Source organism: Schistosoma mansoni, chromosome 4 (genome assembly GCF_000237925.1).
Source record: "Schistosoma mansoni strain Puerto Rico chromosome 4, complete genome".
Classification (NCBI taxonomy): Eukaryota; Metazoa; Platyhelminthes; class Trematoda; order Strigeidida; family Schistosomatidae; genus Schistosoma; species Schistosoma mansoni.
Window position 1 is genome coordinate 26,285,963 of NC_031498.1, and position 144,179 is coordinate 26,430,141.

At 36.7% G+C, this 144,179-nt stretch overlaps 8 protein-coding genes across 8 annotated transcripts; 6 read left to right on the plus strand and 2 right to left on the minus strand.

Moving 5' to 3' along the window:
* Positions 1-6,931: 6,931 nt before the first annotated feature.
* Smp_027300 (putative histone-lysine n-methyltransferase, suv9) lies at positions 6,932-31,245 on the minus strand. Its single transcript, XM_018797330.1, has 11 exons — positions 31,063-31,245; positions 30,947-31,026; positions 30,775-30,915; positions 30,342-30,741; positions 27,506-27,791; positions 25,627-25,777; positions 22,121-22,270; positions 18,574-18,703; positions 17,912-18,063; positions 15,812-15,844; positions 6,932-7,059 (listed from the first exon to the last, which is right to left on the minus strand). The coding sequence occupies exons 1-11, from the start codon at positions 31,238-31,240 to the stop codon at positions 7,000-7,002; spliced, it is 1,761 nt and encodes a 586-aa protein (XP_018652383.1). The 5' UTR covers positions 31,241-31,245; the 3' UTR covers positions 6,932-6,999.
* A 7,364-nt stretch (positions 31,246-38,609) lies between these two features.
* On the plus strand, positions 38,610-43,038 carry Smp_136950 (hypothetical protein; the record flags this gene model as incomplete). Its single annotated transcript, XM_018797332.1, has 5 exons — positions 38,610-38,616; positions 38,653-38,709; positions 38,745-38,888; positions 42,712-42,757; positions 42,810-43,038. 5 exons carry the CDS (start codon positions 38,610-38,612, stop codon positions 42,952-42,954), a joined length of 399 nt encoding a protein of 132 aa, XP_018652384.1. The 3' UTR covers positions 42,955-43,038.
* Positions 43,039-51,718: 8,680 nt separating this feature from the next.
* On the plus strand, positions 51,719-53,352 carry Smp_027290 (hypothetical protein; the record flags this gene model as incomplete). The annotated part of the gene is made up of 3 exons (XM_018797333.1): positions 51,719-52,295; positions 52,938-53,176; positions 53,341-53,352. The coding sequence occupies 3 exons, from the start codon at positions 51,719-51,721 to the stop codon at positions 53,350-53,352; spliced, it is 828 nt and encodes a 275-aa protein (XP_018652385.1).
* A 403-nt stretch (positions 53,353-53,755) lies between these two features.
* Positions 53,756-55,363, plus strand: Smp_194950 (elav (embryonic lethal, abnormal vision,drosophila)-like protein; the record flags this gene model as incomplete). Its single annotated transcript, XM_018797334.1, has 1 exon — positions 53,756-55,363. One exon carries the CDS (start codon positions 53,756-53,758, stop codon positions 55,361-55,363), a length of 1,608 nt encoding a protein of 535 aa, XP_018652386.1.
* A 1,993-nt stretch (positions 55,364-57,356) lies between these two features.
* Smp_194940 (PRX_like2 domain-containing protein) lies at positions 57,357-72,989 on the plus strand (the record flags this gene model as incomplete). Its single annotated transcript, XM_018797335.1, has 5 exons — positions 57,357-57,446; positions 61,714-61,891; positions 65,007-65,128; positions 68,573-68,642; positions 72,838-72,989. The coding sequence occupies 5 exons, from the start codon at positions 57,357-57,359 to the stop codon at positions 72,987-72,989; spliced, it is 612 nt and encodes a 203-aa protein (XP_018652387.1).
* A 10,097-nt stretch (positions 72,990-83,086) lies between these two features.
* Positions 83,087-89,594, plus strand: Smp_136930 (hypothetical protein; the record flags this gene model as incomplete). Its single annotated transcript, XM_018797336.1, has 2 exons — positions 83,087-83,107; positions 88,377-89,594. 2 exons carry the CDS (start codon positions 83,087-83,089, stop codon positions 89,592-89,594), a joined length of 1,239 nt encoding a protein of 412 aa, XP_018652388.1.
* Positions 89,595-120,242: 30,648 nt separating this feature from the next.
* On the minus strand, positions 120,243-124,076 carry Smp_027250 (hypothetical protein). Its single transcript, XM_018797337.1, has 2 exons — positions 123,740-124,076; positions 120,243-120,621 (listed from the first exon to the last, which is right to left on the minus strand). The coding sequence occupies exons 1-2, from the start codon at positions 124,029-124,031 to the stop codon at positions 120,524-120,526; spliced, it is 390 nt and encodes a 129-aa protein (XP_018652389.1). The 5' UTR covers positions 124,032-124,076; the 3' UTR covers positions 120,243-120,523.
* Positions 124,077-140,971: 16,895 nt separating this feature from the next.
* On the plus strand, positions 140,972-141,496 carry Smp_027240 (hypothetical protein; the record flags this gene model as incomplete). The annotated part of the gene is made up of 4 exons (XM_018797338.1): positions 140,972-141,115; positions 141,150-141,230; positions 141,264-141,390; positions 141,426-141,496. 4 exons carry the CDS (start codon positions 140,972-140,974, stop codon positions 141,494-141,496), a joined length of 423 nt encoding a protein of 140 aa, XP_018652390.1.
* Between the last annotated feature and the right edge of the window lie 2,683 nt (positions 141,497-144,179).

Sequence of the window (144,179 nt, forward strand, 5' to 3'; positions counted from 1 at the left end):
AATTCGTCATAATGTGTACTATGCTTATTTTTCGGTCTAACAATAGTTTATGATTATTTACTTTGTATATATGGTTCAATATTACTTCTGTTGTTTAGTATTTACATGCGTCTGGCATTTAGATTCAACAACATACATTGACAGGTGTCCCACTTATTCATCGTACTTCATTGTCCTCATTTTAGACGGTTCATAGGTTTTATCATTTGTGATAGAACTTCATTCATTTTATCTCAAGAGTTTCTCATTTTCAACAGTGGAATTCACTTGTCTAGGTGCGCTAGACCGTCAGTGAAAACCTGGGAATAATGGATGGTCGTTTTGTCTGAGTATGAACCTCTCAGCATTGAACATCTACGATCCTGCCTTCGGCCTCGCGCGCGGAAGCCTGACATCTAAACCACTGAGCCGGAAACCAACGGCGTTAATGTCTAACTGCATGGGTCCCTTCAACCTCATTACTCCTTGCCACACCACCTAGAAGTCTTTAACTTCCTAACTACTAATAGTGAAGAAAGCAATCTTTTCCGTGTGCTTTACTTCATATTCTCTACACGTTGGATTGCAAAGATTTTTCATTATATTTGAGTGAAATTCATTCAGTTAATATCTGCTGCTGTTAACAAAACTTCCTCGTCATTAAGTGGTTACTGAATATATGTAGGACAGATTCAATGTTTTACAATTTACTTCAGCAGTTCCTAAAATAATCTAACATAGTCTAGTCAGTCCCCTTTCTCGTTACACATTGTCTGTGACGTTTAACACATTTTTTGAATGAAAAACTGCACCATAGGTAACTTGAATTGGTACACCCCTACTGAATAACTTTACAGTTTTCCAATATTTAGCTCGAACCTTTCTACAACAAGTAACCACATTCCAATAAAATTACCAAAGTTTTGTGGTGAGAGACATTTATGGCCAGAACGTAAGGTGGCCTACACATACTCGTTTTCTCGGTCTACTTTCCATCGAACTGATGTTGTGGTGTAAGGGAATAAGTGTACATATCCGTTTCACCCCTCAATTTGCTTTATCATTTGGATTGAAGTATGGAGCGTGAATATTATTACAGATCATATGGTCCCCTACAACGACTTCTGTGCTTTTTCTTTGATATACACAGGTTTTCTTCAAATATTACCAGTGAGATTTATCGCACTAAAAATTACAAGTTATGTAAGGCTTCATCTCATACAGCGGTAAAACATTTTGTGTATTTTTGTTGTTGAATGAGATCACACATGATCCCAAGTAATACATTTCACTAAATATGATATGTGAGCAGAGTTGTTTGCCTATGGTCGACATGTGATTAGACAGAAAACACCACAATCTTGTCCACTATTTAAAACTCGTCAACTAAATGTAACTCAGATGTAATGTTTTGTTTTAGATCAGCTAAGGACTTTATCACTGAATGTTAGGTTTGAAAAATAGCTAAACTTGTGCAACCTGATTCAGTTGTCGAAACTTGAATAAGATTTTCAAAATGTTAAACAAATATTTGTTCAAATGAAATAAAGAAATCAAGATTTAAAAACAACTAAAATTATCTGCAGTAAGTGGGTTTCTTGCTGGATAACCATTTGTGTTGTATCAACGTGACAATAAATTCATTCACTATGAGCTAAAGTTAACTGACTAGAAAAAGTTGGGTCTGTAAGGTCTATATTAAAGACTCACATGAAATTTAGCGCTTTCATTTTATCATAGTACTGGATTTCCAAAAAAAGTTGACTACATTTTCATCTTAACAACATCAAAGAAAGTCAGTACACAAACTGAATACACAGAGGCCAGTAAGCAAGTGAAGAAGAACATTAGAGCTGATAAGCAAAAATATGTGGAATACTTAGCCGCAACACCAGCCCCAATGAACCCATCGTACATCGAAGCAACACTCACAGACCTTCCTATAGATGTCACTCTACCAACGATCGAAAAAAATCGGCGTGGCCATCAGGTGAATCATGAGTCAGAAAGTAGCACGGCCTAACAATATACCAGTTGAAGCACTGAAGTCAGACATTGAAGTAACTGCAAACATACTTCACGTTCTGTACAGAAAGAGTTAGGAGGAACAAATGCCTACAGACTGTTGAGAAGAAGAACTCATCAAGATACCAATAAAAGGAGATCTGAACAGGTGTGGGGACACATCTGCAGGCTCATCATATTACTATCGGTACCAGGAAAAGTTTTCAGCAATGTTACTGTGCCGTATGAATGAGTGAGTACACTCACATCATTGAGACCATTATATTGGATTCCGTGGGAATTGGTCGTGCACAAACCAAATAGTGACACTACGGATCATTGTTGAACAATCAATTGAATGGGACTTATCACGATACATCAATTCCCTGTCTATGAAGATGTGTTTGGTAGCGTGGACGGAAGAACCTTGTGGAATGAAGACACTGGACTACATTGCAAAGTCGTGTATTGAGGACAAATGGCAGAGCCATTCAAAGTAAGGACTGAATTCGGACGAGATTGCTTACTCTCCCTCTTCCTCTTTCTTCTGTTGGTCTACTGAATTATTAAGACCTCTGAAAAGAAATAAGGAATACATTGGTCCGTTCGGAATGAACTGGGAGATTCGGATTTCACAGATGACCAGGATCTTTTATCCCATACACGCCAATAAGTTCAGGTCAAAACAATCAGTATGTCAGCTGGCTCTGCAGTAGTAGGCCTAAACATACACATCAGAAAAAGCAAGATCCTTAAACACAAACAGTAGAACACCAACTCAACCAAACTCGATAAAGAAGCTCTGAAAGATGTAACAGTCTTCTGTCAAGCTGTTCCAATGATGGTTGACAGCAGCGTGGTCTATTTCATATCGTCGCCGGGTGGACTCTGGAAGCCATCACACCAGACTGAATTTCCCGTTTAGCCGGGCAACACACATGCGACTATCTATTGGGATCCCGTCTAACAGAGCCTGTTCTGCTCTCAAACGTAATACTATATCTACACCACCGACGTCACGGGAAGCGACCGTGAGGTCTTCAGATACTCGGAGGGTAAGTCGTGTCAGTTCTTTATATTAGCAAGGTGAGGTCAAACAAATGACCGTACTTGGATCTTGTATGCGCGTTCCAGAGATGCAGCATACATCGATGGTGTGAGATTCTGGAGCTCTAGTTGAAGAGGCCTGTTGTTCTATCTGACACAAGATTTGAACATCGAAAGCCACAAAATGTGGTTTAGAGCGTTGTTTTAGGAGACCAGGAACAACATTTTGTGAACTCAAATCATTGACGTTGGTGGCTTATGGTAGCAAAAATAGGCTTTAAGGATTAGTAGTGGGAATGGAAGAATAACTAGGAGATGAAGGAGGGATTGCATCGTCAACAAGATGATCTCGGGTGCTGTTAGAGGTATGACGGCGGTTGTCACTTGCCGGTTTCCCACACCGTGGAAGGATGTTTATTCCTCAGGGGACCTGAAAATGAGCTGAATTAGTGATGGCCTAAACAACTTGGAAGCGTATACCTCAGAGCCCTGAGATCAAATGTTTGAGAGTGGTCACTCATTGCCTTTTTATGGAAAGGCTTTAATTTGTTAGCTCCGCACTTCAAACAGCCTTGCTGCCGGAGACGGAAATCCGTTGGGCAATGTGAGGTGTGACGTTCTAAAGGTCGACCTTTTATAACCTCTTCCGTTGTGAGAAGGAAAAGTCGCTCCAGATGCTAGCTGTCTGAGGCGAACGATTTACTGCTGTCACACCCCTCCACGGTTATCGGCACATCTTCTCCATCGGATCCTAATCTGATGCTTCTGAGTCTTGCTTCTGATCAAAAAGCAAACTAGGTTGTTTTGAAAGTTATGGAAAATTGAGTATGTTCCAACATTTCAGAATAAGGAAGTTTTCATTACCACCTCTGAAAACTCACGATGTAGTCTATACAAATATTGGGAAATAGGGCTACTGTCTAATAATTGCTAACTATTGGGTCATGTTATACTCTACAAACTGTGTGAAACCTATGAAAGACTGACTCGCAAGCTGGTTTTCGTTCAGATCGTTAATATATTAATTACGTCTTCACTCAATGACAAATCCAAAACACCTCTGCAAAGCGTAGGAGCATATTCCCGTAATATTTATGTTGAACGACTGAATAAAGTGAAAACGTCTATTTGGGCAGTTATTTCGGTGCTGATCCAACCCTGACCCTGTCATGATGTTAACTTGGCTGTAAGAGGTTGAGTTTACAGCACTTAAATGAGACCATTCTTACTTTATGCTCGTTAGACATGGAACCTTCGAGTTGAGGATGTTTGGCGACATTTTATATTTGACAGTCATTGTCTTCAAAAGACGGCTCACATTCAATGGCAAATATATATTTCGTTTTCGATCGAATTATTTAGCCACCCATGCCAACTTCACACAACCAGTCAATTTGAACGTCTTAACATCTGCGACTGGCTCCCACTGGTATGAAATGGAAGGTGAAAATAGCCAGTAAAGCAGCAGGCTCTGAAGCAGTAGGCCTAAAAATACACACCGGAAAAAGCAGGATCCTCAAATACAACTCGGAGAACACCAACCCAGTCACAATCGATGTAGAAACTCTGGAAAATGTGGAATCTTCTACGTATCTGGAGAGCATCATCGATGAACGTGGAGGATCTGGTGCAGACATAAACGCGAGGATTGGAAAGACAAGGACCGCATTCCTACAGTTGAAGAACATATGCAACTCAAAACAGTTATCATCCAACAAAGTCATAATCTTCATTACAAGAGAGTTCTACTGTACAGAGCTGGAACTCACAGAACTACCACAACCATCATCAGGAAAGTACGAGTATTTCTACATTTTTGTCTACGCAATATACTCAATGTCCATCGGTCGGATACCATCAGCAACAATTTCACTGTGGGAGAGAACAAACCAACTCCCATCTGTAGGGAAAATTAGGAAAAGACAATAGATGTGGATAGAACATAAATTGAGGAAATCCCCAAAGTGTATCACGAGGCAAGTGCTAACTTGGAATCCTGAATGGAAACGGAAAAGTGGGAGGTTTAAAGAACGAACTGCGCCGAGAATTGGAAGCATACATGAAAAGGATGAATAGCAACTGGAGAGGATTGTTTGGGACAGAGTTGGGTGGAGAAAGCTGGTGGGCGGCCTATGCCCCTCCACGAAGGGTAGTAGGAGTGTGTACCTTGTCATCGCGTTAGACGTGGAGATATTTTGTGATCACTATAAATAATGTGCTGCTGATAAATTCACGATCCTGTAATTTTGTTACGACACTTCATCTATCCTAATTTTTAATAAAGCATTATGGTAACCAATACATAACCCATCGTTGTCTTCTGAGAAAGAAATATTATTCTTATCTGGCCAGGTGTCTTATATATATTTGTTCATTGCATTTTGTAGGTGTGCTTTTTCATGTGTGTGAGTCATCCATATTCCCATTTGTTTTATGTAACCCATACATCATTCATTACATTAATACCAGGTCATTCATTGACTTCGCTAGTTCTCCCTCTTCAGTCCACATGCATTTCTCTACGTCTGTCTGTCAAACAGACCGTATGAAATAAAACATTTGTACCTTGACCTTTACAATACCGTTCCTAAAAACATTTAGGTTGATAGAATATGTGCGACGATAAATGAGATCTATGTTTCATTAATACCACTACCTGCTATTCACGCTGACAATACTAATGCATAAATACCGCAATGACCTTCACGACAGCATGTTAAACAAGGCGTCCTCCCATAAATAAATGTTGAGAGATTATTCCTTGTTCCTCAATTACAGAGTTGACATAAATTTGTTGATTCATTAGAAAGAAAGTCGAAAGTGTTTTGTTTAACTGTCATGTTAAAAGTGAAAATAGTTCTGAAGTCACAAATCTAAGTCGGCGCAGACACTACCGGGATTGGTCAAAAACCATCCAATCAAATGTGACATAACTTTATTTTCAATCACATGAAAATAAATGTTGTTTTCGTTTTAACCAATCATCTGAAATGGCTATTTCAACTACAATGCTATCTCATTAATACAGCGAATGTTTAATAATCAACAGAATTTCAGATTACTATGCAGACCAAAAGATCACTTTCGTAACACATTAAGCTCCGTGAATACCGCTCAATACATATAAAAATGTCCCACTTTCTGACTGTTGTAGATGAAATTGCCTAAATAACTTACTTCACTCATTATTTTCTTAGAACTAAAAGCGATGGCTGGTAGTCTTATGAAAATTTGAGATATAACATCACAACTGTGAAATGAATAACACAACGTCGATAACTGCAGATTCACCAACGCATCTTGAAAATACAAGGTCCAACCGTAGGCCACTAAAACTAGGATGTACGTGACTTTATTTAACTCCGAATATTCCATATCGGCGAAATGATTTGTTTAATGTTTGATTTACGATTAGTGTTAGATGTTAAGATAATTGGATGTAGCTGTATGGTTATACCGTTTATGATAAGAAACAGGACGGAAGTTCTTTATATCCTTACATACACATCTTTCGATAAATCATTCCACATAATATGAAAAATTAACACTGAATACAGATATATCGTAAATATATTAACAACAAAATATTACCTTCTCAGGATAAAAGTAAATGAAAACAAATGAGATGTATAGGGGCATTTAGAAGAGTAATTGAACATTTTCACTGCCCTAAATTTATTGTTACTATAAAAAATTGTAAAATACTTATGAACAAAAGGACACAAAGTATACATTTAATCTGCAAACTGTACCAACTATCTTTACATATATTTGTATATAATTTGCCATATAAAGTAGTATAATTTACAAAAGGTATAAAATAAGAATCAAATATAATCTTGAACACAAATACTCCTAATGGTTCGTTAAAAATACACGAAGCCTGAGTGGTTAAACTGACATTGCATATAACTATAAGTAGACTGTATTTCAGCTTTACCGTACTTCATAAACTGTCAGTAAAAATGTTTAGTTGACTAAATATCCACGACAGTTTTTACTTCGACATAAACATTTCATACGAGGACCCTATAGCAAAGAAAGAGAAAACAAAGCTTTATATATACATGTGAACAAAGGAAGAGAGTTGAACGAAAAACAAATAGATGAGCCTAATATGGCTAAGTTTAAAAGAATGTTAGTAAATTTAAGAATCACTTTGTAGTTTTAAAATGATATAATCGAACTCAGTTCCGCTTTTAGGAAATCTAACTATCATTGAAGGTTTATGGATCCAAGAAATCACTTAATGCAGCAATTATCTACAATAACAAGCTAAATTTCATATTTTACACGCCATTCAAATTTATCGACTATTGTATTATAGATTTATTTTGATACTTAAAAACCTTTTGCACAAGACAAGGAACAATACAATAAAGACTGCTCCTTTTGTTCCCGACTAAATACCACATAGAAACACTTACCATTTGGGTCCAGAAAAAAGCACACAACCAAACAACTTGAGAAAGATTAATTAGTCGGCATAAGAACCTCTATACATGATATAAGAATTGTTAATCAATTAAAGTAGTTACTCATACTCCAATTGACATTATTCTTTAGAAAGTATTCAGTAAACTGACATCATTGGTGATCCAGCTTTCAGTGGCACATCAATTATCTATAGTACCTTGGGCTCAAATATTTGATGAGACAGTGAAACGTTTACATATTGAATGTCAACAACCAGTTACTATATTATTACTAATTGGGTCGGTTTTATGAATACCCGCCAATTGAAACTTTAAGACATCTTCATTGAAATAGCTACCTACTCAGAATTCATTTTTAATTGATTTAGTATATTTTGCGACTTGGCATGTGAAGGCAGTTTTCACAACGAACCGAGGACTCAGTCAGTGATCTTGAGTGCTGTTAGAGGTACGAGAGCGGTTATCACTTCCCGGTCGCCCACACAGTGGAAGGGTTCTTCTGAAGGTACCCGGAAAGGAAATTGGATTAGAGGTAGTCTTAGCGACCTGAGAGCATGACCGCAGTGCCCAAGGGACAACTGCTTGGGGTCGGTCACACATGACCTTTTTGTGAGTAATTTCCGTGTTAGCTCGGCTCTTGTTGAGACCTTACCACCGGAGACGGATATCCGTGGTATAAGGTGAGGTGTGTATTTTCAGGACCGACCTTTTCTAACCCCACCCTTCCTTTTAGGCAGGCAGCATCGCTGTCATGCTGGTTGTCTGAAGAAAACACCTTACTTCCGTCACACCTCTGTACAGTCAGAAGTGCGACTTCTCCCTCGGACCTTGTGTTTGCTGCTTTTAGTCTTATCGTTCTTCAACCGACTTGTCTGGCATGACAGGACCTTGAGGAACGATTGTTCTAGCCAGTATAGCTCAATTGGTTCACCACGATAGGCAAGCCCGACTACCACGTTAAGGTAGCGGCAACGGTCGGGGACTATTGAGCATACAAACAACACAATATAAGTGGATACTCTACAAAAGGGTGTAGCACTTTGTCTTAATAGGGATTTACTTCAATCAACAGAGACTCTAAGTTGACAATTACTAAGAGACGATGAGACATTTAACAATTCACCACGAACTACCTTTTCAAAAATGTGGGAGACAAGGTTAACAGTACTGTTAAGTAACCTAACAAATACCAGCTTCAATTTTTTTATCATATTTCTATGTAGTTGGATTATATACTCCTGATTTTAGTCTGTTCAATGTTTCGACGTCAGCAAAGGCAGTATTCCTAGGAAACACGATCACAGTTGATGATGTGAATATAGAGGAAATAAGAATTAGTAACAACAATCAACAAAAACTATCACTCGAGAATAGATAAAGGAGTGAACTACTTAAGTCAGTATTCAGCGCAATGCAACAATTTATATTACAAAGGGCTTTATTTTACGATGTTGATTCGTTATCCAAACAACAAATTTACTAGATTTTTAGACACCGTTTTGAAGTTGGTCGCAGGTGTTTATACCGTAGGTCGAAGGTATAGAGAATTTTAGATGTTTAGCTGAAAGGAGTGATCCCTATCTGACGTCTGAAATTCGAGTCCCAAAAGGTTATTTGGACACATTCAGATCTCTTACTACATCACAAAGTAGCTTCCTTACCCAATGTGTGAAACATTAAGCATTCCTGAAGGTCCATCTCAATTAGTGATTAGCATATTTTTGCAAGATTTACTAAAATTGCTGACATGAGACAAAATCTTATTCTGTAAAATAAGGATATTTATACCAGGAATGAGTAGAAGTTGAAACTTCATTAAAACCGATGATGAGAAAATAATCAGTAAGTGTAAGCAAACACAAAGAAATTTCGATGCTGTCTTTGCCATTCATAAGTATTTCATGAATTTCTCTAGATTCAAGTCTCATAATTAGCCGACTCGACATCACAACAAACATTATCCGACAGAATGCATATATAGTGTCAGGTTTTATTTCGATATATCAGTCCAATCGGGCATAAATTTATAGAACAGCTACTTGCAGACATATAATGAGTGCCCAGAGCTTTTCGTCAAAAATTACGTCTATCTGGAGCCGGATACAAAGAAAAGTTACTGAAGACAAGGGTTAGATATTCAATCACAACGAAGGAATTCAAACAAGATCTAAGTTACTAAAGAACTTTTCGTCAAGTGAGATTTCACGATTGATTGTGAATACCTTCAGAATTCAGAATACGTAGGAAACGTTGAAGTAACTTAGATGAGAACCGGTAAATGATATTTGGAAAATAATATGAAGATGTAAGGAATCTCTGTTTCTACAACAGAAACATCTAAAAGCTATGAGAATTCATTCCTGTATACACGGGACCACCATTATAATACTTTTTAACAGAACTGAAGCTTTAAATGTCTACGTAAACAATAATACTGTCCCTATTGTCAAAATGCACTTCAATAACCACCATATTATGGTATGTATTATGAGATTTAGTACGTTGGTTTCTTCATGTAGTAATTGTCCAAATCCCTTAACACATCTGGCTTTGAGAGCCAAACAATGAGCCTAGGAGAAGCCATTATAAACACCTACAAAGTAATTACAGTTAATCTTAATCTAAAATAGCTAATCAAGCGACAGATTCAAATTGTTATTCATATAACTCATGCTAGAATTTTGAAACTAGGATGATGTCGACGCGTAAGCTATTCTATAACTCACCAAGCACAAGTTTATGTACTCGTTTTAAGGCATTATGTGATGTCCAGTGATTCTACTTGATTATTTAAGCTAAAGTAGGTAATCAGAAGTTTGGATTTGTGAAATAATGATTAGAGGCAGTGTTTTAACCGCTAAATCACAGTCTCACCAAAGTTATTAGTATCCGTATATCTGATACAGCCACAAGATGAATGTATTACTTTAGTTGACAAGATCCTGGACGTTGTCAAGTTTATCCGAGAATTAGTATAACACGTAATTTAACATAGTAATTAGACACTATTACTTCAAAAATATATTATGAAGCAAATACACCGGATATTTCCCATGCAGTGTTCCAGATAAATGAACAAAAAAACAAAAAATTACATTTCCGAATGACGACACAACGTTTGCATAAAATTTCAAACAACAGTTGTTAAATTAATAAATATCGCTGATCATTAACATCAATAAATTTACCTAGTAAATCCGACTTCACTAATCATAAATACAAAAGCCTATCATTCAAGGGTCAATGCAATCTTAAATACAACTGATGGAACTCAATGATCTACGAAAGCTATCTACATTGTATTCCAGATATACCCGTATGTGAACGTTTAAAAACGTTATTTGGCTGTCAAAACTGAATTGGTTGAAGTGAAGTGACAGTGACCCACTTGATCACAAGCCACACACCTAAACCAATGAACTACAGCTAATCCTAGACACGAAAAATCCTTCTTTTACAGACAAATCAAGTGTAAACCACATCAAAAAAACGATTGGCAAACGAAGCTTACACAACGTAAAACAAAGGAAAAATATAAAATTCATTTACAAAGTACAGAACAATATAACTGGTTTCCAGCTAAACTCTAAGTCTCTAAACTAGTGATACTATCCGATTGTCCAAAAACGTGTTATAGGCAGAGTGGTGTTCGAACCTACAACCAAGCGGATGAAAGTTAAACCTTTTGACTACTGAGCAATCGCTCTTCAGTAGAGAAAGAAATTAACAAACGGGATTAGATCAATGATTTCTTTCATTCCGATGATAAGTGAATTTATCTATAAACTACATTTATTATAATGTTTATTGTTGACATATTGTACCAACCCTAATCTTTATATTCATACATTTTAAGTTCATAAACCCATTATGAAATCAACTATTTCATTTTTTAATGAGATTTTCAGCTGAAAAAGAAATAAGTGGCAAAATATTCAACAACAAATTTATTTAAATAATTCATGACAAACGTTTTTTTTATTGTCAGAAAGAAAAAAAATCTCATCACAGCAGAAAGCTTTGGACGATCTCTGAACATCAGTGGACCGAGAAGAGATACGGCTGTGATATTTCAAATTTAACATCATGGAGACGGATATGTTCAAAATTGAAATACGGAAACCTCTGGCATACAGTATTCCGTGAACCAGTCACATATGAACATCCATTGAACCAATAGTTAGCTTTTTAGTTCCAATAACCTAACAGACATTTTCTGTTTGTTATTTGTCCCGGTTGTTCAGTGTTTTTCTATCTGACATACAAATTATAAGCTCCTCTGATTCTTTTTTAAGGAAGACAATAAAGGTTTACTTTTTATGTAAATCAGGCAAAAATTCAGAATTAGACTTAAGTGTTCACTATGGATTGCAAACACAAGATTTTCCAAATTATATGCTAGATATTTTGTACCATAATTTACCTACTTGATATATTGAAATAAAAGATAGTTATCTTCATATAATTGATACTGAAATTTTCGAAGACACTCTAAAGGGTAGCTTAAAATATGCAATTAGCGGTAATACTGGGGGATTACAAAGTACTAAGGAGTCATTCTGATCCGGTTTCTGGCCATCCGCCAAAACCAGACTGTTGCTGCTACCTTGACGTGGTAGTCGGGCTTATTTATTTATTTAAACACATAAATATTGGTACAAGGAAGCACCAGATAAATATGAGCCTCACAAACCTCATTCGATTTGTGTGAGGGCTGTGATACTGCCCAGGTGCCCAGACTGAAGCAGGTGGTTTTCTTAAGGGGCCACACCCGGAGCCTTTGACCTAAAGGTCTAGTCCATAAGGCAGTGGAGCATCGTGAGGAGATGCAGTCCCATGGTAGCCGGTGACCAACAGTTGGTTCATAAGCCATTCGTTCCTTCAGGATACTGGAGCCCATGTGCACCATTGGTTTGGAATCAGGGTTTTCCAACTCCCCTAGGTGGATCCTCCACATCCACCAACCCGGTTAAAGCGCCGGACATTCGTAGTCGGGCTTCCCTATCGTGGTGAACCAATTGAGCTATACTGGCTAGAACAATCGTTCCTCAAGGTCCTGTCATGCCAGACAAGTCGGTTGAAGAACGATAAGACTAAAAGCAGCAAACACAAGGTCCGAGGGAGAAGTCGCACTTCTGACTGTACAGAGGTGTGACGGAAGTAAGGTGTTTCCTTCAGACAACCAGCATAACGGCGATGCTGTCTTCCCACAGGGAAGGGTGGGGTTAGAAAAGGTCGGTCCTGAAAATACACACCTCACCTTATACCACGGATATCCGTGAGAAGAACCCTCCCACAGTGTGGGCAACTGGGAAGTGACAACCGCCCTCAAACCTCTAACAACACTCAAGATCACTACATTCAGAATCAATCTCCCTCTTCAATTCCTATTACGTCCCCCACATTGACTTTCAACACTAAACCTCCTCTTTCAGCTTTCTCCTCAAGTGTCACCATGACCAACGATTCTAGTGCGCGAAACGCTGTCCCAGGTCTACTGAAACCTCGCTCCGAACTACACATTGGAGCCTTTAACATACCCATACTATGTCAAATCGACCGGCAGGCCTGCTTGGGTTAAAGCCTAAAATCTCTACCACTGATGCATGCCGCGTCTCCGAAACACGCATACAGGATCCTAAGGTGGTCATTCTCTTGACCTCACGTCGCGTAAATGAAGAGCCGACGAGATACACCCTCCGTGTATCTGGTAACCCGATAGCTAGTTCTTGTGGACTTGCAGGTGTAGACATAGCACTTAGTACAAGGGCAGAACAAGCACTATTGGAGTGGGTCCCCGTTAACAGTCGCCTATGTGTTGTTCGCCTAAACGGCTCCGTAAGAACTCGGAAGGATAGGGACACACGTCGTTGCCTCTTCGTCGTTTCTGCCTACTCTCCCAATGACTGCAGCCCTGATGAAGTGAAAGATGACTTTCACAGAAAGCTCTCTGAACTTCTTCATAAAGCTAAACGCTCAGACATAGTACTCGTTGCAGGTGACTTTAATGTCCAAGTAGGTAGCTTAAATCAAACAGAAAGACATTTAAGTGGGTATTTTAGTATTCCGGCTCAACGAACCGATAATGGCGATCGCCTGTTGCAACTATGCTCAGACAATTGTTTATGTTTAGCAAAACACTAATTTTAAGCATAAGGAGAGACATCGCCTAACATGGAGAACACCTGCACCAAACCAACGATGGACTCAAATAGACAATATTGCCTTTAGTCATCGTTGGAGAGGCTCTATAGAAGACTGTTGCTAGTTCTGGAATACATGTTTAGACTCTGATCATAATCTAATACGAGCACGCATTTGTCTGCGCCTCACTGGACGCAGAAAAACTACACTAAGAAGACCCATTAGAATTGGACGGAGGGATGAGAAAGCCAAAATTAAGTTCCAGGAACAACTGACTTCACATCTAGGCAGTTCTGAAAACGAGGTTGACCCACATGTTACTTGAGAAGATATACGAACAGCTGTGGAAACAGCAGCAACATCTATTAGTAATTTAAACCAAAAGGTTACAAAAAACCGATGGATTTCTTCCAAGTCTATTGCACTGATGGATTCTCGTAAACTCATCCCATCAGGCTCTGAAAACTATGAAGAGCGAAGACAAATCAGATATAGGCTAACCAAGAGTCTACGGAAAGACCATCAGCAGTGGTGTGCAACAAAATCAAAAGAGATGGAAAAGGCAGTGGCTGAAGGCAACACCAGACAACTCTTCAGACAAATGAAGGAACCGGAATTAAGAATTCAAGTGTAAGTGAGACAATCTCGGAAAAAGACGGAACCCTTATCTGCTCTCAACCCAAACGTTTAGAACGATGGGCGAAACATTTTAGGGAGCCATTCAGCTGGCCTTTAGCTACTTTACAGTTACCCATCATTCCCAAACAGTCTGAATGGAACATTAAAGTAGGCCCCCGACGCTTATTGAAGATCAAAAAGCTATAGCTAATCTGAGACGAGGAAGAGCAGCTGGTCCAGATGAATTGGCTCCAGAGGTCTTGAAATATGGTGGTCCAATTTTAGCGATTAGGTTGACTAATATTTTAGCTAAAATCTGGGAGTTGGGCGTAATCCCACCCGACTAGTCATAATCTCTGATTGTCACAATATATAAGAAAGCATCAAAATCATCCAGTGATAACCATAGACGGATTAGTTTGACTAATATAGCGTCTAAAATACTAGCCTCAATAATTATCGGGTGCCTAACTAAGACTCGTGAACCTCAAACACGAGAAAATCAGGCTGGCTTCAGACCTGGTCGTGGCTGTATCAACCACATGTTCACTATTCGTCAGGTTTTAGAACACAGGCATGCTTATCGGCGTCAGACAATGAGAGTTTTTCTTGACTTAAAAGCAGTATTTGAATCTGTAGACCAAGAGGTTCTATGGCAGGTTCTGAACAGTAGTTCGCTCTGTTCTACTCTACGGCTGCGAATCGTGGCCATTAAGAGTAGAAGATACTCGTAAGCTACTAGTATTTGACCACAGATGTCTTAGATATATTGAAAACATCTGCTGGGATCATAGGGTAAGTAATAGTGAGGATGGACGCAGGGTATTAGGTAATGATGGTAAGTCAGTTGATGGGGTTGTAAATCTTCAACGACTGAAATGGTTGGGCTAAGTAGTACTCATGCTCAACCACCGACTACCACGACACGCAATGTTGACTAGTGTTGGAGACGGTTGGAATAAAGTTAGGGGCGGCCAAACCAAATCGTGGCATGAGTTCACAAAGCCATGTTGGTAGATGCAGACTACTTAGTTGAGGTCCGCGTGACTATCGTAACCAATGGTTGGAGCCTCTGTGTGAAATGGCTCAGAATCGGTCAAAATGGCATCGGTGTATACACCCTCTGTCTTCCCTTAAACTATGAGATTAAAATTGCTTCATATCTGTCTTTCTTTCTGTACCATATCCTTTTATTTATACATTACCACCATTAAATTAACTACTTCTATGAATTCGGTGTTCGTCTTGTTGTGCTAATGAGGTATGGTAACTTGGACCGATGCATATATGTGCCTGGTCCTACGTCGTAGCTCACTGACTGATATAAGCCAAAACATTCATAATGGAAAGACTACTGAGGGTCTTAAAACACCCTTTCATTAAGTAATGTCTGAAACGTAAAGGAATAATAGAGGTATGAACAATAGTACTGGTAATAATGACGCTTATACTTTGCTGAATGGTGAGTTGTTCATAGAGTTCTGTATGTGAATTATTGACACAAACCTGTCAAAAATAACTGATATAAATAATATTTTTTAGATAATAAATCACTTCAGATTAATCAAATAAAAATCTCTTACTTTAGATCCCAGAGACTTGCTATCGAAAGATACCTGAAATATGTAAACAAAGTGAAAGTATTTTGGAATTAGTGGTATGATAGTGCTACTTTGTAGGAAACGAATATTTATTTTCAAAGTAAACAATAAAAACTGAACATAAATGGTAGATTTGAATAATGGCTATCAATGAATTCCAGAATGAACTTCCCGTCGTATAGGGAACTTTTCAGACGGACGTATTTCTAGTTCTTGGAGTCAATAACAAGGAAATACAAACCCTTCCAAATAAAATCAATGCATGTTGCACAAGCTACCAGATATCAGGACTCAGTAGATCAGCACATAACGTGTTAGTGTTTAGAGCAAGAAGTAGCGGGCTCGAGTTTCATTCTGAAAACCAACACTAGAATGGAGATACATTCACACAACGAGTCTCAAATAGAATGGGTAATGTGCTTTACTGGGTTCTATTGCTGGGTATTGTCCAAATCCTACGGTATGGTTAGCTGGTCCCATAAACCTTAAGCATTTTTCAAAGCAACAACACAAATATGGTCGACAAAGAAAAAGAAGCGTATAATAAATGTTCAATTGAATACCCAGCTTTAATATTCGTCATAATGCACATATACATGTCACAGGGCTTTGAATATTCCAGATATAGCCAAGTTATTGAAACATAATAAGACTTTTATTGTATTATTGCCATCAGCATGTGCAACCTAATATTTGCGAAGATCTGTTGATCCTGGTACCAAAACTTCGCTTGCAGTGTGTAGATAAACAAAAGTCATGGGGGAAACACTGTTAGGATATCCATAAAAATATCCCAAAAATTATTCTGTTAAGTCTAATTCTATCTTGAACGTGAAATGGTATGTTTTCACATGTTTTCAGACTTTTCACATATTTCACATGTCGTCCCCTATTGGTCAATATTCACGGTCGTCCTAACTGTATAAATATGCTTTGTCTGTAAATTATCAGGATTCTTCTTCTGACCCCATAAACAATTTCTATCTAACGGCTTGTGTTCTGATATATTAGAGATTGGGGAACAGTATTGCAGTCGTACTGGGATATCTGGAGTTGGTCAATCGGTAGAATTTCGAGTAGCCACATCGCGGTCTACAATAAATACTATCTAAACCTGATATATATATATGGTAAGTTGAGACTTTACACAAAGAACTACATGAATATATTTGTTTACATTCAAACTGTTGAAGTTCTTTGCTAGAAATTACTAAAAGTCTATCCCATACAACCATAACTTTAAATGACATCGAAGGAATTCAAACACCTCCAACTGATCAACTTTTTCAAGATCCATACATGATCTGTGTTTATTATCCATCCATAGATCAGACCATCTAAATTGCGCCCCCACCTTTGGGCATGACTCATTCTTAGAGCCGATGTGACTAATCCGTTTGAAGTCTGTCATACACGGGAAGTGAGAGAGAAACCAATTAACCAATCAAATTACAAACTTTAAAAGCCACTGTGATTGGCTGAAACAATGAGTTCTAAATTCACTAAAAAGCCATCGAAAACATGAGTTTGACGATGTGATAGAGAATTAACTAATTATCAGGTGCAATGATGGGATGAGCAACTAGAAAAACCGTGATGAAGGTATCACCTGTAATGGGAACAGTTAATCTCCTTAGAAAATTCGTTCAGTTTGGTTTTACCGACTCCTACATGTCAAGCAAATATACATTGTTTACAATATCCAACTTTCAAAACCTCTGTAAAAAAAGACAGCTTCATCTAGAGAAACAGTTCCAACAAAGTACTTCACACTGGAGTTAAATTACTAGTTCAAGATAAAGCTACACTGTTACAAATTCATTTCATAAGCAACTGGGATGAGACAGATACAAACTAATAGCCATCTATAAATAAAAATAAAATATTTGTAATATCCCAATGAGTAGAAAAATTAGATCTCCTGACTTTTCGTGACACAGTGTAAGCCAATTCTTCAAAGAATAAAAGCCGTCTAGTCAAGCGAAGACAATTGAGTTGGAGTAGTGTGTGAGATGAAAATACAATACATAAGTAAATATTTTAGAACAAATCTGTAGAATTAACTTGCAAACAACCACTTACCTCACTGCTTGTGTCAGGAGTTACGTCAACTGAGGAAGAAGATGGGGTGGGGCTCTTCCCACCATTATGTAATGACCCTGATTGGGTTTCTGAAGGAGTTTCTGCCTCTCCGGCATCATCTGTAACTACACTAGTGTCTGCAGCCACAGCACCTGAAAACAAAAAAGTCCTACGGTGATGTACAATGACATGTCAATTCGAAAGTTTGTCTCAAGACAAAACAAAGTTATCATTTTAGTTCTTACTTGTGCTAAAGAATGGAGACTTGTAACTAAGCTACCTGAGAAATAACCACATATGAAAGAAATCAACAAAAAACGAGACTTGGGTCACATCTGCAAGATGTACAAGCAATGTTGGATAAGATATTTATTCAAGAGTTCCGATATTAAACTCTTCAAGGAATTGATTCCAATAGTTTCGGGCAAATAAATTTAGTGTTGAATTCTACCAACTGAAATTGCTAGAATAACATAAATATAGTCCTAGTGACAAATTCCCACTGCTCATCAATGATTAAAAAACGAGAAACTCGATTGAAAAGCTTCCTGTTAATCCCATCCAAAACGCTCATTACTAGCAGATTTACGTTAGTCGCACAAAACATAACTGTAAGAAACGAATACGCATTTATATATAAAAATCATAAAGGAGTTGGTTACCAGTCATATTGTAGTCGAATGTAAGTTCTTCACCTTTCCTTATAAATCTAGACGCGTAAAGCGCAATACGAGGTAACTTTGTATTGAGACACTCAATAAAAACACAACGAACTGTGAGATTGGGATCACACTAAAAAGGGAGAGAAAATCATATGGTAATAGTAATTTGTGTCAAACATAATAAACTGAACATTAATAATCTGTCTGGAAAGCATCATATAAGACTATGCTACACTATATACCTCATGTAATGCGACTAATGGGTGGCAAGTTCGAATCTTGCTCCTCCCCTATTTCGGCCTAGAAATCCAAATAGTATCAATAGGTTTAACAAACATGCTGCAGCCGAAGGTAGCGGACAAATGCGTATTTGCTGAATGATTTTTATGTAGTGCGCGGCAAATGATTCTCGTAGCAAATCATATGGGAGCATATCTTTAAAAACGTGGTGTGTTTGTTACTCACTGAGAAGCACTCAAACAAACGACACAGACCTTGAACATATCTGCTAATTTTGAACATACGTAGCACAAATAGGATAAAACGTTTGACATTAATTGAAGACTAAAAGCATCACAACAAATGATGACAACTGACAGAAGATGTCGAATAATTTTAGCCTGGCGATTACAGGCTGGTTGGTTGGACGGTAATAAGACTGAAGGCGCCAAACTCAAGCTCCGGAGAGGATATCGTACTATCAACCACACAAGAGTGACGGCAGCAATGTGTCACTTTCAGGCAACCAGATTATGCAGCAGTGCAGCCTTTCCTTAGCGGGAAGCGGTTAGATAAGGTTAGGTTCTCAGATTAAATGAACTAGTAATCGCTTCAAACATAGCAGAAAGGCATGCATCAAGCAGTTTTCCCTTGTAGTTATGTTCTCAGGTTCTCAATACTATTCCTTACTACTAAGAAAAGATTGATAGTGACTAGCAGTGGAATCCAGGACTTACTATGTTTCTTTTTCAGGTCTCTCGAGAAGAAATATCTTACAACAGAATGGTCAGCCGCGAAGCGAGAAGTGCTCTTATTCACATACAGTGGTTGCGGTAATCTTGTTCACAGTCGAATCGCTTCTAGCTCAGCAGCAAATACCTATGGAGTTCTGATAACCCATTATGATATATTTCAATTCAGCTAAAAACTGAAATGTGTTAAGCTTCACATTGCAATAAGACAAAGGCATTGTGGTACTTTGGTATGAGGCGCATAAAGAAAATTGTTTACTACATGTCTACGATTTACGAGAACGCAAAAATATCAAAAGAATGAAACTGAAACAAATCAGAACCGGTCATAATGGGGTATTTATACTTTCCATTTATTTTTCGTTAAACAATCAGCACTTTGCTATCATGTAGCTATTTAGAAATAATTGGTGCGCAGCTAAGGTGATATTTCGTTTTTTGACTTGGATATTTAATTATGTTATGGTTCAGGGCAATAAGGTCAAAATGTAACGTAAAATTAAATACTTTTAATTTATAAATTATCTTTTTACTATTAAATGGTTCGTTCTGTGGATTTGTATATTACCAACTTATACCATATCGTAGCATATCCATTTATCTATTTATGCTTGAAAGGAGTGGTGATCGATAACAATGAATAACTGACTTAACTTATCAAATGAACAGTTACTACAACATTGAGTGTTTGTGAAACTACCTCCAAGAAATACGGAAGTTTAATGTACACTTGCTGAAGACAATTGAAAAGAAGGGAGGAATACTTTGAAGGATGGATTATTTGGTGCGCAGATACTCTCCTATTGCCCATTACTTCCAAACAATCCGAATAGGAGATGGACATAAGCCATCAACTTTTAACCACCTTGAAAAGATCATAAATAATCTGATATGAAGGAGACCAGCTATACCCGATGAGTTACTATCGAAGACATTTAAGGATGGTGGTCTGGTTTCACCATTTACGTTGACTGAGATATTGGCTAGAGTTTGGGGACTGGACGTAATCCAATCCACCTGGTTACGATAGCTGATCGCTCTGGTTTATGAAAACAAAAAAACCTGGCGACAACCACAGAAATCAGTTTGAATAACATAGTATCTAAAATATTAGCCTTGATAGTCAGTCTTTAGCTAGAGCTCGTAAAGAACAAATTTCGGAAAACCAAGTTGGTTTAGGACCTAGAAGTGAATGGATTGGCCAGAAATCTACCCTCCATCAATTTACAGAAGTTATACACGCCTACTGACGCATAAGTAAAATATTTCTTGAGATTAAGGAAGTATTAGACTTTGTCAACTGACAGGTTTCATACTAGTCTCTGTCATGGAAAGACGTACTCTGTGGAGGGTCTCTAATCGAGCACTGCTGGTCAAGTCAGAGCTTACAGTAAACTGTCAACGGAATTAAGAACATCGGGTGGTTGTCCGGGGCTGACTACTATTCACTTTAACTGTGTCAAAGATAAGATTTTGAGATAACGCGTTGTTCCAACTTCTCAGAGATTGATTTTCTATCATAAGATTCACCAATCGACTTCGAATATGCATATAACACAAATCTATTTAGTGAAGACGCTGATAAAATCTAGTCTTTTGACTTTCTTGCGAAACAATCCAGAAATTCTTGGGAAGAGTTTCTCTTTCTGTAAACGAAAAACGTATCACGACAGGCATGCGTCAACGCATAAAGTAATAGCAGGTACGTTAGTAGTTAAGCATACTGACCAGTTCATCTACCTTGAACGTTCCACTATATCTCACTATATCTCAATTTACGGCCGTGAAAAACAGTCTATAAAAGCAGGGGATATTGGTAGGTTAGCCGAATCGCTAAAATTGGACCACCATATTTAAAGACCTCTGGAGCCAATCCATCTGGATCAGCTGCTCTTCCTCGTTTTAGATTAGCTAATGCTTCTTGAACTTCAATTAGAGTTGAGGGGCCTACTTTAATGTCCCATCGTATTAGAGAAGCTTAATCGTTTTCGTTTCTAAAACTGCAAAATCGTAGGCAATACTGAACCCCAAATAACAGGATACAGCACCTAGGCTGAAAGATATCAGTATGTGAAGATTAATAGGTCGGGTTCCTAACGATAATAGAGATCAATGGTTAAGGACATTGTTCAATATGCATGAAAACTTATCTCAATTGCGCAGATTCATCCATTCTTTGTCTGCCCCTAAATTTTAAGTCTAAAAATTATTTTGGACTCTCTATTTCACAAATTTATCCTTTCTTTTTGAACCATATGTTCTATCCTGGTCCTTTTAATATTCATTGATAATGCTACGACTTCGGTATTAATCTTGATTATTTTATCTCGCTGTGCTGATGTTGATTAGTAAATTAGACCTATGCACATATGCGTAGTGTTTTAAGTTCCTTACGACACTCCTTCAAGAGGTGATGGTGGACAGATAATGATACGTTAAGAATGTAGTGGGATTATATAACAAAACAATTCAGCGACCTAATGTTTAACAATTTATCACTAGCGCGTAAGACTTCAAAGAGAAAATTATGCCAAGAAACACCACAATAATTACCTCCTTGTAAACAAAACACTTACCGAATGATTAATGAAATGTGATATATTACCCATTTGAGAAGCATCTACAGTGTAATGAGCATCACCTTCGAAATCCAAATCGAAAAGATATGTCATAGTCTGTTTATCGTAAATTATTCCTCGTTTTTCTGCTTCATCAAAATTAAGAATCTGCAAAAACGAACAATAAGTCATTAAATAATAGCACATACGTGATTATTAATTGTGTGAAAACACAAATGAACAGCAGTGATGAAATCTATCATAAACAGAGATATTCACAAGATCCTCTATAATAGACCATGAACAGATAGGTTGTAACAGTTTCTTGATTCAGAGAATTCGATCCACAATATGAGATCAAAAGGGACATTTGTCTAAAGTATTTCAACATAGTAAATATCCTGAACGAGATGAGTCCTAGTCACAGGCTGCCCACCAGCTTTCTCCACCCAACTCTGTCCCAAACAATCCTCTCCAGTTGCTATTCATCCTTTTCATGTACGCTTCCAGTTCTCGGCGCAGTTCGTCCTTCGGCCTCCCAATTATCCCTTTCCATTCAGGATTCCAAGTTAGCACTTGCCTCGTGATGCACTTCGGTGATTTCCTCAATTTATGTCCTATCCACATCTATTGTCTTTTCCTAATTTTCCCTACAGATGGGAGTTGGTTTGTTCTCTCCCACAGTGAAATTGTTGCTGATGGTATCCGACCGATGGACATTGAGTATATTGCGTAGACAAAAATGTAGAAATACTCGTACTTTCCTGATGATGGTTGTGGTAGTTCTGTGAGTTCCAGCTCTGTACAGTAGAACTCTCTTGTAATGAAGATTATGACTTTGTTGGATGATAACTGTTTTGAGTTGCATATGTTCTTCAACTGTAGGAATGCGGTCCTTGTCTTTCCAATCCTCGCGTTTATGTCTGCACCAGATCCTCCACGTTCATCGATGATGCTCTCCAGATACGTAGAAGATTCCACATTTTCCAGAGTTTCTACATCGATTGTGACTGGGTTGGTGTTCTCCGAGTTGTATTTGAGGATCCTGCTTTTTCCGGTGTGTATTTTTAGGCCTACTGCTTCAGAGCCTGCTGCTTTACTGGCTATTTTCACCTTCCATTTCATACCAGTGGGAGCCAGTCGCAGATGTTAAGACGTTCAAATTGACTGGTTGTGTGAAGTTGGCATGGGTGGCTAAATAATTCGATCGAAAACGAAATATATATTTGCCATTGAATGTGAGCCGTCTTTTGAAGACAATGACTGTCAAATATAAAATGTCGCCAAACATCCTCAACTCGAAGGTTCCATGTCTAACGAGCATAAAGTAAGAATGGTCTCATTTAAGTGCTGTAAACTCAACCTCTTACAGCCAAGTTAACATCATGACAGGGTCAGGGTTGGATCAGCACCGAAATAACTGCCCAAATAGACGTTTTCACTTTATTCAGTCGTTCAACATAAATATTACGGGAATATGCTCCTACGCTTTGCAGAGGTGTTTTGGATTTGTCATTGAGTGAAGACGTAATTAATATATTAACGATCTGAACGAAAACCAGCTTGCGAGTCAGTCTTTCATAGGTTTCACACAGTTTGTAGAGTATAACATGACCCAATAGTTAGCAATTATTAGACAGTAGCCCTATTTCCCAATATTTGTATAGACTACATCGTGAGTTTTCAGAGGTGGTAATGAAAACTTCTTTATTCTGAAATGTTGGAACATACTCAATTTTCCATAACTTTCAAAACAACCTAGTTTGCTTTTTGATCAGAAGCAAGACTCAGAAGCATCAGATTAGGATCCGATGGAGAAGATGTGCCGATAACCGTGGAGGGGTGTGACAGCAGTAAATCGTTCGCCTCAGACAGCTAGCATCTGGAGCGACTTTTCCTTCTCACAACGGAAGAGGTTATAAAAGGTCGACCTTTAGAACGTCACACCTCACATTGCCCAACGGATTTCCGTCTCCGGCAGCAAGGCTGTTTGAAGTGCGGAGCTAACAAATTAAAGCCTTTCCATAAAAAGGCAATGAGTGACCACTCTCAAACATTTGATCTCAGGGCTCTGAGGTATACGCTTCCAAGTTGTTTAGGCCATCACTAATTCAGCTCATTTTCAGGTCCCCTGAGGAATAAACATCCTTCCACGGTGTGGGAAACCGGCAAGTGACAACCGCCGTCATACCTCTAACAGCACCCGAGATCATCTTGTTGACGATGCAATCCCTCCTTCATCTCCTAGTTATTCTTCCATTCCCACTACTAATCCTTAAAGCCTATTTTTGCTACCATAAGCCACCAACGTCAATGATTTGAGTTCACAAAATGTTGTTCCTGGTCTCCTAAAACAACGCTCTAAACCACATTTTGTGGCTTTCGATGTTCAAATCTTGTGTCAGATAGAACAACAGGCCTCTTCAACTAGAGCTCCAGAATCTCACACCATCGATGTATGCTGCATCTCTGGAACGCGCATACAAGATCCAAGTACGGTCATTTGTTTGACCTCACCTTGCTAATATAAAGAACTGACACGACTTACCCTCCGAGTATCTGAAGACCTCACGGTCGCTTCCCGTGACGTCGGTGGTGTAGATATAGTATTACGTTTGAGAGCAGAACAGGCTCCGTTAGACGGGATCCCAATAGACAGTCGCTTGTGTGCTGCCCGCCCAAACGGGAAATGCATAGTCTGACGTGGTGAGCCCCACATTACGTATGCTCAACCACCGCCTATCTCGACGGGCGATATTTTCTGATGTACGAGTGGGCTGGAAGAAGGGCAGGAGCGAGGAAACCAAGACATGGCATCACTTCATGAGGTCACAGACAAGTGAACTTAGCCGTGTTAATAGGTATAGACTACTTAGTTGGGGGTCCGCATGACTAATGGAACCAATGGCTAGACCTCGGATGGTTTAGTTCAAAATCATTTGCAATGACGCAAGTGCAACAGTTCTTTGTCTTCATCGAAATTCCCAGTTCTTGAATTCCTCATGACATTTATGGCGCTTTATTTCATCAATTTATATTTTCTTAAATCGTATTCTCGATGCTGAATCTTTTCAATCGTCACTAATACTTTTACTGCTTCTAGTACCCTAAGATTTGGTCAGATAATTTGATCTCTGTGCTAACGGGGCATGGGAACTTTAACAGATGTACATATGTACGAGGTTCTACGTCATGACTGACTGGTTGATTTGTATCTACAAGTCTAACATAAATTACTACGGCTAGCAGTTGTACCTCGTCTCTCAAACCGAATGAAGAAGCATAGATTTAAAACGTTGGCAAAATAACTGCAAGTCATACACTAGGATGACTTTATTATAGACTTGCTATGTATCTGTCACATTAAAATCAGACTAATTCAGTGACGAAACAGTTCACCAAAACAGACTAGTCAATGGTAAGGAAAACAATATATCATTAAGATGAGGGCTACGTATACAAGACTTTACTCAACGAATTATTTTAAGGCACCAAACTCTTTGAAATCTAGGAATGTTACTTACCTCTCCTAAGTATTCAACGACATATGTCCCTTTACTAATGGGGACCATTGTTTTAACGCCCCATCCTCGGTCACGCGTACGGAAGACACACAAAGGAACTTTTCGTCCAAGTTGAACAACACGAAATGGACACGATGAATCGCATGGACATCTAGAATTGGAAAGAATTGAATAAAATTACTTAAACTTTTATAATGAGTTAATGATTAGCAAATAAGGACACTTTAAAAGGAACAGGAATAAATAATACAGTTATGAAAAAGTCATAGGATACCTTATTTTCACAACTCCATAGAATGGTCCTCAGAAATCAATTATAAAAAGCTTAGTAACAATGATATAGTCCCTTTCCGGTTGATAACTCTACAATATACCCCCATAAGAGTCGACATAGTTCATGTGATTGAAATGAGTACAATTGATGGAGTAGTGGTTCAGTGGGTAGGTCATTTGATTCCCAGCCAATAAGTAACAGGTTCAAACCCCGCTCCATCTACTCCGGTTCCATAAAACGGACAGAATTAAAAGCCCTATCACTTAGGGTATGGCTCGAAGCCAAGTACACAAATCTGTACTTAGAAAATGGATTAATACATAAAAGTGAGTACACTACATCGACAAAACTCGAAAATGCCATACACACGTTTTCAGTGACCCAGCAACTGGGTTTTAGGGTCATAAATTATTTAGAACTCATTTAAATATGCATAGAATATCGTTTCGTATTGGATATACTTAACTTTTAACTGCTGAACTGAGTTTAAATTCCGTTAAGTCAATTTAATTTACGTAGACAGTTATTACAATTCATCTGTACGGAAGCGTGGTTAACGGCATACCTTGATAAGTTAAGAAATCTAAAGAGTTAACTAAACGACTACCAAACAAAAGCGACCACAACACAGTTATCTGAACCCCATCATTTCCAACAAACAATCTGTAACGCTGGTGAACAAAACGCTTATTTACAGTTCATAATACTCGGGGAGAATTATATAACATGGAGAAAGCGCCTAGACTAACGACAACATCCAATAACAAATTACCTTAGTGTTGTTTATCAATAAGCCTATAAAACACCAAATAGTGAGCTACATACGTTTATTTTCCAGATACCTACTTGGAATAAAATCTGATGAAATAAAGGAAACATTATTAATGAATAAATTGAAAATTTAATAGCCATTTGAACAAGACGAATATCTTCAAAAACATAACTCTCAATCAAAAATCGTAATACTAAATGTGGAGTATCATGTTACTAATTTTAGTAGTTGAATGAAAAATCTATGGGACACATATTCTATTTAGAAGTAATCAATGATAAAACGTAAAAATGCTCGCTGTCAATCAGGCAATGTTTACATTTTTGATTGAATTCAACGTAGATGAAGCAAATTCGATTAAAATTTAAATTATTTCCTAAATCCTACTACATTAGTTCTTTAGAAAAATGATTTCATCATTTAGTAGCTACAATTATTAACAATTTTTGCCAGGGTTAATCAAACAAACTGAATTAGAGTAGAAACATGTACGTCTTTTTTTTAAGTCTTCTGGCAATACGTCTACTTCATAAATCAAAAAGTATATCAACAGTCAAAAAGTTTTTTTAGTGACAAGAAGAGTGTATATGAAAGTTAATGATAGTGAGATAAAACAACACACTTCCAAGTTTTTTAATTAATTGTATACAGATAACCGAAATAAACGGATTAAATAAGTTATTGATACTTCAAATAATGACAAAGAGATTATAATGACTATAAATGCGTGAGTAGTAAATCGTAATCGGTAAATAAATTTTTATCAACTATGAAAATTGGTTAGAAATTAGTTAGAATACACAAGTTATATAAATAATGTTGAGTGGACGTACAAGGAGTTACATTCATAAACAGGATGACCAGGAGGGGCAACGAGTCTTTTCCGTTTGTCATAAGGTGGAACTGCACCAGCACGAACAGCACAACAATTTCGCCGTTTATTGATCCAACAAGGATATATAACTGGTGAACTGCTTCCATCTGCTTTACGAATTTTGGCTAGCTCTGACGGATCCAAATTGTTCATTGTACATTCACACCCAATAGGAGCTTTAGTTGGTAAGAATACATCTTGTCCAGGCAAATAATCTGGAATCGGTTGGAATTCAACTGGTGGGCCTGAAGTGAAAATAATTTTTAGAGATCAGGAATAAAACCTAAAGGATTTCTAGATATTTAAGTTGAGTCATATGCCTAACGACGGCTTTGGTTACAAATAATTAGTAATCTAATTACAATGTTACACAACAATCCAATAGCGTTTGTTATAAACCTAAATTGTTAGTCAATGAATATGATTAGGAAAACCTAACCTACAAAATGTCTAATATGTTATCTTTCTTCTACAAAAATGACTAGATCTTGTGTACCGACAGTATGATTAGGGAGTTTCCAACTCCAAACAAACACATATTCAAGACTAAAGTAAACATGTGATTTCATGAAGTCACAGTTAGAAAATCCTACTAATTTGTATGAAGTTCCGTTAAGCGATAGTCAGAAACACTAAGTGATTGTATTACAACTGCATCTTACTGACCTTTGCCTTGAATAGATAAACTACTAATTTTGAAAAAAGATCGTTGCAAAATGTAAAATTTGGGAAACGATCTAGTACTACTCTGATCACATGTTTGAAACAGACATTTAGTCCTTCAACTTTGTTGTTGTGTAAGGTATTTGCTGTAAGAATATCAACTGAGGGAAATCTAAAACCTACCTAAACTCCTCGAAGTTTATTTATCAATAAAGTTCCCTACTTAACAGTAATTCGTTGTACATGAAGTCCGAATTCAAGACTCTAGTGAAGTAATACAAATGTGATGCTCCACCTTTCGATTCGAAAAACTTTTCATGTGAGGTTATCTGAAGGATCCTGTGGCATTTTCGTTCGGTTAGGCTGGCATTGATGTCCCTCTAAGCTCCAGAGCAGGGGTGGTGCTAATCGACCGGACCCCAACTACCAGTTACATTTATGCGCCATTAGATTAAAGATATCTATCAAAGTGAGTTATGATCAGCAAGGGGGAACGATGTCTCTCCTTCGTTTCCCCTACGTTCTGACAGATTACAACGTACGAAGTTCTACGTTGTGACTGACTGACTGACTGACAATTAGTACTCTAATAAGCTAACATTACTATGTGTTTGACTCCTAGAGACCGTCTGCCGAAAAAGTAGCAATCCATATCAAAGCCCCCAAATGCCCTGGTACGGCCGATAGTGGGGAGAGTCCGCTCTCCCTCTCCAAATGCTCTCACATGGCCAGCGAATATATAGCCTCTGTCAGGGAAGTCCTACTCACTGCCTTCTCGTGACACAGGTGTTGTTTACGAAATTGAGAGGACGAAAAGCGAATGTCCGGCTCTTTAACCGGGTTGGTGGACACGGAAAGTTCACCTAGGGGAGTTGGAAAACCCTGATTCCAAACCAATGGTGCACATGGGCTCCAGGATCCTGAGGGAACAAATGGCGTACGAATCAATCCTTGATCACCGGCTACCATGGGACTGCATCTCCTCACGATGCTCCACTGCCTTGTGGATCAGATCTTTCGGTCAAAGGCTCGGGGTGTGACCTCCTAAGAAAACTATGCGCTTCGGTCTGGGCACCCGGGCAGTATCATAGCTTTCACACATCAAATGAGATTTGTGTGGCGCAAATATATCTGGTGCCCCTTTGTACCAATATTTATGTGTTTAAATAAAAAAACCCTAAGATCGACTACCTTGACTAGGTTTCATCAATGAGGTATTGATCGGCAGCTTCTGGAATATAAACACCTCTGATATCTGACTTTAGTCGTATTCCTTGATCTCAAGGTAGTACCTGACTTTGTCGATCGAGAGGTTCTGTGGTTGTGTCTGGAGTCAAAAAACCTACCAAAATACATCAACCCTGTACGGACTCGAGTACTGATGTTCAAATCAAAGCTTATGGAGAACCATCACCGGGATTGATAACTTTAGGTATTCATCAGGATTCCTCGACTCACTGTCCACCCCTTTTGTTTGATTTCTTTGGAAGCATGATCTTAGAGGTAATCAACCCCTCGTTAAGTTAATTAAGTAGTAACCTACATGAACACTATTTTGTTGACTGAGAGTATATCAACACTATTTGATGATACTAATGAAATGTAGTCTTACAGACTCCTTGAGCAAGATTAAAAGGATTTTTAGGTCGCATTTCATACACTATGTACAAAATGTCTCAGAACCAGTCTGTATCAATATCATGTGTGAGAATTAAAGCTGTTGTGGTAACAACCTTACCATGGAAACTTGAACAACCATGGTATGTTTGTAGAGCTACCCTGTAACCATAATCTACCAATCTCACTTGCTCGATACGAAAGGTATTTCAGGTAGTTTATCCACTAATATATTAAATACTGTCATTTCGACCTACCTAACATCCTAATCATAAGCTGATTAAAAGCATGGTAACTAGGTTCAATGAATACTTGTGCCAGGTCCTACTTTGTTTATGAATGACAAATTTAGTAAGAACTGAATTTTAGCTTGTCCATAGATTTTAGATCTAGTGAACATACATTTTTTACAAGACATTTCAGTGTGAATGTCAGACGGAAACAGGAATTTAGCTTTATAATAATTCATTAAAATACAATGCCAGACAAAATTTTACGTAGGAATAGTGACTCACATTCAGAATCTACAGAATTCTCGACAGTGATTGGTGCTTCATTTGAGTATACAGTGTTCAGTTTTTGTTGGAAAGCACTTAGAGCAGAATCTAACACTTGTTTATCTTTCCGACTAAGTCGAATACGTTTGGTAGAAACTGGCAAGAGATCAGCGACACTGGGAGGTCGCTTAAGTGAAATAGATTCTATAATGCCTTGTGATATTTGTGATGAAAAAAGCTTTTCGATATTTATGGTGGGTAAGGGTTTGTATGGTCGAAGGCCATTAGTAGGATCAGGTTGGAGACTAGAAAATCGTTCAAGTAAATATAGTGGTAGCGACCCAGATGTATTGACAGCTTCCTTCAATCGATCCATTACTTCCTGAACTTGTGATTTTCTATCGAGTTGATTATCAGGCTGAAAACATGATTAATTCTCGACAGCACATACCCGAAGCATCCCAATCGTCGAACCGTAAGATTCAATAAATTTTTGTATCAAATCTTCACATCCATGAAGATTAGATTCTGGTTCCCATGTATTGAACACAGGTGGCCACCCAACCCATTTTACATAATAAAAAACAATACCCTGAGGTTATGAATACAAAATGTGATATTACTTTGTTAACAGATCTAGCACGTATGGACTCAACTGCGAACTCGCTACCTTCTGGAAACCTTAACTCTTCAGTACTGTATACTAAATAACAGTAAACATGTAATCAGGCAAACGTACATTCATCTAGAAGTTGGTAAGTTTTCTTTAAAGGAATTTTCGACAGACATGAGTCCAGTAAGCACCAGCAAGTTTCTTCCGAAAGAAACAAATTGTTCTCTTTTGTCAACTTAACTATATTTCGTAAACAATCAGGTTCCACAACCAATGCAGGCGAAAATGAAAATGTTGATGCCATCTGAGATCCGAAGATGGCGCAAGTTCTTAAACCTTAGGTTGTGATATAGAAAAACAAGTACTTCAAATAATTGTTATTTTAAGCACTTATTATAAATGATCCGTGAATCAAAGATTATCCATCTAGCTTTGTTTGAACTGCTGACTCTCCTTTTTTATATGTGAAATTATATGTGAGGACAAGAAGTATATTAGGTATGTGGTGGTAAATAAATCCCCAAAATGAATTGTTTCTTTGGTCGTCGACACTGATGCTAACCCCATTGATTTTAATGGACACATCACAACTGAAGGAGTTCGGTCACTCATCTCTACCAAATTCTATTAATGGGAGCCACCGTTTAAATTAAAGGGTTACACTAAATAATTTTGATAAACTACCTACATCCTCCTTAAAAAATGAATTCATGTTTCAAGAGGCACACATATTCAGTTTGTATATCTATTTTACAGACATCTAATCCAGAAAGTCAAGGTATGTTTTGGGAATCCGGACCATCAGATAGTCGTGAAATCACTACAGTTTTGCCTCGAAGATAGATGGGTGGGGGTCTTATCATGAATCAGCCTGTATTGATGGTCTGGTCACGAACGTGAATACGGAATTTGGGTGATTACTTTTGAAACCGAGAATGTAAATGTAGTGCTGAGCTTCAACATGTCCTGTATAAAGTTTCATTTGGAGGGTCTATCTCGTCATCGTTACTGATGCTGTTAATAGCATTTGAGTGCCGGAATCATTGGCACTTTCCCATCCGTCTGGAAGGTCGATTTTTGGACGCTTGTTTGCTTATTTTCTTTAATTTGTTCACTGCACCTCGGCCATCCAGTGACCACATTTATCGCAGTCGAAGAAAAGAATGATAGGGGTATCGCAATCAGAAGAGTGTTGTTTCATATTGTCATTAATTAACAGGAGTTTATGAACCTTATTTGCTGAACATATATGGTGTTCTGTCATCAGGTTTATTGTTTTGACGTATACTTAGTTGTTTGAGGTCATCTCATGACTACTCGACCTGAGTTGTTACATTAGCTCCCGCTTAGAATCTACCTCTGCTGAAATGTCGGTTCGATCAACCTATCTATCAAGAACACCTCTGTTCTGTTTCCGCAGCCCAAGCGAGAATCACTAACTCGTTCGATGTTTGACTTTCAGCCAGTGACAACCAACCCCGTCTGTATTCGACGATACTCCATGGATTTCTCTTCCTTTAGTGGATTGTTATCTTTTCTCGTACCATTTAATTTCTTACACATCTATCGCTAATGATTTGCTACGTCCCCTCTATATGGTGGTCAGAGCTTGTAAAGGAAAAGAAGGTAAGGAAATGAAACAAGAACACCTGAGGAAGTGCCACAAGCGGGCTACCCAGCAACATATTGATGAGGTATGATTTTCCCATTCTCTGTTCGGCTATCACGTGTTTATTCACCCGCTTCTTTAGTCGCCCTCAAGTGCAATACAACGAGGAATCTGCTCCAAGATAAATGATGGAAATCAGTCAAAATTGAAAAAAAGCCTCAACAGCTTCAGAAGTCAGCTTGAATTCTTTTGGTTCTCCTTTAAGGGAACCTGTCAAAGATTGAGTTAATTGTGCACAACCAGGCAAGAATCTTCGATAAAAGTTAGTTAGACACAGAAAACTTCAAGTTGTGCTAGAGAACTTGGTATCTGGTATTGTCTGATGGTGTACACTTCTTCTTTGATCGATGTAACCCCTTCTGGGTTTATTGTGTGCCCGAGAAATTCTAGAGCTCGAACACCAAAAGCAAACTTACTTTGACGTCTATTTATTCCCTTTTCATCCAGCCGTTTTAACATTGCTCTCACATACTGTTGGTGTGATTGTAAATCAGGACTGGTAATTAACAAACCGTCTATTTACCCCTGTCCAAATGGCACATCTTGAAGTAGGTTATCCATAAATCTTTGGAATGTTTGTGCCGTCTTCCTCAGACCGAATAGCATGCGTACATATTCGAACAGTCTGAAAGGTGTTGTAATAGGTGTCTTAGAGGCAACTTCCTCAGCCAATGGGATATTGTGATGTACCCTGACCAAGTCAATATTAGTGAATATGTTCATACCATGTAAGCAGTTTGTAAAATCTTGGATATGAGGTATTGCGTGCCTATCTGGTACGGTTTGACTGTTGGTGGATCTTTAGTTTTCACATGGTCGCCAATCGCCCTCATTTTACTATGGGACCATGTGCATAAGGGATGCCCATTGACTATCAGAGGGAGGAATAATACCCCGTTGTAGAATGTAGTCAAATTCAGGTCCAGTGATTTTTAGTTTATCGATATTGTGTCTCGTGAAATAACTGCTTAGTTGGGCAAACCACAGCTCGGGGTTACTATGATCGAATTCCGGGATTCGGACTTCCGTAGTCATGGCAGTGTCTATCTTTGCCAGTGAAAAACCCTCCCGGTCACAACTCATGACCAGTACCTTATACAGACTAACATTTCGAGGAAAGTTGAGCATTGGGTTAGCGACCCCGTCTCCTAGAAAACCAACTCGCTAAAAAGAGCCAACCAAAATAATTATTCAACCCATTTGAACTCTGCCCTGGGGGGTGAAGGAATAATTATGATGCCTCATGATGAAAGCCGAGTTCCTTCGGAAGTCATGAGGCCGATGCACCTTCTAATAAACAGAGCAACAATTTTTATAGGTATACGGAATGTCCGGACAATATGGGAGACCGGAAGAGTCTTCCGAATTGCTGCAGAAATGAGGAGATACAACCCGTGGGTGCTTGGAATTAGTGAAACACATTGGACGCAGGTTGGATAACAACAACAACTATCTTCTTCTCTGTTCGCTCTTCAACCATGTGAAGCAGACTCCCGGTAAAACCACAACACAGTCCAAGATTCTCACTGACGACTCCCTTATTTTTCCAAAGCGGTTTGTGTCAGTTATCAGTAACATTGTTGTTACCATTGATTTATACAAACGAGGTCCGGTTCAGTGTTATTCTACGGTCACTGTTGTAGTACTTTAACGTGCGAGAAGTAGGTACACTACAATAAACAAGCGAAAGAACAAGTATCTCGATGGACCTTCGTCTTTCAACCTTATCTTCAACCATCTCGATGGACTGTTTCACTTAGTTTTGACAACGAAATCGTTATTGTGATTAAATAAAATAGAAATATCGAATGGATTGACTGCTTTAAATCTATTTTTGGAGCTGGTGATTTCAAAGTATTGGTAAGAAGCCTGTAAAATAATGTCGGTATGCACGCAGCGGGTGTTCAGGTTCCATGCTCTTTTAGGACGAAATAGATGATCACTGACCGTTTTCAATTTAAATCTAGGTTATTGCTATTTTTCGAGAGTTTAAGAGATCACCTGAAATCGGTGAACGAAGCGAAGGATCAGAAGCACAACGAGAGGACAAACTAACTATTCACTGACCATCAGCCCTGTTAACAACGGGGAAAAGACCAGACTCAGCTAATGGAAAAGTATATTCCACAAGCGGCCGGAAGCAGAAACGAACAAGCACACTACTCAAGCGTATATATACATTGTGAAACGTCTTTTAGAAATGTCACCGAATAACGTGTTAAAAGGGAAAACGAATCAATGACATTTAAGGTCCTTTCAAGTAGAAAATATAATGCGAAGACAAAGATGAGCATCTTTGGCTCGAAAATGAGACAACTAAAAATTTCGGAACGAAAATGCCAAAATGAAACGTCTGCCAAGCGAGTTCTGGAAGTCTAGCGTCTCCAACAGCCCCGCTTTTAATAGCGTATGTTTTTGGGGCTCATCTGCATCTAGACTGTTTGTCGCCATTGTCGAAGAGACCACTCTCTATAACCTAGATCGATTTGTCGTTGTGATTCTTCTTGTGTAGGGACCACGAGTAGGTCAAAAGTATCTAAAAGAACTTCAAGCGGAAGCTTTGTGTCTCTCGATGGGCGATCTGGAGATAGCCGTTTCCGTATCCAGTTCCGGTGTCGAGTCCACCTGTTTCTTCCCACCTCTACTTTAAACATTAGTTGCCTAAGCCTTCCAACCACACGTCCTTCAGTCCAGTGATTGTAATATTGTCTGTGGTCCCGAGAGAATATCCGACACCCAACTTCATACGTTGACAGCTCCTGGGAATAAGTCCGTGGCGGTTGTGGTGGTGTGGTTCTCGGGGGCACCAAGTTGTGGGTCGTCTCCAGTCTTCTTACCATGAGGATCTCCGCTGGGGACTTCGCCTCTGAGTAACGCACTCTTTGGAGTCATTCGATAAACAATTAAGAACTGCTGTAGTATTTCGAGTGGCATCCCTTCCCCTTTCTACTTAAGTAGAACCCTCTTAAATGTGTCCACAATTTTTTCTGTTCGGCTATTTGACTGAGGATGGTAAGGGGGTCAACGGAAATGTTTGACGTCTAGATGTCGGCAGAATTCTTGGAACTGGTTGGAAGTGAAATGTGGACCGTTACCTGATAAAATAACACTAGGCAGTCCGTTGAGGGAAATCACCGTCAAGAGCTGTAGCCTTTTAGATTTTTATTTTTCTAACTGTAAAGACACCAATTTCGTTGATAACTGATTTTCTAAAAATGTGAAGTTGCATTATTTTTTTAAATGTCAATAATGAATGTTAGACAGTCGAGCAATATCATGGATTGGTTGAAGTCAGACATTAACTCCGTTGGATGCCAGCTCAGTGGTCCAGAGGCTAAGTGTCTAACAGAGGGGACAACCATTGTATATTAATATGGAATTACAGGATCTCCTGGCAAAATATAGGAACTATGCATTAAATACTCCATTTTCATATCTCCATCATTTTTTCTTCACATTCTGTGTGATTCTTCCGATTCCTAGTTCCTTTCTAATCCCGCTTCTGTCTTCTTCAAGTCGACCTTCATGGACTTCTGCTGCCAGGGTTCCCACTTCCCACTGGTGTTACATACTACATATGTCGACAGACACTAGTAGCATACACCACAGGCCGTAATAATGGTCATGCTTACGTTCATGTGGTCAATGAACTTGCTAAATTATGATGTAGTTTCTATTAAAAGCTAGATTATGCTGTAAATTTTGCTGTGGCTGTAATTTTTGTTCACCATGTCAGACCACAATACTCCGGACATGCATTATATGCTGGGATGAAATCTTAATTCATAGAAAGCCTAATAAAAGTTGCGGTTGTTTTAAGGTAGACTGTCAGTTAATAATGTTACTGGAGAAATATTTATAGTGTCGTAAACTATGTTTTGTCACCTGAGTGACTGTTGACTTAAGTCTAAAAACGCCCCATGTTTCAACCCCAACACGAATCTTACAGGAAATATGACCATCTTAGGCGCACAACATCAACTTGGTATTGATTCTATTCTTCACGAGTAATCAAGTAGTAGGATTGTCTAGCACCTGAATTGGTCTAAGAAATTTTCCAAGTTTCTTTCAACAAGAAGCTTGGTACATTGCTAAGGATTTAGAACAGGATCTCATACATATTTTCTACTAATCTTTTTAATTTTTTGTTTCAAACATCAAGTGGCCTGATGAGTCACGTTATTACTAAGGACAAGAGTTCACTACGTGAAACTCTCATTTATTCTATCCCCAAAATCTGAGCCATCTTAACTCGTCACAAAAATACTGGGTATTGAAGCTTGAAGCTTCTATCGAGTAAAGCTCACCCCAACAGCACGGTTTCAGAAAAGGTCATTCTTGTATGACCAACCTGCTAACTGCAGTGGATAGATGGAAAACGATCCTTGATCACAAGGGGAAGGTTGACGTCATTCACCTTGATTTCTCAAAAGGTTTTGATAGGATCAACCTCATATGTCTTCTCAATAAGCCTGGACGATTGGGTATCGAACACCCTTCGATTGGCTGGCTCGCTTCATATCTAGAAAACCGACATTTTAAGGTCAGGGTTAACATGACTCTCTCTCAGGCTATGGAATGTCCTAGTGGGGTCCCCCAGGGCTCAATACTAGGACCTCTTCTCTTCTTGATCTACACAAACGATCTTCCACAACAAGTATCGTCTGACTTATCAATTTTTGCTGATGATGTGAAACTTTGGAGGGAGATACGTGACCAAAAGGATATACCGGCACCTCAGGAGGATCTGACCCGACTTCAAAGTTGGGCAGACGACAACGGACTTATCTTCAACACTTCAAAGTGCAGAGTGGTCATCTGCGACATGTTGCAGACTATAGTTTCCCAAGTAAAAATGATTTAGGAGTTTTGGTACCCTAAGACCTGAAGTCGTACGCTAACTGAAGCAAACCTTGCACTGGTAACATTGAAGTGCATTTTCGGCCAGTTTGACGGTAGGAATTTCCATATAATCTTCAACAGTTTTATTCGCCCCATTTAGAGTACGAAAGTATAGTATTTCCTCCCTCCCTCCAAAAGCATAAGGACATTCTGGGACGTATCCAACGTCAAGCCACGAAATCAGTTCGGGGACTCAAATTCAAACCTTATGAAGAGAGCCTCCAATCACTTAACCTTTACCCGATACAATACAGGCGTCTTAGAGGTGCCCTTGTTATCACTTACAGTATCCTTAACACTTCTGGTTATCCCCTTAAACATCTTCTTAAGCATAGTCACAACACTAACCTGAGAGGTGTGTAAGATCATCTACGTTGATGGTCTATGTCGAAATGATTGGAGGGGCTTACTAGAGTTAGACGAGAATGGTGACGAACCAACTAACGCTGAAGTCACACCTCGCGACCAGCACCTTACGTGGATTGCCCCCATCGACGTAACAAGGGACTATGGACGCTATGGTGACTGTACAACACAAAGGACGTTATTACAAGAATATATTAGTTAATGTACAACCACGAAAGTACAGAAGCGAAAGTACGACCACTGCCGCGTGGGCCAGTCCATGGCGTGTAATTGACTGATGCGCGTTGACTATCCTTGACCTTGACAGGGATCAATGATCTGTTCGATATTCAGTGACCCTACAGGTAACACCCAGAAATTGGAGACTCATTATAGGAGGACAGACTGCAGACACAACTTCTACTCCATAAGAGTTGTCAAATGCTGGAATTCGCTGTCGACTGAGCTAGTCCAAGCGACTTCCCAGGAGTCCTTTAAGAGGAAACTTGACTTATTCTTAAGGACTAAGGATAACATATTATTATGATTTACCAAATTCTTTTTTCCTCTCTATTATCGTTAATATACCCAGGTTCTTGCCTGGAGGTATTGGTGATCCACTGCTACCAGACACGGAAGCTCGTTAAGCGAAAGCTTCTTCTATACCGTCCTCAACCATTTGAACCGTTTGAATTTGGGACGCGCTCATACTACTTTTCAAGGTTGTGGCTTGCCTGCCGTATTGTGGGCAGGGTATATGGATTGTAAGTGTACTGCCTTTGATTTCAATAAGTTTACAGCTAAACCCCGTGAATCCAGGACGAACTTTCGAGTGGGCTGTAAAAAATGTGGATTTAGTAAGCAGCAACATACTTACTAACGGCTGATACAGCCGGCCATTTAACATTTCAATGTCGCAATTATTTACGCGGTGGTGTCTCAGGTGATGTAGTTCTAGATGTAAGCAGTACCAGTTCTCAGTCTGATGAAAGCGAGATAATTGCAGCAGCTTTAGAATTACGACGTGCTTCAATGGGTAAGTCGTCCTGTTTATACTTCCCCATGTCATGTACAAATGTTTATATCCTCATTTTAATGTTGGATTCAAAATTTCGTCCGGTTGTCATCATATTAGAAAATTCATATTCCAAGAAACTGAGTTCCAGAGAGAATCTCAATCTTAAGTGTACTATGGCATTGTGATATGGTAACCGTTGTTGATACGAATGCGCGATGTGAAATTGTACGGTAGTTGGAAGTATTCAAATTATTATTCTAAATGAGAATTCCTGAAATGGTGAGATTGAGGATAAGTAGAACCAGATTAGTATAAGTGAACGTATTATATTTGGAATTCGTAATCAGTAGACAATCAAGTACAGAGGGAACACCAGTTAATACAAATACTACAACCGCCACATCTTAAATTGGTATCCGGATTCCCTTAATCTGTTGTACGTATTCTTAAGTCGATCAATTACGACCCGTTGTGTATTGGGTTAAGAATATATGGTATAGGATGTACTCATTAGTATTAGGATTAACAATAAGAATAAAACAGACTCATCTGGGCTCCTGCGACATTCGGTTGTCGTGACTGGCTTGTAAATGAACAGTAGATATATAGACCATTTTTAGCAGACCTTACGTAGACCGCGAAAAATCAGTTCTTGGGTGATTATTTCGCTCAAGCAATTCCACCATTGTTTCCTTTGAGTACGGTCTGGTAGTTCTTCACTGAAAGACTATCTACTCCGTTCCTCGGGTCTTTGAATTTCACAGCAGTAATGAGACTGACGTTTGTTTTCTACGTCTCAGCATTTTATGCTTGTGCATCAGAATGAGAGGGCTTTGGAGTTGTGTGTAATTTTTCGCACTTTGATTTCGTAGTTATCAAGAATTTCATCGGAATCGTCTTCAGTGATCAGTAAGGAGAGCTGTACCTGAAGCACTCTTAAATTTTCTAGAGCCAGGACAGATGGTCCTCAATCAGTGGGGAATAAATAGCAATTTAGGACTGAAGATTTATCGTCTTTAATCAGCAAGTTGCAACACCCAAGAATAGTATGTTTATGACCTGTTATACTCGAAATAAAAACTTCAGTGGATATAATTATAGCATCGGAATTTAATGACTTCAACTTTCCAACGGACACGATAGATTTTATACTACCAGTGTTAACAGTAAAATTGTGAAAAGCACCACTGGACAAATATAATCGTTTTTGAATATTTAGTGAAGTACTGGGAGTTGTAAATAAGGATAGCATATGATTATTAGAACGGTCGGGATTAAAACCACTCAAATTAATAAAACCAGAGTTACAAAGTTTAGCATCACTTGCGGCGAAATGAACAGTAGTTTTACAATCCGACTGGATGTGTTCTGTTTTACCACACCTAAAACGTTTAACATGACGAAAGACACGTGAATTACATAAGTGAAACCTGTGCTCACCTATCTAACCTGTATTGAAATTTTTGATTAACTTTTCATATTTCCACGAGAGTAGGAAACTTTATGGCGAGACTATAATTTGTGGACGAGCCAATCAGATATATGGTAACATGTTTTGGATTTTTCGCGTAATTCATTCATTCATTTGGTTAAATAGCGTTTTGGCATTTTAGTTGATGTCAATTCTTGATGAAAACCTTTAATTTAATTCCTGACCTTAACCATCAACTCTAAATCATAATTCTGATTCTTCACACTGGTTTATAACCCTTATCTAGTCCTAGTTAGCAGGTAGACATTCCCAAGGTTACCTTAGGGTCGTCCGTAAATTATAGTCTTGCAGAAATTTTCACTGACTGGGAATCAAGCTCATTTACTGTCTCATAGTTAATACATGGTTGTAATTTCTTAGAATAAACTTTTGGACTTCTAGATTTTCTAAATTCGGAATATTTATCCCAACAATCAGCCGATCACGAAGTTGAGTTTCCGATTGGTCTCCAAAACTGCGCTTTGTGGTCTGTTTCTGTACTTCAAGTATAGTCTTTAACTTTCTGTTCATTTTGTTGCATCATTTTACGGAACGTTGACCTCTCTCTTCATTCAAAGCTAACACTACACATGACTAAGTTGTAATTCCTTGAGAGATTCATATAACAATGGAATTAGTTTCTCTGAAAAGGTCATACTTTTTAGCAGCTTATTAGCTTATTTGTCGATGAACGTCAGGAAATAAGCAGTACATTTATCGTCTTTAATATCTTTTTTAGTTATGCACCAGATTCCAAACCGCTCATTATCGTTTTCAAATTCATCCCCACTTGAATTGATATCTAACTGTCCAAGATTTGACTCGATCGCGACGCTAATACGATAATTAGAAATATTCGAATTGATATTATAACTAAGAATTCCTGGTATCGTACAATTTAAGACAGGTAGAATTAGGTGAGCTTAAATGAACGTATTATATTTGGAATTCATAATCAGCGGGCAATCAAGCACAAAGGAATAGTTACTTAGTACATATGCCACAGATAGGTTAGTAGATTATGGCAGTAGGATATTTCGTCCCAATTTCTTGAAGTATTCTTATCCGAGGTTTAAATCCACTGATTCACAGCCGATTGGGTTAATAAGGTAGATTAAATTACCACACAGTAATAGGATGAAAAGGCCGTAAATTTGCAGATTTTCCTCTTACTTAAACCTTGATCTTCAGAACAGTATGAAATAATGTTATTTGCTTCTAGTTTGAAATGCACTGAGTCCCTCAGTATTTCTGGACAGAATCCGTATAATTAGTTTTGGTAATTACAGTTTTCATTTATTTAAACACAAACTTTAGTACAAGGAGGCACCAGATAGATATGCGCCACATAAATCATTTGATATGTGTTAGGGCTGGAGTACTGGCTGGTTGCCCAACTCACATCATAAAACAGTTTCTTACATTACTCTGTGAACTTTTCTTCAAGATACAAGCTATTCGACCCACTATTTTCATGGCGTAATCCAAATGTATCTACTGCTAGTCTTCACTTTGGTGGGCTGATTATCAGCCTTAAACAAGATGTACATCAGTAGCAAGATGTTCTTAATCGGTCTTATTCAATCTGCGTCAAATTCCATACGCTGAAGAAAGCAAATTCGAATTGCTCACACAGTTTTAGAAAGGTTGTATCGGATTTTATATTCGATAACATCATAGGATAAAAATAAAACGGAATAAGGATTTAAATCAATGTAAGATTAAATCATCCACAACAAATTAGGTTAACTTAGAGGCCGAATCCATAATGCAGCAGAACAACATCAGGAGATAAAGCCCGATGCTAGCCAGTAAATAAAGTAAGCTCGTCCGTCATTCATTTCGTCAGAATCCTGAAGCTCATGCATATCGTCAGTTTGGAATAAGGTTTTTTCTTAACTCTCTTAAGTAAGCCCTCTGTATTTACCAACCTAGTTTAAGTGCTAGAGGTTCGCCTTTTGCCTTTTTTTTCGTAAAATCATCTCCATGTAAAAAAGTTTACTGATTGCAGAATCTCGTAATAATCTACTATATATAAGCTAAATTATACTTTATTCGACATCTTGGAATTATATAAACTGTTGTGAAACCGAATACGAGTTTTTTCGTACCTTATGAACTGAGAGAGTGAAGAAGGTATTAACCCACAGTTTTCAAGTTTTGTAACATCTGTGCTACTGTCAAGTCACTCAAACTACTTTATTAAAAATATGAGCACTTGTATTTCATTATTGAAAAAACCTTTAAAATGCTCACTTACAAATAACTCCGTGCTCATCATCAGTGCAAACTGTCTTGACTAGCTTACCCTTTAAGACCCCTAACTTATTATTGTGATCGATTGTTATTTGCATTCTTATTTCATTTTAGCTGCAAAGAAGAAGAAAATGAAAGAGAAAAAACAAGTTTCGAAGCGGTAAATCAACTTGTATTTTTTGGTTAATTTTATTCACTCATTTTCCTCTTAGAAGGCATTCGACAACAGGGTCTTCAGAAAGTAGTAGTAGTAGATCGTCCACCCCCGATCATCATCGTCATCATAAGAAAAAACATAAATCGAAGAAGCTACATAAACACCCAAAAAGAAAGCATAAACATTCTAGAAGTGAATAACTTGGTGTTTTTTTGGTGAAGGCTTTCATTCCTTATCTATGTACAGATTTCTCTGTAATGAAATAAATTGTTACTTTTTAATAGCACCATTTTTGTTGCATACACGAATCAGTAGTATTGGTAAGGTAGTCGGATGTCAGCTAAAAATCCATGTACGTAAAACAACATTACCACTGGCTTCACGTCACTTTAAATTGTTTTATTGGTTTGGAATGAGAGTTTTCCAACTCCCCTAGGTGAACTCTCCGTATCCATCAACCCGGTTAAAGCGCCAGGCATTCGCTTTCCGTCCTCTCAATTTCGTAAACAACATCCCTGCCGCGAAAAGAAAGTAAGTAGGACTTCGCTGACGGTGGTTGTACACTCGTGGCCATGTGAGGGCATTTCAAGAGGGAGGGCAGACTCTCCCCACCCTCGACCGTACCAGGGCATTTAGGGGCGAAGGCAGTTAAAAAGTGAAATAATATGTACTTTGATATACAATTCTTTAAAGTATAGAGTAAAATCTTGACATCAACACAATTAGGAAGTTACAATATGGGAATAAATACTTCATAAGTGAAAGAGGACTTAGCAATAGGCTAGGAAACTGTATGTATTACTACTGGAGGTGTAACACCTTTTAAGTTGCACTTAAAATCTACAGCAACATAGGATAGACATTTCAAGGTTTGTTCAACTTACCGCATGAATTTCTATCTTGTAGATGTAGTGAATAGGGAGAGCGTATCACTTTTAGTTGTATAAAATCTATATACTTCCATCTACCTTGGTATTCTCTTTTATCGATTGTACCAATTCGTTAATTGTTTTTATCAGTATCAAGTCACCACACTAATATCGGTTACTGGGATCGGTGAACTCTGGTTGGAATTATGATTTATCGTGAAGCTTTATAATGGATCGGTAAAAGTATAATATACTGACGACCTTGGACAACTTATAAACCAATCAGGAAACAGTGCCTAGTTTTAAGATAATTAGCAATATGAAGTAACTAAATAACAGCTTGGATCGTAATGATTAACTTTCACAAGTCAAATTATCCTTCTCGGTTGGGAAAAAAGAGAAAAGTTTACACTTATACATACATATCACGAGTCGGGCTAGTACTGTGAGTTCGGGCTATTATCCCACTGAGATTTTGTCACCAACTGACGTCATTTATAATGCAATAACATGGTTAGCTATTAAGAGTTAAAATAGAGTTTTGAGCAGGGTTTACAAATTGGGATCTGGTTTTTCAACTCAAACTGATATTAGGTGTAATGCCTTGCCACCTTCCTGTCTACAAACTTCAGGAACTTGGGCTTGAGATTTAGAGTAAGAATAAGGAAGGTTTGATATTTTCTAGCTTCGCTTAGCACTCTTGACTACACGATGAATGACATTAAGTACTTTGATACTCACTCTCCCTTAGAAGCAGGTATATCATGTAATTGAGCTTAAGTACCATCTGAAATTCACTTTATCGCTGAATAATAAATATTTTCATTGATTTGAAACATTTTAAGAACCAAATTTTGCCAATTTTCACTTAGTTAATGATAGCATACACGTTATATATCACTGTACTTTGTACTCTGCGCAAATTAATTGAGGTTTTATCTTAATTCAGATTCATATATGTGTAATGAGGACAGAAGTTCTACGGCACGTGTTAGTCCTTTTCTAGTAAGCTTCTAAGAGTGTCAAGTCTTCTCTTGAATGAGTTAATTGTAGGGTTTCTAACAATTTGTAACCAAATGACGTTTTTAATGACCCTACTTATCCAGTTTACCACCTATGCTACAGAGTTGATCGCTTTCATGTCTACCTTCCATATGTTATGACGAGGTGTCACAACTGTTTGACAGGCCATCTCAGCTATAAACTTGAATAAGATTACTGCATGATCACTTCTCCTTAGAGGTGGGAGAAAAGTTAATTAATTGACATCACCGTGTGTGAAGATTAGGTTCAAGGGAGACGAGGAGTTTTGTAGGTCATATATGGTGGGATATATAATGTGCTGGAATAAAGCTAAAGCGATTGTGGTTTCCGACGATTCTCAATCACATTATGTTTCTGATGACCCTAATTCCAAGTTTCTCCAGTTTACAGAGGATTCATTAAAGTCACCTGCTATAAGGCTTTTCCACCCGTTTGATCAGGATTTAAGTTTATTTAGGAGGAAGTCATCCACTACAAATTCTGGACTGGGGTGTACTACGAATAATTCAATATCTTGCTCTTCATATTTCAGCCAGCAGCGCACCAGTTCACATGTTCTTAAGTCTTGTGCCACTGTCTCGACAGCTCATATGGTTAAGGTGCTTTTCATGCACAGGATAGTCCCACTTCCCCCACGGTTTAGTCTATGAGCCCTACAGAGTAGAAAACTAAGCAATTGAATTTCACTATTATGCACTTCTGACGTTAACCATGTTTCTAAGATAGTAATGATGTCGGCATTCTCTGTGTTCATCACGTTCTTGAGTTCTACCACTTTGTTTATTAGGTTTCGAGCATTTGTATAGCACATCCTTGATCCTGTGAGGAACTTTCTTGTGCCATTCATAGTGTTTTGAGGATAGTTTCGCTCTGAACTTTTAAAACGCGAAAACCCTTAAGTATAAGGTTTTTTCACCGTTCCGGCAGTGCTTATTTATTTCTACCACTGCCGGTCGCTTATTGATACAACTGATCAGAGTGAGATCAGTACAGACATATATTCTGGAACCAGTCACTTTGCGTAAATTTCTTAGTGTTGGGTTTCTTTCTTCAGTAGAAGTAAAAGTAACTTTTAAGAGGCGGTTTTTCTGCATTCTTTTAGAATAGACTTTTTGTCTTGTTCTATAAAATTTGTGAATGCTAACTTGTGCTACTGTTTCTGGAAGTAGCTTGCTTATGAATGACCTAATGTGGCTTAGATCGTGTTTAATTATAGCCTTTGTTTCCTTTTCGAAAGATTCTCTTAACTTATGGAAAATGACTCGTCTCTCAGCGAGATCCTTTTTAACGAGCTGTGAGGTTTTGTTTCCTAAACTCTCCTCATCCCTCTAGTCCGTTTACATAAAAGCGCTTTTAGTTAGTTGTATAATTTATGGAACATTTATACATCTAAAGGAATGAATTGTACACCATACTACCAATTTTCTTTTCTTTATAGTATTCTTAGTCTTGGAAAGACTTGTTCTTTCATCAAATATCCTTACTATTTTCTTTACAAGTTTGAACTATAAGGGGACAAAGGTTTATATGCAAGTTTTATTGAATACGTTTATCACACTTTGATTCGCCCTAACTTAATAAACATTCACATTTCTTTGAATGAGTCCTTAGTACTGATATCATTCCTATTACTTTCTTATAATAATTTGCACTACTTACTAATAACCAGTAGTTTTGGTTGTTTCTACAAATTTGATGTTTTATCAAATGTAATGCAGGATGTTTCTTGAAATGAACAACTTATATCATTCATTTCTATGCTTTGATCTATTTTTATACTTGTGGCAGTATTTCCTTTTTCCTCGATTATGTAGTATTTCTTGAATATGTCCTTAATTGATTCTTGTCAATCACTGATATTCATTCTTGACATCGTCACTTGCTGTTTTCTGATTAATATTACGTGTTGTAATTTATTATTAACTCACTTGTTTGGTGCGAAATACACCCTCTTCAATTCCTAAAGAAGTAACTCAATCATAAGCTTTGCATATACATCTATTATTAGTACTTAGGTGTAGTCAAACTGTTGTCAAATAGTCGTTGTTCCTTTAGATAAACAAGACTACCATGTTCATACGATTTGTTAAAAGAACCCTGTTTTCGAAATTTTAAATTTCTAATTGTCCTTTCTCAAGAACTGAAATAAATATTCATCTTTTTTGAAGAATTGTAGTTGACAAACTATGATCATTCAGGTATCGGGCGTAATATCTTATATATTTCCAATCTTCACCATTCAGTAAAAGCTATGTTTCTATACAAACAAGAAACTAGGACCTATATTGATAGAAGTGACATGACCTGTTCCCAATTGATTTTTATCTTCTTGTGAAGTTCGTTTACATTACCTACATTATAAGTAGAATATCGTCGTAAAAGTTATTACATAATGTTTTATGAAAACTAGTCAAATTACAATTGTTAAGTTTTTCTTGTGATAAATCCTGATATTAAACTCCCTTTGTCCCTGATTGAAAATTATGGAATACTTCTCAAGCTAACTAAGAGAACAGTGTTGTCGTTTAGGATTATAGAAGCTTTGTCTGAGATTCCTCACTGTTGTACTGCCATCGCAGGTACTTAAATCCTTGAAGAATTCGTTTCATGTAACCTAATAAGTGTTGTGTAAAGAAGAAGCAGACGCCCTCTTCATCTTTGCCTGCAGGAACATCAATTAGCAGTCAAACGCTATGACATGTCTTCACTTATATCAATGCACGTGGACAACTGCGGACACATATTCGACTGGAAAAATGTAGAGATTTTGGATAGAGGCAATTCAGAAAAAACCAGAGGATCTTTAGATGCTTGACACTCATGTCAATCAGCAATAAACAAGCACATTGAAATCAATACAATTTATCAACCAATCAAGGAAATTATGCACAAACATAGGAGCAAAAATCAAACCAATGGGAGATACAACTAAAACAAAGAAGTAAACGATGACAGATTTAAGGTCAACAAGAACCAGTCACCATCAAGGTGTACAGGACAGGCTGTGAACCACATGTGGAGAAATTCGAACATTTCACTTCTACCCGAAGTTTGAGCTGATGACGTCTTTCAGAAGAACGTTGAAAGCTCCACAACCAAACCATCCACTTCAGAGAACAAAACTTCATCAAAAAGTTCCAAATTCACCCTATCTCTACTTTAAAATGTGTTTATCGAGTTTGACTACTTGAAGTTGATAGGAACTTGTTCACAGATAGTTTATCCTGCACATATGGAGTACAATTATTTCTCCTCAGTGATTATGTTACTATTGTTTGTATGCACATTTTCTTGACCTGTTCTCTGATATTGTAGCCGTCTATCACCTTACTTCTCTTCCTAATAGACTGAGTCTATGTTTATATATCTGCTAGGTGTTGAATGACCTAAATTACTTCTTTCCCATATTTTAATGTTTTCCTATTCAAATGGATATCCAGTTATCTGAATTATGATTGACAATTTGTTGTGAAGCTTGACAAGTGATTTGCGTTCACGTGTAGGTGAAGAGGCCAACCATGTTTTTAGTTTTGGAGATTTTTATTTTTTCTAACTAAAAAGACACTAATTTCGTTGATAACTGGTTTTCTAAAAATGTGAAGTTGCATTGTTTTTTAAATTGTCAATAATGAATGTTAGACAGTCGCGCAATATAGTGGATTGGTTGAAATCAGACATTAACACCGTTGGATGCCAGCTCAGTAGTCTAGAGCTTAAGCATCTGCTCGCGAAACCGAAAGCCCTGCTTTCGAGTCCCACGTACGAGATCGTGGATGGGCACAACTGAGAAATCCCATATTATGACGAAACGGTCGTCCAGTGCTCTCAGGTTTCCAATGGTTGCCTAACATTCATCCATTCATGATATCAATTGAAACTCAACAATTTCCACAACCCTATACTGATAATAATCAATACATTTTATATAGTTGAAATCATAAGCCAATCGAAGCTAGAACATCATGGAAAACCTGGAAGCACTGGACGGCCAACTCGTCCTATTGTGAGACTCCTCAGCAGTGTGCATCTACGATCCCGCCTGGCGAGATTCGAACCCAGGACCTATCAGTCTCGCGTGCGAGCGCTTAGCCACTAGATCACTGAGCCAGCCGGCATCGAAGTGTGTTAATGGCTATCTTCAACCAATCCACGAAATCGAGAAACCATACACCAATGTCATCAGTGAGTTGGTATCTCACAACAGACCTGGTTGAACTCCACTGGTCACTGCTTCTCACTAGAACTCCAGGAAATACCTCATGGATCCAGTCACTGGTGAACATATGATCAGAAGGATATGATGCTGAGGAGTCTCACAATAGGACGAAACGACCATCCACTGCTTTCAAGTTTTCCATGGTAGTCTAGCTTCAATTGACTCATGATCTCAACTATACAAAATTACTAAAATCTCCACAAAACACTCCTTTAATAATCAATACATTTGTTAATTAGTGTTCAATATAAATCAAGCTTTGAAAAACTATGCAATATTCAATATGTTTAGTTGATGTAATCTTTCTATATCCCCTAAACATAATTATTTTTATACTTTAGAATTGTGAATATTTACAAACGAATTGACATAGTTGGTTAGTTTTCGTAACTAATAGTTTCCAACTACTATTCACATGAGAATTTCAATATTTGATCATTGAAGTTATTGAATTCATAACTTTGTGTATGAACTCATATTTTGATCGAGTATACCATTTCAAGTAAAGATCAATAAATCGATTTTAATCATAAAATGATCATTAAGATCTTCAAGATTAGATTGTATACTAACTAATAAAGAAAGAAAAAATTATAGATAGTACTCTTTTGTAATAGTTTATGAATGTTTACTTTGTATAATAATTACAATCGAAATAAAACTACTAATATATGGTATAGTATTAAAAGAAATAGTACAATAATGTTAGTGACTATTTATTATCAGTAGGGGGTTTTGTGGAGATTTTAGTAATTTTATATAGTTGAGATCATGAGTCAATTGAAGTTAGACCACCATGGAAAACCTGGAAGCAGTGAATGACCGTTTTGTCCTATTGTGAGACTCCTCAGCAGTGTGCATCCACGATCTCGCCTCGCGAGATTCGAACCCAGGACCTACCAGTCTGGAGCCAGAGCACTTAGCCGATAGACCACTGAGGAGTCTCACAATAAGACGAAACAGCTGTCCAGTACTTCCAGGTTTTCCATGGTGGTCTAGCCTCAATTGACTCATGATCTCGACTATTTATTAATTGATCAGTTGATATAAACTATTTTTTGTAAAGATATTAGAAGCACGTGAATAATAATTTTATAATAAAAATTCAAACTATGATAGTTGGTGATATAGATCAGTGATTGAAAGAGTATAAGTTTCTTCAATATTGTCATTACAATTCTCCCTGCTAATGAACATCTATAAACATATACTTGTGTAGGTCTCAGGTTCAAACCTTGGCCCACTTATTTTAGCTTGAGATGTATCGTATTATCATTAACCTCTATACTCGTAGTACAGCTCAACACAGGACAGAAAGTTAGTACTTGGTAAATAAAATTTCATTAAAGTTAGATCTGAGTCGAATTTAATTATTTTGCCTTAAACTAATTAGATCTTAGGAACTTTTTTTCTTTTCCATACCCTTTCTGGACATTATGAGAGCCGAAAACATACGTAGGTTGCGAGTATATGACTATCGATGTCTTTGGAGCATCACTCACATATTGTGAAACGATCTCGTGAATCATGCCAAGGTTAAGCATAGAGTATTAAACAAGGATGGTAAATCGCCGGATGAGGTTGTGGAGCAGTCTTGAGAGCAGAAAGAAAAGAACCGTGCTATCATTGACTAATGATCTAAATAGTTAAAAAAGAGATGATAACAATTAAAGAAAACTCAATGTCTTATCTCCGTCCAATTAAATTAACTCACAAATATACACAAATGAATATATGAAAAAGGATCATGAAACACAAAAGATGAAAAATAAACAATTATACCCAACTGCAGAATATCTAAAATAAAACACAAGAACCACATTTAAGTTACAATAATTTTGGAATAGAACAGAAATCTAACATTAACGTATAGATTAAACAATAGCCTACGATCCATTAAATAAAGTAGGCACATCATTAAATATCAGTAATTTACAGACTACAAATTAAACGACACAATATCCCAGAGAATAGCTTTCATTATTATTGTTATATCTAGGGTTTTGATTCTTGCTATGCCGCGTATTACTAGACTACTTGAACGATTGAACCCGCGATGTCGCAAGAAAGAAGACAGAAGACTAGTAAGTAAGAATTTTATTCCCCAAACAGTGTCAAATATAGTATAAAAATCTCATGTGTTTATAGTTTTTTGGCTGAAAGTATATAGTCATTTCGGACAACCAATAGACACATGAGGGATCCTTCTTGTTCATCCGATAGAGAAGCTATACATCGACATTCTAGAATGTTCCATTAGCGGTGATTGAATGGAATATCTTCCACTCTTTCTAGGCTTCTTGAGGTTTCCTTGAGTTTTCCAACGAGCCATCCTTACAATTTGTCACCTCTTTTTCTTCATTCTTCTCTTTATATCATAATCCATTTTTTCTAAACATTTCATTTTATAGTTGAAATCATGAGTCAATTGAAGCTAGAGAACCATGGAAAACCTGGAAGCACTGGACGACCAACTCGTCCTATTGTGGGACTTTTCAGTGGCAGTGCGCATCCACGATTCGAACCCAGGACCTATCATTCTCGCTCGCGAAATCACTTAGCCGGCATCCAACTGTGTTAATGTCTAACTTCAACCAATCCACGATGTTTGAGCAACCGTTCAATTAACTCATGATTTCAACTATGAAAAATACTGAAATCTTCACAAAACCCCTTCTGATTTCATTTTATCAATATCGATCAATAATATTAACTATATATGCTATAGTTTAGAGGTTAATTCAAATTTTATAAATCGATTTATAAATCGATATAAAATGTGAATCACTTTTATTCATTTTAACTGACGATTACAATAATACAACACCAATTACAATGTCAAGTGATATACTACCGGTTAATACTACTATTAATAAATTAGTAGATAATCAAAACCAACATGCATTTGGTGATATAGGTGATGATGGTTGTATACATGATAAACTAACAAATGATTCTATTTGTATGATAACATCAAATTATAAAGATTTTGTTGACAATATAGATATTACTATAAGTAATGATAACACAAATGAAATCCCTAGTAACAAACATTTTGATAATAATATTAAAAATCAATTAACAGAGAATCAAATTAGTAAAGTAATTCCCATTAAAGATCATGATAAATCAATAATGGATACAAATAGTTATTATTCAACATCATTTATACAATTACATTCTGATAATAATTCATATAATGATGATAATATTCTTATATGTTTAAATCAATCAAATTCATCATTGTTACATACTACTGATATAATGAATAGTAATACAATGATTTGTAAACTTATTAGAAAGAAAAATCATTTAGTTATAAAAGAACAAGAAATATCTACAACATTAGACAAATCAAATGGAATATCTTGTATAAGTAATGTGAATCCCAATGTTTTATCAGTGTCTAGAGGTAGGCAGTGTTGTATCTGTAATTATGCGTTCATTTACCTTTGTTACCCCTCTCCCCCCACCGTGGAACATAGGCCACCGACCAGATTTCTCCAATCAACTCTGTTCTAAGCTCTCCAATTTAGCTCTTTTCAAGTGCTATTTATTTCTTGAATGTCTGACTCCAATACTCACCCTTTCCACAACCAGCATTTTTTCATAATTCCCTACTCGGATGAAAGCTGGTTTGTTCTCTCTCATAGTAAGTTATTGCTGATGGTATTAGACCAGAGGATATTGAGTGTCTTGCTTACACAGTCATTTATAAATAACTTCACTATTTTGTTGATGGTTGTAGTAGTTCTCCATGTTTGATCTCTGTATAATAGAAATGTCACGACATTTGTATTAAAAATTCTGACTTTGATTTTGATTGACAGTTGTTTTGAGTCCCAAAGGTTTTTCAGTTGTAGGAAATGTTGGCCTTGTTATACTAATCCTTGCCTTTAAATATGCACCATATCCTACTTGTTTATCAATGAAGCTCCCTAAGTAAGTGAAAATTTCCACCTCTTCTAGTATTTCTCTATCAAGCATGATTTGATTGATGAAGTAATTATTTATATAATAAGTATTATTTTTTTAAAAAATCTTTCTTCGCCAGGCTATCCAGAAAAAAATTCAATCATTACTACAGCCTCATCAGCAACATCAACAAAATCAGCAACAATAACAGATTTAAAAATAAATAACGAAATTTCAACCATCTTAAGTCAACAATCATCGGATGATGATGATAATGCACATGACATTTCTAGTTGTGATTATCGTAATGATGTAGGTATTTATCACAAAAATGTCGATGGATACATTGATGATGTTGTTAGTTCTGATATTGATCAAGTAAATTCAAGTTGTAATGATAACACTTCACTTAAACAACAAAATCTTGACAGTTTTTTCGAAAACAACAAGAAATTACAAGAATCTTGTTCAACAACAACAACAACACCAATAACAGTATCAGTAACTACATCACCGGTCTCCTCATTATCATTTAATGTCAGTCAATCAAATAGTTTTGAGTCAAATCAACATCAACAACAGAAACAAATACATCATGATCATAGAATTCTCGTCTCTTCATTATGTTCAACTGATTCTTCTTATTTATCAAGTCAATGTCCAAGTATATTTGCTAAGAGAAAACCGGTTACTACTACTACTACTACTTTTAATAATAATAATAATTCTACAGTACACGATCATAAGACTAATAGAAATGATATAAACTATCATTTACATTCACCAACTTCAATGAGCAACAATCTAAAAAATCATTGTTTAACAACTACTGAAAACAATATAAGTAGTTATAATGATAACAATAATGATAAGCATTCAACAAATAACATAAAGGTCAATAATTACAATCATAATAATGATGAAACCAATTTAATCATCAATTATCTACCACCATACATGTCACAAGAAGAAGTGAGAGTGTTGTTTTCTACTTGTGGTCAAATTGAAAGTTGTAAATTAATACGTGATAAATTAACTGGTGAAAGTCTTGGTTATGCATTTGTCAAATATTCACATTCAAATGAAGCACAACAAGCAATACATAAACTAAATGGTTTATCATTACAAAATAAAACTATTAAAGTATCATTAGCAAGACCTAATTGTGAATCCATTAAAGGTGCCAATTTATATATTAGTGGTTTACCTAAAACAATGAAACAAAATGAATTAGAACAATTATTTAGTCAATATGGTCGTATTATAACAGCACGTATATTATATGATAATAAAACAGGTATATCACGTGGTGTAGCTTTTATACGTTTTAATCATCGTTATGAAGCTGAATTAGCTATACAACAATTAAATGGTTATCAATTACCATTTGAATATTCAAATGATATATTGAATAGACCGATTACTGTGAAATTTGCTAATCCACCAAATTCAATAAAACTTGATTATTTTAGTCTTTTATTATTAAAACAAGCAGCTCAATTACAAGCTGTTGCAAAATCTGCTGCTACTCCATCACCAAATGCTACTTCAGCAGTTATTGCTGCAGAATTATTAAATCCACTACAACAACAACAACGAATAGCTACAATATCAAATCGATTAAAATATTCTATGACATCATCTAGTTCCACTGAAACAGATCTACTTTCGACAATGGTTAATACTATAGGTATAAACAATTCAATTTTAGCACCGACAATTATAGCAAGTACTGGTGGATTAACACCAAATGGTTGGTGTATATTTGTGTATAATTTATCACCAGAAGTAGAAGAATCTAATTTATGGCATTTATTTGGTCCATTCGGTGCTGTACAATCAATTAAAATAATATATGATATAACTAATAATAAATGTAAAGGTTTTGCTTTTGTTACAATGAGTAATTATGAAGAAGCTGTATTAGCTATTCATTCATTAAATGGATATGTATTAGATAATAGAATTTTACAAGTATCATTTAAAATAACCAATAATAAATCAAGATCATTTCCGTTGAATACATTATCACCATCATCATCATCATCATCATTGCCATCATCACCATCGAGTCAATCAAATTCTTTACCTTTTGATTTATCGAGCATACAACAAACATTATCAAATGAACAAGATCATTTTAATTCAAAGAAAATAGTTGGCACCAAAAATTCACTGAACAGTGATACATCAGTTGGAAGCAATTATGAAAAGCAACAAACACAACCTCAACAATATAAGTCACAATCATATCATCAAAATAATAAAAAAAAATTCTCCACAGATTTAAATGATCATACTTCTTTCAAGCCAGTTGTTACAGATACACAAGATAAATCTGTATCCATTACAAATTCATCTATTCAATTATTAACAAATCGTTCTAACGAAACAAACAACAGAAACAGAAAACATTTTAAAACAGTATTCGATGGTAAAACACCAATAGAATCATTTGATTCATTTGTAGGGGAAAGGCCAGTTAAATCAACATATTTACATTTGGTAAATAATTCAAAAAGACAAACAAATAAGTCGAGGAATTCACAAAAGAAAAGACGGTGACAATAAAAAGATAGTGAACCGAATAAACAATCCGCAGCAGTAATCAACTGTGGAATATAATAGACAAAAGATTTCATACATTTACTTTTAAGTGTTCATTTTATTCTTAGAAAACTTAGTTCATTTTTTACTTTGATTTCATTTGAACTTATTGTATTTAGGTTAAATCCAATGTTCTGTTAGTCTATTCACCTTATGATTAGTTCATGTTAAACACTCTTTTTTGTTGAAGTATAGTTAAGTGATGGAAATTGACAAATTTACCAATATGAACTAATGACCTAACTTTTATAGTGTTGTAATGAATCTGCTAAAGCAAAGAAATATGTTACTTTATTGGTTTTTGTGAAAACTGTGATGTTTTCTTTAACTTCACTGAATCTCAGATATAGAAAAAAGTTTCACACTATTCGTATAGTAAATATCTATTCTATTCAGTAATACTATATTAGTCCATTAGATAGGATTTAGTTTATTAAAAATCCCCATATTGTGACTGAGAACAATATTGTTTTCAATTAGATTCTCATTAGGCTTTGCTGTAATATACAATGAGATTTATATACATATAAGAAATCACTAAACCAATAAAGGCAGTTCATGAATCAGTGATAACATTGAGATGGATTACATAAAGAAAACATAGGTAAAAAGTAAAAATTGGTAGTGCGATGATAGATGTACCAGTTGTAATAAGAGTAACAAGGGCTTAAATGAATATTTCGTAATAGGAAGTAAGTCCATGACTTAAAAATATAGACCGTGAAATAACATTCATTAAAAGCTATAAGATTACATTATTAGAAGTATTCAGATTATAGATCATAAACAATGATGATCTCTGTAGAATGATCGGAGGCCAACTGGAGTTAGATGAGAATGGTGTGACGAACCAGCTAACTCCGAAGTCACACCTCACGGTCAGCATCTAACGTGGATGACCCCTTCGGCGTGTTAAAGTACTATGCCTGCTTTGAAGACCGTATAACACAAACGACGTTATTACGTAAATATATTGGTAAGAATGGGTACAGAGAAGTTAGTGAGACCATCACCGCATGAGCCAGTTCATAGCGTATGATTAACCGACGCGCGTTGGTTGTCCTTGACTTTGACAGGGACCGATGATCTACTCGATATTCCGTGACCCAACAGCCGAATGATTTGGCTAGGACTTAGTGACATTTCACTGCCCCTACAAGATAATTGGTCAGTGAAGCGCATATTTGAAAAAATAAGGGTGAAGAAATATGAACGAACGGAGTAAGGAAGTACTAATGGATAGAATCTTTTATTAAGGTTTATTCTGCAAAGGAAAGGGTAAAAGTGTTGTAAATTTCAAGTGAATACGAAGACTTGGATTGTTAGCTCGAATCCTAGTAGCTGCTGACATGTGTAAGAGTCAAGATCGAAAACTAGTAGTAATATGATAATTCACCTTAAATAACCTATTTCTGTTTTATGCATGACCACTATCAACCAAGTGTAATTGGACAGAGTTATGTAATGTTTTGATGATCCCCTATCCCAACCACTTGGGGAGGTGTTCACAAGATGTAGGCTGACTTAACTGAATGTGCTCCCAAACTGTCTGACCCGTAAGCTAATTTAACTGGTTTAAAAATTCCATATTTGAATATATATTCTTGTGATTAGAGTAAAGCCTGATAAGGATCTGATTAAAAACAAGATTCTAAATAGTTTGGAGCGCAAACTATGCTCATTTAATGGATTTTCACTTTTACTTTCAAAAAACTATGTATCGGTAAATAAACCATTTCCAAAAGCTTGAGCCTCAAGCCCTCATACAGTCTTTCAACTACATAAATTGTTCAATTGCCTGATGTTGATATCTACCATTTGAAACAAGGCAAAGGTAAAATTTAATTAGTGGTTAGTTGACCTTGGAGAGGTCAATCGCGGTCAGTTCTATCTTTGTTTTCAATGTGCGTTATTGATTGGTAGCAATCTAGAAACTATTAGCTGAGCCGCAATGACATCTCCTTTACTCTCGAAGGTTGGTACTTGCATTGTACATTCTGCTTTGGGCTCTCAAACATGTACTTTGGACTCATTTTGGCGAGTAAGTTATTAAACGTGGTTTCTAATCTACAGACGATATTTATAAATATTTAAATCCAACTGGTCATATTCTGTTTTAAATGAAACCGACTGGTACCAGTGCCTTGTTGTTTATCATGGATAAACTTTATTTATACCACTGCCTTTGCTGTAAACCCTTACTGGGACTTAGTAGCATTGAAATGTTGAGGTAAAAATTTATAAATTGAATACAATCTTCTAGACATCGCCTTACTTTTAGAACAAATCTAAAATCCTAACTTAAGTACCACGGTAGTTATGATTTCATGGGGTTCCTTCCGCTACGTTACTGACAAATGTGTAGCGAAAACCTGTGGCATCTTCAAGTGTCGAGTGAACACTTCTGGGTTTATGTCAACCACTCCAAGGATTATACAGTGTGGATATGGAATTTTGGTTTGGTAAATAACAAGACACCTAACTCTATGCCAATGGATCCTTGCCTGTATCTAGTCTTTTCTTGAATAGTGGAATCCAAAAGTTAATTATTCGTCGAGAAAGCGGTACTCCTCGAGGCTACGGCTCGTTCTCTGCTTCCAACCCTCATTTCGTTTTACTGGTTGTCCCAGCCTCATTTTAAGGATAGAAACTGGGTTCAAAGTCGTTTCTTATATTCTTTTTGGATGGTTTGCTTCATTTTACTGTTAGCATAAGGAAATTTGGATTACAGACCGCGATAAGTTGGTAATACTCCAGACCATTCATGTAGTAGCTCCATGAATAAGTTTAAGGTGTGAGTAGCAAATTTGAGTAACTTATGAATCTCAAGTTAAATGCAGCTAAAAAAACCCCTCAGAATTTATCCAGGTTTGGTAGGCCGATACATTTCAAAAGGAGCTCGTCAAATAATATTTATTCGCCCATTTATTTATTATTTATTTAAACACATAAATATTGGTACAAGGAAGCACCAGATACATATGCGCCATACAAATCTCATCCGATTTGCTTGAGGGCTGTGATACTGCCCAGGTGCCCGAACTGAAGCAGGTGGTTTTCTTAAGGGGCCACACCCCGAGCCTTTGAACGAAAGGTCTGATCCACAAGGCAGTGGAGCATCGTGAGGAGATGCAGTCCCATGGTAGCCGTTGACTAGCAGCAGGTTCATTCGCCATTCGTTCCATCAGGATACTGGAGCCCATGTACACCATTGGTTTGGAATCAGGGTTTTCCAACTCCCCTAGGTGGACCCTCCTTGCCCACCAACCCGGTTAAAGCGCCGGACATTCGCTTTTCGTCCTCTCACTTTCGTAAACAACACCCTCGCCCAAGATCATATCGATGGTACGCTAAGGCTAATAGACACTTTTGTCTATCGTGATTTAGGTTATCTATAGATGTAACGAAGTGACTGTTCTAATTCTTTGGTTATGTACAGTAACATGTGTCGCCGTACATCAGAGGACGTGTGTAGAAACTGTCGACAGAAATGTCTCACCAACTTGGAGTGTTATTACCTTCGTGGGCAAAAAGATATATTAAAGTGCTAGTAGATATCAGCCATGTCACTAATATACTAAGGCGTGTTAAATTGAGTTTAAACATCACGTTCATCTTTAGCCCCACATACTCCTCGTCAAATCCTTACATCATTAACATAAAGAAGCTTGAAATTCCATGGAGCGTGGTAATCCTTGCGCATACATAATAAAAAACGACGAATCAAGTCTTGTACTGTCAGGTTTTCTTGCGTTCTAAAAAATTTGAAAGACCAAAACTTTTATTTATTTTGTAAATGCATCCCATAATATATCCAGTGAGTAGGACTTCTCTGGCAATGCATACAACCCTGCTAGGGTAGTCCTACTCACTTCCTTTTCGCGGCGGGGGTGTTGTTAACGAAATTCAGAGAGCAAAAAGCGAATGTTTGGTGCTTTAACTGGGTTGGTGGACACGGAGAGTCCATCTAAGGGAGTTGGAAAACCCTGATTCCATACCAATAGTGCTCATGGGTTCCAGAATCCTGAGGGGACAAATGGCGTATGGACCAATTATTGGTCACTGGTTACCACTGGTTACCTTCTCTAAATTCCTCATGTCCCTATCCTTTTTCTCTTTTCGAATTTATCTCACTGTATTATACTCTTTGGATAACATCTTCAAACCCTAATCTTTCACATAATACTTATACTCTTACTACTTCTACCACTGCGGGATTTGAATCGACAACTTCATCTCTGTGCTAATGTGGTATGGCAGCTCGAACTGATGTACATACGTACGAAGTTCTACGCTGTGACTGACTGACTGGTTACCATGGAACTGCATCTCCTGACGTCGCCCCACTGCCTTGTGAACTAGACGTCTAGGTCGAAGGCTCCGGGTGTGGCCTTCTAAGAAAACCACCTGCTTTTGTCTGATCACCCGAGCAGTATCCTAGCCCTAACACAAGTCGGATGATTTGTGTGACGCATATCTATTTGGTGCCTCCTTGTACCAATGTTTATATGTTTAAATAAACAAATAAATCTTGTCTCATAATTTATTTCTGTCGCAAGTTTGTTGTTTTGGCCATTCTTAACTTTTTTTCTGTACTTGTCATGTCAAATTTAATATCTACCACAGTTTCATTCACTTTATTAATCTCATATTACTAACTACATAGTTATTTATCACTAAGTATTCCACTCCTTTAGAGTTTTTCCCGTTATCTCAAAGGAACTTGCATGCAGTATGTAACAGCTTTATTTTCTTTAGTAGCATGAGAAACTCTGTGGAACAGTATGTTCCGTATAACCAACGTGATTATTATGTACACGACTAAAAATATGTCACTAATAATTTAGCTTCAAAACTCATCTCAATGTGAAATATGCTTTGTATCCAAGTAGTATTTCTCACTTTATAAATATTCGTCTATAACAGTGCTTAAGGCTTGGGTAAAAAGTTTATTTAGTATACCTAATACGTTTCAAAACAACCTTTGAGAAAATCTGTCGAAGTTAAAAATTACATCATCGAGCAAAGCTGCTAATTGTTTAGTGGTAAACTTAGGGTGACCTGACTGCAAAGATTTTATAGTCTAAAACATTAATTGGATCCTGAAATGCCTTTACACTCCTAATTGGTTGTTTTTTAAGCAGTGTTGAGTAAGGAAACAAAACGGAAGGTTAGGAAATTGTTACTATGCCCCCAAACATGTTGTGGGACTATTGAAACATAGTGCCTAATAAGTAGAGCCACCTACGCTTAACGTATTGTTGTAAGGCTATTCTAATAACCACATTCAATTCATTTGTCACAAGTTATAATGGTTCTGCTGTGGATTTAGGCGTTTTCTGTCTGTTTTGTCTGTTTTTTAGTGCTTTCTTAAAACACTGGTTTCACTCCATCGATGTTGTCATGTTCACCTGATCTTTTTACTGTAACTGTTTTACTGTCTTTTCGGATGATTTTAAAAGGATCGTCGCAAGGAATCAGTGATGGCTGTCGTATTCTATCATTTCTGACGAATACATTTGAGCATTCGTCTAATTCAATGGGTATTAATGATCTTGCTTTTTAACCTCATCATATCAGAGACATACTTGTAATCAGACTCACATATGCTTTTACATAGTGGGTTAATTGTCTAAATTACAGCAGCTAGGTAATAGAAAATTAGATGGGCTTACTATGTGGCCACTACTGAATTATTTAATGTTAAATAACTATGATACAAATTAGTATGAGTAGTCCGTTTAATCATAAACCTTGTTTGACTGTTAATTTTGCTCTTATGATGGTCAAAGACTTCAGATAGTATGTGTCAATATCGGTTGGAATGGCTCGAGTACGTGATTTTTCGTTAAATCTTACCATATTTTCATTTCCCAGTTTCATTTATGTCAATCCTCTTTTTTTCCTGTTTAGCTTTATACCGTTATTTCCACTTCTTTGACTTATTGTTTAATATGGCGGTTACACCTGTCTGCCTATTTTCGATTTGTTAATGAGCGAAAATCCTATTTCTAATTCTTACCAATTATCTTTTATTCATTGAGCGTTGGGATTATTATTTGAAGGTAACATTCTGCAAATGTAGAACCAATCCCAGATGCATGTACTCTGCTTTGATATACACTTTTAAATGAGGTCTGGTAATGCTAGATAGTTTCCAGAAACTAGATTCGAATCTGTAACGAATTGTTCAAGATTCGAGTGGGTAAACCGCTATGCTATTGTTCAGTTCTTTCTATAGCGAGAACGCTTCATTATCTATATGTTTTTTTCGTTAAGACATTCTTTTTTATTTATCGTATATCAAGGATCAAACATGTATCATTACATTCTTTCGTCGTTTGGGATGTAAATTTTGCCGACTGGAAGCTAAAAATTTAAGTTACTTAAAACCTGTTTTGGATGCACGCAATATCAAATTAATGGGAATTACATTCGATGAAGGTGGTGTAAAAGAATTTTTAGATGGACATTATTTTGATGGAGGTAAATAACTATATAAACACAAATTTGTAATATAATAGTCTTTTGATATTTATTTCTGGAATTAATTAGTGATAAAGTTATATAATTCATTACATAAAGTGGGAGCTCAGCTTATGTTTTCAGTAATAATTTACTTTTTATCACCATATCAAAGTGTTCAATCAAGCAGGAGGGAAGGATAGTTAGATTGATTGCTCATTAAGTTGTGACCGGTGTTATATTTCTTTAGTCCCTATTGCTTTTCGATTATCATCGATCGAGTTGAAATTTAGCCACTACTCCAAGTGACTATCATCATGTGCACTGTTCTTTGATATTAGGTTTTTTTAAGGTAGCTGACAGGAAACCCTGCTCGAGGTAAGCTTCATGCTAGTTGGCACTCGCCAGTAATACTTATTTGCAGTCCTATAGGAACTAATACTTCTGTGATGTCCGAACCCTAGTCACTTAGCTTCATGGTGTGAAACGTCCAGATCACATAGGAACGTAAGTTCCCTCAAAATAGCAGGTGCTCTTTGCTGACAAGTCCCAACTAGGACGAGGCGTAGGTCCACTGTTTCTTTCCATCTACTTTTAACTAGTTAAAATCAGAGATTGTTTTTTTCTAGTAATAGTGCCTCTGATAGTTTGGTTTTTCAATACCTTTGAATGTCTTGAATTATGTTTATTTGATAATAATAGTGAAGGTCAATGATTGTATTTTCTTGAATATTTTTCCAAGTTGAGTTAATGTAATTAGCTTGTATCTCTATTAATTACTTCAAAGTTTTGAGACGTTTAATACTCAATGCGTCGCAGGTTATTTCCCATAAAATTGTTATCATTTTCCTCATTAACTTGCTGTGTTTCTCACTACATACTAACCATATGACCTAATATTAATCAATTTTCATTGAAATAGGTCTGCATACATGCTCGCCATCAAAACTTGCTATCCCTACTGAAAATGCTGTAAGAAATATGTACAGTCAGTCAGTCAGCTACAACGTAGGACCAGGCACATATATGCATCGGTCCAAGTTGCCATACCTCGTTAGCACAACAAGATGAACACCGGATTCATAGAAGTAATTAATTTAGTGGTGGTAGTATATAAAGAAAGGTTGTATATAAGGATATAGTACAGGAAGGAAGAGAGATATGAATCAATTTTAATCTCAAGGTTTAAGGGAAGATAAAGAGTGTATACACCTACGCCATTGTGATCGATTCTGAGCCATGTCACCTAGAGTCTCCAACCATTGGTTACGATAGTCACGCGGACCCCAACCAGGTAGTCTGCATCTGCCAACATGGCTCAGGCTAGAAGTTAGTGACTTCAAACACTGATGCCATGTTTTGGTTTGACCGCCCCTAACTCTCTTCCAACCATCCCCAATACTAGTCATCATAGCGCGTCGTGGTAATCGGTGTTCAGGCATACGTAACACATGGCCCAACCATCTCAGTCGATGAAGATTCATGACCTCATCAACTGATTTACCATCGTTCCCTAATACCCTGCGTCTAACCTCACTATTACTTACCCGGTGATCCCAGTAGATGCGAGCAATATTTCTAAGACATCTGTGGTCAAATACTAGTAACCTACGAGTATCTTCTACTCTTAATGGCCATGTTTCACAGCCGTAAAGTAGAACAGAGCGAACTGATGCGCAGTATACTCGTCCCTTAATTGATAGACGGATATCTCGTCTTCGCCATAGGTGACGTAAGTTGGCAAAAGCCAAACGAGCTTTTTGAATCCGTGCTGAGATTTCGTCAAACACCAACCCATCAGGGCTGATCAGACTTCCAAGATAAGTGAAGTTGTCGACGCGTTCGACTACTTCACTCCCTATCCTTAGTTCGGGTGTTGACGCAGGCCAGTCCTAGAGTAACAATTTACATGTACAGTTTCCCTATTAGTATCTTTAAACAGTCAATCAGTCACAACGTAGAACTTCGTACGTACGTACATCAGTTCGAGTTGCCATACCACATTAGCACAGAGATGCAGTTGTCGATTCAAATCCCATAGTGGTAGAAGTAGTAAGAGTATAAGCATTATGTGGAAGATTAGGGTTTGAAGATGTTATTGAAGGAGTATAATACAATGAAATAAATTGGAAAAGAGAAAAAAATAGGGACATGAAGAATTCAGAAGATTAGAATTTGGTAGAACACAAAGAGTGGATGCACCTTCGCCGTTGCAAACGATTTTGAGCCATGTCATTCAAGGTCTCCAACCATCAATTGCTATCATTTCGCGAATCCCAACCAGGTAGTCTACACCTACCAACATGGCTCAGTCCAATTGTCAGTGACTTCATCGATTTGTGCCACGTTTTGGTCTGGTCGTCCCTAGCTTTCTTCCAACCTACTCCTACACCATAAAACATTGCACGTCGGGGCAGTCGGTGGTGGGGCATACGTAACACGTATCCCAGCCATCCCAACTGATGAAGTTTCACTATTTCATCAATCGATTCGCCATCCTTACTTAGTACCCGTTTCCTAACAACTGCATTACTTACCCGGTGGTCTCAGGATATACGAGCAATGTTTCGAAGACACCTATGATCGAATACTAGTAGCCTACGAATATCCTCTACTCTTATCGGCCATGTTTCACTTCCATAAAGTAGGACGGAACGAACTGCTGCACAGTAAACCCGTCCTTTGGTTGTTAGACGGTTATATCACCTACGCCATAAATGACGCAATTTGGCGAAAGCTAGATGAGCCTTCTGTATCCGTGCTGAGATTTCGTCACATACCAGACCACAAGGGCTGATGAGACTCCCAAGGTAAGTGAAGCAGTCAACACGCTCAACTACTTCACTCCCTATCATTAGTTCAGGTGTCGATGCAACCCAATCCTGAGGTAACATTTTGTACTTCGAGGGAGAGAATATGCCTGCATATTCGGGATGCGATTAAACAGTCATATAAAGTGAATGGTCTATTGTTAACAGATGTGTCCAGTTTCGCTCTGATAATAATAATTATTATTATCACTATTATTATTATTGTTCTATTCATTATAATCTTTAGAAAAGTATTCATAACTATGTCATTTAATATTCTTCATTATTTGACTTTTAATTAAAACCATTATTTATTATTATTGTAGATCTTTATTTAGATCGTGAACGTAAGACATATAAAGCTTTAGAATACAAAAAAGTCTCCGCCTGTTCTGGTTTCTGTTCTTTACTGACGAAAGCTGGTCGTTCTTTAAATTCAAAGGCAAAGGTAACATGCGTTTTCTTTAATCATTAAATCGTCAGAAAATATCAAGTACAATTTTCTTTTTATTTGTGTAGATGCAAATAACATAAAGAATAAAAATAAAATTGACTAATATATGAATTTAAGCCAATGGTATCGTTATAATCAATTTAAGGTTATATCACATGTTTCTATGGTTTGATTGTAGTTCTACCAAAAAAAATCCCTAGTTCTTTCCAATATGACTCAATCAATAATTATTATCAGTATGGGAATTTGTGGAGATTGTATTATTTCCACTGTTGAATTTACGAGTCGATCTAAGACATTAACACCACTGGATGCCGGCTCAGTGGTCTAGAGGTCAAGCGTTGACGCGCGAGATCGAAAGTCTTGGGTTCGAGTCCCACGTGTGGGGTCATGGATGCGCACTTCTTAATCATCCCATACTAAGATGAAAAGACCGTCCTAAGCTTCCTAGTTTTCAGTGGCGGTCTAGCTTAGATCATCTCATGAATTCAACTGCATTAATTAATAATTTTAAATTATTATCATTTTAACAACCTTAACGCTTACGAAGAACTAATTTGATTTCATATGTAAATGTAATACTGTCACTATACGTTTTAGCTGTATGACATTACCGACTGTCTCTCCTAGACACAAGATAGTAAAATATGACAGTAAATATTTCTAGAAAATTACTTGTTAAGATTAAAGTTTGAAGTTATACCTGTGTAAATTTAAATTAAAAAAGTGATAGATGATGGTAGTATATACAAGGTTGATTTGTATATTTAATCTTTATTATACAAGGTATTATCTTACTTGTATTATTGTTGTCAACTAAAAGTCGATCCCGTATTACTGAATTAAAAACGATTCAGAGATCCCTTCAATAAAGAAAGTGATCTATGATAACTACATAAATTGGTTGACCAATACCCAACATTTCTATAATAACCCACCGACCGATAAAATAGAACAGAAGTTATGTAAGAAAAATATCAGTCAGCCAGTCAGCTGCAACGCAGGACCAGGCACATATATGCATCGGTCCAAGTTGCCACACTTCATTAGCACAACATGATGAACACTAAATTCATGGAAGCAGTTATTTCAATGGCAGTAACATATAAAAGAGAGATTGTGTATAAGGATAAAATACAGGAATTAGTTCGTAGATATGGATTATTCAATATGTATTAGTTACAGTATTTAGCAGGTATCAACATATATTCAGTTGGTTAAATTTGAACTATTAAAAAAAGTATAGTATGAATATCGCTGCTGAAGCATACTGCCACCTAAGTGAAAGTTTTACTTAAAATTCATAATTTATAAAGACCTATATTTAAGATGCATCTTATTTAATATTACAAGAATAAGAACTACCATTAACATTAATGTAAATCTTCTAATTGAACTGATATCAGAAAACAAGACAGTTAACTGTCCGGTAGAATAAGTTTTTTCTTTTTGTTATATCTTGAACTTAGATTTCCTAATCTGTCGCTTAATACTTGAGCACTCGAACGCCAAAACCCTCCCAAGTCACAAATCAGAAGACAGAAGACAAGTAGAAGGAATGTTATTCCAATCAGTGTCGATTGTGGTACAAAATTGTCAGGCATTTATAGTTTTTAGTAGAAACAAAATCATCATTATAGTTATCCAATCCGCACATAGGGAGTTAACAGCATTGTCCAACAGGAAAGCTACACGTAGTGATTCTAGAATATTCTTCCCAAAGCTGATTGGATGAAATATATCCGGCTCCTTCTGGGCTTCTTAGAGCTTCCTCGACTTCACCTGTGGACTATCCTCACACTTTTAACAAACTAATACGTTTATATACAAAATATAGAACACAAACGAATGAACTTGTTTGGAAGATTTTTGTTAATAAATAAACGATTAGAGGTTAAAGATAACTATAGATCATTCAATCTTCACTGGAATTAATGACTTAATACCAGACCTAATTCTTACTTCATCATATCATCGATAACAATCGCTTTCGTTTAGTAATTTATCTTTTTGCGTATGTTAACGTCTGTTGACTAATTAAATCAAGTATACAAGAAACTTATTGTTCAGAACCAAACTCATGCATACAACAGAAACTGTTGGAACACATATCAAAAAAATCTAATCTTTGTGGGTGCGCACTGCTGAGGAGTCCCATAATAGGACGAAACGGCCGTCCAGTGCTTCCAGGTTTTCCATGGTGGTCTAGCTTCAATTGACTCATGATTTCAACTATGAAAAAAATACTGAAATCTCCACAAAACCCCTTCTGATACTAATTTTTATATTTAGAAAAAAATTTATTCAGCCTCTGAATTTATCTTAACTTAATTTTCATAAATGGTAATTTGATTTTGTTCCATCCTTCTAATCTTTCTGATCTTAATTTACTTATTCATATGATATAACCATCCTCCTTATTTTCCAATAGACTATTTTATTTGTAAATTAACGATAAATACAATTGTATGCAGCTTGGTCAAATGATATCGTCAAAAAGAGAGTTTTCCTTGCTGACTTGTCTTTACATAAACATTGTGTTTATTAGTGTTGGAATAATTGGGGTTGAACATGTTATATTTGTTTGGTTATGAGATCTTGACCTCATGGCATTTATTCAGTTAGTTTAATAATGTGAGTCAATTAGCTAATCAGTGATAAATCCATTTTAATCAAAGTCTGGTCTGTTATCCACTTTTGGGTCCAATACTAGCTGACATTTTTCTAGCTCAACTACAAAATGCTCCACTTAAAAATCTTATTCAAATATTCAAATTTTACTGGCATTATATGAATAACACGTTCATCCTCTGTAACGATAGTACATCATAAGTAGAGGGACACCTAAAGATTAAGTTTACATCTGAAGAAGAAAGTCAAAATAGAATAGCCTTTTTGGACGTTCTATTAACAAAAGAAAACCGATGGATCAATAAGAAAGCATTTAAATAGGAAAACTACCTGGATAAGGTAATATACATATTTCCTTAGCTTTGTACCATTACTGTACAAAAGAAACCTAATCAGAACTCTTAGTTATTGTATGCGTACTATATGTTCTACGGATATAGTTGAAGAAGAGCTAAACGCCTTGCGCAGTACATTTAGGGAAAACGGTTGTCCCTGGCAATCGACCCCACAACTTCCGGCCTCTGATGCGAACGCTTAACATCTTGACCATTGAGGTGTTTTTCACCAAAACGAAACAGCTGTAAAATGCTTCCTCGTTTTTAATAGTGGTATAGCTAATGTCAGTTCGTGGATTTAAACTGTTCAGATTCTACAATCTCCACGAAACCCTTTACTAAATATGCACTTAATTAAAAATATGAAGAAATTAATATTAAGCAATGTTTTTAACTACTAATAAACAATACAGTCATTGATAACACTACATATAATAATAATAATCGTCATTTTTTATTCTATTTTTATTAGGCTGCTAATATACCTGGTAATATGTCTGGAGATGGTTGGCAAACTGGTGGACTTCTTGTAGTCGAAAAAGGTTTGTAATTATGATTGGATCATGTTTATTTCTATGTGAAAAGTACATTCACTCTATTTTTAATGTCATGTTTCAAGTAAAATCCCATAGTTTATTCCCACAGTAGGTCAGTCCGCTTCGCGGATAGCTCAGTAGTAACGCCTCAAACTGTAAAACTGGATAACACAAGTTCTTATTCCAAAAAGAGCATCAGTCCCCTCAGGATTCTAGGTGTACATTGCTAACGAACACCAATTTTCCGTAACCTTATATCCAAGGTTTTTTGTTGACCCCTTCTAACTACATAACAAATACAATTATATTGAAATATTGGGAACTTTGAAGCAATCAACCAAAATCCTTACACTTAAATTTTTTTTTACCCCACAATTATTAATTGGAAATTACTTACCAAGAAATAAGTTTTTGCAAACATAACGTTTCATAATTTATTTGAAGCTGTGGCCCTTACATCGCATACTTAAAAGCTAATCACATAGATAACATAATCATGACATCTTTAACTTTTTCAGTACATACCGATCACTGTTATCTATTTGATGTAATTGCCCCCAAATGCCCTGGTATGACCGACTGTGGGAAGAGTTAACTCTCCCTCTTGAAATGCTCTCACATGGCCATGTGGATACAGCCACTGTCAGGGAAGTCCTACTCAATTCCTTCTCGCGGCGGGGGTGTTGTTTACGAAATTGAGAGGATGAAAAGTGAATATCCGGCGCTTTAACCGGGTTGGTGGATACGGAGGATCCACCCAGAGAAGTTGCAGAACCCTAATTCCAAAGCAATGGTGCACATGGACTCCAGTATCCTGAAGGAACAAAAGGTATGTGAACCTATTGTTGGACACTGGTTACCATGATACTGCATCTTGTGACGTTGCTTCATTGCCCTATGGATTAGACCTCTAGGTCGAAGGCTTGCGGTGTGGCCCTCTAAAGAAACCACCTGTTTCGGTTTGGGCACCCGAGCAGTATCCCAGCCCTCACACAAATTGAATGATTTGTGTGGCACATATGTGTTTGGTACCTCCTTGTACCAATGTTTGTGCTGAAATAAATAGTATTTGATATAACTCAGATTAACTGTCAATGACTTCATCAACCAGTACGTCTGATTTCTATTCTCATAACTAGAAAGTACCTTTAAAATAGCTTATAGCAGCTCACGTACAGTTGACTTTGTTCATATCTAATTTGGTTAAGCCGTTTTATTAACTTATTTAACGGATAGCGTCATTCGTACAACAACAGCCTATCTGTACCATTGTACCTTTATTATGTACGCTTGAGCATTGTTTACTTCTTACGCATATATTCATTTTGCTAGCCTTACTATTAATCGCTTAATTGATTCGATGATTCATTCATTTCACTTTGCATATATATGTACATCTTAATCCTGTTCACTGACTCGCTAACTCGCTTACCCACACACTCGTTTATTGACTCGATCACTCGATCGCTCATTCGACTCGCACACTCACTCGCTTGCTTTTTATTTATTTATTTATTTAAACACATAAATATTGGTACAAGGAAGCACCAGATACATATGCGCCTCACAAATCTCATTCGATTTGTGTGAGGGCTGTGATACTGCCCAGGTGCCCGAACTGAAGCAGGTGGTTTTCTTAGGGGCCCACACTCGGAGCCTTTGACCAGAATGTCTGATCCACAAGGCAGTGGAGCATCGTGAGGAGATGCAGTCCCATGGTAGCCGGTGATCAACGGTTGATTCGTACGCCATTTGTTCCCTCAGGATACTGGAGCCCATGTACACCATTGGTTTGGAATCAGGGTTTTCCAACTCCCCTAGGTGGATCCTCCACATCCACCAACCCGGTTAAAGCGCCGGACATTCGCTTTTCGTCCTCTCACTTTTGTGAACAACACCTGTGGCACGAGAAGGCAGTGAGTAGGACTTCCCTGACAGAGGCTATATATTCGCTGGCCATGTGAGAGCATTTCGAGAGGGAGAGCAGACTCTCCCCACTCTCGGCCGTACCAGGGCATTTGGGGGCTTGCTTTACGGCACTACTTTTTCATTCTCGCTTAACGTGCCTGTAGTTTTGGATATCTGTGCGTGGTTCAATAATAAACGCAATCAACACTTCGTATTCGCCTTCTGATTGGTACACCGTTGGGGCGTTATCGTGTAACTGTTATCAGGACGAACAATATACGAAGCTTAAGGATAATGTGGAATATCGACCACCACAAGCTAACAATAATCACTGCTTACAAATACATAATTTTTTTTGCTGGAATCACAAATCGATTGATGTTGGACCATCATTGAAAACCCGGAAGCACTTGACGGCCATTTCATCCTAAGATGGGACAACTCAGAAGTGCGCATCCACGATCCCACATGTGTGACTCGAACCCAAGACTTTTGATAACACGCGCGAACACTTAACCTCTAGACCACTGAGCTGACATCCAACGGTGCTAATGTCTAACTTCAATCAATCCATCAATTTGCTCCACCATCTTCCATTGTCTAAGGTAGATATCTGTCTCTACCCGACACGGATTAGCTCCGCTGGTCATGGCTTTTCACTAGAACTCCGAGAATTCCCTCACGAAACTAGTCACTGGTGAGCAAATGGAGGACTGATTGGATTTAGACATTAGCACCGTTGGATGTTAGCTCAGTGGTCTAGAGGTTAAGTGTTCGCGCGTGTTATCAAAAGTCTTGGGTTCGAGTCACACATGTGGGATCGTGGATGCGCACTTCTGAGTTGTCCCATCTTAGGATGAAATGGCCGTCAAGTGCTTCCGGGTTTTCAATGATGGTCCAACATCAATCGATTCATGATCTCAATCAAAAAGCCTAACAATCTCCACAACCCCATACTGATAAATATATAATTGAACAATAAAAGTAAATACCCATGAATATTTATAAAGGTTAATTAAATGAAGGTTCAAGTAAATAAAGCAATAAAGAAGAGAGAAAATTAACATCGTATAAAAAGAATAAGAAATTGTCTCATTGCCAAAGACCATATGGATGTATTTGTGCTATATACTCATGGTGAATGGGGAACTGTTGTTTTACCACAGTAAAGAAAATATTTCATACATTATGTGTGTAATAACTACTTAGAAGGATTTTTTTTAGCTACTTTATTATTATATATGATCAATTCATACATTTGCTATTCACATGGTTCTTGTAAACTATCTTAACCTTAGTTACACTTATATAATGTAGTTTTTGTCATACGGTACAAATGTGACCTTGAAAAAATAGAGTAATTACTGATCCAACTGTTTGATTCATGTAATTTACTTATTTAAGGATTATAAAATTGAGCTATTTACATGTTGCTTATTTGTTTTTATGAATAAGATACACTGTAAATAAAAGGGGAAAAAGAAACAGAGATATTTGCCATATAAATATGATATTTATGAATTCACTGAAATTGTGATTACATTCTTCAATTATCCAATGCATCATCTTTATCTTATAATTCCCAACATTTAGATGACTCTTAGTAAGTAGCTTCTATTTCTTTATACAATTCAATCAAGGGATCATTAGTTTCTTGGTTAGACACAACATGATGGTTTGACCATATGCAATACTACTATATCGAGAATTTAATATGTTTAAATAGACTACGATCTAGCATATTCAATACACATTCGTATCAATTAATTCGTCGTGGGTAGGTTCACAGTTTAGCTCAGGAATTTCAATACGTACCGTTATGAATTAGGACAATTGTTTTGTTTTCATGGACTAAATAAACTTTGGAAATGTTAAGCAAAGATGGATAGTGGTTAGCAGTGGAACCCAGTTTGACGCGCGTTTCATCCTATCTGGGACTCGTCAACCGGGTGTACCTGCATCTCAGAGTTGATGTTCGCTCTGGGACTCGAACCCAATACCCTTCACTTCAAACGCCATCGCGTTATCCACTCGGCCACTAAGTCTTGTTAGCCATTTGCTTGTGCAATACTAAGTAAATTTGGAAATGTTAATTATCAAATATCTGTTTAGTTACTGGTGAACAATAATTATCTCGATGTGAACTTGTATGCTTCATGTTTAAATCTGTCATAAATCAGGCTTATAACAATGTTTTTTTGAATTATATGTTTACGTAAAATAGTTATCATTTGATCTCTATGAAGTATATAGTATACATTACTTCGTTTTTTTTTCTTCTATTATATACAAGGTGGTAAAGTCCTTTATCATTTTGAACAGAAAGAAGTTGTAAATCATCCTGATTATAAGCAAATTATTGATGTTTTAAAAATTAATCCGAAAGATGTACCAGAATTTGCTACTGTTTTATCAGAAGAATGTGATGATGCTTGTAAAATGTGAATCTACTTTGATATTTGATAATATTCAATAAAGAAGTAATGCTCATTATGAAGTTCAACTTCCCAATCTTCAAAAAAAAAGGTTTTTTGTTGTTGGTTTATAGTACTTTGTTTGTTTGCCTTAGTGATTTTATACCATTCTATTGAACTTTTATGGAAATAATAGTTTTTCTTCAATGAAAATTGTACTAAACTGTTCGTTTTTTAACTAGACTCTATGTTATACAACGGGGTTTTTGATGATTTCAAATTGGTTATTCACTATTAACTGGTGAGGTGAAAAACATAATGTATGAACGAGTCTAATTGTGATTTGATATGAAGGTAAAGTTAGAATAAGATATTGTAATAAGTGCTTTTACAGTACTGAATAGTAATTGTCAGTCACAACGTAGAACTTCGTACGTACGTACATCAGTTCGAGTTGCCATACCACATTAGCACAGAGATGCAGTTGTCGATTCAAATCCCATAGTGGTAGAAGTAGTAAGAGTATAAGCATTATGTGGAAGATTAGGGTTTGAAGATGTTATTGAAGGAGTATAATCCAGTGAAATAAATTTGGGAGGAGAAAAAAGAAAGAGACATTAAGAATTCAGAAGATTAGAATTTGGTAGAACACAAAGAGTGGATGCACCTTCGCCGTTGCAAACGACTTTGAGCCATGTCATTCAAGGTCTCTAACCATCAATTATTATCATCATGCGAATCCCAACCAGGTAGTCTACACCTACCAACATGGCTCAGTCTACTTGTTAGTGACTTCATAGATTGGTGCCACGTTTTGGTCTGGCCGTCCCTAGCTTTCTTCCAACCTACTCCTACACCATAAAACATTGCACGTCGGGGCAGTCGGTGGTGGGGCATACGTAACACATGTCCCAGCCATCTCAACTGATGAAGTTTCACTATTTCATCAATCGATTCGCCATCCTTACCTAGTGCCCGTTTCCTAACAACTGCATTACTTACCTGGTGGCCCCAGGATATACGAGCAATGTTTCGAAGACACCTATGATGGAATACTAGTATAAGGTTAATGTACTTCTTTGGTACTCCTTTCAGTGACAAATACTGCCATAGAACCTCACGATCAACTGAGTCAAATACCGCCTTAAGGTCAAGAAATACTACGATTGTGGGACGTCTGAATGTGTGTTTGTGTTCTAGGACCTGACATAGAGTGAATATCTGGTCTATACAACCACGTCCAGGTCGAAAACCAGCATTGTTTTCTCTAGTCTGCTCTCCACGAGCTTTGGGAATAGTAATAGTAATGATAATAAGGTTGAACGAAAACTGTGTTTAAATGTGAGATATCTTTCCGGTAGTTGATACGATGTTCCATTAGTTAAGTGAAAATATTATTAAGTTTATGGATCGATTTAAGTTATTTAACCATTGAAAACCTTCAAAAACTGTACGGACGTTTCATCCTATTTTGGGACTCATCAGCAGTGCTCACCCACGATGGAGTATTGAACCCAGCGCGCTATAGCTTAACTTACAGACCACTGAACCGGACTTCAATAAAAATACTCATTTTTGGTTCTACTGTAAACTAACTCCTTAACCAAGTACGGATTTATTCATAACCAGTTTTACTCTACAGGTTTTATTTGTCAGCTAGTGATACTACCTGACTGGTTGAATTAAAGTTGAGTTTGAATCTGCAGTTTAGTGATGCGATCAATAATTTACAGAACAAATAATAATTGAACTTTTGTTTAACTTCATTCTTATGTACATACATCAGTTTGGTAGCCCAAAGTATTTCAGACAGCATTATTAACAATCATTGTATACATTTCATTAATGAATGTAGGTGTTCATTAAGTATTTTGTGCAATAAGTATTTATCAAAATTAGCTGATGAAATAGAAAGTATCATTTCTGTTAACTTACTTAATTACACTTGTTACCCCCCGTGGAACAGGTCGACAATTAAGATTTTTCAATCGACTTTGTCCCAGGCTCTGTTTTCCAGTTGTTCCCAAGCGCTATTCATTCTTTTTCTGTCTGCCTCCAATTCCCAGCGAAATCTGTTCTTGGGTCTTCCTCTTTTCCATTTGCCTTCAGGATCCCAAGTCAGGGCATGTTTTGTTATTTTTTCAATGTATGCCCTATCCACTCCTAACGTCTTTTGCTAATTTCCTCTTTGAATGGAAGCTGGTTTGTTCTCTACCATAATGGGTTATTCCTTTTTAATGAACATGACTAAATGAGTCTATAAACCGATAATGTTTAACATCAATTAAATGATATTGGAGAGACTATCTACTGCTAAATAAACTTATTGTTCCTAATTAACTACTCATCAATGGGATTATGGTAAATATCAAAATTATGACAAAGTCTAGAGAAAGTAACTAAGGTAAGTAGTTCAAATGGGAGTCAATTTTTAGCGATACATGTAACTAAGGTCATCATCATTAGTTATAAAATTAATTAAAACATATTTAGAAAAAAACAAGTGTGGACAATTCATTATAATTGGATTGTATGCTGTTTTTTATTGTTCCAGTCTTAATTCAGTGAATTTTCTTTATATTTACACCTTAAAAGCAGCTTGATATTAATTCCATAAGATTATTGTTTGACTTCATATTGAATGTCAATGGGTAATCATAGGTAACTTCAACACATGCTAAAATATTCAATGTTGTAATGAATCCCTGCTTGACATGTATAATTCAGTTACTGGTATTCTTAAGCCACACATATATATAATTGCAATGAAACTCATTCTCTTGCATCAACCAATCTCAAAGAAGATTGTTTAGTTAGAGCGATTGAATTCGATGAGAATTGATTTGTGAACAACATAACTTGAGGTTTTACTTTTACATCATTGTACAATAAAACGACACTTCTTTTTTAAGCCATTTTCGGTCTCGGTGCTCAAGATGACAATGAGATTAAATAATGTCTTTAAATACTTCGGAGTATTTGTTTCTGGTAATACGACAATAATTGTCTGTGTTTTTTCTCAATTCCACATAAATTATGTGCAAGATATTCTGGTCCTTGAGGCAAAACAGTATTTTCCGACTGTTTCCCATAACCTTGGAAATGTAGCTACATTTTTCCAATCAACAAAGTATGACGTGATATCTTAGGAATAAGAAGTGCCTTACTACGTACTTTTAAAGGATGGAACTAGCTGTTAACAAATTAATTAGTGAGTTTTCTTAGCCACTTGTGTGGATTAAACGTTAGCAGACAAGCATATTAGTTTTTTCTCAAAATGACCTTCAAAAACTTCTTTTTCAACATTGCATAGGAGAGAGCGTAGTTACTACATATAATTGGATTTGTTACAGCGCGTATGTTGTGGGCTAGAATTTTGTTTGCATAATGATGTCAAGCGACGATATCACAAGCTAATGAAAATAGATTGGATTTAACATTTTAGAAATGGTCCAGATGCTCAGTAGACAAAGTTCTAAAAAGTAGAACATATGGAATATAAATGAAGAGAAATAAACGGTGTAATAGGAGCATATGAGAATTAGATAAGCGATTAGTTAAAACTAGGAAGTATCACTGTACCGTTTACAGTCTGGAGAAATGATTCGAGATTATTCAAACTACTGATGGTTTATAAGTAGTATACTTTGAAACAAGGAAAGCTCAACTGAGGAATAGTGTTGGCACTATTTTCTCTCACCCTAACCGTACCGACTAGTGGCTGACGAAATCCTGGCATTGAGACTACTTACTAAGTACTCAAGTCGAACATTCTAAATATCAATGTGGTACCATCAATGCCTTAATTTTTTAGTGTCCTACCCTCTTCACTGCCCACGATGAGTATAACTATTTTGACTACTTATTACATTGGCATTGCTTTCCAACGGCTAAGACTTAATCTCAGGCCTACAAGTTTCTTCATTCGTCGACCCATATCAAACGTCAGTTTTTCTGCGATAAGTACTGTAAGCTTAGTAAAAAAAATATATCCTTTAAAATCTGTCTTTGTCACCATTGCGGTCTACGTAAATCAACTTCGATTTTCCTGACAGAGGATATCTTGTGATAGCATCTGTGTTATTACACACCTACGTGATTGATCCCAACTTTTGGATAGATTTAGATAACTCAGACAGCAAATGAATTTTGAATAATTTTTGTCTTTCTAATAAATCTATTCTTTTTAGAGGAAATTGACGTTCAAAACATATATCTCTTGTGTTCATATCCCTTAATTCTATAGTTATACGTCTCATTTGTCCTGTGTGTCTGTACATGCATTATTCTACTCAATACTTGTTTCCGTGTCGCACTATTCATTATCTATTTTGGGTTGTATCAACGCTTGTAATGAATAGTTTTTTGAATATCCACATTTGCCTCCGGTCCGCTAATCATCATTATTATCAATAACTATTTGATCAGATTGGAGTCAGACAACGGGCATCTAAAATCTCCCTGGGTAGTAGGATATAGTTAGGAATCATTATAACTAGCTAATCAAGGGTATCGTAAGCAGCTTCTATGTTTCTAAATTTCTGAAATATCCCACTGACAATATCTTCAGGTAGCTGTGTGAAATACTTGTTATATGTTACGACACTTACAAGATGATTGAAGCAGAGGGCAGTTAATATACCATTCCGTCTTCATTTTCTACACTATTACGGCCTAATATTTAGAGTACTAATCATAGTTCTCTCACTATAACAACAAAGTTCATATTTCATTGATTAAATATTTTCTGGGTTAATCAATATCCCTTTATATTACCGCTTATGTCTTAGGACATGTAAAATATGTCCGTAGAATTTGTGAGTTGTTCGTCCTTCTCTAACAATAAATGATCTAAGTTGGTCACTTCTATGTCAGCAAATGTGAACCTGTTGTCTCGTTAGATCCTGGAAATTCTACTATTAATTCTTCTACTAACTTAGCTGTCCATAATTTGGGATTAATATAAGGATATCGAATATTCGATAGTAGTATTTGGTATCACCGATTACACTTCAAAAGAATCTATGTATGCCTTAATGACTGTCATATTGAATAAAATCTTGTCCATTTGGAAGGACGTTTCAGGTTTTTTCAACAACCTTTCTTCCCAGTTTTCACTAGCAGGGATTATTGTCAGTAGAGAGTTAAAATTAAAGCGAATTCAACGAAGAAATTTGGCGAGACTATAATTTATGGACCACCTTTGAACGAATCTTATGTGACCTTGAGAGATATTAGCCAATCAGGAAACAATTAGCATAGAGTAAGAATATATTATACAAAACCAAAGAATTAGAGTGGATACACTCCTTCTACATGGTTCAAAAACTTGTCAAGGTTAGAAAGAAGTTCAAAGGTTCTAAAATCGTAATTCATACGGTAGAGGAACTCATCCATATGGCTCCATAATAGTCGATCTCTGGAGCCATGATAAGGTCGCAAAACTCTCTAAGCCTCGATTACATAACTTCAATATTGTTTGTGTGTTCTCCGGTGGTGTAAGCTTATCAATTTTATTACGCATATATCCCTACTGTACTCATATCACTGAACAGCCGAAGCTTCAGTAACATCTGCGAATATTTCGGCCAATATTACTGGTGCTTTTATAATACAGTTGATATAATTTATCCTGGTCTAAATCTGGATCGAGCGAAAAAAGTTCTACCCTAAGAGACATCTTCCTCCAACATATATTACATTGAAGGACAACATCACGGCAGTCTGCACAGTGTAAAAGTCATTTTATCACCGCAGTTACAAATGAAGGAACTTCTTAATAGTCCCATTTATTGTAACCGCTCAATCCTCACGTTTTATCTAAAATCCTCTGTGAACCATACGTACATGAGCACCAGGTACTGAAATCGGCGCCGTCACCTTAAGATTCCTCAAACGCTTCTGATTGGCTCGTCCATAAATTATAGTCTCGTCAGAAATTTTTTTCGACGAAATCATTTATTTAAGCTACACATGGTATTTGTAGTTGTATGGTAAATATATGTCTATAGAAAGATTAAAATGATTGCATCATAAAATGATTCGAGATTACGCAATAATCTGGAAGTAAGAGAAGCATAGGTGAATCAAAATAATTTACGGGTCTGAATTATGAATTATGTCTGCTTGACAGATATAAAGAAAAATGAAAAACTCAAAAGTCATCAAAACAACTGAATAATAGTCTTGAAAAATTGTTAATGGACAATGACAACTGATTGCGAATTAAAATTACAAAACAATAATTAAAAACCAAGACCAAGATATAACACAGAAAAGCATTGAAGCCAAGGAAGGATGAGAGGTTAGACGCATCGTTCTTGCACACAGAGTTCGGGGCTTGAATTGGTGAACAACCGATGCCTCAGCAGTACATACGTTTTTCACTCGAATCCTTTTCGGTCTAGTTTTTTGATTGTGCAAATTATTTTTAAGGAAGACTCCTCAGGATCGACGTGTCCAGAGTTAATTAAATACTCTTGTATTGAACTAATGATTATAACTACAAACACACAGCACAAGTAAATGATTTCATCGAAAAGAGAGTTTTCTCCGCTGAATTCTCTTTATTTTTATTGAGTGACACAATCGGTTATTTCAATTATCTGAAGACAAAGTTTATTTACTTCGATCATTTAGTATTATACATCATAACTGTTGAATAAATATTGGAATAGTTTATACCGACAAACTGAATATAAGTAATTGTGTTCTTACTATAAATAGTATTGTCTAAGTGAATAGTCTGTTCATTAATGTTTTCATTTAGCTGGCAACATTATATTGGTTGGGTTTTTTTAGCAATATTTTTTTCTACGGGATGGGGTTGCTGACCCCATGCCCAACACTTCTACTTTACCCGGGCTTGGGACCGGCAGTAACTGTATGAGAGCTATAAGCCTTTCTATTCCATACACACAAAAAAATGCATATGAAGACAACTAGTGTAGCACCAGCCTTTGCATCAGTAGACCTCAACTTACACAAGGGAAAAAGCAAGATCCTCAAATACAACGCGCAATACACCAACCTAATCACACTTGATGGAGAACCTATGGAAGATGTAAATTCGATCACGTTTCTGTGTACCATCATCGATGAACGTGGAGGATCTGATGGAGACGTAGAAGTGAGGATCGGAAAATCTGAAGAACACATGGAACTCAAAAAAACTGTTGAACAATATCAAAGTCACGATCTTCAATACGAACGTCAAGACAGTCCTACTATACGGAGCTGAAAGTTCCAGAACTATCACATTCATCATCAAAACAATACAAGTATTTTTTAAATAGTTGTCTACGCAAAATATTCAACATTCACCGGCCAGATACCATCAGCAACACCCTCTTATGGAAGAGAACAAACCAGCTTCCAGCTGAAGAGGAAACTAGGAAAAGATGTTGGAAGTGTATAGGACATACATTGAGGAAGTCACCAAACTGCATCACGAGGCAATCCCTAACTTGGAACCCTGGTGTGAAACGGAAAAGAGGAAGGCCAAATAACACACTAAGTCGGGAATTGGAAGTAGAAATGAGAAGGATGAATAGCATCTGGAAAGGATTGCTTTGGATAGGGTCGGATGGACGGTGTTGATGGTTGACCGATGATCCTCCACGAGGTGTAACAGGCGTTAGTAAGTAATTATGTTGGCTGCCTTGTTTTTGCATGGTGTGTCGGGACAGAATTTTAAAAAAAGCACTACAGTTAACAAATATCATGATCACGTCATCTTCAATGATATCTATGATCTCATGTACACTTATACTATCGATGACATGAGAACAACTGATAAAAGAATTTACTCTGTATTTTCTAGATAAAGCATTACATATATCTTCTGAACATTTAGTATTTTGTATATAGACCATAAATAACAACTCACCTCTAATGATCATGAAAATATTCTTTCTTGTAACTCATTAAATACACCATAGTCACATAGTTTTGTACCGGAAATATAATATTTTATCTTATCACCATGTTCACATATTGATTACATTTCATTTGTTAATGAATGGATAATGTTATAATTTATTATTGTTTCCTGGACTAATCAATTATTTATTATTTCCTTTGTAATGTCATTTAATTTTGTTATATAAACCTTCCATTGTCTTTGTTATATCTAGAGCTTTGATTCTTACTATGCCGCGTACTACTAGACTACTTGAACGATCGAACCCGCAACGTCGCAAGAGAGAAGACTAGTAAGTAGGAATCTTATTCCCACCACAGTGTCAAATATAGTACAAAAATCTAATGTATTTAAAGTTTTTGGCTCAGAGTAAATCATCATTTCGGACAATCAATAGGCACATAGGGGGTCATTCTTATCCATGTAATAGGGAAGCTATACTTCGACATTCTAGAATGTTCCCCTAGTGGTGATTGGATGGAATGTCTTCGGCTCTTTCTGGGCTTCTTGAGGCTTCCTAGAGTTTGCCAACGAGCCATCCTTACAATCTTTCAATGTTCGATGAATTTGTTTCTTTTACAGGTAAACGTATTGAGAGATTTATCATATCAGAAGGATTTTTGTGGAGATTTAATATTTTCATAGTTGAAAGCGCGAGACTGGTAGGTTCTGGGTTCGAATCTCGCGAGGCGAGGTCGTGGATGCTCACTGATGAGGAGTCCCACAATAGGACGAAACGGCCATTCACTGCTTCCAGGTTTTCCGCGGTGGTCTAGCTTCGATTGACTAATGATTTCAACTATGAAGATTTATCATAGTCCGAACAGATTAGAAAATAGGACAAAAACGATATTGTGAAAAATCTCCACATAAAAATTAGAAATTTTCTGGAAACCAGAGGGAATCCGGACAATTATGTATTTATGAGTGTGCACAAGTGATGAGTCTTGTACTAAGAAAAAGGAGTTGTCCAGTGCTTCATGGTTTACGGTGACTCGATAAATAATGTTAACTAATGACTCTAAGCACAAACATCCGGCTGACGAGTTCCAAATAGGACGAAACGCGCGTCAAACTGGATTCCACTGCTAGCTACTATCCATCTTTGCTTACAGTAATGTTAATGTTTTGACATAACTGGGACTTTTAACTATGACAAAAATACTACTTAAAAATACTGGAACTTATAGATAAACTTAACTAGGCTTATTTAACCGAAATCAAACTAAAGAAGACAAGATGTATATGGAATGTTTCTATAGGGAATGGAACAACTGCATGTAAACACTGTTGAATAAACCACAAAGTCTTTGTATACAAACAGGTTAAGAGTGAAACGAGAAATCGCTACTAATTATTTAATACATGAAATTGTGTCACTTTTTTACTTGTTAGTCATTGGAAAGGACGAAATCGAATTCATTGAATAACTTTCCTATGATACTAGAATGTAATCATGGGCTCCTTACTTCAGGATTCTTTGTTACATGTTACAAATGTAATACAATTATCAACTTTTCTTAACTTTGCAACTGCACTTCGCTTTGTATTGCAATTCGGAATCCAACGACATGTGGTCAGAACACAAAGACTAGCACTATTAACTTATTTGATTAATGTCGAAGTATTCTGATATCATCCAATTTATCGGCCTTCAATCTAGTAAACTGCTAGAGACGCTTTTTGCCACAAATCAAAGTTTATCTGATAACTGTCTATTGGTCATCAGTAATTTGTTATGAATACCTAAATTTGTTTAATTTCACCTAGTTCTAAAAATATAGCAAAACACAGGGTTGCACAAAGTGGTGTATTTCTCATTCACTCAACGATAAAGTAAAACACTTCGTATTCACAATTAAATTTAGGTGTGCTTCGCAGTTAAATCTTGTAGTTCAGTCGGTTGAGTATCGAATTAGCACCTCTAAAGTCAATAGATACGCTTCTGAATGTCCAAGAATTCCTTTTAGATTCATTTGTTGTCCCCATTACAACTAGTTTCGATTGGACATATCTATCGCAAGTTCATGGTTGCTAGCATGAAAGGTTTGATAAAATTGTTTAATTTCATATGAGTATGGAACTCTTAATGATTCTTGATGACCCGTCAAGGGATCGAACTTGAAGCCTTTCGGAGTCGCTGAAAGCATGTTGCATTCTAAGTCACCGAGTTGGGGTCTAATGATTCACAATGTCTTCAATATTAAATGGTTGAAGGTAATTTAAAGGTAAGTTTCTCATCACATGTTCATTCTGATCGTCAATTGAAACTAAATTATATTTATTACCTTTAAGGAATGTTAGCTCCTACTGGGATTTCGCGCCTTATAATTCTGCTCTACATTGATTGTTTATTTTATCAATGACCAGTGGACCCAATGTACTTGAAAATATTGCAATACTCAACAGATAGACACTGTTCAATAGTAAAGAATGGAGTAGAACATACAAATTAAGCTCAAAGTCATCACTAGTTCGAAGCAAAACTCCATTAATACTATGTGAAATGGATTGACCAACAAAAGTTTATTAACCGATGAATAACTATTAAATTTTCTCATTAATAAAATCTAAAATGAATGCTAACTACTTCTCATGCTCCACTAAACATTGACATAAACAGTATGCATTGGCAAAATACATTAGTTGACTACTCACACATAATGTAACCAATGTTACACAATGACGTTTTAAACTAAAGAATGATAATATCCGAATGTAAAAGTGATTAGCGGAAAACAGAAATAGATCTTTTTCATCTTTCCGTGCACATTATACCATATGGAAAATGTAATGAATTAAATTGTAGTTTACAGACTTAAGTGAGAAATTCATAATGTTGAGGAGTCACATAATAGGACTAAACGGCCGTCCAGTGCTTCCAGGTTTTTGCTGGTGGTCTAGCTTCAATTGACTCACGCTTTCAACTATGAAAATTCATAACAGTTAGTTGTTTATAAGCGATATATTCACTTTTTGTATGAGAAATACCATAATAATGAACCCGTGAAATTTTAATGACCCTCGAATATCTGACTCCAATTGGATCGTGTGATTATCGTTATCGTCTTATACATTTCATTAATCCTCGTATATAATAATGGACTTAACTCGCGTTAGCGAATGACGGAATTAAAATAAGTCAAATACGAGAATGAAGTTTTGAATGTGTATGTTTTGTACAAACGTTGATCAGAACAGGCAATCAGAGAAACGGAGCGAAGGAAACTAAACGAACTAGAGAAGGTGAGTGAGCCAACTCAATTTGATCAAGCGCGAATAGAAATTAATAGTCACACAAAAATAAGTTACAGATATGTGATGAGTAAGATAAGAAATGTACACACATTCGCTTACATAAAAACAGTCAAGGTTAATAAGCGAATAAGTGACAGAGTGAAAATGTGGCTTGAAAAGAATGAATAGATTGATCTGTTCAGAGGTTAGAATAACTTATGTGGGTTTGACCTAGTACCAGCCTTTACAAAATAATGATTAATTTAGATCGAAATAGTGAAAATGAAAAATATGAAGACATTTAACGTTTCTATTTGAAAATTAAACTTGTATAAAATCTGCATCACGTCATACATTTTAATAGAAAACTATCCTTAAAGGATAAAAAAGAATTCAAATTAAGTTACATTATTGATGATCTGCAAACTAACTAGATTAAAATATTATATAGTTGAGATCATGAGTCAGTTGAAGCTAGAACACCATGGAAAACCTGGAAGCATTCGATGGTCTTTTTATCCTATTGTGGGACTCCTCATCAGTGAGCATCCACGACCCTGCCTCGCGAGATTCCAACCCAGGACCTATCAGTTTAGCGCGCGAGTGCTTAACCACTAGACCACTGAGATGGCCGGCATCCGATGGTGTTGATGTCTAACTTCAACCAATCCACGAAATTGAGCAACCATTCACCAATGTCATCAGTGAATTGATATCTACCAACAGACCTGGTTGAACTCCACTGATTACTGCTTCTCACTAGAACTCCAGGAAATACCTCATGGAGCCAGTCACTAGTGAGCGAGACCGATAGGTCCTGTGTTGGAATCTCGCGAGAGGGGATCGTGGATGCGCACTGCTGAGGAGTCTCACAATAGGACGAAACAGCCATCCAGTGCTTCCAGGTTTTCCATAATGGTCTAGTTTCAATTGACTCATGATCTCAACTATATAAAATTACTATAATCTCCACAAACCCCCCTTTCTGATAGATTAGAATAGTTAATATTTAGTTAACCTTTTTCAGTGATTTAATTAAAGATTTTCTTGATAAAAGGAGTTAACATGATTGGAGAAAATTATTTTATGGGAAAACCAATCAAAGTGAATGGTCCAGGTGACTATTTTCCGTGATCATCATGTATACGTATAAAAAAGGGTTTTGTTTCGTTTGGGTGTTTTCCAGTAAGCACTTATCTTGTGGTCACTTCACATATATTGATCGATCATATATTGATTTTTATGTTCTGTGACAACAGTTAGCTAAAGAGCTAATTCATAATAGAGGTTTTGCGTTGAACTATCAAAAGAAACAAGACAGCTGACCAGTTATCGAAGTACTAACACAAACCAGATCAAGTATACATGAATCCCTACAAAAAACTTATCCATACATATACAAATAAAACAAGAAAGATGGCAGGAATAGACTAATCACAAGGTTATAAATAGATAATATATTTGTAATATCACAATGAGTAGAAAAATGAGATTTGCCGACGTTTCGCAACTCAGTGTAAACCACTTCTACAGAGAATAAATAACCAAAATAACCATGGGGTTATTTATTAATTCAGTGTATTATTTTGTTAGGAGCATTCTATTCGTTTACCATTCTCTTGCGTTAATTCAGCATTATATTCATTGGGATCGATTCGGTATGACTTTTGCTAATGAATAATCGGTAAATATAAATAAATATATAAGTGAGTGTGTTCGAGATTTTCATTTGGATGGTCAAGTGAATCTTCATCTACGAAAAGTGTTTTTCTTTCTTTTCCTTGTATCGAGTCATATACCAGTTCAGGCTTTGCAAGTTTCGTTTCACGATCAAAAAAATACACAGCTTAAAACAACTGAAATGAATCAGGTGACAGAAATGAAAACTTTACTTACAGAATAAAGCCCTTTATTCTATAAGAGATTTCAAGAATTCATAACCCATATTTTATTGGTTAGAATTTTTTACGGAGTTGGACAATTTTCTGATTGTGAAGTAGATGATTCAATACTTTGATAGTTAACAAAACAGACTGGTCTTAGTTAGACATTCATCGAAAATCACAAAGTACTGAGTAAATGTTTCATCACTGTAAAGGGCACCACAGCACTGGAGATAAGATTTAGGATCTCAGAACCCACGCGCGAACGCCTAACCTCTAGACAACTTAGCTGGGAGCCAATAGTATTTGTGTCAAACTTCGAACGATTCGCTATATTGTGCTACTTTCACCGCTTTTGGTGAGTACCCTATGTAAAATATGAAAATTTAACAAGCTCCACATATCTCCTATATTGATAATAATCCTATATTCACTACTAACTACAAGATAAAATTCCTGGAGTTCTGGATAGAATCATTTCCTGGTGAAATTATTTATTTATTTATTTGAACACAAAAATATTGGTACAAAGAGGTATAGAATACATATGCATCACACAAGTCACTTGACTTGTGTGTGGGCTGTGATACTGCCGGGGTTTCTAGACCGAAGCAGGTGGTTTTCTTAGGGGGCAACACTCAGAGCCTTCGACCTGAAAGTCTGATCCACAAGGCAGTAGAGTAACGTCAGGAGATGCAGTATCATGGTAGCCAGTGACCAAGAATTGGTTCATACGTCATTTGTCCCCTCAGGATTCTGGAACCCATGTGCACTATTGGTTTGGAGTCAGGGCTTACTAACTCCCCTAGGGGGGCTCTCTGTGTCCACCAACGCGGTTAAAGCGCCGGACATTCACTTTTTGTTATGATTGGTAGTCGATTGTTATGACTGCGTCACCAATTCTTATATCTAGTTGTCGCTAATTGTTATTTCGGAATGGCTTATCACTTATAGTCGATACGAGGAACCACTGCAATTCCAAGGAAGTGAAAGTAAGAACACCCAGATTGATACAGGGCAAGATTTATGAACCCTAAAACACGATGACAACCAGTGAAGTTAAACCAGACAGTGAAAGATATCAGCACAATATCGCTAATCGATTGACGTTAGAAACAAATACCGTTGCTTGCCAGCTAAGTTGTCTAAAGGTTAGGCGTTCGCGCGTGGGGTCTGAGATCATAAATCTTATCTCCAGTGTGGTCTTAGATGTTCACTGCTGAGGTGCTCTTTACAGAGATGAAACATCTACCCAGTACTTTGTGATTTTCGATGAATGTCTAACTAAGATCAGTCTGTGATAAAAATCCGAAATTTCTCATGATTCAATCTAAACAATTGCAGTAGGCTTTTTTAAACCGGATTATATAATCGGATAATAAATGGCTGTCTACTTTTACTAAGGTTCATTCAGCATTGTCCTCAATTAGTGTTAATTTGATAGTAATAAGCACAGATACAAAGTCACCTCGTCGAAACATCACCATGCATACATATGGGTAAAACGATTTGACTTCGGTATCCATATTTACTGTATCCAAACACCATAAGGAAAATCTTTCGACGGTGACCATTTTCATTTTATCATTTCTTCATCATGTAAGCATCTCTACAGAGTTTCATCATTCTACTATTTTACTCTACAAAACGTAAAACATCTAGTCACACTGCATATAACTATAAACTAATGACAATTTTATAATTATTTTGTTAACTGGGTCTATTTTGAAAAAAGAAAAACGACGACTCTCTCCGTTTTGAAAGGTAGTCGAGGGATATAAATAATATTACCTAGTTCAAAACATCTATTTCTCATATCCAATACTTTACAAGGCCTATTACATAATAGATGAAGTATCACAATAGCACACATAAAGTCACAAAATAACTTTATGTGTTTGTGCATTAATCTTTATAAGCTAATACATTTTTTTTGATAGATAGACATATTATATAGAACAAAAGTAATCGTTTACTATTGATTGGTTACAAAAGTTACTTTTAACTAAACGGGATATGTATCCAAGCATTATTGTACAATGAATTGAGCGATAAATGAACAGACAGTACTGTCCACATTTACATTTTGTCACAAGTTCTTTTAGAGGTCCATTTTCACTTTTTTAGCTTAATCTTTATTGAACATACTACTACTACTATCATAACTTGAATATATTGAAATCTGTCAACCTACATAAGTGAAATGATGGAGGGTTGACTTGAAATGACATTTCTATTATCATTACTACACTTTTCATATTCAGGATATAACTCTAATGATTGCTACTACCATAATTAAGTTTTAATTAAAGACAAAAGAAAAAAAATGGCCAATTATCGAACTGAACTACGTATCCCTGTTGAAAGGAATAATAAGTCAATAGCCGATGATGATTACTTCAAATTTGATGATCCTTCAATGGTAACATTAAATGATAACTGGAAATATAATAGTAATAATACAAATAATTGGGATTCACGTAGTCGTCATACATCAAACAGTGAACAAATTTCACATGATATACCATGGTATAAACGTTTACGTACAACTTCTGCTGATCCTATGAGATATACTGATACAGATTATCTTTACGATGATATGAAACGTAGAATGGAAGAACGCCGTAGACGATGGAATGAAGAATTTAAACTATTACATAATGATATATTATTACCTAGTCGATTAAAAAGTTCAAATGATCTATTCAATAGTAGAGAAACAATAAATTCTTCAAGTTCACATGATATCATATCAAAAAATCCTTCATCAAATAGTGGTTATGAACAATTTCCAGATGGAAGTGTACATTTTGTATCAAATTTTAATCTATCTGGTTATGATCCAGAATTACTTAAAGTATTTGTACGTGATGGTAAACTAATGGTTGTGGCTAAAACTGGACATAATCATTCTACGAATAGTCTTAATACAACTATGAATACAAATAATTCAAATAATAATTCTATATCATCTTTTCGTGAATATACTCATTCAATAAATTTACCTCCAGGTGTAGATGATGAAAAACTTTCTGCTGTTTTATCGCTTAATGGTATATTGACTGTAAGTTGTCCTATGAAACCACCATCATTTATATCATCAACAAATTTACAATCTCCATATTCTGATCATTTATCAAATTCATTATGGAATAATCATCATCAACATTATCGTCATCATTATCAATCACCAAGTATAAAATCACAACAACAACAACAATATTCACGAAAATTCGATTTGAAATCACCGAAATTCAATCATTCAGCACGTTCTTCACATTCAGATTATGATATTATATCACATGATCAACAGGACTATCATAGTCGTCATCCTTCTTCTTTAATTCAACAGCCACGTAAACATAGATTTCGTTTAGAACTACCAATTGATTCAGAATATTCACCAGGTGAAATACAAATTAAAACATTAAATCGTCGCATTTATATTAAAGCTCGTCATGAAGAACGAGCTCTAAATCGTACTTCTGTAAGAGAATTTTCTAAAGAATATGACATTCCGGATAATATTGATCCAGAAAGTCTTACTGCTAAATTTAGTAATGGAATATTATATATTGAAGAACCAATTGTTTAAACTGTTATTAAACTCTATTCAGTTATCGGAACTAATAAGCATAGTGAATTAGCTATTTGAAAGAATTTCCACCTTCATTACAATCATTAACTTCTTCAATATTTTGATAAATCAATGGTAAAAATAGAAAGCAAATTTTTGTATATTTCTATGAGAGATTTTGTGACATATAAGCATAGATATTAAGTAGTATCATTAGTTTAGTTATTCCTTATATCATACACAAAAGCGACTTGAACTTCATTTACATGCTGATTGTTGTTGCCATTGTCGTTGTGTTTTTTTATAGTTTCAAATTCATATTTTTCTACTTAAATCACATTAAGTCATTAATACTTTTAAGAAATAAAATGTTTGTGATTAATCATAAATTGTTTTATACTTATTTTTAAGTAGAGTTAGATTTTATTCCCTTATTGTGTGTATGTGTTTTGTTTTTTAGAGAAAACAAATTACCAGAAGGCGTTTTTGTGGATATTATAATAATTTTAATAGTTAAAATCATGAGTCAATTGAAGCTAGACCACCATGTGAAAACCTGGAATCATTGGACGGCTATTTCGTCCAAGTGGGGGACTGATAGTTCCTGGGTTCGAATCTCGCGAGGCGGGATCGTGGATGTACACTACTTGATGAGTCCCATAATAGGACGAAACGGCAGTCCAGTGCTTTCAGGTTTTCCATAGTGGTCTAGCTCCAATGAACTCATGATCTCAACTATTAAAAAAAAAACAAATCATATCAATGAATTAAAGAAAAACAACTTGATAACAATCTATACTACTAATATTTGAGCACAAATAGTAGTCAATGAAAACTGTGGAAAATGTTACACTTTATCATTGATTATAACAATTTTATTCGTTTACATTTTTATTAGTTATTGTTCATAATTAAGTACACTTAAAAGTGAGAAATGAAAAGAATAGTTGAGAATTAGTAGAATTGATATAAAAAAAAACAATACAATGTATGCCAATCACTAGTGACTGGCTCCATGAGGTATTTCCTGGAGTTCTAGTGAGAAGCAGTAATCAGTGGAGTTCAACCATGCCTGTTGGGAGATATCAACTCACTGATGACATTGGTGAATGGTTGTTCAATTTCGTGGATTGGTTGAAGTTAGACATTAACACCGTTGATTACCGGCTCAGTGGTCTAATGGTTAAGCGCTCGCGCACTAAACTGATAGGTCCTGGGTTGGAATCTCGCGAGGCGAGATCTTGGATGCGTACTGCTGAGAAGTCCCACAATAGGACGAGTTGTCCGTTCAGTGCTTCCAGGTTTTCCATGGTGATCTAGCTTCAATTGACTGATGATCTTAACTCTATAAAATCACTGAATAATCAATTATATTGAAGAAAAGTAATTTATTTACAGATAATATCATGTTACTATTTACAATTGAAACAAATTGCGTAACTTATTTCATATAGACAAAAATAAACAATATTAATTTAATCGTTGAAGTGAGTGTGTACTGAAATAATGGCGAGACGACAATTTATAGATGAACCAATCAGATTTACGATAACAGGTCTTGAATTTCGGTGCGAAATTCTTTATCCATTTGGCAAAATAACATCTTAGCATTTTAGCTGATGTCAGTTCGTGATGAAAACCCTGAATCTAATTTCTAATCGTGAACAACAAGTGTAAATCACAATCCTTATCCTTCAAACAGGTTTAAAACCCTCATTTAGCCGTAGTCAGTAAGTGGACATTCTCAAGGCCACTTTAACGTGGCCTAAAGGTCATCCATAAATTATAGTCTCATCGACATAATTAGTTTATTGTTAATATACTACTCACTCCATCTATTTTCAACCAATAATATAATGGAAAACAAAAGGAGTTTTATTACTTAAGCCCATCTTAGTTCTTTTCTCATTTGACAATTTTTCGTGTTGCTTGTTTTTGGTTTAATCAAAGTAAATAATTTTTATATATACTTGAAATCATGAGTCAATTGAAGCTAGACCACCGTAGAAAACCTGGAAGCACTGGGCGGCCGTTTCGTCGTATTGTGGGAATCCTCAGCAGTGGGCATCCACGTTAGTAGAACACTAATGGTAGATAACATTAACAATCAGTGTATTATAGGATCAAAAAATTAGTTGCATATCTCAAAGTAGTTGTATCTTGTCACTACAGACTATTATTATTGTGTATAAAAAGAGCTCTTCTGGGTATTGATACATACAATTCTATAGTTTTACACCTATTCTCTACAAAAGGAATCTGGTCACATCTCTTACAAATAAAGCAAGAAGAGATTTACTTGGAGAATACCATGAAGAAGCGATTGAAGTTTATTAACAACATACTGAGGGAAATAGACTATTGGTGAAGTTTCTTGAAGAAGTACATGCATTCACAGAGAAAAATAAGTTGGAAATATTGACCGCTCGTAAGAAACCTCTAATCGTAAAACTGAAATTGAAAAAGAATGTGTGTAGTATCGGTTTATATGTTAAGCCCATATACTTTATTCTAGCTTCTGGCCAAGCCAATTCGCCTGTCCATTACGAGTCATGTTTTCATCTTGTCAATTATTCACTTATTAACGCTGACAATTTTTATATGAGCGTATGTGTATGTACCCTGCTTATCCTACTTTTCGCAGGTCTGTCATTTATTCTTGTCTGACTATAAATACTGATTTACGCTTGCTTAAGACGAGTTGGCTTCCCCGCCATCTCCAATACGCATTATTTTCGCTGCACTCTCGAGTTGGCTTACCAGCCATCTCCAGTACGTGTCATGTATGCTTCGCTCGCTTACACTTGCTCGTGTGCTCAAAGCTTTCTGGTCCACGTTATTTGTCAATAAAAATGTAGTTGCCGCTTCCCTTTGCCTTCTGATTCTATACACCGTTAAGATTGGTATAATAACGGTTATCGAAGCGATCAATTAACGAAGCACGGCACTACATGTGGTTAGCGATGTCCTATATAGTGGATCAACAAGGGCAGTTAAAAAGATATTATATATTTGACATGGTTTATTGACAAATGGTTACTAATCTCATTTACATACTTTGTAGATATATGAACAGTGTTAGCTGTTTGTATTCTAAGTCAACAGTAGTCATTGGTTAAGTTTCCTGTACACATTTTCAATATTCTGATTGATTGAGTGTTTTCAAAATGCTAGTAAAACGGCTGAATCTTGTGGTTATCATACAGATATTAATGTTCAATCCTTTCGGAGATACTTAGCTAAATTCCCATAGAATTGCTTAACCCCAATCGAACATCAGTCTTTCCAAGATTCTAGTAAATTTCAGTAAAACTGAAACAGAATTTTGTACTTGAAAGTAGAATGAAAATATACATCTTTTTCTATCTCACACTTTGCACTTGACTATACCTACTTACCTGTAAGTCTCAGTGATCTTAACGAAACACGAAACCCAAACTTATTGATTCAAAAACTTATTATTCGGTATTGTTAAATCCTTTTGTTTAGTTTCTACACTGAATTATTAGGCTTCAACAAACCACTGTAAGATATAGTCGATACCACACAGTCAATATCAAGAAATCATGACCACATCATGGATAGAAATAAGGACCTACAAGCCTCTCAACAAGAACCTAACCTTCCAACTACTGAGTTGGCTTCCAATGGCTTACATTTCTAAATTCAGTTAATTTACGATAGAGTGAAAATTATCTATTCATATTGGTGACATTTTTCTCATATTTGACATAGTTGAACTCCAATGGCAACTATAAGAGAACCGGGAGGAAATAAATTTTCATTCGAAATAAACGACAAGTTAACCTTATGCCTATCATAATTCAGAGCTACAGGGAATAAATTTCAGCCAGGATTGTTACTTTCGGCAGGATTTACAACACTATTTAATTCACATGATTGTTGGAAAAATCTGTTAGATGACCGTGACGAGACAAACCAAGAAGGTATGTGGCGATTTTAAATTATTGGTTTGTTGAGTAGATGAGATAGTTGTAATTATCATAACCAAAGAACATACTGCTTATATAAGTAACTTGCTAAAACATAATGTTATGAAATATCTGTAGGTATCTGTAATTGTTACATATAAACATATGAATGTAGTGCACACAGACTAGTATACTGAATGAAGAACATATACAGTAAATGTTTGAACGTGAAGTCTTTATTAAAAATTACACTGTAATATGAAGGACTCATCTACTAAATTAATGGAATAAGGACTGAAAGTGTTGGATTTAACATGTTTATTGAATATTGGAAACATTGTGTATAATGTAGGACATTCCTGTCGTTTGCTTACAACCATTTACAATTCACTTAGTATTGTTTATTTGAATCTTCCCATTGATGTTTAAGACTGCAACTGATCAGTCTCTAATTGGCATATGTGCATACTGTGCGTATTGCCTCGGTATAGCCTTAATTCACAAGCATTATAAGCAAAGATGGATAGTGGCTAGCAGTGGAATCCAGGACGTGCGTCTCGTCCAATTTGGGACTCGTCAGCTGGATGTATCTGCATTTCAGTGAAGTTAAACTTCACCCCATTGCACAAGTAAGTGGCTATCAAGACTCGGTAGCTGAGTGTATAACGCGATGTCGTTTGAAGCGAACGGTACTGGGTTCGAGTCCCAGAGTGAACATCAACTCTGAGGTGCAGGTACATCCAGCTGACGGGTCACGAAGAGGAAGAAACGCGAGTCCTGGATTCCACTGCTAAAAAGTATCCATCTTTGCTTACATTTACAATTAGATTTTACTATTTTATGGAAACTAGTTCAATGGTTACAAATAAACAAATAAATTTCCAAAAAAAAATTTATATAAACAAGAACCTGGTCACGTTTATTGCCAATAATTGATTTCTATTGGTAATGAAATGTACTTTAGTAATCTAACTAGAAGTATCTGTTTAAAAAAACGGGGAATAGTTCGATGTACTCGGTTGGATATTTAAAAAAGAAATCATTTCCAACGGTTTTATACTGTTAAGGTCAACTCACTGTATGTAAACTGAAACAATTAACAAGTAGTAAGAGTTTCGATAAAGTAAGATTTAGTTTAATTTACGCTGATTTCTTTTATTTCAATATCATCAGTCGACAAAGATGGAAAAAAGGGTAAATTCTGGGAACCTTGATATTTCTCCATGACATTGCATGTTACATAATTGTTATTATCAGAAGAGGTTTTGCGAAGACTTAGTATTTTCATAGCTGCAATCGTGAGTCAATTGAAGCTAAACCACCAAGGAAAACCTCTCACTAGTGACTGATTTCGAGTGGTAAATCCTGGAGTTCTAGTGAGAAGCAGTGACCAGTTGAGTTCTAACCACGTCTGTTATGAGATAGGAACTCACTGAAGACAATTGGTGAACGGTTGCTCAACTTAGTGGATTGGTTGGAGTTAGGCATAAACACCATCGGATGCCGGCTCAGTGGTCTATCAATTAAGTGCTCTGGAGCGGGACTAGTAGGTCCTGGGTTCGAATCTCGCGAGGCGAGGTCGTGGATGTGCACTGCTGAGGAGTCCCACATAATTGTTAGATATTTATGCCATTAACTGAATGAAAGAGAAGGTTTATAATTTAAGAGGAAGAATTCAATATTTCCTTAGAAAAGGCTTGAACCAGATTGCCAGGCGAAACGTTGGATTTACTTCAAATTCATACGCTGAGATTTTACAAATATATTTATTCTTCCTATTTAATGTCTTACATCAACTCGACGCCCAAATACTGTGAAATTATCCGCTCTAATTTTGACGAAAGTTCTTATATAGAATTCAATAGTGTTTCATACTGTAAACAGAAAATTTCATTTTAATCATAACTAAACCGTTCAAAAGAAAATTACCATAAACATTAAAAAAGAAAAGTGATTTATTAGAGTCCTTCTGTAAACTTCTTCACATAAAAATGATGGGTTATTCTATATCATATTCTAGATCATATAGGAATGAATAGTTTCATGGTAGGATTGATAAATAGGCAGTTCTACTGTATGGGGCGGAGACGTGGAGAACTACGAAAGCCATCATCCAGAAGATACAAGTGTTTATCAACAGTTGTGTACGCAAAATACTTCGGATCCGTTGGACAGACACTATCAACAAGAACCTACTGTGGGAGAGAACAAACCAGCTTCCAATGGCGGAAGAAGTTGGGAAGAAGCGCTAGAAGTGGATAGGACACACATTGAGGAAATCACCCAACTGAATCACAAGATAAACCCTCACATGGAATCCTGAAGGTCAAAGGAGAAGAGGAAGATCAAAGAACACATCACTCTGAGAAATAGAGACAGACATGAGAAGAATGAACAAGAATTGGATAGAACTCGAAAGGAAGGCTGAGGACAGAGTGGATTGGAGAATGCTGGTGGGCGGCCTATGCTCCTTTTGGAGTTACAGGCGTAAGTAAGTAAGTAAATCACTTCAGAATATGAAGTAAACAATTTCTCAATAAATCATGAGTTAAAGCCAGTTTATTAAACTTAAGTGTTAGTAGTTATTACTGGTCTGAATTTTGAAAAATCTCATTTATATTACGAAATGAATTTGATGACGTAACTAATAATCGATAACTAGGGCAAACTGAGTAGCTAGTTCTTATATGCGAGTTCATCGAATTCACAACTTCACTTCCGGATCAATCTCAATATTATCAAGTGTAACAGAAAGTGAGTTACTTTCACGGATGTTTCAAAACTGGACAATTTTTATCAAAGCATATTTCAACTGAAAAGAATTATTTTTTTTATATGTTGATTATTGATGTATATTACTTCTTAGTTTGGCTTCAAGAATTAGTCGATGAATTTAAAATAAAACTAATCGTGTTTTTCATCGGTATCTGGTTCTTGGAATAGTCAGTTCTTGATCAAGGATCAATGATTTATACTAGCTCTTTTAAGGCTACTGACGGTACAAAGCCAAAACAAAGGAGGAAGATCGGGCATAGTGTCATAAACCCCGTCCCGTAGAAAAGAATCTTGCTAAAAATACGTTAACCAAATTAAACAAATTAAACCATTTAAACTCTGCTCGCTAAGTTGAAGGATCTTCATTCAGAAGAGTTATTACGCCTCATGGTGAAAGTCAAGATTCTTAGGAAGTCAAGAGGCCGATTCCCCTTCTGACAACTGGAGCAACAATTAATATACGTACATGGAACATCCAGACAATGTGGGAGATCGATAGGACCAGTCAAATAGTTACAGAAATGAGAAGATATAAATCGGCGGTTCTCGGAATCAGTGAAACCCATTATACCCAAGCTGAACAGAAAATATAACATTCAGGAGAGTTACTCAAATACTGGCCATAGAAGCACGAAATGCGCTTGTAGGATGGGAATCTCAAGAATCAAGAATTATCAAAGCATCATTCAAAACAAAGAAGGAGGGAATCACGATGAATGTTATTCAATGTCTTGCACCAACCAATGATAATAATGACGACGATAAAGGTCAATTCTACGAGGAGCTATAATCGATCACACCGAATTGCTCGGGGAGGGATTTGACAATCCTGGTGGGAGATCTAAACGCGAAAGTCGGAATGGAAAACAACGGTTGTTAAGATATCATGGGACCGAATGGACTGACTAGGAGGACGGGACGAGAATGGTGAGAGGTTTGCAAACGTATGTGCATTCCACAAATTGTTTATAGGTAGCATAATATCCCACACAAACACATACACAAAGTTACGTGTGTCCCACCGGATCACACCACGGAGATCCAGATAGATCATATTTGTATCAACAAAAAGTTCCGTAGGACAATGGAAGATGTGAAAACCCGGAGAGGAGCTGACATAGCTTCAGATTACCATTTGGTTGTGGACAAGATGAAACTGAAGCTAAAGAAGGATTAGATTAACAGCATAACAAAGACCCAATACAGCCTTCCTTCCACATACTGACAAACTCAGCTAATTCAAGATAGCTTTCAACAACGGGTCCCAGGCCTTTGAACATCTACTCAAAGAAGAAGCTACGATGTAGGACTATTGGAAAGGGATCAGAGAAGCATTAACTTCAACGTGACATGAGGTGCTGGGCCGCAAAAAGCATCGTCATAAGGAATGGATCTCTATCGAAACCCTGAATAAGGCCCAAGAAAGGAAGAACGACAAAACAGCAATTAAAACAGTCGAAAAAGAACAGAGAAAGTCAATGTAAGAGCTGAATACACTCATGCAAACAAGCAAGTGAAGAAGTGCTCTAACGCCGGCAAGCAGAAATAGGTAGAAGAGCTAGCAACGACAGCGGAAAAAGCTGCAACAGAAGGAAATATGAAACAACTATACGACACAACGAAGAAACTAGCAGGGAGATATAGTAGACCAGAGAGATCGGTCAAGGATAAAGAAGGAAAGAAAATCACGAGGGTTCAAGAACAGAGAAACAGATCTGTAGAATACTTTGAGGAACTCTTGAATAGATCGGCTCCATTGAATCCAACAGACATGGGAGCAGGATACACAGGTCTCACTCCTTCAAAGGTTGAAGAAATCAGGATGGTCATCAGACAAATCAAGAGTGAGAAAACAGAAGAACCTAACAATATACCAACTGAAGCTCTGAAGTCAGACATTGAAGTAACTGCAAATATGCTTTACTTTCTATTCAAGAAGATTTGAGGGGAGGAACAGGTGCCGATGGAGTGGAAAGAAGGATACCTGATCAAGATACTAAAGAAAAAAGATCTGATTGATTAACGCTTGATTAAATCAAGTTGGCTCACACGGTATCTCCACTGCACATCATTTTGCTTCTCTCTCTTCACTTCATTTCTCTGATTTTCTGTTCAAATCAATGAGTGTACCAAATATACGCATTCAAAAATCCATTCTCGTATTTGACTTATTTAATTTCGTTATTCACTAACATGGGTTAAATAGATGATTATATAAAAGGATTGGCGACATGTTTATTTCGATAACAAGCAGAAATGATCCAACTAGAGTCCGATATAGGGCCACTAAAGGTTCAACCTACCTTCTATCCCCAACAACCAGTTAGAAGACGAAGACGACAAGCCTACATACTTTTTTTAATGATGTCAACCTTACTGAAAACATTGCAGGATTATATCACATGAACACAACGTACTGTAAATAACTAAGTCATGTGCTAAAAAAACTGAATAACAGATCCGTAATTAATTAACGATAATTTAGGAATGATCACAATAATTAATGAATGAAACCAAAGCTGAAAATAAGAGTAACATAAAAAAAATACCATAAACCAAGTGGTTGATCATTACATAATGCTAATTTACATAATAAATCTTGGTTGTGTAGTTCTAAAAGTCACATTTCTTTTTTTAATTATTCCACCTGACCTAACGATAAGTACTCTAATCCTCATTTGAAATTTCGATTTTCAAATGTTACGGTTTGTAGGCAACTGATGAGAAACTAATAAAATAAAACTAAGTCATGGGATAAAGAAAAATATTTTGGTTCAAGATGAGGATGTTAGAGGCTGTGTGATCTCTAATCTGGATGGTTTAGTTATGTAGCTTTCATTGTTCTCCTAAACAGCATTATCGACACATACTTCAAAGAAAGGTGAGTTATTAGAATTCCCTCATAGTTGGCTCAAAGTTGTTTCTATTGACCTAGAATTTGTTTGGTCGTTACTCGTTATTGTATGGTTGTTGTTAAGATGTTTGTTTTGGATGAGTTCTCTCTTGATCTGAACTCTGACTCTGCAGTTATTAATCCTTTTTGTGGCGGATCAATAGATTCGGTCGATTTTCATATTTCTGTTGACTGACGCTTGAAGAGTCTCAGGCTTCTAAAAAATTCTCTAGCTTTTTTATATTTCCTCCAATCAATATTTCGACGTTTTCTCATCTAAACTCAAGTTTACAGTTGTCTACATGCATTGATATGAACGAAGCTACGTTGTGTCATCTAACAGCTACCTGGTATTTATTTAGACTTAAACGAAGAGCACAGCCACTTTATCCTATATGATATTTGTCTCAGTTGTTGCAACTTATTTTGTAGATGATGTTTGTCTTCTCCTTGTATCCTTTGATCTAGCAGCATATTTACAACTGAAGAACATCTGCAACTCAAAACAGCTGTCAACCAAAACCAAGATCAGAATTTTCAATATAAATGTCAAGACAGTTCTACTATATGGGGCAGAGACGTAGAGAACTACGAAAGCCATCATCCAGAAGATACAGGTGTTTATCAACAGTTGTGTACGCAAAATACTTCGGATCCGTTGGACAGATACTATCAGCAACAACCTACTGTGGGAGAGAACAAACCAGGTTCCATCCAGTGGAGGAAGAAATCAGGAAGAAGTGCTGGAAGTGGATAGGACACACATTGAGGAAATCACCCAACTGCATCACAAGACAAACCCTCACATGGAATCCTGAAGGTCAAAGGAGAAGAGGAAGATCAAAGAACACATCACTCTGAGAAATAGAGACAGACATGAGAAGAATGAACAAGAATTGGATAGAACTAGAAAGAGAGGCCGAGGACAGAGTGGGTTAGAGAATGCTGGTGGGCGGCCTATGCTTCATTGGGAGTAACAGGCGTAAGTAAGTAAGTAAAGTAAAGTAAGTAGGTAAATATCCTTTGATCTACATAATATTATTTGTAACAATTTTGTTGAAAAATTCCAACAGCTGTTTTTCCTTTCAAGTATATGATGATGGTGATGATGATAATGTTTAGAAGAATAATAAAAGCTTCATAATCAAACTATTCAGATCAGACACTAAAAAGTCCCTTCAAAATCCAATCTTATTATTCAAGCAAAATTGTTGTTTTCACTATTTTCATGTCAGCAATTCACATGTGTATGGAATTCAATCACAATAAATTCTGTTAATTATGTTATTTCTAAATTTATTTTTATATTACTATTCCCTACCTGAAGGTGTATTATTGAAGTAGACATCATCTTAAATTCAGGTTGTTTATTTCTTCCAGAATATTGATTATATATTCGATATACTTTATGAATGTTACAGAAAAGTATTTCATACATGATTATATTTTCGTAGTTGAAATCATTAGTCAATTGAAGCTAGACCACCATGGAAATCTTGGGAGCACTGGACGGCCAACTCGTCCTATTGTGGGACCTTTCAACAGTGCGCATCCATGGTCCCGTCTCACGAGATTCGAACCCAGGACATACCGGTCTCGCGCCAGAGCACTTAACCGATAGACCATTGAACGGGCATCCGATGGTGCTTATGTCTAACTCCAATCAACCCACGAAGTTGAGCAACCGTCCACCAATTGTCTTCAGTGAGTTTCTATCTCACAACTGACCTGGTTGAATTCCACTGGTTACTGCTTCTCACTAGAACTCCAGGAAATACCTTATGGAGCCGTTGGATTTCGGCTCAGTGGTCTATCAGTCAAGTACTCTGGAGCGAGACTGGTAGGTTCTGGGTTCGAACCTCGAGAAGCGGGATCGTGGATGCACACTGCTGAGAAGTCCCACAATAGGACGAAACAGCCGTCCACTGCTTCCAGGTTTTACATGGTGGTCTAGCTTCAATTGACTAATGATCTCAACTATATAAAATTACTTAAGTCTCCCCACAAACCCCTTCTGATAAAATTTATTTATCAGAGTTTGATTACTTCAAGATTTCCAGTTATTTCAAAGTTCAACTTATTAATATATTATGAAGTTAATTTTTTCTAAAAAAAATGGAAACATCTAATTTAAAACATTAAAACAAGACTATGAATAGTTTGAGATATTCATGCTTGAAGTTATGCAATCACAACAAAATATGTTTTATGTAACTGATTACCTTTAAAAAAAGTTTATAAGCTATTATCTATCTTTGCTTATAATGCTTGTGAATTAAGGCTATGTCGAGGCAATACGCATAGTATGCACATGTGACCAATAAGAGACTGATCAATTATAGTCTTAAACATCAATGAGAAGATTCAACCAAACAATACCAAATAAATATCATTATTAGGGTGATTTTAAACTCAACGTCGTTGCGTCAGCCTAATGCATCGCTAGCGGGAATAATGGTCATATTCACGTTCATGCAGTCATTTAATTTGTCATATTATGATGTATTTTTTTAGTAAAGTACCAGATTATGCTGTAAATTTTACTCTGGTTGTAATTTTTATTTGTCACGTCCGACTGCGTTACGCCGAAACTGGTAGGTCCTGGGTTCGAATCTCGTGGAGCGAGGTCGTGGATGAGCACTGTTGAGGAGTCCCACAATAAGACGAAACAGCCGTCAACTGCTTCCAGCTTTTCCCTGGTGGTCTAACTTCAACTGACTCACGCTTTCAACTATGAAAATACTAAATCTCCACAAAACCCTTTCTGATAATAATAAGAAGAAGAACTGCTTAGTATTCTCCACAAGTTGTAAAATTTGCAGACAAATGTTGAAAACAAGAAGTAATAGAAGAGCGTCTCGTTTTATGATACAACACATTAGCTTAAAAGGTGAATGGAATAATTATGATTTTGACTAATTCATTAAATTTGGTTGTTTAGTCTATTTATTCAACGATTTCCTAATTTAGAACTTGAAAGAAATTATAGAGAGAACAGTACCCTTGTAACCCTACAAACTTAACTTCATTGATGAAGAAATATTCAAATGACCAAACGATGTAAACTCCATCGAAGTGATAAAAAACTATTCATAAATCATATTTGTTGAACTCTTGAAGAACTTCCGACTTCCATGAGATTTTCTTATGGTATTCTGTTTGTCAAATCTATGCAAGGTGATGTTCTACTGGAGAGTTTACTATGAGAAGGTAACGAGTAAAGCAAATGATTTATATTTGATAAAACAACCATTGTTGATTGATGACACGATTTCTAATGTTTATTCACAAGGATCCAATCAAAAGTCATTAAATGAGAAGACCACGTTGTCTCAATCAGAAATTCCCTAAATGACAAGTACACGTGATTGGCCATGAAATGGTTTCATTTTCTAAGGTGCTTATGCGTGTGAATCAGTTTGGATCAATAAACTTCATCCTTCACTCTCATTCTTCTCACTTAGTAGTCTGTTGAAGGCTTGAGTGTGGGAAGTTTTGTATATCAATATCAGTCTCGGATATCTAGCGTTATAACAACATTTTAAATGGTTTAAAAATCTTCACTTGGTTTACAGAGTCCAATCAATACCAAATAACTAAACAAGATGAAATTGATTGATACACAGTGATTAACGAATGTGAAGTCAGTTATGATGAAAAAGATCCAGTTGTAACATCATCTCTAATATTGAACGAAACAAGTGGAAATCAAAAACAGGTTGTTAATTCGCACACGATTACCAATACTTCTTATTGACGAATATCAATCAACATTAAGTCCAGATTCAGAACATTCTACTTATTATCTTCAATCACTTATATCAAAGTTTCACCCCTAATGTACAAAAATCAACACAGCCTTTTTCCGAGAAGTTAGTATAGGTAACGTATTTCATCTAATAAGTTAAATAGAAAACCTTTTAACCATTAGCATCAAACATCCAAAGATTAAATGTTAAAAAATAACTTACACACAAATGTACTGTAATTATTCTATCCTCTTAATGTATCTGTTTTTCATACACTTCTTATTTATATGAACTATGGGCTTAGAAGATTTATAATGATTATATTGTGTATACTGTAAGTAAATCTGTTCTCTAAATTGATGTAATCACTGATTATACATAAAATACTTCATTTAAATATCAACTCTGCCACTCAAGTTCAATCGAGACAATTTACAAATCACTTGAAGATACGACCAGTATTCTAGTTTGACAACTATTAACCAGTAACACCTTCTATATTCGAATCGTCCCCCAACCAGTTAAAATCAGAAGTCAGATGCGAAGAGGTTGGAAAGATATATTTGATGTGTTATCAATATATCGAGAAGCGGTTGCTCTAATCTGGCTAGTGAACGTAGGAGCTGTTTCCCACGCTGAGTCGTAACGTGATCTGGTGCGGATGCATGACCGAACGACTTCAGCTAAACAAGTCCACTTAAAACAATGTGGACAGCATCCAATGTCGAACACTTAAAGAGCTATTGATTTGGGGGAATTATTTACAGCTACACACTTTTCGGATAAAAATAGTATTTAACACCTAGAGACAAATTATACTTCCATTTGTGAAACTTAGGATAGTCTGGAATACTATTGTAATAGGGAAATTCACGATTAAATCAAGTTAATTCAATGGTGAATCCTTATCTTAGTGGTCTACTATAAGTTATCCAACATTGCAGTATCCGCGGTCCTACTGCCTATACTTGGAAACGGGAACCATTGTAATTTTCACAATAAGAAGTGTGAACACACAAAAGTGGTGCAAATTAAGATTTACTGATTCTCCAAAACACAACGACGTTAAATTAAATAAACTCATTTATAGATCGATTTTACACAAAATTCATAATTAGTTAAGCAGCATCGTATAGTTGAAAAGATATAGGAATTTCACACAGAATGATGCATAGCATATAATTGTCACACTGGATGGAAGTCCACAAACATATTGACCTAAAATAATGTTATACTAGAAAATAAGAAACCAATATAGTAATGACTAAAATGTTATACAGAGAGTAAAACCAATGTCAAATTGTTATAACTTGTGACTGCCTGGATGCCCTGTTAATGTATAACGTGATAATACTGCCAATTAGAGAACAGTGAATTATCGATCTGACCAATGACACATAAAACCCGTACGAGCAGTCTAGAATCTTGATCGATACTTCTTTCTGCTTGGGTTTGCCTGTTGAGTTCAGAACACAAATCTTAGCATCCATGATATAAATCATGCATTTCAAATATACTGGGTTTATATACAAACCACATCAAACCATAAAAAAAATAACGTTTGTACACGATCTAGCCAGAAGTGACTGTGAATAAGGGAGATAGTAATTGATAAACAGGGCATAACTCAAGAATGGTAAGTCGTATAATAATAGTTCATAGGTCAAAATAAAGCTCATAATAAGAGGGACATGAATATGAATAGTTCTGTTGTTTACTAATTATACGATAAAAAATATGTGTATCATATCGATCCATAAATGGATTCCAATGTTAGCATTCACTATTGTTATCGGAACTGTTATGACTTGACCTAGCCGTCGCCAATCGTTATGTCTTGATCAAGGCCGTAGCCAATTGTTAGGACTTATTCAAGGTCGCCGCTGATTTGTTATGATCTTACGAATTAAACAAGGACGTAACTTGCGTGAATTACCCGCCAATAGAAATACGAATTCTACGACCTTCACACTGTGACAACGACGTTCGACTAGTATGAGTAATCTAGCGTCCTTATTGGTCCTTAATCCGCCTAGCCCGTCCACTTGAGTCCAGAACACCAATAGCAGCCTCGGCAATATGAATCGTTTATTTCAAGCATACTTTGTTTATATAGCAGACAGACAGGCCACATCACACCATAAAATAGAAAACCATGCCAAATGAGGCTGTAAGCGTGGGAGACAATAACCAATAAACCGAGCATAACATAGGAACAGTAAATCATATAATAATAATCAATAGGTCAAAATGAGGCTTATAACAAGATAAATATAGATATACATAATCTAGTCACTGAATAGTTATACAATAAGAATATATATATATAGAATAGTCGTCCATCAATAGTCCCTGGGAGTTACCCGTACTCATGTCTTTGCCACGATATAACAGGAACACAAAACAAATGTCATCTTAGAGGATAAAATTCATGTCATTGAATGTTATACCGAGTTAGAAAAGCATGAACTTGCTTTGTTATCCCGACTTATCAAATGTAAGACACAATTTTCATACATTGAAGATTAGATATTCATAATAATTAGTTTGCAAAGTGAAGTGAATGTACTTTTACAAATCAGCTGAATAATTAGATCTATTCACTATAAGTACATAGAAAAAATAATACAACAAGAAATGCTAAATAGAGTTATCTTAAAACTAAGTCATAAGTTTTTATAGGATATAAATTTACAAAAAAAAGAACAGATATTTGATCAAACTGTTATTAACTAGTATAATAATAGTTTGGTTTCACCTGGATCCCTTTAAGGGTTACTGCCGGTCTTATCATGACCGGCAGATCGGTCGGAGAACTGTAAGACCAGATGCAGCAACTGTTTTTCTAGTTGTTCCTGAAATATATTCTTAGCTTGCTTATCATTAAGTAGAACCCTAAGAGGCTTCCTTGCAACGTCTTTCCTACGTCCAGTAAGATGCAGACAGATACTTGCTCGCACTAGAGCGTGATTTGAATCTAAGCATGTGCTCCAGAATGAGCGACAGTCATCCATAAAGCCCCTCCATCGGTGGCTGAAAGCGATGTGATCTATTTGGGTCCAACGTTGAGACGAATTCGGGAGTCGCCACTTTAAAAGATGTTTTTCCTTGTGCTTAAAGTTAGTTTTTGCAAGAAATAGGCGGTGATCTGAGCTTAGCTGCAACAGACGACCGCCATTATCTGTTCTTTGATCCACGACACCATAAGATCCACCCAGGTATCTTTCACTTAGTTTACCTACTTCAGCAATAAAGTCACCAGCCACTATTACAACATCGGAGCGCCTAGGTTTTCGGAGAAGGTTAGAAAGCTTTCAGCAAAACTCATCTTTTACATCATCTGAGCTGCAGTCAGTTGGAGAGTAGACAGAGACGAAAAAGAGGCAACGACGAGTGTACCTATCTTCTCGAGTCCTTACTGTTCCTTTTAGTCGGACAGCGCACAAACGACTGTCTACTGGGATCCAGTCCGGTTTTAACAGTCAAGTCAACTGAAATCTCAGCTAAAATCTGGGAACTTAACGTAATCCATTCTAACTGGTCTCGATCGCTGATTGACGAAAATCCTCTTGCAACAATCACAGACGAATAAGTTTAACTAAGATAGTGTCTAAAATATTAATCTCAATAATGCCTCGACATCTAACTACAGCTCGCAAAGAGCAAACCCGAGGAAGCCAAGCTGGTTTCTTATCTGTCTGTTTTGAAAGACGTACCAAAATGCACATTAACCTTGTATACGCTCTCTGATAGAACACTACTAGTCGAGTCACAGCTTATAGTGAACTGCCAACAGCACTCGTTACTTCAAGTTTTGTTCGTCAGTTTTGACCGCTTTCTACATTTTTATATAACTTTATCATAGAGATTACCCTTCCATCGTCTGGCTCTCAGGGATCTATCTCTTTCCAGGAGATCCACTCATTAACCTAGAATATACAGATGATATACTTCTATTTGGTGAACACACAGATAAAATTCAGAGCTTCCGATCATCTTACGCATCAATCCAAGCATATTCGGCATGTGGTTTTCTCCTTGCAAATGCAAAATGTTACTTAAGGGTTGGCTTGCTTCATCGCCTAATTTAACGATAGGGAGTGAAGTAGTTGGACGTGTCGACCACTTCATTTATCTTGGGAGTCTCTTCTGTATTGATGGTCTAGCATCTGAAGAAATCTCGTCACGGGTTCAGAAGGCTCGACTGGCTTCTTCCAACTTGTGTCACTTGTGACATAGGCGAGATATTCGTCTTTCAATCACAGCAAGAGTTTACTGTGTAGCAATTCGCTCCGTCCCACTTTATGGCCGTGAAACAGCCACTAAAAATATAGGATATTCGTAGGTTACTGGTATTCAGTCATAGGTGTCTTCGAAGCATTGCTCTTGTATTTTGGGACCATGGAGTAAGCAGTGTCTGGATTAGAAATAAGGTACTAGGCGAGGATGACAAACCAATTGGTGAAGTAGTCAGTTTTCGTCAACTGAGGTGATTAGGACATGTATTACGTGTGCCCAACCACCGCCTATCTCGACGGGCGATATTTTTTGGTGTACGATTGTGCTGGAAGAAGGGCAGGAGTGATGAAACCAAGACACGGCATCAGTCCATGAGGTCACAGACAAGTGAACGTAGCCATGTTAATAGGTATAAACTACTTAGTTGGGGTCCGCATGACTATCGGAACCAATGGCTGGTTCGAAATCATTTGCAATGGTGCAAGTGCATCAGTTCTTTGTCTTCATTGAAATTCCGAATTCTTGAATTCCTCATAACATTTATGGCGTTTTATTTCACCAATTTATATTTTTTTAAATCGTATTCTCGATACTGATTCTTTTCAATCATCACAAATACTTTTACTGATTCTCGTATTCAAAGATTTGGCGTGATAATTTCATCTCTCTAAGCTAATAGATTATGGCAAATTTAACAGATGTACATATGTACAAGATTCTACATTGTGAATGATTGAATTAAAGACCTTATACATTAGATACAATGTTTTAAAACATCATATACTCACTTTCACAACATAAAAGTTGATCAATTAAAACCTTTGAATGCCAACATCTATTCAGGCTACTTATTATTCATATATGCGCATGACTTCTGTATTGATTATAGATCAGTTACAATGAATAAAGGTAGTGAGTGAATGCATAAATTACATAACAATTTATTCATAATATCCAATCGATAAAAATTTCATATTCAATATAGTTGAATATAATGATCACATACACACTGCCTGTGCATTTCAGTTAGTCAGTCAGCTACAGCTTAGAACCAGACACACATATGCATCGGTTCAAGTTGCCATACGTCGTTAGCACAACAAGATGAACACCGAATTCATAGAAGTAGTTAATTTAATGGTGGTAATCTATAAAAGAAAGGTTGTATATAAGGATATGGTAGTAATATTATTAAATGTAAAATGGTATATATACGCATAACTCCGCCTGTAGCTCTTCTAGAGTTACTGCCAGTCCCAAGCCCGGGTAAAGAAGGAGGGTTGGGCATGGGGTTAGCGACCCCATCCCGTAGAAAAGCTGACTCGCTAGAAAAACGCTAACCAGAAAAAATAATTCAAACCATTTAAACTCTGCTCTGGGAGTTGAAGGAGTAATTATGACGTCTCATGATGAAAGCCGAAATTTTTCGGAAGTCACAAGACCGATGTAAGTATATATACGCATACCTTATGTCCTCATAAACGAAACTGTTTCATCGATAAAAAGAAATAGTCTTTTACAATGTTCAAGGATAGATGTTGTTATAGAGGTTATTAACTGAAATATTAATTAAATCATATTTTTCTAGTTCTCAGTGCTGATAGAACTCGATTAATCAAGTTGCAATTTGGCCACTAATCTCAGCGAATAGATAATGCATATACTACAAGTGGAAATAATCAACAGAGAACCCTGAACTCATTAGTAAGATGTAACTATAACCCTGTGAAAACTGATGATCTTTATGGAATAGACAAACATAACGGAATTTATTACTCAGTGACCAAAATGATTCTGATTGTGACACTGGTTGAAATAGGTTCATACCCAACAAAAATTATCAGATTCCTCAAGTTTGTAGATATGATTTGATGACAATTATTAACTGGCATGAACGCAAAGTCTATGACTTCCGGTCAACTACTTAAGGTCACCTGACGTAGCTATTTATGTATCTTGCTTCATCTAAGAGTCCCTTCTCACCTGAAAAGATTACATCACATAAAGACATAAATATTACCTAAGACACGTCATCAGTAGAACTCTGTTTGGGACCCTTTCAGGGTTACTGCCGGTCCCAAGCCAGGATAAACGAGGGTTTGGTATGAGGTTAAAAGAATGCCGACCAGGAAAACATTTAGCCATGTCACTAGTAAATCCATACCTTTAAAGGAGTGGAATCTACCTCTACTACAGATCCTATGAATCTGAAATCTGATGTCCAATTGGATCATATATGGACAGCTAATTTCGAAGGTTCAAATGAATTCATTGTTCCATCTCAAAACTCTCTATTAGTTCTTAAGCAGCTTAAAGTTACAAACAGAAATATGATCAAAAACAACGAATTAGCATACTTTAGTCGAAGAAGTATAGATAACTTTTCGAAACTAGATGTAAAACCATAAGATAAAGGAACTATAAAATATGACATTGAACAGTGTAGTTGAGGGTGACGATTCATGATCTCAACTATTAAAATTACTATAATATCCACAAAACCCCTTCCGATAATAATCAACATATGCTCACTAGTGCATGGCTCCAAGAGGTATTTCCTGGAGTTCTAGTGAGAAGCAGTAATCAGTGGAGTTCAACCAGGTCTGTTGTGAGATATCAACTCACTGAAGACATTGGTGGATGTGTCGCTCAATTTCGTGGATTGGTTGAAGTTAGACATTAACACCGTCGGATGCCGGCTCAGTGGTCTAGTGGTTAAGCGATCGCGCGCGAAACTGATAGGTCCTGGGTTGGAATCTCACTAGACGGGATCGCGGATGCGCACTGCTGAGGGGTCCCACAATAGGATGAAACGGCCGTCCAGTGTTTCCAGGTTTTCCATGGTGGTCTAGCTTCAAGTGATTCTTGATCTCAACTATCAAAATTAGTATATTTAATTGTCCTAAGTATAATCACATGTGGAAGAACGTTACAATTACTAATAAATATGATAAAAGTAAGTGTTTACTTGAATTGGTTGACTATGCAGTCGCTTATTTTATTATAACTATTAATAATGATATTTTCTGTTATGGAATAGGATTTTAAGAACAGGGTTCGATTTGTTAAATGAATGAAAAAAGTACTGATTGGTACATGACCAACGATGATACTACGTGACTGAATGACAACTGCCCACGATAACGATTTATTGACGTGAGCGCCAAAGTGGACTGATGATATCAGAAGACAATACAGGTCTCCAGTAGAACAAGCTTTTTCTCCCAATAAAATAACATGCTTACATGGAAAACATTGAGCACAAAAGTAAACATGATTACAAATTACTGAGTAAACTGGCAATTATAGGATATTTCAACTACAGATCATTCATTCACTCTCCAACAGAACTGATGATCAACCACTGGGATTAATCCTTACCCTCTCAAACTATCGCTTCTCGGCTCTCTGAGCTAAGATCATGTGTAGTATCTCAAACTACCCTCTTTAAATGGTTATATTTTCCGCTTACTGATGTGCATCAAACTCATAATAAGTTTAGCATCATATTTTATATCTTCTTACCATACTTATGATTTCCAGTCGCATTTCAAAGGATTTTTCTGCAATCCTACTGCAGAGATGTGAGGTGGTTAGAGGTAGTCATCAGAAAATGCTGGGTTTACTTTTCATGTTATTCGGTACTTGTCAGCAAGATCCACCTGACTTTGTGTGTAACAGACAAATCAACACTATTCCTAGATTCTAATACCAAACCCTTTATTCCTGGAACAAACAACGTGATGATACTACATTTTATACACCGATAGATCAAATAGCGTCCATTACATTTTTACGCGAAACGTACTCATTCAGATGACTGCATAGAATTTTCGAACTATAACCGATGTCATTTCGTGGTAAAGGTTCTAACGATAAGGAAACTTAAAAATCTCTTTTGGTCATTATAACGCTTGGAGTGAACGGATAATCTATATGCATTAAGACGAACTGATATCATTGTTTTCATCGATTTACATACAGATCAACTGGTAGAAGATGTGGATAGATTCATCATTTCATTTTAGAAACTCTCTGTGTACGGAAGCTGTTTTTTGATAAGCTAAGAATCAGGTAAAAACTCGTCGAACTTATTTCAAATTCATCTTCATAGTCTATACTTTAACCAATAACTTCTTTTTTTATTAAGAGAATTAAATATATGTGAAATTGAGATAATTTAATGAGAAGACAAACTATGTGTAATATTGATTAGTGTAAACCATTTCGACTAATCTGACCATCATATATTCAAGATGTTTATTCATGTGAAATAAAATAAAGGTCACCTAGACAAAATGAAAGATATAAATGATGCTTTCATCATGAGTGAAATATATAATTAGACAATTTAAAATATATTACACTAATCAATATCAAAACATAATTTAGATAAACTTTGTTATTTCATTGTTTTACGACTAGTGCAGCAGCAGCAGTTAGTCTCAATATAAACAAAGGGAAAAGTAAGAGTCTCCGATACAATACAACATGCAACAATCGAATGACACTTGACGGAGAAGCTTTGGAAGATGTGGAAACCTTTACATATCGGGGCAGCATCATTGATAAACACGATGGATCTGATGCAGATGTGAGGGCGAGGATCGGCAGCATGCCGATGATGTTCGTATCCCTTTTATTATAAGCTTCATTTTGACCTGTAGATTATTATTGTACGATTTACCATTATTGAGTTATCTCGAGTCTACTGATTACTGTTCCCTCTATTCACAGCTACATTTGGCTAAATCTTGTACAAATGTTATTTCCTATTTTATGGTACGATGTGGTCGGTTTGTTTGGTATATAAACCCAGTTTATTTGAGAATAATGATTCATAATGCAGAGGCTGTTATTGGTGTTCTGGACTTAACCGGCTGGGCTAGGCAGAAAGCAGGACTGATAAGTACTCAAAACTGCTCATACGATTTTTTGTGTATCATTGGTCTGATCGATAAATTCGCTACTCTCTGATTGGCGGTCATATCACTCACATATATCAACTGGGACACACACCCAATCGATATCACAACTGGGCACGCACACACGCAGGCAATCGATATAACAATAATTTTGATCAATATAACAAAATCAATAACTTTATTGATCAAAATTTTTTTTATCTCCGATCAAAAGAATCCATTTATATTTTCGGTGATATATATTGTTATATACTAGGGAAAAGTAAGTACTGATAACTTACGGGACCTCTTATTAGACTATTATTCTATTTATATTCCTATGGTATAACTATTCAGTAACTGGATTATCCATGCCTATATTCATCTTATTACTAGCTTCATTTTGACCTATTGATTATTATTATATGATTTATTGTTCCTAAATTATACTCGGTTTATTGAGTACTGTCTCCCACGCTTCCAGCCACGTTTGGCTTGATTTTGTACAAATATTATTTTCTATTTTATGGTGTGGTCTACCTGTTTGGTATATAGACAAAGTATGTTTGAAATAAACGATTCGCATTACAGCAGCTGCTATTGGTGTTTTGGGCTCAAGTGGACGGGTTAGGCGGATAAGGACCAATAAGGACGCTAGATTACTCATATTAATCGAACGTCATTGTCACAGTGTGAAGGTCGTAGAAGGCGTATTCTATTGGTGGATAATTTACGCAGATTACGTCCTTGTTGAATTCGTAAGGTCATAACAAATCAGCGACGACCTTGATCAAGTCATAACAATTGGCTACAGCCTAGGTCAAATACATAACAAATTGGCGACGGGGATTCTGGCAAAAGAAATACAACAGTCGATGACGTCATTTGGAATTAAGTAATCCATAATAATTACCGGTGTTCTTTTTTTGGATTTATTATTATTATTATTCGCATTAAAAAGATATGTCAATTTCTCCAGAACAGCTACAGTTAATATTGCAGCAGCAGCAGCAGCAACAAATGTTAGCTTGTCAACAACAACTCCTGGAAGCACTTTTGGGGAAAATGTCTATTCAACAAGATATTCCAGAACATAAAAGCATAGAGTCATATCTTAATCCAATTCCAGAATTTATTTTCGATGCAGACAGCGGTCACACTTTTGAAGCATGGTTTGGCAGAATTGAAGATATTTTCCGAGTAGAATTTGCTGCTATGGAGGACGCAAAGAAAGTCCGGTTGCTCTTACAGAAGCTTGGTCCTAATGAGCATCAGAAGTATAAAAACCATATCCTGCCTAAACATCCACGAGAGATTAGTTTCGATGAAACTGTTAACATTTTAAATAAAATGTTCTGTGAACAGATGTCTCTATTTCGTATCCGGTATAATTGTTTACAACTGACTAGAGAAGCTGATGAGGATTATACTACGTATGCCGGAAGAGTAAATTTACAAGCGGAACGATTTAAATTAAATGTGTTAACCAGTGATCAATTTAAATGCTTATTATTTATTTCTGGTCTGAATTCTCCCAGCGATGCTGATGTTCGCATGAAGTTATTATCTCGTATGGAACATGACGAAGAAGTGACGCTACAAACTGTTACTGGTGAGTGTCAACGATTAATAAACTTGAAACAGGATTCGGCCATGTTAGAAACCAAAAGTGCTGCACCAGCTAATCATTCTGTTCATGCTATTAAGACAGGCCAACGACAAAAGAGTGCCAAAAGCTATAAACACCACACGAAAATTCCTAAACCTTCGACGAAATGTTGGTATTGTGGCGCATGGCACTTTTCAAGATTTTGCAGATTTAGAAATCATAGATGCACGGTGTGCAATAAACTTGGTCATAAAGAATCAGTTTGCCGGACTAGAGAAAATTTGAGATCAAAGCCGACGAAGCGTCCTCACCAGTTTCAAAACAAATATATTAACAGTATATATTCTACACGGGCTCTAAGTATGGCAGATAAAAGAAGGTATGTGGAATTAGTGGTCAATGGTGTTCATGTCCGATTACAATTGGATACAGCGTCAGATATCACATTGATCTCTAAACGAACATGGAATTTAATTGGTTGTCCACAAGTATTACCTACTGAGCGTACTGCACGAAATGCATCCGGAGATATTTTAAAGCTTGTTGGAATTATAAAATGCTCTGTTAAATTTCGAGATAACTACTTCACAGGGAATTGCTATTTAACGAACAGGCATGACTTAGACCTTATTGGAATAGATTGGATAGATAAACTAAACCTATGGGACGTACCATTGAGTGAAATATGCATGATGAAGTGCACAAATAGTCCCAGAGATCTACCCATGGTTCATGTAACTAAGAAAGCCATAACGATAGAGGACCTCTTGCAGAAACACAAGAAGTTGTTCCAGAATAAATTGGGATGCTGTACCATTGGAAAGGCAAAGTTATATTTACGACAGGATGTCAAACCTGTTTTTTGTCCAAAACGCCAAGTCCCGTATGCAGCCACCGATAAAGTTGACAAGGAATTAGATCGATTAGAGAAACTGGGTGTTATACAACCGGTTAATTATTCAGCATGGGCAGCACCAATAGTAGTAGTGCAGAAAGCAAACGGAACTATTCGCTTGTGTGCAGACTTTTCAACAGGATTAAACGATTCTTTACAAAATCACTCATATCCACTTCCCTTGCCAGAAGATTTATTTATTAAACTAAACGGTGGACGTTACTTTTCCAAACTTCATCTATCTGAAGCTTACTAACAAGTAGAAGTTGACGAAGATTCGAGGGAGTTATTAACCATTAATACCCACCGTGGACTTTACCAGTTTAGCCGATTACCCTTTGGCGTAAAACCAGCTCCAGCAATTTTCCAACAGATTATGGATACCATGTTGTCCAACCTTGAAGGTGTAGCAGTTTATTTGGACGATATTATAGTTGTTGCCTCTTCTGCTCACGAACTAATGAGTCGGTTAGACGTAGTGCTCCATAGAATATCGCAAGCCAGTTTTCAATTACAAAAAGAAAAGTGTCAATTTATGCTGGATTCTGTTAAATACCTTGGATATATATTTGATAAAGATGGTCGCCGGCCAGATCCAGATAATATAAATGCCATCAAAAATATGCCCACACCAACTGATGTTACAACTCTCCGTTCATTCTTGGGGATGATTGGATATGATAGTATGTTCGTACCCCAGATGTATAAATTGAGACACCCGTTAAATCAACTTTTGATGGCTAATGCAACATGGCACTGGACAAAAGAATGCCAACATTCTTTCGACGAAATAAAAAGGATTTTATCTTCTAAACTATTGCTGACTCATTACAATCCTAAGCTTGAAATAATTGTAGCTGCTGATGCTTCCAACTATGGAATTGGGGCTGTTATCAGTCATCGTTTTCCTGATGGTAAAGAGAAACCAATTGCTCATGTATCCCGAACACTTAACCCAGCTGAACGAAAATATAGTCAGATTGAAAAAGAAGGACTAGCTATAGTTTTTGCAGTAAAGAAATTCCATAAAATGATTTATGGACGTCGATTTACTCTTCTAACAGATCACAAGCCGCTTTTATCTATATTTGGGTCGAATTCAGGTATTCCTGCATATACAGCTAATCGATTACAACGCTGGGCTATTACACTACTTGCTTATGATTTCCGAATTCTATATAAATCAACTGAAAAGTTTGGACAAGCTGATGTTTTATCTCGATTAATTGCGAATCAGAAGCAGGAAAGCGAAGATTCTATTATTGCAACGATATCATTGGAAGAAGATATCCACCAAATACTACAAGTTGCTATAAAAGCAACACCATTATCCGCTGAAGATATTAGACGCTACACTCAAGAAGACGGCGAGCTGAAACGGATTATAAGTTACCTTGAACATGGTTGGCCTGCTCATATAGACAACAAAAACATTGAACAGTATGCTCACCGACGAAATTCCTTATCGCTCGTGGACGGGTGCCTAATGTTTGGAAATCGAGTTATTGTACCCACAAGCCTACGCCGGAAGGTGATGTTAGAACTGCACGCTGCACACCCGGGGGTAGCGCGGATGAAAGCACTTGCACGCGGTTATGTATATTGGCCGAATATTGATGCGCAGATTGAAGAATATGTTGCGAAATGTTCCGCATGTGCAAAAGCCATGAAAGCCCCTCGCAAGACCGAAATGCAGAGTTGGGGAACACCGTCAAATCCGTGGTCAAGTGTTCATGTAGGTTTTGCTGGTCCTATGAACGGTAAACAGTTCTTGATAATCGTTGATGCTTTCTCTAAGTATCCGGAAGTCCACTATATGAAATCTGTCTCAACACAAGCTACTGTGAAGAAACTGAGGCAAGTATTCAGTTGTTTTGGGTGTCCAGATATATTGGTGTCAGATAATGGACCACAGTTTACCTCTGCTGAATTTTCGAGGTTCTGCATTGCCAATGCCATTAGGCATATTAAGACACCCCCATACCATCCACAGTCTAACGGTTTAGTCGAAAGGTTTGTGGACACTTTTAAAAGAGCATTGCTTAAAGCCGAAGGGGAAGGAGAAATAGAAGATATAATTCAACGATTTTTACTAAGCTACCGCGCAACCCCCAACCCAGCAACAAATAACCAAGAAAGCCCGGCAGAAGTAATTTTTGGGAGAAAGATTAGAATACCTATGGAACAAATGAAGCCAAAACCTGAAATCAGTCTCCGCAAGAATAAACGAATGGAACGGCAGTTCAACAAAAGGCATGGTGCCTTACCCAGAAGGTTTAATGTGGGACAAGCAGTAATGGCAAGAGATTTCCAGGGAGTAAAGCCAACCTGGAAATTTGGCATCATAGTCCGAAGAAAAGGGAAAGTTATTTATGAAGTGAAAGTTGGACAAAAGATATGGGTACGACATGCAAACCAGATACAGCCGACCAGACAGGAGTGGGAGATAGGAAGTGATAGAAAGCATGATATACCATTAAATATATTAACCGAGTCGGATAAAGAAATTAAAAAGGACCTGAATAAAAAGAAGACGTGTACAACACTCCCAAGGCGGTCGCAGCGCATCAGGCGGAAACCTAATCGCATAAAAATAAATCCCAAGGATCGTTATTATCCATGATGCTTCGAAAAAAAGGGGAGGTGTTATATACTAGGGAAAAAGTAAGTACTGATAACTTACGGGACCTCTTATTAGACTATTATTCTATTTATATTCCTATGGTATAACTATTCAGTAACTGGATTATCCATGCCTATATTCATCTTATTACTAGCTTCATTTTGACCTATTGATTATTATTATATGATTTATTGTTCCTAAATTATACTCGGTTTATTGAGTACTGTCTCCCACGCTTCCAGCCACGTTTGGCTTGATTTTGTACAAATATTATTTTCTATTTTATGGTGTGGTCTGCCTGTTTGGTATATAGACAAAGTATGTTTGAAATAAACGATTCGCATTACAGCAGCTGCTATTGGTGTTTTGGGCTCAAGTGGACGGGTTAGGCGGATAAGGACCAATAAGGACGCTAGATTACTCATATTAATCGAACGTCATTGTCACAGTGTGAAGGTCGTAGAAGGCGTATTCTATTGGTGGATAATTTACGCGGATTACGTCCTTGTTGAATTCGTAAGGTCATAACTTATATATATATAAGCAATTCCTTTAATAAAGTCTTAGTATACTATTATTATTATTATTATTGTAAAGAAAAATGGATTTACATACAAGTAATTAAGAGGTATGTCATACTTTTTTTTCTAGAAAATTTGTAGTTTCTAGGTATGGAAAAACAAACATTGAATGTACTTTTAATGGACTAAAAATAAATGGTTATTATATTTATTATATAAAAAGGTACTATTGAATGATGATTTCATGGGGTAAAACAAAAAAATAATTGATTTTATCAGGATGATTCTATTCTATACAGTATTATTTATGAAAGGAATAATTAAAGAAGAAAGTGACAAGTTTATAGTATATAATAAATAATTTAATATTGTAATTTATGCAGTTAGTTGGTGATAAAAAGAAAATAACAAGTAACTGGGGGGAAAAATCCGACTCACACGTCCTCGTCGTGCCTCCTGGATGATGGGACTGTTTCCATGATCTAACGTGGGCGGTTAATCGTGGGTGGTTGAGATCGGCCTAATCAACCACTATACAAACGATTACGAATGCTACTAGGAGTCATGGCATAACTATTGAGGGTTCAAAAGAGAGGTAAAATAAATAAGTTTGCCCAAATAAAAACAAAAAGACAAAAAAAAAGGGTTGTGAGAGTTATGTAATGGTTCTGAGTAAGCAATGCAGAAACAACTATCCCATCCCGGTAGTTGTGCTGTGCTTCGATGTAGCACTCTTCTCCAGAAGGGCCTACTAGGCTTCACCATTCTATATGGTTGGAAGGGGGTAACAAGTAACTAATCAATTAGAAGTACTTGATAATTATTTAGTAAGAAGCAATTTTTAAAGAATCCTAAACTAATGGAAGGCAAGAATAAGGTTAGATGAATAATCTACAAGGTCTTGATATTACAATCGATTATGTATTAATCACTACTTAATGAAGTTTCCTCTGGAAAATAAGTTCCGATGTTAACCATTGATTCGGTCTTTTGGTGGTTTTAAGTTAATAATTCACTTTCTGAAAGTTATTACCACTTGGTCACACTGTTCACATTAATTCAGGCGATCGACCACAATCGTAATATAGCCCCCCCACCCCGACAAAGAAACATTAGTCGAGTTCATCTAAACTTACTGGCAATGCGGGTTTGTCAGGAGTTCAGTGGCTTCAAAAAAATGTTCATCAAAATCGTACGCTACATAATAAGAAAGTGATTTTTTTTTTCGTTGTCACATCTATCAGTACTTCATCTTCTGCTTGAAACTCGTTTATTTACTTGAAGTACGTAGACGACCTTGTTCCGTTCAGTTATGGTGGATTTAGAAATGCCTCAGACGAGAATGCAAGTTTCAGGATTGGTGCTTACTACCAAATGCTTAGTGTTACCTTAGGCCTGGTTCGCATCAACTTATATTTCAACCACAGGAAGTGAGGTAGTTTAGTACATTACCACAACTAGCCTTGAAAGTCTCATCAGACCTTGCTGATTTGAAGGGATGACCAAACGTTCTCTCAAACACATGAGGCTAACTCTGCGCCTCTGGCAGTTTACGCCACATGTAAACCTGGCAGCATGCTTGTGCGTCCATGAAAAGAGTGAGACACTGCTCAGCAATTTCGGTTAAGACAAGGGGTTTTTTAGGGTATAAAATGTATTATAGTTTTTTTTTAAATTTTGATCATAGATACCTTTGAAGCGTTGATTACGCATGGCGAACCTATTACGTGACTATTGCTGAATTTAGATGAAGGGGTGTGGTGTATACTACTTACGTTGACAGACATAAATGGTATATAACACCAATCAGAAGCGGAAAACCTAGCAGTAGGTTGAGACGGAAGAAAGAGGAAACAGAGGGTAATTATTATGGCAATGAAGGAACGATAAAGTCTGAGACAATTGATGGAGGATCCGCAAATGAAGTACTGAACGTATGGTCCTCATATTTGATAAAAGTACTCTATAATTTTGTATTAAAATACAATCGGCTGTCCCCCACTTGTGTTTACGTTCACAACGGGAGCACTAGGAATATTTGGTCAATCTATGATGTAGACTTTGATAAACGGTGATTAAAATTAAGGTGAATGAACAGGTAACGCTTATCACGACACCTACTTTACCATAGTGACTGATATTTATCCGAATCCTTTTTTATCCTGTTTATTTCCATTCTCCATTGTGGTGCAAAGTCCGGTAGTTTGGGTTTAAGTCATTCAAGCAGCTTTGATAAAGTTTGGTTTCGTGTATTAAGCTACTTACAATTTGTTAGTAATGGATTTTGTGAACAATGAATTTGCTTTCGTTGACACGAAACCCTTTTGCATAGGAGACAAGTTTTTGTATCAGTCGGTTGACATAATAAGTGCTAACAAACTTAATTAAATATCTGCTTGTTTCAGGTGTAAACGCAAGTCTCAAACTTCGTATACTTTGAGATGGTGGAGAAGATTTGTAACTCAGGTGGGTGATTTTGATGTAGCTCAGAGAACAAACTTAGTATACTGTTTGGGAAATAACATATTTACATTGAATAATTCGTTAGTAATTTAAAATGGACATTTAAAAAACTTGAAAAGTTCAAAAAATTTCCAAAAATTGATCACTTTTCACAAGAGATAACATTTACATGTCTATTAGTGTAAATAATACACATTTTTTTGACTGAATAACTCCAAGAGTTGGTCACAAAGTGTATTCATCACAAGTTCATTCAAAAACTATTACAATTGAATAAAGAAATCAAGGAAAATATAAATAAGAAAAAATACGGGGTAAGCGATAAGCACTTTTTAAATTCTTTATTAGGAATCCTTTTCCGGGATAAATGATGATTTATATTGTTGCTTAAGTTTTTCTGTGTTGGCATAATCCAAACTGTTTACAGGGTTGGACGAGGAATCTGTTTAAGTTAGAAAGGCGGAAAAAGAAAAGTGACATACAAAGTGATGATGTAAGTAAATGTGATTGATTTGGTGATGGAAAACTAGTAAATGGATTAAAAAAAACTTAGATATTAGGATACTGATTTGTAGAGATTGTTAGATTCGAAGTGAGTTCCCAATATAAAGTAGAGAAGACGTGATCAGATCTGAAATAAAGGTCGGATTTCTTATTTTTAATAGGACGAACACTAAGCGATTTATGCGCGTATATGATTCATTTGCTATATACTTTGCTATATACCAAACTTCAACACAACTCAGATCAAGAACACGTGATTCGTCTAACTAGTACGTGCATTGTTCAACAATCAACAACCGACAATATACTGATAATAAGGGGTAGGAAAATATATATTCTATATCTAATACTTACCAGACTATCTACAATTCTGTCTAAGTAAACAACCTATCACAATTTCTCCCACCCATACAACAGGTTGATTTTAACGATACGAAAAACGAAGAATATGTCATCAGTGATGGTATCAGACAGTGAATACACAATCTGGTCAATTGAATGAAGTTGAGAATGTTAATTACTGGATATCTACATAATGATTTACGGGTATCGTGTTCGCTTCCAGAGTTTGTGAGTTTCCACTACTGAAAAGTAATACACTGCTTAGTTGTCAATGCTTCTACGCCTGATGCCGGTCAGTGATGAAAATTAATTCTAGGCATAATATGATTGTTTGTTTTTAGTTAGCTTCATGAAATGTTCCCACTTAAACAAGCACTGAAAACCACAAATTCCTAAGAAGTTGTTTAGTCCAAGAAACATGACTGTGGCTTGGAAAACCTGTTTTCGACCCTTGGTGGGTTTGTGGACACTCATTGATGAGGATTTTGACATTAAAACGAAATATCTGTCATGTTTCCTGGTTTTTAATAACTGTCTAGTCTAAGTTAATTCATTATGTAAACTACAAACCAAACAATCTCCACAAATCTACTGTGTTAGCAATGAACACTTTTAACCAGTATGATGGTAAAAACTTAAATGAAGTTTGTTCATAATGTAGACCTCCCCCAGTTTCGAAGTGACAGAGAAACGTCGTAAAGCTCAAGAGAATTGACTATTTCCGTAAACTCCCGTGGATCACAGTATAGTTTGCGCTACCATATCAAAGTAGAAATAGACCAATACATCCAGGAAATCATTAAGAATATTTAATTCAAAAGAATGACATTGACAAATCTGGATGTACAGACATCGAGATTTTGATATATAAAATTTACTGTATATCTGGTATGAAATGTAGTTACTCAGCTCTGCCTGTAGCTTGAAAGAGAAGCCACATGGGTTAAAACACATTTCTAATACATAGGTTTGGATGGTTTCACTGCACAGCGTATACTTTAACGATTGGTAGATCCTATTGGTGGTTAGCAAATTAAAAACAACCTTGTTGCTGTTTGATTTGGAGTCATAAAAATATTATATCATAAATCTTGGCATCATCATCCCAACAATTAGTATATAAAGAAAAAAGTGTGCTTAAAGCTTCGAACTCGATCAGTGATAAGGTTTAGACGAGATTCTCGCAACTGCTAAGTTGCTATAGAAAGTCAGTTTTAGTTTAAACTACTTCAGTAACGTTTGTGTCCACTATGTCAGATGAGATAAATGTGAATTTCTTAGGAGTTCAAAACTAGGTGCTAGAAACACTTTGGTGGAGTATCAAGGCTGATTGCCTCTAACTGTATAGAGCAGAAAGGACAGTAGCATGCGGAAATCTAGATAAAAACGAGAAGCGCAGGCTAGTTCAGAAGGTTTTGTACTTAAATCTGAGTCATGTACAAGATGTAACCTTCACTATTTAGCCAATCAATCGGACATTGTGATCGCGTGATTAAATAAGTCACAGCTTATATTAGTCTTTCCGCATTAGTGTTATATGATGGTTCAAGTTCACTTTGAGTGTTAGTGATACCACAAGATCCGTTTAGAAAAATCCACTGAACCATGAATCGATGTTAAAACAGTATCTTCGGAATCAGACTTTTTAACAGTTTCGGCAGTAAAACAACTCTCACAAAATTAGTGTGGCTGAAAGACTATTATATAAGCATGTGCCTGATAAGTCTGTTTAGGTACACGACATAGAAGGGATCAAAAGTACTAGATAGATAGGCTGGCATTCTGATGATGGCTATAAAAACGTACTTGTAAACATTCACTTGACGTGCAAGAGTATAATGCCAAAAGTTAGAGCTAGAGTAAAGCCAAAGTATGATGTCGAACAAACCGAGATCAGAGAAATGCTTTCAAGGTCATTGAGCACGTACCAAACCAGGGCGTTATTCATCGATAATTGATAATTCTAGTGTGGAATATATCGACAAATATCTATATGATGTTGGATCAAGCTCAATTGCAATGAAGTAATGGAAATAATCTGAACAGATATAAGTCAAAGGCAGATGGAGTGATGACTCGTTGAGATTTTTGTTGCATTATAGAATTAGGATTACGTTTCAGGGTTAGATTAAGGGTATAAAAAATCCAACCACAGTCACAAGCCTAAAATCTAACTTTTAGGGACTTATAGCTGACTCAAAAAAGTTCAATACATTCTTAGTTAATCCTTTCTTCTACTATAAACCAGTCAGATGAATTGTTTCCTGATTGACGGTAAGAGGTAAATGTCTCTCGCGACCACTTTATAAAAAGCTTAAACTCGGGACGAAGCTTTAGATTTCTCATAACTAGTTAAGACTAGTGCTAAAGGAAAACAGTTTTTCAAAAATATCTAGACATCCTCAATTGGTAAGAATAAGAAGTCAAGTGACCTACCAAGAATGTTATCTTTCTATAAAAATTTGGAAGGCCTGATTTGGCAACTAGCACTTCAGTACTCATTCAAAACCAGTAGATTTGGTTGTGTTCAAAACACACATTTTGGGTTGAGCATTAACATGTAATCATGAGCCTATTGGTAGAATTCATTTTTTAAAGTGCAATCAAAAAAGGTGCAAGACAACCACAAAACAAAGACCTAAATGAATAACAACATATAATTTGATCGAACGATTAGTGCTGAAAAGAGAACATCTACGAGTCAGTTGACTCACTTGCATGGCATCCTAAACCATGGTGACGATTTGGTTGCATACTCTTTTCCAAACCCTGAAGGTACTGATTTTCTAGCTCCTTATTGATTATGGATGTATCTTTATTTTGACCGTGCACGCTATCGATATTTTCTCCGATTACAAGTTTTCCTTTATGGTCACGTACAGGATTTCCACCCATTAATTTTAAGAACTTTTTGTTTCGGTCTTTAGAACCCAAGTCAGCGTGTTCCCAGTCATTTGGAGATTTTACATTTGCTAGTTTAAAGTCATCATTCTCACAATTTTCCATATTACGGATAGTCTAAAAACACCATGAAGAGTGCATCGACCCTACTTAGACCTTGATTACATGTTGCCGCTGTCCAATATCCAATATTCAGATCTCAGATTTGTATAGAAAGAACAGAAGATTTAAGGTCTTCTTCTAGTAAGCTTCTATGGTTGTCTCGTCTCCTGAATGAGTCAACTGAAGGCTGAAAACACCAGTGCTTCAGGTAACAGGTCCTGTTGTGCTATGCAAACCTACATCACTTATTCTAGCTTCAGGAGAAACTAATTTATTCGTTCTTCTTGAGCCACATTTTGACCTTGTTAGTTATTCACTTGTCAACCTTGACTTTTTATACCAGCGTATGTGTGTGTTTTTTATACTACTCATCATGTCTGTAACTTATTTTGACTTAACTATAAATAACGATTCACGGTTGGTTAAATCGAGTTAGCTTACATGCCCTCTACCGCGAAACATTTCATTTCGTTCCATTGATCATCTGTTTAGATCAATGATTGTGCAAAATACACGTGTTCAAAAATCCACTCGCACATTTGACTTATTTGATTCCGTTATTCACCAACGCGATTGAAGTAGATGATTTTGTACAACAATTGGCGACACGAATTTCTGCAGCAATCTTTCAGTAACAATCATTCATACGATCCGATTGGAGTCAGACCTCCTGCTGCTAAAGTGGTGAGCTCGCCGATGACGAACCTAACGCAGCAAAATACATCGATGAATATCCTTCATATTCTTGTGCTAACGAGGTATGGCAACTTGGACCGATGCATATATGTACCTGGTCCAACGTTGTAGCTGACTGACTGACTGCTCAATCGATAAGCAACGCAGATTTTGGCTGGCTTCGAAGTAAAAGCACCCCGCAAATGTCGTTATCGTATATTTTATTATTCTTCCTAGTATTTCATCTACGACGCTGTGAGGCCGACAGGTCTGTAGTTTGATGGAAGTTGTCTCGATCCTGTTTTATGTATTGAAGTGATAATTATATCTTTCTAGTTCGCAGATAATTCACTTTGACCGAGTGACATATTGAATATCGTAGTCAATGCGTCAGCAATATATTGTGCAATTAGTCACAAGGCTTTAGGGTGTAGTTCACCAGGTCCAGTTAACTTTTCCGTATCTAAAGTGCTAAGGGCTTTACGTACATCGTCCTGATCGAAATCCCCAGGGGGCAAACGATATTTTGACCTTGTGTTTGGGTCTAGTTCGTCGTCTAGAAGAGGCTCCTGAGTGAAAACTGCGCCGCAATAGTTTGTCATAGCCTCCACTTCTCTCCTAATCAACCCCTGCCCTTTGGGATTTACTCCCTTGTGTGATTAGGTTGTGAAACCAATGCTTCGTTCTTGTTCTGCAGTTTTTGTATGAGGATAGTCACTTAGGCCACTTGATTACAGATTAGAGCAGTGGCATTTCATATTTTTGCTGAGTTTTCCAGGTTTTAATTGTACACTTATTTCGTACCAATCTGTAGCGTTCCATCGTACTTGCTGTACTAAGGCTGGTAGAATGTTTCAACATTTATCTTTCTGTCCTGGTGAACTTCCAGTATCCTGGCTTATCCAAGGATGACCGTGCTTCTTCTTTGGGACTGTACAGGGTGTAAATGGTTGAGGCATCTGACTGTATAACCGTCGGAAATGAGTTTGGAGATACCACCAGAATTGTAGTTTTACAACTCTTTACTAGTAACATCTTTTATAATTATATCGCGCCCATCCAGTTAAAATAAGAAGTCAGGAGTGAGGAGGTTGGAAGATATATTTGATGGGTTATCAATATATCGAGAGATGACTGATCTAATCTGGCTAATGATCGTGGGAGATGTTTCCCATGCTGTTCTGTAACGTGATCTGATACGGATGTATGACCGAGCACATTCAACTAAACGCGTCCACTTAAACTAATGTGGTCAGCATCCAATGTCGACCACATTGCTTGCTCCAGAAATGTGTTGTATATCTCAAGTAAACTGCGAAATGTAGTCCAGTTGTCGAGACTCTCGAGGTGAGTACTTTTATAGATTATACTTACTAAATAACCCTGATTGGGATGCACACTGTAAACCCGTAAATTTTGTAACTTGTAGATCATGCCTGTAAAAATGGCCCTTGCAGAAATATAATATTATTATTACAAAACGATAATTCGAGTGCTTAGACAAGGCTATTATTGCAAGAATAACAACTGTGGTAATGTGTGAGAAGACGAAATTGGGAGAATAATAAGGGAAACGGAGATAATAATGAGAGACAAGGAAGCTAGATACTGATACGCGGTAATGATAACCGTGGTCATTTGTGATATGCATTAACCACAGCTGGTCCAAGAGGGAGATGTTGATTAATAGGTGAATACGTATTTGTCAGGCATCCTCTTATAACTATCCACCAAAAGGGTTGTGGTCACTGCGGACGGAAGACCATTTCAAATGAAAGCGATAGATGTAAGCACCTCACTTTAGAACCTTTATGTCACCTTAGGCCAAGGAATAATCTAATATTTCTCTGCAAAGCAATAAATAGACTTTAATTTCTAGCATCCTGCCCAACAATGATCCATGACCCAGTCTATAGACTAAGAAACAACTTATATACACCATTAACCGTAAAACGCCGAACGCAAATGAGTTGTACGTTTTTACAGTGCGGTATAGTTTATTGTGGAACGGGTTGTCAATGCCGGTTTGAAACTGTGATACTTTTACCAAATTCAAAAGGTTAATAACCCTGTTACTAGACCCTAAAGACCTTCATCAACTATTTCTTGAACTCCCGCCAACAAATTGTGCACTTCATTATGAACCGCCTAATATCTAGACCGAACAAGAAAATAACCAAATTACAAAACACATGCTTTATCCTCTCCCACTATTAATTGATTATTAGTCATGGCCCTCTGCTCATAACCCCCACTTTCAGATTCTTAATATCTCTAATGGCTAAAAATTTATTCTTCTTCCGAAGTGTCATGTCTTTTTTTACTACCATTAGACAGATAACTCAGTAATCTTGTGGATGCTTATCGACTAAGGCCGATCGAAAGAAGCTAAAATTGTCCTAAATTCTTGTGAGTTGCTCAATGTTTTTACTTTTTTACGCCGAAAATCATAGAATCTTCTGCTCTTTCATATCCTTTGATTTGCTATTAGTCCTTACCATCTCTTAACCACATATAATCTGACCAGTCTCCTATAGCTTAGGTCATTGGTTATCTTCATATCAGCATGATGTGGATGTCTAACCGAAAATAAAGATGCTTTGGCTATCTGATTTGCTTGTAACATGGAACCAGGAGAGACAGTGTATTCCAACTACGGGCCTTGATTAAAGCAATATTCATACTTACCACAAACGTAAGAGAGCCTAAAATCATAAAAAGAGGAAGGGTGGTGTTACTGACCAGTAAACATGATGGTGGGGAGATAATTTCAATCCACCCGTGTCTGTAGAGCAGAACATGTTGAATTGCGGCTCCTTATGTCAAATGAGGTGTCAAGAACAAACGGTATTGATGCCGACTTAGTCATGCGAAATACCTTTCTAAATCGTGTTTATGACGCTGAATTGGTTTCACTTCCTACTGAGTAATCCTATTACAGGCCAGTTAGACAATTTGTTAAAAACGAAGCCTGTTTATGACCCTAAAAATCCTACAAAAAATGGCTCAACTAGCTTTGACAAAAAAGGGAGACAGCCACTTGTGTATCTGAATACTGTTTACAGCACTATATTTTTTAATTACACATAATCCCATACTTTCGGCTTCCTTATGAAGTACCTTCATTTATATAGTTCCTTATCCACTCATACGTTGTTTACACTTATTTTCTTCAACATATTAGAATGCTCTTGCTCAATAGGTACCTTAATAATAGAGAAATAGACTAAGCAGTCATATCTTGACTATTTCTCGATGAACATTGTCTGCTCTGCTTCTCGTCCTTTCTTTTTCTTAAACTCTTTTTCAGCCACCTGTAGATACGCCATCGAAAACAGATATGAAACGGGTGACTTTGACCTGCACCATTAATAATGCCCCATACAGTTCAAAGGAATGTAGGTTTGCGGTTTCTAGAAGTCCCTAACTCCACCTGGATCCATTCTCGAACATCAGTTGCATATCGCAACGCAGCCTTCATAAAGGGCACCAATTGTGATATTGAAGATACGATTCTTACTAAAACCATCTACATTCATATTTTATGGAATATCGACCCAGCTGAGTAATTTACTAAGGTGAGAATCGTAACTTTTGTAACAACTAGATCTTGCCTGTAAATTGGCATGCCTCATGTAACAAACTGTCATTTAAGAACAATTTGTTATTATTATTATTATTATAACACTGCTTAGACACCAAGAGACTCTCCAGCCATGGCAAAGAAGGGTGAACAGACTAAACAAACGGCACAAAATAAGGAAGCGAGTAAGGCAAAACCCGACTTCTCGATGGTTTTCCCAGTAACAGTGAACAGATTCTTGCCTCCAATATGATGTGACCTACCCTGATCCCTATAATTAGCAAGACTAGTGAGTAGCGTAATCTTCTGTTTATAACTTCTGAAGAACAAATTTGTGTTTAGGAAAGAATAACATATATAATACGAAAAGGAAGAAGTTATATAGAGTGGCTACACTTACATGATCGAGCCATCACATACTGATTTAGTGCTTCTGAGCTCATCATCTCTGACCTTATCCCTGTGTCAAATACTAAATGTGCATCTTCTTAGTTATTGCACGTTCGGCTCCAAGGGTTATGTGGTTAAGAACCAATAACACTACGAAACTTCCAAACCTGTTTGAAAAGCATTTATTAGTGTATATTCTACAAAGCAAACACTACCAACAAACTAGCAAACATTCCATCACAACACCTGTAATGTCTTCAAAACGCCGCACCTTTAGGATGCTGGAGACATAGGATGGTTAAGGATCAGTATATACCGGTTCATATAGGATGGCATCCTCAAAGTAATACTAGCCAATTCTCTAACCTTTCTTATTTAGTTATGATGACGGAGATATTTGTCAAGGCGGGGTCAATACATGAAACCAGATTGAGCAGGAAAAGCGTGCTATGAACCTAATAATGACTCCTCTGCACTTAACAAAATCCCTAATAAAAATTTCATTGTTCGATATCGGAAGGAGAAAGCATATTTAATAGAGACGATCAAGCATAAGAAGATCCTAAACGTGTTACGAAACTATTCAACGAACACTTTTATACTTCGTTTAAGAAGGAAAAACCGCGAAATGAACAGACCCCCGCCTAATACCTTTCTGTGAAATAAATACCGTTGATGAATTCGGCTTTTGAAATAAATTGCCCAGCGACTCAGTAAAAAAGACTGCAACTGAAGGCTACTCGGGTAAAAAAATCAGAAACACTCAGAAACTGTCCATAAGAACAACTACCAGCCATGGCAGTGTGCATCTCATCTTATTTATTCCCAATCAGTTTTTTTATTTTTATCATGTATATTACTTTCCGACCATTTATTTGTAAGTATATACACACCGTCTTAAAAGTATTAGATTTCACAACTTTTCTACCTACTAGTTTGCTCCTGCTAATTAAATTTTTTTGAAAACTCGTACGCTGTCCTATGCTACCCTGCAATATTGTATCGACAGTCTACCACTTTTAGTTGTCCGATATGTCTGTTTGATGTACTTGTGCAATTATTGTTTTCAAATAGACTACGGAAGATAGAGCTTGGACGTAAGACATAAAAGCAATCCGACCAACATCTTAAAAGAGCCTAACGTGAAAATGGAAGGGGGAGTAGAGTTACTGATGAGAAAACATTAACGGCGAGGAAGATGATTTCAATCCACCCATGTTTGTAGTGTAGAACATTTTGCTTGTCTGAGGCTCTTTATGATTGATTTGTTGCTTCTTGGGCCCGTGTTATTAACCTTATGCCGGCTTCACCATTTTGTCAAGTTGTCCTACTACTTTTATTCTCGGTCATTTTGGCTCAGACCTAGCTGCTGAAATCCGATAATAACATAGAAAAGAAAGAGCATAAAAAAATAAGGGCTATGGTGATAAAGTCATATGGCGATTTAATCACGCTATGTTTGTTAACTTTCAAAACCAATAAACACTTATCCCTCTTTGCTCTTCAACCTTTCTTTCATTAGCTCAGGTCTGTTTCCTCGTTACAATTCTTCGCACACTGCGTTTAGTTCCTATGGTTTATCTGAATCTTTTGCTGATATGTAACATAAGAATTCGTGTTACGCCCTCATTAATACCTTCCATATTTCAGAAAGACCAATAGTTGTGTTTGCTGGGAGCCTGTTCACTTAGCTATCTGAGGACTCTATCAAGGTACACAAAGTAAAACAATAACGTCGAAATTTTTAACTGGTCGATAATACATTTACCACAAAACATAGTGTTATAAAGAGCTATGGGCATTACTTGGGTTAATTAACAAACACCAGTTGTTCACCACTAATATAAATCGCCAAATATTAAGTTGCTAAATATTGCGTATTGCGATAGTACTAAGCGAATTTCTACCGATTGACCAAATTCAGATATCCCAGTACGACCCCAATACTGTTCTCCAACTCCAATAAATCAGAACACAGCCGTCAAATGAGAATTGTTTATGGGATCAGCAGCAAAACAAAAATTATTTACAGACAAGGCATGTTTATACAGTTAAGATGACTATGAACCGTAACCAATGGAAAGAAAGGACACGTAAAGGTTATAATTAGGACAACTCAAAATTGACCAATAGGAAAACGACACGTGAAATTCATAGTTAGGACAACTGTAAATAATGACCAATAGGAAATAACATGCGAAATATGTGAAGAGTCTGAAAACATACCACTTTACGTTCGAGATAATTTTTGGGATATTCCTGTGAATATCCTAACAACCACAAAGCAATCTCCATAAATTGTTCCCACTTTTAGGATGAAGACTCAAGCTTTATCTACCTTATTTATATTCTAACATAAGCAAACTTACCCACCTGTTTCTATGAAAAAAATGCCTAAAAAAGTAGCAATCAGAATAACTTATTACAGTAAATCCTGTAGCATTTATAACATTTTGGTGTTGTCTGTAAACTGGCATTTCTTGTCTAATATATTGTTCCATTCTAATCCCACACGTAGTCAGTAACTCTTTGAGTTGGGATAAAACATAAAAAATCTGGTTTAGAGTAATCAGGTACTCGGCCAAGTATATGAAGTAGGTAATTGGTTGTGTATATAGTGTACAGCTGTATTAAACTTGTATAATTTGGTGTACTAACACCTTTGTATTGGGTTTTGTATTTAGCATAAGTCCCGTTTTATTTCTGCTTCCATGTTTGGCCCAGCCGGTCCAGAGGCTTAACAAAAAGTCGAATTCTATCTCCTTCTGTGTTTAACTTATTACATAACTGTTAAAATTTGTTTGTTGATTTGCAGGTGCCACATGGTACTGATCCGTTCATTTCTTCCCTCTTCTTGCATATTATGGTCAGACTTGGGGGTGTTACCTCGATACTGCGGAAAGCGTAAGACTATGTTCGCAATGCGGTTTCTATGACGATAGTGTTAGTTCAGGGCAAAAAGGTCCATGTGGCAGATAAAGTTGTGGTAGCAAGTATAGCGTATGAAAGCCAACTACGATGGAATCAAGGGAAAATATAGGGAAGCTGTGGATGCAGAGTCTAAAACGGTTAATGATGGCCATGTGGACAGAATCATGCCGATAATGATCGTCATATCATGAACAGTACCGATTAGGTGGACACTCATCGATATCGATTAGTCGTGACATAGAAAGCATAACCTGTAGGAAGTTGCGCTACAAAGCCAGGCTATGGAGGTATATCCAGGTGTCGACGAAATATGTAGGCAGTTAGAGCACTGGTTCAAGTTCTGCTTGTCCAAAAGATAGATGCATCGTGTTATGAACACTGTGCTTACGTCCCCGTTGTCTTGTTTCCTTTGGTGTTGGCCTTGCCTTTGCAGTTCATATTATAGAGACGAAATAAATCCAAAAAAGTATAAGAATCATAATTAAATTATTCATTCTCAAAGTAGCAATAAGTTCTCAAAGATTGATGCAAGCTATGGCAAACTTGTGGATGAGTGCATTTTAGAAAAAACTCGGACCTTTCTATATATCGCATTACAGAACTTAATTTCTCAAGAACATTAATTACGACAACATTGGAGCACTTCACCTAGTTTTGCCGTGTTGTTAATAGGTATATTTCGGTTCCCGCAGTAATTCATTTTGTTGTAATCCAGTTCTCAAGCAACTATGGAGTTCTCGGTCTACCATTCGTCGTTGAATACATCAATCTTATCAACTAAAGAGTAGACAGAGACCATTGCTTTTATTGAAACTTCGAAGTAAGGCCATCATGAAACTCAGCTTACCGAATAACATTAAGGTCACGTCGATTTTTTTTAATAAATTTTTTTGTCCCCCTTAATCAAAAAATTTTCATCCCATTTTCCAATTTTTTTCAATTCTTTTCGTCCAATGAAATTCCTGGTTGTAAATGCGTTATAATTGGTTATGTAATTCTTGAAATTCGTATAAAAGCTCTGTACTTATCGATATAGATAATTTTCTTCACAATATGGACGTCAGTAACGTGCAAATTACAGGCTCTGTTGTTCCTCACGTAGTCACAGAAACGGAAAATGTATCTTTGAATACATTGTATCTGGCAGCGTTTCCATCACTGGAAGCGTTAAAGAGCGCCATTAGAACTTATGAAATAGCAACGTATTGCCATTATGCGGTGAGAGATTCTCATTTCCATGGGGATCGGAAGACGTATATTAAATTTGTATGTTGGAGAAAGGGCTATAAAACACCTAGCGGTTCTTCGCAGCCGATTAGACGAAAGAGGTAATTTGATTAGTGTTATTATATTGTTCATTGAGGACTTCAATGGACACACAATGTCCGGCCTTCATCTTTTCTAAGTTTCTTGAAGGTTATTGGACTGTTGTTCGTGGGAATGTACATCACAATCACGAGTGCAATTCCCTGAGGTACGACTGTAACACATGGATGTGCCGAATTACGGTGGCGGAATTGAAAACAGTGAAGCCACTGTTGATATCTGGAACATCAGCATTCAATGTTATACACTACGCGTAGCAATCCTATGGGAAACGTCTTACTGCTCAAGACGTTTTCAATATGCGTCACAAAGTGTTCTCACAGGCCAACCTTCCTGGTAAGCAATGTGCATATTTATACTATTCACTGTAGGTGGTTACGGTAAATTGAAAAATCACATAACGTCACTTGGTGGCCGTTGTGATTGTCAATTGGATGCAGATCATAGTCTGTTGTACTTCTTCTTCGCTACAGCAGACCAGATTAATCTGTGCAATAGGTTTTTAGATGTTGTTGGTTTTGATGGGACAGACAAAACCAATAATGAAAATATGTTTCTGTATCACGTGGTGGCTCTGGATATGAATTTCATGGCAATATCTGTTTGTATTGCATTTATAAGTCGCGAAACATCGACTTTGCTGTTAAGTTTCCTCTCGTTCTTCCGCCAAATGAGTAACAATAGAGAGGTTATCGGTATTGTTACCGATGATTCACCTGCTATAGCTGCTGCCATAACGCAGGTGTATCCCAATTCACACCACCTTGTTGTGCCGCGTGCACCTGGCTTCGAAATGTCATCTAACAGGGTAAGCTTTCCTTTTCTTTAGAATTAACCGATTTATCGTATTCGTAGAGGCTACGATCTAATCTTCTTCAAATATTCTACCGTCTTATGCTAACAAGAAATGTGGAAAGGTAAATCAAAATATGTTTTACAATGTTTTGTAGCTTCCAAAGGTATCTGTCATTTATCGAAGCAGCAGATGGAAATTTCTACCAATATTTGAGAGATCAGTTATTATCCAAAAAGCACAAGTGGTCGAACGCTTTTAGACCATCTGCGATGCTTCTAGATCAAAGAAATATAAATTTCGTTGAGACAACCCATCGAATTTTAAAGTTGCATAAGCTGAACAGAAAAACACCCGTGATCAGATTGATATTCAGTGTTCTGCTTCGCACTGGATATTGGATAGAAGCTAGAGTTCAAAAGTACTCCTCTGAATGCCGTAGCAGAGTTGTGCTGGGTCGCGAGCCACAACTACGTCGTCTTCAGGAAAAACTTACACCTGCTGCATGTCAACTGCTGAAGCGGCACTCGCGTGTTCCTGTTACTGTATTGTCGGGGGAGTTCTTCACGGCCGTCGATACTACAGGAACTTACACAGTCTCCAGAAATCCTATTACTTGTTCCTGTATCTTTTATGTAGAACACAGAGTCGTATGTCGTCATACCTTGGCATACTGTTTGCACGCTAACGCCGAAGTTCACAGAGAAAGCATTGGTGACAGATGGCTACATTCCAACAGCTACGTAACCAGAGTAACGATTGACAATGAGTTACAGGTACAAGTCGGTCAGACAAACGTCCTAACATCGATTCACGGCTCATGTCGGCGTATGTCCGCGGAACAACGTACCGCTGTCCATAACTATGCTCATCAGTTGCTTTACGATGGATTACCTACTACCATCACAATGCCTATCGTCCGAAATACCTCAGGCACCAACCATCAACAGAACGTAGATTTGGATGCTACCTTAAATGATAACGAGATTGAAGTAATATCTATGAATCCAGAAGAGGTTACGGACCGAGACAATGAGGAAGACGAACGTGCGCACAATGACCGACTGTGTGGTATTTGCCATCTACGTCAGCCGCCCAGTGAAAAAGCTGATGGAAGTGCTTGGATTTTTTGTCCATGCAACGCTATGTTTCATTCGTTCTGTGCCTACGACCAATCAGAAGTATCGCCTGGGTTCAACTGTCCCATGTGCGGCGTTGTCACGGACTCATAGTGGAGTCATTGATCAGGACCTAAGGACCTGTGAAGAGACCGAGTAAAGGCCCTTTTCAGGGCCACCCACAATTTGACTTATATTTTATTTGAATTTCTTGTTTCCATTTTGAGGAGGAGTCATAAAACTATCAATAATTCCTTTTACATTCATATGATTTGGTTAATAGGTACAGTAGAGAAATGTAGTAAGATCAGTTCATCAGTACAACAAGATCATTTCTATTGCTAAGGTCAAGTGAACAGACACTGATCGGTCATCATAATTCCATAGTAATGAAGCTGTAGATTAATAATGATCATCGTTCACTTTATTACTTTGCCAACAGCTTTTCAGGTTTTTCAAATTTACGGTTTCAGTAAACGATTCCGCACAGAAAACAACGTCATATAATGAAAACTAATTTGTCAAACAAAAGTATATGCAAAGATGTGTACGATCATTCCAATCTCTTTTCACTTTGCGACGGTAGACGATTGTACTGAGATCAGTTCACTAGTACAACAAGATAATTTGTAATAATAATAATAATACATTTCTGCAATAGCAGGTACACGCCATTTTTACAGGCATGATCTACAATTTACAACATATACTGGTTCACAGCATGCATCCCAAGCAAGGTTGTTTAGTAATTATAATCTTTAAAAGTTGATAGCCGTTCATTCGTTCAGGTATAATGTGTTTTCATAAGAATAGTTTCCAAAGGGGCATGGCGTCCACGTTTCACACCAGATCCAATCTCGACAAAAAGTGTATTAGGGTTTCGGTCGTGCTAAGTATTTATGTAATGCAGCTTTTTAAGTTTATAGTTGTTATAAAGTAGGCTTGTGGAGCGCCTGGTTCGAACTATGACCTTGGGGAAGCGCGTTCGTCGAGCTTGTTCCAGATATCAGAAGTTACATAGCTTCACCCTCAGAGCAAGATTCTGAAGAGAAGAGAAAAAAAGAAAAAGAAACCGAGGAGCAGCAAGGCATTGGGATATGAACTATAACCAATGCTTAACATTTATTAGTGGAACAGATGGAGGTATGATAAATTATTAGATTAAATTGATACTAGCTCATGTTGCAAGAGTGAACTGTGGTTAGGGGCTCCAGAGGAGAGAATACAGTAATAAAGAACAATGAGTTGTGATATTTATCAAGGTGGAGTAGGTTCCAATGAAGGAGGGAAGTCAAGGTTGGAATGAGGAAGAACAGAGAGTGCATATAGAGAGTAGAGTGTTGAGTAAAATAACAACCATATCCTTTACAGTCTGTTTTTTTCATCATCCGATGCCTGCCATACAGTTTTCATGTAAAAGTCCGAGTTAGCATGTTAAAGGTTAAAGGTTGTCTTAGTAGAATAGTTAATCCAGCTTAAAAATTAGAAACATGAGTCTGAATGGTGAGTGTAGGAGAACAATCTCAATATCACAGATTGATTGACTTGTTCTCATCCATAAAGAGCCTGATACAAACAAAATGTTCTGCCCCACAAACACGGGTGGATTGAAATCATCGCCCTCACCATCAGTGCTTGCTGGTCAGTAACTCCATCCTCAATTATTGGGAAGGTCAAGTGAACAGATACTGATCATTCATCACAATTCCATAGTAATGAAGCTGTAAAATCACTTTTTCTAGATTAATAATAATAAAGTGATCGATGATCACTTTATTACTTTGTCAACAGCTTTTAAGGTTTTTCAAATTTAAGGTTTCAGTGAACGATTCCGTACAGAAAACGACGTCATATAATGAAGACTTACATGTCTAACAAGTCATCAATAATAATAATAATAATAATAATAATAATAATAATAATGGAACATACGAAATGTAATAATAGTGTTTCTTATGAGATGTATCACTGCATTGAAAAATTCGATACAGTGATAAATGTCATTTAGACGTCTGATAAATAAATGTACAGTTTAACTTAACAGATTGAAATACGATATTCTAAATACATAATGGTTACTTGATACAATTGACCTTATTCACATTAAGTCATATAATTGAGATAGAAATTTATTTCGCCAGACATAGACTTGTTCATTGACACTTCATTCAACCTATATTACATATGCTTGTCAAAAAGGTTATTTTTTCAACATTCAGCGATTTACTGTTTGACAGTTTAAGAGTAATTATTTTCCCTTTTGACGGAAAATGTACATACAGTTTTTCATTGTTCGTCTAGTATGTTTAACAAAGGGAACTGTTGATTTGGAAATATAATTCCAGACTTTCTAAATAAATAACGTTTACAATGTTATTTACAAATGACAATAAAAAAATTCAGATCATTATTTTGAAAGGCTGTGCACTTAAAAAACATTGGCTGTTAACATTACCTGCCAAAAAATGTTATGCCCACCTCACAAATACAATTACCGTATTACATGACTGAGTGCACTAAGATGTATTTTCGGTGATCATTAATAAGTGATCAACTACAAAGAATGTACAGGTCAAAATATTTTATGCTTTCAATGGATTTACAAAAAAACCTTGATAACAATGTTGCGTTCATTTTCGACACCCTTTTCAAAGCTAAAATGATCAACTTTTTGGTATTAAGAATAACGGTTTGCAAAATAAGCGAGCTATAAAGATTATTTGCTTTTTTCTCAGACATTATTACTAATTTCAGATAGGGTAAAAGTTGCTTCATTTACCCATCTTTTACGGTTAGCGTGACTTCGGCATGCCCCATTCACTTTCTCTTCATCATAATTTATTCATATATTTACACTAATGTAACGTTTATTAAAAGAGCAAACTATGTGTTAAATTAACTTATGGGAATACTTAAATGAAAATGTGTTTACTAATTGTGTATTAAACATTTGACTACCTTTGAAATTCAATAATCACCGTTATCAACTATTAATAACAGCTGTCACTTTTTTCAAAAATTAACTTTCAATGATCTACACATTATTATTACTCTTTTCACAATAACTGATAACTTTAGTTGCATTTCTACTTCATAAAAAAAGAATTATCCCGATATACATTCACTGAGAGCAGTATAGCAGGGTAATGAAAAGGGTTTGTTTTTGTTTTTTTCGAAGTTAAAATTTTTTACAAAACTCAGATGGAACAATGTGAAAATAGTTAACTATTGTAAACAATAATCGGATATAAAAATGTCAATTCTTACATCCAATAAAAGCTTTTTATTGTATTTCGATTTGAACGAATCAGATTACAAAGCTGCACCATTTACAACCAATTGAAAAATTATTACAGGTGACAAGATGTTTGTTCATTTTCACTTGAGCACACACTTTCAAAAACAAGTTGACCAATCACCAATTGCTACATTTTTTTCACATCCTTCATTTTCGAAAAAAGGGTGGTAGGGGATTATACGAGCCGTGATTTTAATGTCAACCCAGCTTACCGCCCTGGTTGTAAACTCTCAAGAGCTAAATATTGTCAGTAAAACGTGATGTTGAGGAAAAGACTTGGTGAGGAAGGTCATCTATATAAAATTAAAAAGAGCAGGGGTTCTACCTTCGACCCCTAGGAGATCACACGAAGACATGACATAGTCCCAAAGTACAGAGGCTTAACTCGACTTAAAAATTGGATTATTTGTGTGTGACTTAAGTCAGTCTGTCCGTGCTGACCTGATGTTTGTTAGGTTGAACTTATTAATCAATGCCACAAATGGGATAAAATTGCGAAAATGCAAATTTTCGGGCTATTTTACGAGTGATTTCTGCTCATATTTCTATTTTATACTTATTAGACACTTAGGTTACTGTGCTTTTGTATTATTCTTATTATTAATTTACCGTTAGAGGACCCATTAATTAGTTCTTTCTCACCTGCGTGATAGTTATGGTCATGTTGTAATTTCCTATTAATGGTAATATGCTGCGTACTTATAAGGCGGTACCACCTGTCTTTATGGTTTTCTGCTGTTGCAAAACAAAAGCATACAGGTTACTGTCACCTCCACGTCAGTAATTTAGGGGATTTTGTTCCCTTGATTAAATAGTGTTTCGAGTCTCTCAGGCATCTAATGGGTTAAAGCAGGAGTTATGTCTCTATTCAACTACAAATCGTCTCGTAAAACTCAGGTGCACACTCAGAACAGGAGCCACTTGATTGTTTTGGTTATTCAGCTTCTCTTCGACAAGCCAAAGCTGGAGTTTTCCAACCGCTAGGTCTTAATGGCCCGACCAGTAGCGACGGTGATGCCGCTAACCTTTTGGCTGAACAGTATTCTCGGACATTTCATTAGACCCACATCAACTATACTGATGAAAGCTTCATCTGCAACTGCACAGGACTTTCCGAAGTGAACCTGAGGGCTGACATGATGTTCCGAAAATTGCAGCATCTAAGAAAATACACTTCTCCCAGCCTGGATATGGTTCATTATGCTATACTGAGGTAAGCAGTTTCAACCATGGGAACACCGCTTAGTGTGATGTTCTCACACTCGCTAAGTCGAGGCAAACTACCGGAAATTCAGAAGCTGGCTCACATCACGCCAATTTTCGAAGGATGTCTACACAGCGAACCCTCAGGCTACCGACCAGTGGCCCTTCACTTCATACCTTCTAAAATTATCGAGTCCCTGATATGCGATGATATACACTACTACTTATTATCCTTAAAGCTATTCTCACCCCAACAGCATGGTTTTAGGAAGCGTCACTCTTGTATAACCAACCTACTGACAAGTGGACAAGCACCCTTGCTCGTAAGGGGAAGGTTGACATTAGGTACCTTGATTTCTCAAAAGCTTTTGATAGGGTCAACCATATATATCTTATCAATAAACTTAAACGACTAAGTATCAAACCACCCATAATTGACTGTCTTGCTTGATATCTAAAAAATCGACCTTTTAAGGTCAGGGTTAACTTCACATTCTCTCAGGCTATGGAATGTCCTAGTAGGGTCCCCCAGGGCTCAATACTAGGACCTCTTCTCTTCTTGATTAATATTAACGATCTTCCTCAACAAGTTTCATCTGACTTATTGCTTTTTGCTGATGGTGTGAAACTTTGGAGAGAAATACGTAACCATAAGGATATACTAGCACTCCAGGAGGATCTGACCCGACTTCAAAGTTGGGCAGACCACAACGGACTTACCTTCAACACCTCAAAGTGCAATGTAGTCCATCTGCGACATGTTGCAGACTATAGTTACAACTTAGGAAACGCCTCTCTAGAAGTTTATCAAGTCGAAAAAGATTTAGGAGTGATGGTACCCTACGACCTAAAATCGTACGCTAACTGTGACAAAAACGCCTTTCAAGCAAACCTTGCACTGGTAACATTGAAGTGCATTGTTGGACAGTTTGACGGTGAAAATTTTCACATAATCTTCAACAGTTTTATTCGCCCCATTTGGAGTACAGAAACATAGTGTTTCCTCCCTTCCTCCAAAAGGATAAGGACACTCTGGAACGTATACAACGTCGAGCCACGAAATCAGTTCGGGGACTCAAATTCAAACCTTATGAAGAGCGCCTCAAATCACTTAACCTTTACCCGTTAGAGTACAGGCATCTTAGAGGTGACCTTCTTATGACTTACAGTATCCTTAACACTTCTGGTCATCCCCTTAAACATCTTCTTAAGCTTAGTCACAACACTAACCTGAGAGGTAACACCCAGAAACTGGAGACCCAACATAACAGAACAGACTGCAGACACAACTTCTACTCCATAAGAGTTGTCAAATGCTGGAATTCGCTGCCGACTGAGCTAGTCCAAGCAACTTCCCAGGAGTCCTTTAAGAGGAAACTTGACTTATTCTTAAGGACTAAGGATAACATATTATTATGATTTACCAAATTCATTTTTTCCCCTCTATTATCGTTAATATACTTAGGTTTTTGCCTGGAGTTATTGGTGATCCACTGCTACTAGACACGGAAGCCCGTTAAGCGAAAGCTTCTTCTATTCCGTCCTCAACCATTTGAACCATTTGAACCATTTGTACCACTAGAAAAACCGGACTTTCAAGGACATGCAGAGAGATATGCGCTAGGTATGAGGGTTTTCGCTACGTTGGGCATTTGGCCTACTCGACTAAAAGAAAGTGCAAGTTCTTTATTGATTCCTGGATTTTTAAATCTTAAACCAGCTCTGAGTGTACGGTTTTTCTCTGTGGATCTCAACGGAGATGATGATAAGGTTAGACGTATTATGATTATTGGTATTTTCTAAGCCAGTTGATATTCCGGATCCGTATCGTAAAACGAGAAAGAAATGTTTTATTTGTGAAAAAAACATTCCTCTAGACTACAAGGTATGAATACCACTTCTTTGTGATAAATTATAGAATGTTCGTTTGTTATCACAATTCGTTTCTCCTTATACTGGCCGTATCTACGGGCGACACATTACAGGAATGTGTATTCCTATGCAAAAAAGAATATCCAAGTTAATTATAAGGTCTAGACAATTCGGTAAGGTTTATTCTCGTTTCTTACGGGTTACTTAGGTTTCATGCCTTTCGAAAGCAAAGAAAGTGTGTTCATTGCTGACCCTAGGATTTCTTTTCGCACAAGATGAGATATTCCCACATGTACAGAACCGTTTTTAGAATACACTTTTGAAATTAGATTTTTAGCCTTGTTTTTTTACGTTCTAATGTCATTCATAAGCTGCAATGCTCAACTCAACTCCCCCCTTTTACCCCTCGTGGAGGAGCATAGGCCACCCACTAGGATTCTCCACCCAACTCTGTCCTGGGCAGTCCTTCCGGGTTACTACTCACTCTTTTGATGTCTGTTCCCAGTTCCCGACACCATTTGTTCATTGGTCTTCATTCTCCCTTCAGGATTGCAAGTTAGCACTTGCCTCATAATGTAATGTGATGATTTCCACAATATGTATCCTGTCCACCTGCAACGTCTTTTCTTGATTCCCTTCTTAGGTTAAAGCTGACTTGTTCTCCATAACAGTGAGTTATTAATGATGGTTACTGGCCAACGGATACTGAGTATCTTGCGTAGACAGTTGTTTATAAATACTTGTACGTTTTTAATGATGGTTGTGGTAGTTCTTCCAGTTTCAGCTCCGTACAGTAAAAATATCTTGACGTTCTTATTAAAAATTACAATTTAGATGTTGACTGACAGTTGTTTTGAGTTCCATATTTTCTTCAGTTGTAGGAATGCTGTCTCTGCTGTACATTAAGTCCTCTTTCGTTGTCGATGATGCCGAACAAGTGCGTCAAAGTTTCCACGTCTTCCAGATTTTCTCCATCGACTGTGACCGGGTCGGTGTTCTCCGTGTTGTATTTGGGGATGTTGCTTTTGCGTTTGTGTATGTTGAGGCTTACTGCTCCAGAGGCTTCTGCTACATTTTGTTAGTGTGCATTTGTGCATTTGTTAGTGTGTATGGGATAGAAGGGCCGGGTCATCTGCCAAATCGAATCAGTCTAGTTGCATGCAAGCTGTTCGTTGTATTCCGCGCTTCCCCTGAGACGTGGAGGTCTTCATAACCCAGTCGACCACTAGAAAAAAGAGAAAGGGAGAGATTAAGCAACCTTGTCTGACTCCGTTCTCCACTTGAGGTGCATCTGTCAGCTATCCTCCATACACGACTTTTCAGTGTAGTCCATCGCATAAATTCCATGTAAAGTTAATGATCCTCTCAAGTACACCATAGTGTTGAAGACGGTTCCATAAGGTCCTCCTATCCACTCTGTTAAACTCCTCATAATCAATGGAGTTGATGTATAGTGACGAGCTCCATTCAATTGATTGTTCCATGATGATCCGTAGTGTCGCGATTTGGTCTGTGCACAACCAATCCTTATGGGGTCTGGTTTGTCGATCTCAAACTTGGGCGTCTACTGAACCTTCCTTCTAGTTCATCAATAAGCTGTAATAGTCTGACGAATACAGTAATCTTAAGTGCTGTTAGAGGTATGAGGGCGGGTTTCATTTCCCGGTTGCCCACACTGTGGATGGGTTCTTCTAGAGGTAAATGAAAAGAAAATCGGGTTAGGCGTGGTCCTAGTGACATGAGAGAATGATCGCAGTGCCCAAGGGACAACTGCTTGAGGCTGGTCACACACGACCTTTTTGTGAGTAGTTTTCGTGTTAGCTCCGTACTTGTTGCAACCTTACCACCGGAGACGGAAATCCGTGGGGTAAGGTGAGGTCTGCACTTTTACGGCCAACCTTTTCCAACCCCACCCTTCCTTGTGGGAAGGCAGCATCAGCTACTGCTGTTGATTCGGTCTTACCGTGATAGGTACTTTATAGTGAACCTTAGATAATAGCTATAGTCAGGTAGATTTGCTTCAGCCGACTGGTATCCCTGGTGATACTGTCTTCTCATGTTGTATAATACTAGGAACACGCATTAGAGGCGCTAAGCCTCTCTCAAAAACACTCAGTTTCATCAGAAAACTAGCACTTTTTCTAAACGTTTGTGGGGGGCTTCAAGTGAACATAAATGTCACTCAAAGTAGTTCTCTATAAAAAATATAATCTTTCATAGTTCAAACAACCGAGAACTATTAACCCAAACTATTGCGCAAGGACGTAAAGACCTTTTTCTGCTCCGAAATGGCCTTTCATAAATTTTTTACATCAAGTTCAATTTAAAGATAGATTGCATTATTAAAATCAACTATGGATGATATCGTAAACTGTAATAAGAATGTCACAGTTACTATAAAGAGTTAATAGTGAATCGTTCGTACTTCAGGTGTAGTGTGTTTAGAGTAGTTTGTCAGCCCCTTAACGAGTTGTAAAGTAGCTAAAACTTACCTGCGAAATGGTGGTTTAGTGGTTAAACGATTCGGTTTTCAGCTACTAACACGTTCAAAGTCTGCTCCATCTCAGCTGACGCAACCAAATAGTATCACTAGCCGTCGTACGAAAATTTTGGTCCAAAGACGAGTACACAAATGTGTATCTAGTACATGATTAACGTTAAATGACATTTAAGAAGCACTTGTTTTATGTTCGAAATAATAATTTTAAGATAATATTGTACGGTCAACTACTAATATAATCTTTGTTCTCACCTTCCTGGGCATAATCAAAGGAAATAAAATTGATTCTGGCTCTGTAACTCTGTATTTGGCATTCTCACTAGGTCTGTGTTATTGGTAGTCTCGATAGTTTGGTCATCTGTTCCTTCTTACTGTTTCTGGGAGAAATTATTAGCAATTTACTAAGCTGTTTGTAAACAAAGCGGTAATCCCCTCTCTCAGCACATTCGCCGCTCATCTGTG

Excerpts from the sequence above, each read along its gene's own strand:
- Smp_027300 (XM_018797330.1), bottom strand. The coding sequence starts at position 31,240 with ATGGCATCAACATTTTCATTTTCGCCTGCATTGGTTGTGGAACCTGAT. Across the intron at positions 25,778-27,505 it reads GTTTATGAATGTAACTCCTT|ATGTCCATGCGATTCATCGT; the intron begins GTACGTCCACTC and ends TTCCAATTCTAG. Across the intron at positions 18,704-22,120 it reads CACATTTCATTAATCATTCG|TGTGATCCCAATCTCACAGT; the intron begins GTAAGTGTTTTG and ends CTCCCTTTTTAG.
- Smp_027250 (XM_018797337.1), bottom strand. The coding sequence starts at position 124,031 with ATGGAAAATTGTGAGAATGATGACTTTAAACTAGCAAATGTAAAATCT. Across the intron at positions 120,622-123,739 it reads TGGTTTAGGATGCCATGCAA|ATTCCTCGTCCAACCCTGTA; the intron begins GTGAGTCAACTG and ends TAACTTAAACAG.